This window comes from Zootoca vivipara, chromosome 6, assembly GCF_963506605.1.
Source record: "Zootoca vivipara chromosome 6, rZooViv1.1, whole genome shotgun sequence".
Lineage (NCBI taxonomy): Eukaryota > Metazoa > Chordata > Lepidosauria > Squamata > Lacertidae > Zootoca > Zootoca vivipara.
In genome coordinates, this window is record NC_083281.1 from 75,221,477 (window position 1) to 75,364,742 (window position 143,266).

General features: G+C 46.8%; 3 protein-coding genes and 1 non-coding gene across 4 annotated transcripts; 2 read left to right on the top strand and 2 right to left on the bottom strand.

The window, feature by feature from the left end:
* Window positions 1–19,044: 19,044 nt before the first annotated feature.
* Window positions 19,045–65,832, bottom strand: VWA5B1 (von Willebrand factor A domain containing 5B1). Its single transcript, XM_035120569.2, has 21 exons — window positions 65,694–65,832; window positions 64,360–64,518; window positions 62,716–62,938; window positions 61,854–61,999; window positions 61,003–61,134; window positions 60,347–60,471; window positions 54,336–54,512; window positions 48,412–48,522; window positions 47,136–47,338; window positions 44,050–44,164; window positions 34,992–35,177; window positions 33,337–33,532; window positions 30,633–30,829; window positions 27,717–27,945; window positions 26,427–26,747; window positions 25,339–25,476; window positions 24,803–24,937; window positions 23,184–23,258; window positions 21,750–21,810; window positions 21,051–21,174; window positions 19,045–19,755 (listed from the first exon to the last, which is right to left on the bottom strand). Exons 1-21 carry the CDS (start codon window positions 65,830–65,832, stop codon window positions 19,045–19,047), a joined length of 3,903 nt encoding a protein of 1,300 aa, XP_034976460.2.
* Window positions 65,833–92,497: 26,665 nt separating this feature from the next.
* On the top strand, window positions 92,498–114,329 carry LOC118086437 (ATP-dependent RNA helicase DDX19B). The gene is made up of 12 exons (XM_035118039.2): window positions 92,498–92,624; window positions 97,601–97,649; window positions 99,061–99,114; window positions 100,764–100,899; window positions 106,384–106,476; window positions 108,282–108,384; window positions 108,815–108,929; window positions 109,439–109,616; window positions 110,464–110,701; window positions 112,019–112,181; window positions 112,622–112,813; window positions 114,082–114,329. Exons 1-12 carry the CDS (start codon window positions 92,568–92,570, stop codon window positions 114,141–114,143), a joined length of 1,440 nt encoding a protein of 479 aa, XP_034973930.1. The 5' UTR covers window positions 92,498–92,567; the 3' UTR covers window positions 114,144–114,329.
* Window positions 99,600–99,744, top strand: LOC118088061 (small nucleolar RNA SNORA57). Its single transcript, XR_004692921.1, has one exon. It is a non-coding gene; the product is annotated as a small nucleolar RNA SNORA57 (small nucleolar RNA).
* A 656-nt stretch (window positions 114,330–114,985) lies between the features above and the next one.
* Window positions 114,986–131,347, bottom strand: UBXN10 (UBX domain protein 10). The gene is made up of 3 exons (XM_035118041.2): window positions 131,156–131,347; window positions 122,664–122,785; window positions 114,986–121,645 (listed from the first exon to the last, which is right to left on the bottom strand). The coding sequence occupies exon 3, from the start codon at window positions 121,628–121,630 to the stop codon at window positions 120,734–120,736; it is 897 nt and encodes a 298-aa protein (XP_034973932.2). The 5' UTR covers window positions 121,631–121,645; window positions 122,664–122,785; window positions 131,156–131,347; the 3' UTR covers window positions 114,986–120,733.
* Between the last annotated feature and the right edge of the window lie 11,919 nt (window positions 131,348–143,266).

Below are 143,266 nucleotides of genomic sequence, written 5' to 3' on the forward strand. Positions count from 1 at the left end.
GTTCTCCACGTTTCCACATAAGTTTGTGTGTGAGTTTTTTTTAAAAAAAAGTTTTCATGTTGTCCTTTTGTTGCAAATGTCTCCTAATCTACCAATTTTTAGCAAAGCAATTTCCCCAAATCAAATCTCGATCCAAAATAAAAAAAATTCCTTCCGGTAGCACCTTAGAAACCAACATGAAGGTCGATGACCAACACTAAAGAAGCAAAATAAGAAGCATATAGAATAACAACATCCAAATGTGTACAGTGAGGTTTATATGAAAATAAAAGTAGCGTGAAGTAAAATAAAATGGGCACCAACAATTTAAAAGTTGTGATTACGGCAGGAACTCCAAAGAGGAAAATTTCAAAATATTTGGGGTCAGGTTTTGCTTGCTGCAGCAGAGAAATTGGCCTCACTGAGAGCGATAGATGTATTTTGATCTGAGAGTCGTTTTCTACTGTTTGTTTGCTGTTTATGGTTTCGTTCTCCAGTAGTTGGTGTTTTTTTGTTTTTTGTTTTTTGTTTTTGCACCCATGTACACACACACACACACACGGTCATGTGCACACATACATCCCACTGCAATCCACTGTCCAACCCACTCACCATCTGCAGCTTTCCTAACACACAAGCAATTTCTCACTCTCCCACCCCCTGCTTTTTGCTACAGCCTCTCCTAAGTGCTGACAAGCCCCACCTCTGCCAATCTTCAGTTGACAAAGCATCCGAGCATCTAAACAACAACACTAATGAGCTGATATAGATCACTGCTGTTTTCATCTTCTCATGCCCAGAAGCAGGAGGAAGAGAAGGGCTGGGGGTGGCACTGAGGCTTGTTATCTCCCAATGGGCTCTAACACGGATTTGAAAATTTGAGCTTTTGTCTCTCTCCCTCTCTTTTGATCTCTCTTTCATTTCTGGCCTTCATAGTTCCAGGGAAACATGTTTGTGCGGAGGAAAATGTGATTACACCACATTTCCACCTGGCCCTTGGCTGGTAGCTATTCTATGATCCTGCTTATGGACTGTGTCTCTCCCCCCCCCCCCAGCTCTATCCCTGTGGAATGGGACACCCTGGGTTGCTTGGGTGTTGAACTCATGGAGTTGGTTTGCAGTGGCTTATGTCCTGGCCCTTGCTGCTGGACAAAGAACTTGAACTCCCAGCTTTGTTCCCGCCAAAGGTTTCGATGCGTAAATTAGAGGGGTACACAGGCAAGACTCAGGTGTTGAGTTGTAGCAGATTCAAAAGTTGCGTAAGACGCCAAGCAGAAGCTAAAAGGATGATCCAACAAGCGACTCTCCCCACCTCCTTTTTGGAGAGTGGCATGGGCATGGCTCTTACTGTGGTCAGTGGCCAGAGTCACAGGATGGGGCAAGTGAGCAGGCACTCCTTCCAGTGGGCTGAGTCTATGACGTTTTGTTCATGGCAGTGTCGGCCCCAGCTCACCATCCGATTTACTCTCAGCCACCTCCCCTGGAGAAGGAGGCTCCTCACTAACAGATGGTGGTGCCTCATTGGCAAGAGGTGGTGCTGGGGTTGTCCAATGTCACTCATCTGCCATCCCAGTTAGTCCCTCACCTGCATCCAGCTCTGCATTCCTTAGACCACTGGCCTGCTCCTCTGGGTCAGAGGTCCTGATTCCACCTCCCACCTCCCACTAGGACCTTCTGCAGGATCACCTAGCTCCAACTCTCTGAGCTCTTCCTAGTCCTCCTCAAGAGCCAACCATCGCCTCTATGCCATCTCCACAGGACTCATGACAGGTGGTAAGTATTGCGAGAGCTGCTGTTGCACTTGGGTCCTGCTTGTGGTCTTCCCATTGCGGCATCTGGTTGTCCACTGTGAGAATAAGATGATGGACTAGATGTAGCAACCAGGCTCCTCATACATCCTCAGGTTACAGTGCGCCAGCAGGACCGAGTCACTATTTTCTCCAACTAAATGATTTGGCTATTACTTCTAATAATGATTGCATTCTCCTTTCAGTAGAAGGGAGATGCAATCTTGTCCTCTCTGTTACAGCTCAGTGGTGGGGCACCTGCTTTGGTCCCCAAGTTCAGCCCTTGGGTTCAGACATTCAGTAGGGATGCGCTTGTCAAGGCGCGGATTCTCGTTCATACAATCACTGCCTGAGCCCCTTGCCTATTCCTACATCACTGATGGTTCTACACCAGGCATCCCCAAACTGCGGCCCTCCAGATGTTTTGGGCTACAACTCCCATGATCCCTAGCTAACAGGACCAGTGGTCGGGGAAGATGAGAATTGTAGTCCAAAACAACTGGAGGGCCGAAGTTTGGGGATGCCTGTTCTACACCACCTGCTAGACTAATCCTCTTTGCCAAAACTTATCCTCCACGGAGCTGAAAGCCAAGGAGGTGTTTGTTCCATGGGTTCCACTAGTCCTACCATCTGTTACTGATGGTTCAAAATATACCTTGGCAGCTGTAGGGTGTGGCAAGGCAGGCTGTGCATGATGCTTTCGTGTTTATGCACATGCAGTGACACAAGATGCACCCTCCCTTGGGCTGGAGAAAGAATTTGTCTGGAGGCGGCAATGCTTTTGAATACCAGTTGGTAGAAGCCACAGGAGGGGAGAGTTTCTCTTGTGCTCTGGTCCTGCTTGAGGGTTTCCTACGCGCATCTGTTTGGCCACTGTGAGAACAGGATGCTGGACTAGATGGGCCATTGGCCTGACCCAGCTGCAGGGCTCCCCCAATGTTCTTATGTCGGCTTTTCACAGTGGTCTGGCCCGGTGCACCTGAACCTGTTTGCTGATTAACTCCTGATCAGATCACACACTCACCCGGGTTATACAAAGCCATTTCAGTGCATGAAAAATGTGCAAAAAAACCAAACCCCTTACACATCTATGAAAGCCTTATTATACGGGGAAAGTACTGAAAAACATTGAGAAATGTGAATTTTACATAAAAGTGTGTATTTTGCATAAAAAGTTTGCACACAAGGGTGCCAGCTTGAATAAAATATTTGGGGGGTGCCTTACATAGTTGATCATAGGATGTGGCAGACACACACCGTTTGGGTGGCATAGCCCATGAACTTTTTGGTGGGGGCAACTCCCTCAAATATTTTATGAGGGGGCCAAAGGGATCTTGACCTCTAGGAGTCGCTCCTGTGTTCATACATAATGTGTACACTTTAAATGCAGGTTTTTTTTGGGGGGGTTGTTTGTGCATTCCTTCAAAACAAAAATCTGCACAGAATGGGATGGAACGGAAGCTAGGATTCTCTGCCAGAGAAACTGAAGTGGGATGGAATCTAATTTACCTCACACAGCTTCTATGAAAGGGCTCGGGGGCCAAATGTGGCCCTCCAGGTCTTTCAACTTGGCCCTTTGAAATGTCCTTAGGCCCTGTCCCTTACCGCCCCTGCTCTGTGCCCCCTTGAAACCTTACAAAGGTAAGAGTCACATTCATGGCTCTGCCTCTGGCCTCACCCACCCACTGCTGACGCATGGTCCCTAGAAGGTTCTCCACGAGGGAATGTGGCCCCTGCAATGAAATCGTTTCCTCACCCTTATTCCACAGAGCCTCACTGAAGAACTGTAGCTTCGTGGCAGGCCATGGCTGTTGAATGCCGAAGGGGCCCAGGTTCAATGCCTGGCATTTCCACATCCCCTGCCCGAACCTCTAGAGAGCCGCTGACAGTCAGTGTAGGCAATACTAAGCTGAACTGGGACCGTGCTGCTCAGTTTTGAGCTTCCCATTGAGGCACCTCATTGGCCATTGTGATATTAGGATGCTGTCTAGATCTACAAGGACTTGCCTGATGTTTCCCCTCATATGCCCTAACTCTAACAAAAAATGCAATTTGATACTTGAGGGACCTGCCTAGGCTTCCCTTCAAGGTTCTGAAAACATGTGAACCCTAGTCTCCAAAGAAATGTATTGACAAAAGAAATGTAACCACCTCTCCGCCCCCCCATCCTCGGATTTTGCTTCAAACAAAAGGTGTGTCACACGGAGAAAGGGAACAAAAGGAAAACAGACGCCAAGGCGTGTGAAGCGAGGTGTTTTGTTGTTTAATTGGTCCCTGTGGGAAAGTGTTTTCCGATCTCCTCACTGTTCCCTCAGGGACTAGGCCAGAGCACCTTCCCAAAGAGGCACAGTGTGTTTCAGTAGACCCATTTCATACAAAATGGCTGCTGAGCGGCGTCGGCTTGAAACTGAACCCCAGCTAGCGATCTATAAGGGCTGTTGTCCTTGGACCAGTGGAAGTTTCTGAGGCATCTTCAAGGGAAGCCCCGTGGGCAGCTGATTGCAACAATCTAGTCTGAAATTTGCCACAGCATGGAATACTGTGGCCAAGTCATCTTTGCCCCAATGCGACTGTAGCTGGCAAACCAGTCAGAGCAGGAAGTAGTGAGACCACCTGGGTCTCAAGAGACAATACTGAACCCATGAGAAACCCCAAGCTGCAGATCTGCTCCTTCCAGAGGAGTGTGAACCCATCCAGAACAGGCTGTCTTTCCACTGGACTCAAAAACTTGGAACACATAACACCTCTGCCTTTTCAGGAGATCATAGTTGTTAAACTGTTTTAAAAATGTCTTCAGAATGTTTGATCATTGCAGTTTCTACCACCCTGACCTCCTTCTGGAAGAAGGGAGGGATGTTGAATCAAATAAATCATACAGCTAGACTGGTGACTGGGAGCGGTCGCCGAGACCACATAACACAGGTCCTGAGAGACCTACATTGGCTCCCAGTACGTTTCCAAGCACAATTCAAAGTGTTGGTGCTGACCTTTAAAGCCCTAAATGGCCTCGGTCCAGTATACCTGAAGGAGCATCTCCACCCCTATTGTTCTGCCCGGACACTGAGGTCCAGCGCCGAGGGCCTTCTGGCGGTTCCCTCGCTACGAGAAGCCAAGTTACAGGGAACCAGGCAGAGGGCCTTCTCGGTAGTGGCACCCACTCTGTGGAATGCCCTCCCACCAGAGGTCAAAGAGAGCAACAATTACCAGACCTTTAGAAGGCATCTCAAGGCAGCCCTGTTTAGGGAAGCTTTTAATGTTTGATGGATTTCTTTATTTTAATATTTTGTTGGAAGCCGCCCAGAGTGGCTGGGGGAGCCCGGCCAGATGGGCGGGGTATAAGTAATAAATTATTATTATTATTATTATTATTACTAATAATACTACTACTACTAATAATAATAGGGCTGTATCTAAGTTCTACTCCAAGAAGATCCATTGAAATTTATGAGCCTAAGTTAGTCACGACAACATTTTAGTGGATCCACTCTGAGCATGACTAACTTCGGATGCAAAATAGAAGCTTGGTTAATTCTTAGTGCCCTGCAGAGAAAGAGGGGGCACTTAATTTGCAGCTCCAGAATGAAGCAGAGAAATTCAGATGCAGGGGATTTCAGGAGTCCCTGCTCAGATACCAATGTATGACTCAGCACAACATCCCAGCATGGAATGCCTTGAGGTTTGTGTGTTTGAGGAGCTCCCCTGTCAAGCCCCACACATAGTGGCTGCTTTCCGGCACTTTCCGGCCTCCCGCTTCAGAGTTCAGGACCCCCCCCCTCCAGGAAGCTCAGTCCCTTTGATTTAGGGATGGACAACACAGCTTTGATTATCCTAATTCCCTTCATCCTTACAGCACTGCAATGTTTTTTTTTCCCCCCAGGGCAGGAGGGAGAGAGAGGAGAAGCCTGCAGTGTGATAATTGCAATTGCAGGCACAGCTCGCCAAAACCCACAGGAGAAAGCCTTTGTAGGAAAATGGCGAGCATTAAACACTCAACCAGAAATAATGAGAATTGCAGATAGCAGGGGAAAAGTGGGGGGTGGGTGGGTGCTAACGGCTCGTGATAACAAGATGGGCGCAATGTTTATCAAACAGCCGGATAGCTCAGTCGGTACAGCAAAAGATTCTTAATCTCGGGGTTGTAGGTTCGAGCCCCAAATTGGGCACAACATTCCTGCATTGCAGGGGTTGCACTAAATGCCCCCCCCCCTCCTGGCACCTCCTGGCACTCAACAATTCTATGAGCTGCGGGTGTCATGAAATGCACCCTTTCCCCTCTGCAGTGCCCTTTCTGGCTTTCTGATTTGTTTGTGCCAAATCTTAGCACAATGCTGAGTTTTCCACTTCTGGGACTGAGGCAGGGCCTAGTGGGTAGAGCCAGTGGGTTGGGAAAGCAAAGAAATGGTTAGAGGGCAGCGGGGAAAACATAGCAAGCCACATTATCCTGAGACCAAGTTGTAGCGTTACGAGAGAGGGAGAAAAACTTTTCTTGATCCACTTTCTGCACGAAATGCGTGATTTTTATAAGCTTCTATCCTGTCACCTCCTACTTGCCTTTTCTGTAAACTAAAAAGTCTCAGTTGCTGCAACCTTTCCTGCTAGAAGAGGTGAGCAATATTCCGAAAATAAGAGAAGATTGTTATGTCACATATACCTCCCAACCACCCCCATTTACTGGTGGGGAGGGTGGGGCTCCTTGTTTTCTAATCACTATCCTAATTTTTGCCTTCTGGGGATTATTTTTCTTTTAAAAAAGTTATTCTGCAGAGTTCAGCCCACTGACAATTAAACGTCTCACGTGGTAGTGACTAAAGAAGGCATATTAGCCTTCTTCAGCTGTCCCTCCATATGTTCATGAAATATAGAAATATAGAAAGGGTGTGTGATCACTCCTGCTGGGTTTCCACCTCTGCAAATAATGGGATAATGGCTCCTATGCATTAACAGCTACACATTCCCAGAGGCCCCCTTGACACCTTATAGGTGCAATTGCAAGTGACATGCTTTTTTTAAAAAAAAAAAAAGCTTGTGATTCGTAAAACATTCTCTCAAGATCTTGTGGACACTGGCTTTTGAATCAATTGCTCCCAGCTAGGGATTCAGGGATAGAGTTGGTTTTCTTGGTATTTTAACGAGAACCCTACCTAATTTGCGTTTCTTGAACCGACGACTCAGACTGGAGCGCTGATATCTTTTCAAATCTCCTCTTCTCTGAATTTTGTGATGCCGTTCTCCAAACAGATAACGTTTGCAAAAATGCATCTATTGGGGGAAAGTGTGCAGAAAAATGCTAATGTTTCTGTATGTTTATAAACCAAACGGATACGGCAAGAAAGTCTACTTGACCAGCTGGATCATCAGCACACTGGTGGTCAGAAGGAGTTCTCAGAACACAATGCGAAATCCTTGACCAGCTCCCTCAAGGACCAAATTTCCAGTAGATCCAGGATGGGGAACCTGTGGCCCTGGAGATGCTGGAAACTACAGCTCCCAAAATTCCTGAGCATCGGCTGTGCTGGCCTGGTTAAAGTTAGAGTCCCACAGCATCTGCAGGGTACCACATTGGAACATAGCAATAGACCCAGTTGCCATTGTTAGCTTCATGAACTGGTTGCAGCTGCAGTGAGTGAAACGCCAGACCATGGAGTGCCTTACAATCAGTGCACAATCTGGATGAGCCCTAGAGACAGGCCCTACCATGAGGCAAAGCGAGGTGGCTGCCTCAGACAGCAAATTCCGGGGGGGGGGGGAGGCTAGCAAGGTGCGTCATATAGCAGCCCTAGCATGGCCGGTGCAGAAATGAGGTGGCGTGAGGTGACCCAACTTGGGTGGCTAGTTCCATGCGTGAGTGGGGTTAGATCGCAATCTGGACTCAGATTTGGGTAAGCTGAAGACACCGCCAAGGATGGAAAGAGCAGCAGCAGCACCTCACTGAACACTCCCTTTCCTCCCTCGCCAGAAAGGGATGCTCCTTCAGATCAGCTGCATTGTAGAGGGCCTCCCTCCACCCTGGCAAGGATCAGTGGTACATACACCCTCCAACTGATGAAAATAGGGATGTCCTATTTAACAACAAAGGGACATGGGTGGCGCTGTGGTCTAAACCACAGAGCCTAGGGCTTGCCGATCAGAAGGTCAGCAGTTTGAATCCCTGCGATGGGGTGAGCTCCCGTTGTTTGGTCCCTGCTCCTGCCCACCTCTCAGTTCGAAAGCACATCAAAGTGCAAGTAGATAAATAGGTACCGCTCCAGTGGGAAGGTAAACGGAGTTTCTGTGTGCTGCTCTGGTTCACCAGAAGCGGGTTAGTCATGCTGGCCACATGACCCGGAAGCTGTACGCCGGCTCCCTCAGCCAGTAAAGCAAGATCTTGAAAGATCTACATTGGCTTCCAGTATGTTTATGAGCACAATTCAAAGTGTTGGTGCTGACCTTTAAAGCCCTAAACGGCCTCGGTCCAGTATACCTGAAGGAGCATCTCCACCCCCATCGTTCTGCCCGGACACTGAGGTCCAGCACCGATGGCCTTCTGGCAGTTCCCTCGCTACGAGAAGCCAAGTTACAGGGAACCATGCAGAGGGCCTTCTCGGTAGTGGCACCCGCCCTGTGGAATGCCCTCCCACCAGAGATGGTCAAAGAGAACAACAATTACCAGACCTTTAGAAGGCATCTCAAGGCAGCCCTGTTTAGGGAGGCTTTTAATGTTTAATAGATTATTTTAATTCATTTTTCTGTTGGAAGCTGCCCAGAGTGGCTGGGGAAACCCCGCCAGATAGGCGGGGTATATATTATTATTATTATTATTATTATTATTATTATTATTATTATTATTATTATTATTATTATTTGATGAGCACTACAACCCCAGAGTCGTCCGCGACTGGACCTAACAGTCAGGGGTCCCTTTACCTTTACAATTTAACAACAACAGCAGCATTTTATCATTTATACCCTGCCCATCGGACTGGGTTGCCCCAGCCACTCTGGGCAGCTTCCAACATATATAAAAAACATAACAAAACATTAAACATTAAAATAAAACTTCTCTATGCAGGGCTGCCTTCAGATGTCTTCTAAAGGTTGTGTAGTTACTTATCTCCTTGACTTGGTGGGGTCACATAACTCCATATCCTCCAGCATTTCTCTGATCTTGTGCCCCTGGCAGAACCGTCCAGATTGTGCCCCCCTAGCCACGGACAAATTAGCTCTTCTTTCTGCGTCTCTTCCAACCCCTCCACCCATTCAATTCACCCTCTATTAAAAACCTTTTTCTTATGAGGTTAAATATCAATATTTTTTATTTATAGACATGTTCATGGACATATTTTTAAGCCGATTTTGCGCCCGACCCCCTCGCCTGCGCCCCTGGCAGGGGCCCACCTCACCACCCTCTAGCTACAGTCTTGGTCCTAAGGAAAAACAGGACATTCCGGGACCAAATCAGAAACTGGGACAGCTTCTGTAAATCTGGGACTGTCCCTGGAAAATAGGGGCCCTTGGAGGGTATTCTTGTCTCAGGTACCCAAAGGTCTTGGCCAGGGGCCTTGGCTAGCGGCGTCCACTCTCCACTCAGAGTTTTAACTTCCAGGACAAAGGAGGTGAATAGGAAGGCAACATGTTTTTTAACAAGTCCCCCTCCCCACCTCCACATAGGGGCAAAACCAGGATGGTGATTTACCAGAGACCGGGAAATCAGGACTGTCCCAGGTCAATAGGGACAGCAGGAACACATGGAATCCCTATTTCAACATGTAATTCTTGCTTTGGTCCTAGCGGTTGCCTGGGCAACGAGAAAGGCATCCGAGCTCGTTAAGGATGGAGCCTGGCTGCACAGCTCCCCCTAGCGACTTTGCCAGGGATGCAAGAGAGCGGCGGTAAGCGGTCCCCAGCCTTGCCCCTTAGGCCTGCAACATATGGATGGGCTTGTCCTCCTGGGATGTTCTTTCTGAGCAAAAAGGCCCTCTTGTTTTGCGGGATGAAAAGGAGCTGGAGCTCGGAGACCTGTGTGGGGAGAGGAGTTAGAAGGAGAGAGCTGAGATGGGTTTGTCGAAGAGGGCTCAGATGTGAGCAGTGGGGTGGGGTGGGGGGTAAGTTCCCTGCTGGATCCTCCTAAGAGCAGAAGAATGTCAGAAGATTCATGCTGGATCAGGCCAACAGCCCATCTTAGTCCAGCATCCTGCCTCTTCTGGGAAACCAGGAAACCGGATTCCAAGCACAAGAGCATTCCCGTCGCAGTTTCCAGCGGCTGGGATTCAGAAGCGTTGCTGCCTCCAACCGTGGTGGAGGCAGAGCATAGCCATTCTGACCAGAAGCCATTGATAGTTTTATCCTCCATGAGTTTGCCTAATCCTCTTTTAAAGCCACCACTGCCTCCTCGAGGGAGCAAGTCCCACAGTTCTAACTATGCACTTCATGAAAAAGTGCATTATTTTCTTTTCTCTCCCCTGAATCGTCAGACATTCAGCGTCAATGGATGTTCATTACCAGATTTTTCTTAGCTATTCTTGTAATTTTTAAAAGCGGCACTTGTGACAAAAACTTGCAGGATACCATGATCCTCTTCAGAGTCCAAGCCAGTCATGCCCTTTTCTAGGACGTTGCATTATATTCCCCTTCTTCAGGTTTTGCATTCTTCCCCACTCTGCCCCTGAACACTTACTGAGTATGCTGAGCTCTCAGTAAGCTGCTTTGGGTTGTTGCCCTGTTTGTGTGTGAGTCTGCAGGGAGGAGGACTTCTGCAAACCTTGGGGCATGCTGATGCCTCCTCCTTCTCAGCAGCCCTGTTTTGGCAACAGTATTGTTGGTGCTCAGCACCTGAGTTCACTATTAGAGGGAGGGGGTTATCAATACGGCTGCTCCCATCGTCCCTGTTTGCCTGGAATGTGAATAGCCTCCACAGGTTCTCCAAGAACCACAGAAGATCCCCTTGGAGTCTAAGCCTTAGAGTCTCTTGCACCAAAAGGGTGGGAATTCTTCTTATTATTATTATTCAGTTCACATTGAAAGGTGAACCTAGCTAATTCACACTTTCTGGAACAGTAAGCAAACTGAGATGCAAACGTCTTTCTAAGTTTGCACTTTCTCAAATCTCATAATGCAGATCTCCACCCAAAGAACATGTAGCAAAAATGGATATACTGCTGGTAAAGTGTGCAGATACACACACACAGAGAGAGAGTATGCATATGTAATAGTGAAAGTAACATTTTAAAAATGCATTATTTTAGGGGAACTTGCTTTGCCAAAAAAAAAGTGTAAAGGAGGCAAACAAACATGCCTATTGAGAGAAATTTGCACTAAAATGCTGATGAGAAAAGCAAGGGGCTTTTTCTCAGGGTGGGAGGTGGGAAAATTCTGTATGTGGGAAGATCAAGATAAAACGGTCATTGAGGGCTACATAGATATATATATAACCTTGTGTCTTACGATGAATATTGTGGTTCTTTTTCAATTTTCTTTTTTCTGTTTGATACGTTGCTTTTTATTATTTCCTTTAATTTAGTTGAAATTTTATGCTACATTAGGTTGAAAACCTTTAAAAAAATTGATTAAAGAACAAAACAAAATGCTGATGATCCCCCCCCCTCAGTGGTTTGTGTGCTTGTGTGATGTAGAAATGCAGAGCACTGAAGATCAGACAAATGAGAAACTGAGAGAATGGCCAGAACTGTCTTACCTGCACACAACAACATGTTTGGGGCCTGTCCTGATTGCCTCCAACCCAGGGCTGTGCAGGACTGGTTTTCTTTTGCCCACATCATTGTCTCTTGGGAGGAATGCAGATCAAGTCAGGCAGGAGCTTGGCATCCGGAAAAGCAACTGCATGTGCATTAACGAACACCATGGAGATGAGTACTTTATAAATACACCTGTGCTAATCATCCTCCGAACAATCACCCGAAAACGAGCCAAGGTGTGGGCAGGAAGCTCAGATCCAAAGCACTTATCTGTCAATTTAGCTTTGCTGTGAAGTGGTGGTGGTGGTGGTGGTGGCGGCGGTGGCGGGCGGCGGGGTGTCCCCCCCCAAGTCCACGTGCTGCCTAAATCAGCTGCAGCCCCTGCCTCCTCTTTCGGCACAGAGCATCATCAGCTGTCAAGACTCAAGCGGAGGCTCCACTAAGTGTCTAAAAGGGGTTCCCCACCCTTCACCCCGGGAACTGGGGGGGGGTATTTCCTTTTTGAAAAAAGAGGAAAGCCTGGTGCTTGGGCTGCATTAACTTCCTACAGAGGAAGGAGCAAAGTCGGGTGGGGCTGCTGCGTTAGTCCTACATTCTAGAACTGGGGCCACATTTCCTTCTCGGTTATTTTCTGGGGGCCACTTCCCAGTGGCAGGCAGCACCAGAGGCAAAAGTGAGCAGCATGCTAGGTTTCTACACACACCTTTCTCTGTCTTCCCTCCAGGCAAGCAAGAATGAGAATTCCAGGACGCATCCCAGCCAGTAGCAATGATGGCATCCACCAACCTGGATGGCTTTAAAAGAGGATCAGACAAATTCATGGAAGAGGCGGCTATCGACTTCTGCTAGGCACAATGATTGTGCTCTGCCTCCACAGTCAGGGGGCAGCAATGCTTCTGAATACCAGCTTGTAGAAAACACAGGAGAGGAGAGGGCTGTTGTGGTGGGATCCCGCTTGCTGGCTTCCTGCAGGCATCTGTTTGGCTGCTGTAAGAACAGGATGCTGGACTAGCTGGGCCATGGGCCTGATCCAGCAGGCTTTTCTTATGTTCTTATCCCTGCTGTACAGTCTTTTTCCTGAGATGTTTATTATTAGGTTTGAGCCCCACCCCACCCCAGTTTTGACTGGATAATTTGACCTTCCCCAAGTATTGCCATGCTTTCTCCAGATTTGGCTGTCTCCCTTCTGCAATATTGGGAAGGCACAATGAAGGTGTCCCATAGGAGGATTCTTTGTGTCCCTGTAGAGATGAAGTAGTCAAAACATAACAGGCTACTTTGCCCCTTTCTGACGAAACATCCTGTAAGGATACTGGTCCAGAATGGTACCTGAAATCTAGATAGCTCAGTTGGTTAGAGTGTGGTGCTGATAGCACCAAGGTTGCAGGTTCGATCCCCATATGGGACAGCTGCATATTCCTGCATTGCAGGGGGCTAGACTAGATGAACCTCAGGGTCCCTTCCAATGCTACAATTCTATGAAACATTTCTTGGCTGATACAAACAAGCTAATAGAGTCAGTGGCCAAGTTTCTGTTCTCTACTCAAAGGTGTTTTCATGTGGTGTTTTACCGATACGTTGTGCATTGGTGAAAACACTACACATAAGGTGATGCTCTCTTTTTAATTGCATTTGGTAGCTCATTTTTTATCCTTGTATTGTATGTTATTTAAATATGTTTATGTTTTAATGATCATGTTCTTACTCCGTCCTGTTTCAGTGGGTCCCTGACCGTATAATAGATGAGTCATTGATTGTTTTAATATATGCTTTTATAAGTTGCTTCAAGGTGTTTCTGTGAAAATTGCTGAGTGGGGCCCTGGCCATTTACCACAAAGTCCTTCCCTAAGGGCTCCACCTCTTCTTGGAGAGGTGCCGAAATCTGGCGATGAGGGAGCAGTGCATCGATTCTGTCAGTGCAGCCTCGCCATGCTTACAAACCAACACAGAAAAGGTTTTCTTGCAGCGAGTTGTGGTTTTATTGCGACACCGAAGCTTCCACAAGAGAAAACCAACACAAGAAACCAGCCAAAGGAAAAATAATAATCCATGCAGTCACCATTTTGCTGATATTGCACAATGCCCTTCCCTCACTAAGCTGCTCCTCCAGCAAGCAAGCACACCAGCTAGAATTCAAAACACAATTTGGAGAGGCATTTTTTGTGTGTCCAAAAACACTCACTAAACCCCCATTCATAATTTGCTCCCTGATACAGTATTCCTATTGACTGTTACTGGAGGGGGAGAGAGAGAGAATTGGGTTGCTTCTGATATTATTCACATGTAAATTTCTCCCCAAATTCTGAAGTTCTGAATTACTTGATCTGGTTTCCATAACGGATCCAGTGCATTAGGAATCATCTCTTGTTCTGTCTTTAAGTTTCCACATTTTCGTGCGTGCAGGATCTGACACAGCTTTCCATTCCTTCGAGCCATTTGTGTCTTTCTACCTCCTCAACAACACTGGGCCATACACATTGCTAAAACACTACACAAAAGCAACACAAATGCATGTGATTGTGTCAAGATTCTTTTTATGTGGTGTTTTACTGATACATTGTGAATTGGTGAAAACACTACACAAAAAAAGTAATCTTGGGGAGCAGATGTACATTGGCATCAATATTACCTCTCTTTTTGGGGTTTTGTTTTATCAATGTATATCTTTGAACTGGTAACCTAGATAGCAAGAAAGAAAGAAGTGGTGCAAGTAAACTGAAAGTAGGGAAACTGATCACAGCTCTATTCTAAATGAGGTTTAGAAATGCTTCTGATTAAGGGGGCAATCCTGAAATCAGCTTGGGCTGGCTGAAAGTGATGGGAACCTGTGGTAATGCCACTTGGCTGGCAGAGAGCAATGCCTGGTGGTGGGGCAGCATTTATGATGCTCCCAGAGGCTACTACTTAAGTAGCACACATAATACCGGTAGCTACTATGTGGACTATCTTCAGCATAAGAGACAACATTAAAAAAACACTCAGTATATACTATCTATTCAGGGAGCAAGGGTGCATAAAAAGACATTCAATAAAACCAGTCATACAGCAGAATTAGAGAGCATAATGAAAATCCTCATAGATCATAGATCAGCTGCAAACTAAAAACAGCAATTGAGTTTGGGAAAGGCCTGAGAAAAACCATTTTTGCAGCACAGAGTAGTAGGCAATTGTCGAAACAGTAAAGAGGACAGAGTCCCATCCATTACAGGCATGGATATAGAGAAAAGTGGATTTTCAGCTATTCCAGTCCTGAGTTGTTAAGGCTTTATAACAGCGCAATCTTAACCATGTCTCCTCATAAGTAAGTCTTGTTGAATTCAGTTGAGTTTACTACCAGGTGAATGAAGTTAGGATGGCAGCCTTAGACCATAAATTTGGCCTACGGCAACCTAGCTGTTGCATTTTGCCCTTGCTGCAACTTTCAGCTCAGCCTTAAAGGTAGAATGCATTGCAGTAACCCGGTCTGTGTCTGAATACCAGTTTGTGGAGACCACCAAGGGGTTGGCTCTTGCCCTCATAGCCTAAATGCAGGCTTCTCATCTGTTTGGGCATTGTAAACACAGGATACTGGACTGGATCAGCCCCTCCATGTTGGCAGAAAGATCTGCTGATGTAGAGGTATGAACAGCAGTGTTTCCATGGTGGTAAAAGGGGGCATGTTGGAGGTGAATTAGGGAAGGTCTTGGACCCATAGGAAAAGGGCAACAATCTGTACCAGCTCTGGAGCTGATGACAAGGTTTTGTTTTAAGTAAAAAAAAAAAGAATGGAACCAATGGAAATTCCACTTCTATTTTGGAAAAAAGCAGCAGCATAGGAACCATTGAATCTGGCAAGCTGATGCTTCATATCCATCAACAAGAGTAAGGTTTTCATGTACTCTTGGCTGTATTTCATTGGAGAGTGAAATACTCATTTAACAGATTTTAATGTTGCCTTTTTATATGGTTGTAACCTTCCTCAGGACCTCATGGGTGACGGGTGGGCAAGAAATCAAGTTCTTCTTCTATTAATTTCCAGCTGGATTCCAAAAGTAAAATCTGAGCAGAAAGTCAGAAAACCAAAACATTTGGGGGAGGACAGACACCAAAGTTTAAATTTGTGGGTTGTTGTTGCTTAATTACAAAAAATGGCTCTAGTTTAAATTGAGCAGAGGAGTGCCTGATCTCGACTTCACGCAAAACTGTGCAAGCTGCAATAAATATAGTTTAGCCCACAGGAATACTCTGCTACATGAAAACGAAAGGAAGGCAAGAGAAGGTTTCATCATTATTATTTTTTCACTTTCGAGGTTTTGGGAGCATGGGATGGCAAATGCAAAGCCCAGGCACCACAGTCGAAAGCGTCAGCGATACAGCAGGCGTGATCACATCCGGAAGGCACTTCGGACATTAGATCATTATATCATCACATTGAGCAGCAAGAACAATGATTGAAAGAGGCCACCTGGTGGACTGACACAACTAAATGAAGCTGCTAACACTTCCCCAGCGGTATAAACACAGCTCGGTGGAAAACCCCACTCCAACAGAGATGGGACACATCCCTGGGGGCAGAACCGAAGGGCTGGAAGATGAGTGGCAGGCAGAGGGCTCCTGAAATTCTCCCAGTCTGAATTTTTCCCTGGAATAATTGGGAATTCTGAATCACCTAGTCTTGTTTTCAAAATAGAGCTGGTGGCTTAGGCATCTTCCACTGCTCTGTTTTAAACTTCCTCATCTTACATTACTGAGCTAGAAAAATCAATGGTTTGACTCAATATATGGGAGCTTTCTGTGTTCTTTCTTGTGTTGTGCCAAAACCTGCCCTTCAGTTTCTCAAAAGGTTTCTCCCCCTGTTTGTCTGCTTGGTTCTCAGGGCAGTTTATAATTTTGGTAAATATGGGGCTTTGAGCTTAGCTTAGTGATGTAAGCATGCTATGTATGCTTTTCTTTACATCAAACATTTTCCTCTGTGCTCTGTAGCCTCCCCGGGTGCCCGTCCTTCCTAGCCTCATGTGTGGAGTTACTTCATGACGTCTTTCCCTGGGCTTTAATTGAAGCGTGGGCACTTGGGAGGGCTGCAGAGTGCCAATCACAAGGGGTGATGATTTGCAGAGTGAAATAAAGGGCTGCGAATGTCTTGTCTTTCTTTCTTTCTCCAAATCACTTGCAGCCTTCCCAGGTGCCCTCAGCCACCTTGAAAGTAAACGCAACAAAAAGCCATTGGCCCACCCATTACAACCAATATTTTATCTTCCCTTTGGATGCAATTCCTTTTATCAACGGTTGACAAAGGACGGTCCCTCCAAAAGAAAAGTGGGAGGAAGTTTTTGTGCTGCAGCATTAGTCTTTTCACCTCCTCTGCATCACCAGTGTGCAGGAATGTGCTGATAAAAAAAGACTGTTCAAAACCAACTTTGGTGGGATTGTACATCTGCATCTGTCCTCCTCACCATGCCAGCGGCTGTCTTAGTAGGAGAGATGAGAAGCAGGACTCACCCTATCAGCTCTACTGAAAGGCCAGCTCCATCAGGCACTTCCAACCCCTAAACTGTTCTCAAGTGGTTATTATAAAAGGTGCTATTAAACTTTAAGAAGTTTATGTTCCCTTTTCTGTTGTGTGCCAAGCCTGTGATCAGGGAATGTTCTGTTTTCATTGACTGCTTATAAGCCTCCATGGGATTCTTTCCCACAGAGCAGATTACAGTGGTGTAGTGATCTGCAGTCAAAATTACTATTTCCGCAGCAGGGTCTGTGTCCCCAGCATCCTAGAGCCAACCCAATCAACATGAAAGGGGAGCTTTTTAGCCACTAAGAAGTCTTCTCACCCTTTGTGCTGATTGGAACCAATAAGTGTGAAAGGAGCTGAGCCAGCCAGTCAGTGAGGATTAGCTCCTAGGGTCACTCTGGAGAAGGTGTGTGGGAAGAACATTGAGAAGTTGTTCTGTATGCTCCAAAGCTAAGCATTTAGGAACACTGACAACACAAGCTGCTCCAGTGAAACGTCAAGGTAAACACAGCTTAAGCCACTCTGAAAGAACACATTGGAGCACTCTGAATCAGTTCCCAACGTACACGACACAGAAAATAGTAGATCCAGCTGAAAAGCAACAAATGGAGATTTGTATTTATCACTGCAATGCACACCTAATTATTATTGTTTTATATTTGTAAGATTATTGTATAATCTTAGAAGGTCGTATAATCTTAGAAGTGGGAATGTCTGTGATTAACACGAAGGGAACCCTGCACTTCTGAATTTGTCACTACAGTACCGGCGTAAGATTTTTACATCATCCCTACATTTTGCAGAAAACAATACTGAGCTAGGCGGGTCAATGGTCTGACTTGGTGGAAGGCAGCTTCCGATGCTTATATAGGGGAAAGGCTGTAGCTTAGTGGTAGAGCAGGTGCCCTTTCTGGAAAAGATCCTAGGTGCAATCCCCAGCACTTCCAGGAAACGTGGTGATCTGCTTCCCTGCCAACATAGACCAGGGTGGGCAGAAAGTAGATCTACTGTTAGATCTCAAGGTGATTTCCAGTAGATCTGTGAGGGTTTGTTTAACAACAGGGCAATAACAACATAAGGCTTTCTCCACATCCAACTCTTCTAAAAATTAAGCTGCTGAGATGAAGAAAGTTTATTGGGAAAACCAGGAGTGGAGTTCTGTCTGGAATTGGACTGTAAGTTTCGATCTGGTGGTAAAAACACACCTCTGGGCTGAGCACATGCCAAGAAGCACCTTGTTCCTTAATTCTAGGCACATGTTGCCCTTCCCCTGACACTCTTTCACACTCTGATTGCTGGACTTTGACATTCACCGGCATCCTAATAAACCAAGAGCAGGAGTAGGACCCATGAGCCTGAAGTTTGCTGCTCATCCCTGGTGTCTTCAAGAATGGGATGGATGGAGCCCATGGGCTAAGGGAGCTTCCACGGTTTGTATCTACAGATGGGAATAATATTAGCCACCATCACAGGACTTAGGCAGGAGATGGCAATGCACATTGCAAGCTCGGGACTTGATAGAAAAGGATGCATAATATTACCACTGTTTAAATGATTCTATAGAAAATGTGTGTTGCTGGCAGAGGATACAAGGCTGCAAGGGTGGGGAGCAGCCTCTGAAAGCAGCATTGATCATTGCCTGGGAAAACTGAACCCAGGGGCAGGGAACTGCTTTTCAGCCCGAAGGCCACATTCTCTGGGAGGCAACCTTCTGGGGGCTACCTGGCAGTGGTAGATGGGGTTAGGCTTACAGATAGGACTCCTTCTCTTTGTGCAACAGTCTACAGTCCAAACAGAGCAGTCAGAGAGGTTCTACATAGACAACTCTGCATCCAGGAAAGCAAGAAGCGTTATCACAGTCCAAGAACACATTTCAACCAGGTGAAAGAGCTCAAGGAAGCTCAGGAGGAGGGTCAGCGGGGTGCGTGACCTGTGAGGAGCCCCAAGGGGCCAGATGTTTGAAGGGCTGCATATGACCTCCGGGCCTGAAATTCCCAGCCCGGAACTCAACCCAACACGCAGGGGTGTTTCTGGCAGTAATTGGTAGGTTGTAACCTGGCTCGTGAATGCGCCACTGTGCGCCCACCCTCCCTCCTGAGATCCCACCCTCTCCTCCTCTCTATACATTATTAGGGTTGTAGCAGAGCAAATTGAACTCCAGGTTTTCATCCCAGTGCCTGAGCAACACAAAGAGCTGCTGAGCTGCTGCCTTCACTGCCGGCAGGCTGCGGCCTTCGGGGAAATCTTGCTCGCTTAGCCACAGGCTGGCCTTGGCTGCCGCCAGCTCCCACTCAATGAAGTACGAGGCAGAGCTGTGCTCCAGCCAGGCTAGGGCCACGGCTGTGGCCCACAGCATTCCCTCTGGTGCATTCTTCTGCTGGAGCTCAATGTCCACCAACCAGGCTTGCATCTCTGAGCTGTCTGTCTCAGAACCTCTCCCGCTGTCAGCCTGTGACTCCTGAGGCGATGGAATGCTTTCTGGAAAGGAGAAGCGCTGGATGGTGATGGCCGGAGGAGAAAGCTTGTTCTCAGCCTTCAGGGCCCCGGAGTGACTTTCGACAGCACCACTGGCAAAATGGCGGGCCTGGCCGGACTCACTCTCGTTGTTTGTCAAGGGATTGACATTGTCCAGTGGTTGAGTTCCCTCGGAGCTCTTGGTTTCCTCTGATGTGGCTGATCTCCTGGAGGCGCAGGAGCTAGCCGAGGGGCTGGCGGCCATGCGGTGGCAGGCAAAAGGAGACGTCCACTTCAGCTTCTCCAGGGGGATGTTGATGGCCTCGCAGAAGGCCTTGTTCAAGAGGAAGGAGCCGCAGGCAAGCTGGAGAGACACCTGAGGGGAGGGGGGAAAACATGGTCCTTTGGGATTCCCAAACAGGCAAGGAACTCAGGTGGTCGCAATGGAGAGTGCTGGAACTCTCTAGAATACTGAGCTAAACAGTTGACAGGTGTGTTCAGTCTCCTACGAACAGGGCCGACACGTCCCATTTTGCCGCCGCTCCGCCACTGAAGCTTCCCTTAGCTGGGTTGTGTGGCCGTGCTTGTGAAGTGGCAGCAGGTTCCAGCGAGATCTCACAGAGCACACAAGATCTCATGAGATTTCAGTGGATAAGCTGGTGCCACTTCTCTGCCAGGGGTGGGGCGCCCCTGTGGGTGCCCCATCTCTTGGGCTTCTGCCACAAGAGACTCAGCCTGCCTCATGGGTGGGCTGGCCCTGCCTAAGAAACCCTAGACCAGCAGGATTGTAGCCAACTAAGTAATACTCAGATCATAACAAGGTAGGCAAGATGGCCTGAGCACATAACACCAATTTTGGCCCGGCTGCACTGGCTACCAATTAGTTTCTGGGACCGATTCAAAGTGCTGGTTTTGACTTATAAAGCTTTCTTTTGCTCAGGACCCCAATGCCTCCAGGGTCTCCTCTCCCATCACATGAAGACTGTGTCTATGTGCCTCATCCTTGGGAGGCCCTGAGGGTGGGAATATGAGAACAGGCCTTTTCAGTAGTGGCTCCCTGCTTATGGAATGCACTCCCTTGGGAGGCTCACCTGGCTCCATCATTAGACACTATTTTTGCCAGGCTTTAGCCTTTTAATTATCTGAGGCCTCCCACAGTGGGTGGGATATTTTAATCATGCCTTTTAAAAATAGGATTGCCCTCTAGATTTCCCTTGTTTTCGTTTATATCCGTTTTGATATATCTTTGTTTGTTTATATATTGTAGGTCACCCTGAGTTACCCCTGGGGGGGGGGGCGGAATAACCAATGCATCTAAGAAATAAATAACAAGAACAAGGTTGCACATGGGGATTACTATTATTTCTGGAAGTGTCTTCATCAATGCGCCTGCGCCATGTGGAAGGGATGGAGGCACATAGGAACTGCAGGCTGTGCAAAAGCTGCAGTCAGTTATTTATTTAGCTATTGGATTTCTATGCACAACTCTTGAGCGAACGTCGGAAACAGGAGCTGTGCAATAAAGCATTCCTAATACCTGGCTTCCACTTCAGTAAAATGTCACAAGGAAATGCAGAACTCCAAAATAAGAGAATAAATTTTGATATATATATCATCCCAATGTGAATGCTTGGAGAGCGGTGTCTGAACCTGGTGGGACCCGATACTTACAAGGGGCAGGTAGTCGATGTTTTCATTGTCACTTTCCAAACTCGTCTCACTGGTCCTGGTGGGTGATTTCCCCATAAAGCCTCGGGCTGCTCGCGTCAACAGTCTTGTTTTGTTAAAGGTGAGCCTGGACCATCAAGACAGGGATGTGCAAAGAAATCAGAGATGATGGCTGCCCTCTCCCAGTCAAGCACATGCTCTTTGGGCTGAGGAAAAGTAGTTTCTCTGTTCCCCCACCCCACCCCACCCCACAGAATTCAAGTCAGTTTCAAGGAAAAGATTTGACTGTGTGAGGAGCACATTCGCCCTACTGACATCTTGACCCGCCGGTTTTTGCAAAGTTTTCTTGGGTAACATTTAAAACAAAATAAAGATCGCCAAACATTTCACAGCTGGCCGCAGGGGAAGGCTTGCCACTAGAGCTGTGTACAAACAACCTCTCAAATTCTGCCATCCTCTTTGTCCACAGAGAAATTGGGAGGTGGGACAGTGTAGGTCCTGGCCTGGTTGAGTCTTCCTTCAGCACAGAAGGACAGAACAACATTCTCCACTGTTCCCAAGGCTAGGAGGCTCTCCTAGGAGGTGCAAGGTGCAAGTCCTGCTCACCACCCCTTGCCACCCCTTGGCATTTGCCACCCGAGATGTTCACCTCACGCTGCCCTTTCTGGAGGAGAAATAGCCCATGGAAACATCAGCCCTTACCTGGCCGCAAAAAAGCTCTCAATGGATTTCTGAGAGGAGACAGATGGACTTCGTAGTGGAACTGAGGAGAGAGAGAGAAAGAAAATGGAAGATGGCGCCAGAGTCAGAAGAATGACAGTTTAGTGTAGTGGTCAAAGCAGGTCTCTCTATCTGGCCCTCTCCCCAAGCTGCACCCCTCCCTAGTCCTGCTTTTCACCTTTCTTGAGGGTTGGTGCAATGGTGGAATGTATCCCTGTACTCTAATAATGCCTCTGGCTTGTTTGGGCAGAGAACAGAAAGAGGGAGGTAAAATTGTGTACAACCCAATCCACTGTAAATGGAATTTTCATTCATTGCTCCACCCACTTCTGCCTCACTGCCATGTGGCCCTCAGAAGGTTGCCCAGAAGGCAACGTGGCCCTCAGTCTAGAAAAGGTTTCCTAACCCTGAGGTTGTCATGATCCTGGGCCTTCTCACCCCCCTTCTCTGGGGAATGAGGTCGGGGGTCACACTGGATTGCACAAATGCACACTGTGTCCTAAGGTAACCTGCTTTCTCAGGGATAATAATTCTAACTTATTATCTTGCAGTTTGTTTCCACAATGTTGAGATCAAGGGGTAACCGTAGCTCAGTGGTAGAGCATCTGCTTTGAGAGCAGAAGGTCCCAGGTTTAATCCCCAGCATCTCTTGGTAGGACTGGAGAGCCCAGAGAGACACCACTAATCAGTGTAGACAATACACTGTTAGATGGAGCCATGTTAGATGGATGAATGATATGACCCAGTCTAAGGGCTCGTCCACACTTTTGCTTGTCCTGCTACTTCTCCCCTGGGAAAACCCACTCCTTATGGCAGAAGTGGAGCAGAGGTGAACTAGATTCCCCACAAATTGTTGTTTGCTCTGATTCAGCAGCAAAGAGTATGTTTTCCCTGGGGGAAAGCAGCAGGCAAATGCAAAACCGCTGCCTGGAAAGCACAGGGCAAGTGGCAAAACTCTTTGACCCATGCTTTCTAGGAACTGGATGAGTGGAAGACTGGATGAGTCCTAAGGCAGCTTTCTATGTTCCTAGTTAAATCAGTGCTTTATAGCTCAGTTGGTAGAGCTCAGTTGGTCTCAAGGTCGTGGGTTCCAGTCCCACATTGGGTTAAAAGATTCTTGCATTGCAGGGGATTGGACTAGGTGACCCTTATGGTTCTTTTTGAATTCTACAATTTGATGATTCTTAGGACTGGAATCTCTCTTTCTTTCTCCTGAGGAGAAGGACCACAGCTAATTTGTGGAGCATCCGTTTTACATGCACAAGGTGCCAGGTTTGACCTCCAGCATCGCAAGCTAGGGCTGAGTCTGCCCCCTGCCTGAAACCCTGAAGAGCTGCTGCCAGTCAGTGTAGGCAATACTGAGCTAGCAGATCCCATGGTCTGACTTTGTACAAGGTTCTCCAAGACGTTCCTTACCATCTGGGAAAGTGTAGCGATCCCATCCCGAGGAGGACGGTGTACTGCATGGAGACAGGCTGTTCTCTTCTGCATCTGCTTGTGGGGCGGGGAGAGAGACAAGAACCAGTGACCACCTGGGTTAGCCTCTTCTGCAGCATGGCACAGATTTGGTTGCTCGGTGCAGGGGCATCTGTGAGGCTCTGCCAGGGTCCTAGAGTCCTCCTTCCTCCTTTCCAAACCCTAGTTGGTGCCTTCCCAGCTTCCGGAAAGAGATGGGAGGGCTCCAGGACCTTGACAGAGCCTCACACCTACTTCTCAAAACCAGGTGCTTTCTTTACCTGCCTTTGGGAAAAGGCAGTGTGAGGACTGGGGAGGTGCACCAAATTTTGGGCTCACACAGGGTGCAATGGTACCCAAGTCCACCGCTGCTCAGTGCAATTACCATTTTAGGCGAACCCTCTGCTCATTGCGCGCTGCTAAGGCAGGGAGTCGGCAAGGCTGGTGGCAGGGGAGAGGGGAGGCAACATCCAATCCCTGGAGATGACCCTGGAAGGAAACCCTCAAGAAACTGGGGTATGGTTCTAATTTCACCAGCTTCTTGCTATCAGAATGAGAACAGGACCCTTTTAATCCTGGGGAGAATTCAGATGGTTTTTTTAAAAAAAATAAAAAAAATAAATCTATGCCCTTTAAAGAAGAAACCTACTTTAGAAAACACACACACACACACACACACACACACACACACACACACACACACACACAACCCAGCAGCTTTTCTTTTAGGGCAGGGGTGGCCAACTCCCAAGAGACTGAGATTACTCACAGAGTTAAAAACTGGCGGTGATCTACCCCCTTTTGGGGGGTTCAGGTCAAAGTTGTTGAGCTTTTTTTATGAAGGAAAGCCCTGTTTTTTAGAGGTTCAGGTCACAGTTGTTGAGCTTCTTTTAGGGAGGAGGAAAGCCACATTTTTAGGGGGTGCAGGGCAAAATGTGAGCTTTTTTTAGGGGAGCCAAAGTTGTTGAGCTTCTTTGGGGGGAGCCAGTGATCTGCCAGTGATCTACCACAGACGTCCAGTGACCTACCGGTAGATCACGATCTACCTGTTGGACATGCCTGTTTTAGGGGTTGCGAGTAAAGAGATTCCAAAGGACCTTTTAAATTTTGTTCTTGTATGCCACAAGAATGGTGTTTTGCCCAGAAGTGTAAAAAGATGCTATGCCAACCAAAGAAGAGTGGCTGATCAAACAGATGGATTATGCCAAAATGTCAAAACTGACGGATGTAGTAAGAAACCAAGAGGGAATTTTTAAATTAAAAAAATGGGGGAAATTTGTAGAATATCTGAAAAGTTCTGGCATGTAAGTTGTATTAACTTAAATCAAGCAGTTAAAAATATTACTGAGATAAAAAGAAGAATAACTTAAAAATGGAGTAAAGCAGAATGTGCAGTGTTAAAAATCTAAAGTAGGAAAAGGAACCACAAAAGTGTGTGGGTGGGGGTGTGTCAAATATGGAATTGTATTCAAAATTTGTGTTTGCAAGGTGTGCATTCGGCATATTGTGAAAACTGAAAAATCAAATATATTTTAGAAAAAGAAAAAGAAAGGAAACCTATGGAAATGCTGTTATCTTACTCATGCCATGCAATTGGTCACCTGCTGCATCTTGACCACAGGTTGACTGGATGCGTCCCAGCCCAGAGGAGAGCGTTCTGTGCCGCCTGTTCTCAGAACCCGAATTCCGTTGGCTGCCTGATTTCAGGGCTGGACCTTGGAACAAATCAGATGGACTCATTATAGAGTGAGAACTGGAAATTTTCAGGGTTTGGGAGGGGGCGGACATGTCTTCTAACCCAATGGAAATGAAACACCCCACCCCACCCCCACAATTTCTTCACCCACGTTTGCCTACTGCTGGCATGGGGACCCTGGGAAGCTTCTCAGAAGGGAATGCAGGTAATATAATTTAATAATAATAATATTTATATCCTGGCTACACCCATTGCAGGCAGCGCTGCATGAGATGGCTCCAAGGCTTGATTCTGAACAAGACAGCCTCCTACATTTCTAGTCCACGGGAGCATATGCCATAACCCTTGTACTGGTCAGCCTTCCAGGTGGCATCAGGTGCTGTTGCCCACAATCCTCGTGCTCCGGCTAAGCTCCTCTACCTGCATTGGGATATTCCACAACGGTTGGCAAGTAGCTATTGTTGCTCAGGTCTGCAGGCAGAAAGGCTGTGTACTTGCTGATCACATTGCAGGCTTTGCTGGTGTGCACGGCATTCACCTGGTACCGCCGGCTGGACCCTGTTGGACAAAAAGTGCCGGGTAGAGATAGTCAATCTTTTTCTCTCTTTTTCCCAGACAGAGAGAAGTTTGCTTCCTACAGTTAGGCAGGATGTCAGCAAACTTTTTCAGCAGGGGGCCGGTCCACTGTCCCTCAGACCTTGTGGGGGGCTGGACTATATTTTGGAAAAAAAAATATGAACAAATTCCTATGCCCCACAAATAACCCAGAGATGCATTTTAAATAAAAGGACACATTCTACTCATGTAAAAACGCCAGGCAGGCCCCACAAATAACCCAGAGATGCATTTTAAATAAAAGGACACATTCTACTCATGTAAAAAACATGCTGATTCCCAGACCGTCCGCGGGCCGGATTCAGAAGTTGATTGGGCCGAATCCGGCCCCCGGGCCTTAGTTTGGGGAGCCCTGAGTTAGGGCCTCCAGTGTGACTGCACAGTAAGAAAGATGCCCATATGAACCTGCCTGGACCCTGAGATGATCATCTGAGGCCCATGAGAGGTCTGGAGGGCGGCAACACAAGAAAGGGCCTTTTCTGCAGTGGCTCCCCATTTGTGGAATGCTCTCCCTAGGGAGGCTCACCTGGCGCCTTCATTATACACCTTTAGGTGCCAGGCAAAAACGTTCCTCTTCAACCAGGCCTTGGGCTGATTAACATCCTATACTCCTTTTACATGTGTTTCTGGGAGCGGGCTTATTGATTTGTAGGGTTTTTAAAATCATGTATCTTGTGCTTTTATATTGTATTTTATGTTGTGAGCCGCCCTGAGATCTGCAGATGAAGGGCAGTATATAAATTTTATTGATGATGATGGTGGTGGTGGACAGGGCCCCAAGTTATATCTACAGTATGTTAAAACATGGTTTGGCTTACTGGGGGAACTCCATCTTCCACCCCCCAGCCCCAGCAAAGAGTAGCACTTTCATTGAAGCTATCAATGCAACTTACCATGCTCAATTTCACATTCCCTCTCTGCGAGCTGCTCAAAGTCCCGGACGATGGACCTGGCAGCCAGGTGGTGGAAGGTCTCACTCCAGAGATCATCTTCGTCATTCCTCTTGCCCTCCCGGCCTTGGAAAAGTGGCGCGATGTCAAACAGTACCTCCCACTGGACCACTTCGTTGTTCCGCAGCCCTTTCACCACTGCCTTGCAGGTGGATCTTGGAGAGTGCCGCCAGCTGCCGCCGGCTGAGCCAATATCTGGGTCGTAGGATTCCCAATCCGATGAAGTCTCCGTTTCAAAGAGGAAGGATGGGTGCTGGGCAACATCTGCAGGGGAGAGGCATGCAAGCAATTACATGATACCTGTGGGACCTGCAACTAAATGTCTTGTTCAGGTTTCCACTCAGCCAGCCATGCCCTTCTTCCAAGCTGCTCCATTCCTCCTCCCCCCCCCCTTTGGTTTTCCACCGCAGTATTCCATATCCATTGCGTTGCTCATTCCCCACTGGGCTGGAGAGGGGTTGGTGCCCTCTTCATAGTACTGATAACTCCAAGGTTGCAGGTTCGATCCCTGTATGGGACAGCTGCATATTCCTGCATTGCAGGGGTTGGGCTAGATGACCCTCAGGGTATCTTCCAATTCTATGATTCTCCCCCTAAATCTTTTTGTACTTCTGCAATCTTCTGGATCCCCCCACACCATTCCCAATGCTTCCCTCGTGCGCCTCCGTGGCACTGTTTTGGCTACAATCAGGGGCATAGGAAGCGAGGGGCGATGGGAGCGCTCCGCTCCGGGTGGCATGATCCCGAGGGCGCCATGGTGGCTTCCCCTCCCCCACCCGCGCTGGCAACCCCGCCCCAGAATACATGCCCCGCCCCTACAGGCGGTGCGGCCTACCCCCAGAACGCGCCCCAGCCCCGCCCCCCGGTGCCAGAGCATGAAGTGACTACCATCCTGTTAGCACTCACCAGCTGAGTTTGCTATTAGAGGGAGTGATATATGAAGCTACTTGAAAAGTCAAATCATTAGTCTGTCTAACTCAATATTTTCAACTAGCAATGGGGCAAGGAGAGCTGAAAATAATGCTAATATATTTCACATCTGGCAACCCATGTGCCCCTTCGGTTTCAGATAGTACATGGGTCTAAAAAGGCCGGGACACAAATTTCCATGGCCCTCTAGCAGGCACAGTAGCTCATTTGCCAGAAGTATTATACTTAGTGTTAACTCTGGAAGTGTTTACTCAATTCTGACCAAACTAAGCCTCTTAGGGCCTGGTCATTTGGATGGCTTACCCAGATCCCCTGGGCTCCGGCTCTCTGAAAAAATGGACCCTGGGAGGGAGTCCATCTCAAGTGGCCCAAAGTTCTTCCCAGTCTGCGCAAGGCTGATGTGCTGCTGTGGTGATTCCGGGTTGTGGCAGAAGGAGAGACGACTCTGCTGCAGCAGGGAGGGCCGCCTTGCTCCGACCCCCCGTATTCTTGGGGTAGATATTTGAGGGCTGCCAGCGAAAGCCTGAGAAGACTGAAAGGTCAGGAGAGGAGAGGTAGGATCCCGTGCATACTCCCTCCCAAACACACTCCGGGGAAACAAGGGCATCTCTCAGGAAGAACAGCTGGTTCTGAGATAACAGTGACAACAGTAGCATAGTGTTTGGGGGCTAAAAGGGCAGTTGCCCCGGGCAGAAAATTGTTAGGGAGTTCAAAATGTCAACACCCTGTGCTGCGTCAATTCAGCTGCATGCTTATGTGGCTCTGTTGAAAATGACCTCTCCATGTGAACCAGGAAGTGACCTCCCCAGGCAATGAAATGATTCTTCTGTTCTTATCTCTGCAGCTGCGATCTCCTGGGTAATGTAGATGTCATTAGGCAGTTGAATGCACGTGTGTACTCCATCCTTCCCTGGGTGCTGGCAACCCACGCGACGCCACTGAGCGACAAGAGTGGTCAGAAATGGGGTCCACATGCAGCAAGGGAAGGGAAGGTTCTTGGCTCCAAGGGCTGCATTTGCTCTGGGGCAAACCTTTTGGTGCTCCATGGGTGGGGCTTGAGGCAAAAGTGGGAGGAGCAGCAGCAGATGAGACTCTTACCTTTGTGCAGCAGGCTTCATTCCAGCCACACCAAAGCCAAACATTTACACACACACACACACACACCACTCATTCTATCCAGCCAGGTAAAACTGAACTCCTGGGGATTGGCGGAGACCTGGGAAGTGAATCCGAAGTGGACTCTGGTCAGCTTCTGCTACTATTCCTCAGATTGCAGACTGGGCTTCCCACAAGGTCTGTTGGCTTGTAATAGCCCTCTAGATATTGTTGGGCTCTCAGTGCCCATCAGCCAAGAATAATCCGGCATTATAGCTCAAGTCAGTAGAGCATGAGACAAGGCCATTCAGAACTCAAAAATATGGGGAGGAGTTTAGAAGCATCTACAGTGGTACCTCAACTTACGAAGGCTTCGACTTCCGAAGAATTCGACTTCCGAAGTCGAAGCCTCCGGAAGTCTGGTCGGCGCATGCGCAGAAGTGCAAAATTGCGCTTCGCACATGTGCCATAGCAGCACTTCGACTTCCGAAGACTTCAACTTACGAAGACGACCGTGGAACAGATCATCTTCGTAAGTTGAGGTACCACTGTATTTAAAAAATGGTACAGAGAGCAGGCACATAAGGGCCAACTCCTAGGGACTGAGTTCCCTTTGAGGGGGGATGAGGGTCCGCAAAGTTGATTGGCATTGCCATTCAAATGGTGTGCATGTTGTGTCTTGTGATTGATTATACGGGGCAGGGCTTACTCCCCCCCCCAATATTGTATTCAAGTTGGCACTCCTGAGCAGGCATCTTAAAGATAAAGATACTCTTGACCATTAGGTCCAGTCACGGACGACGCTGGGGTTGCGGCGCTCATCTCACTTTACTAGCCGAGGGAGCCGGCATACAGCTTCTGGGTCATGTAGCCAGCATGACTAAGCCGCTTCTGGCGAACCAGAGCAGCGCACGGAAACGCCGTTTACCTTCCCGCTGTAGCGGTCCCTATTTGTCTACTTGCACTTTGATGTGTTTTCGAACTGCTAGGTTGGCAGCAGCTGGGACCGAACAACGGGGAGCTCACCCCGTCGCAGGGATTCGAACCACTGACCTTCTGATCGGCAAGCCCTAAGCTCAGTGGTTTAGACCACAGCACACCCACGGCCCCTGAGCAGGCATCTTACAGCAAGCTAAACCTGAGTCCAAACAACTGCTTCCATGCTGTAATTAGAGGCAGCAATACTTCTGAATACCAGCTGCTGGAAACCCCAGAAGGGATAGTGCTCTTGTGCTCGAATCCTGCTTGTTGGTTTGCTGCAGGCACCTGATTGGCCACCGGAAGAACGGGATGCTGGACTCGATAGGCTGTTGGCCTGATCCAGCAGGCCTCTGATGCTCATGTATACTTAATCATGCTGTGTTTGAGGAAGAGGGAGTCTCACACTGCCTCAAAGACTTACTCCTTATAGCATAAGCTTTCATTCTCACTTGGTCAGATGCACTTCGGTTAAGTATCCAGTGAAGCTAGCGGCTCTCCACAATGATTCCAACCACGGTTAATCTTCGAGGTGCTACAGGGACGCTTGATGGTTTATAGAGCCAACAGACCGGCACCCTGACTCCTCTGAACGTCATGTCTAGAGTGATCTATGCTGCTCCACTTATTGGAAAGGTTTCGTTGACCTCTTGCGAGGTAGACAAAGCAAAATATATGAGCTTCAGTCAGCCAAATGCTTTAATTACAGAGAGGAAGATTAGGTGTATGATACCAGGGCTCAGTTGCTTGGTAACCACAGCTGGAATCTCTGTTGTGACGTTCTGTGGCGTTCTGTGTGTTTTAAACAAGGCCCTTTCTTAAGAAGGGGGTGGGGATTAGGGATTTATATATGTAGTACTGAGAGGGTCACACTCCATTCCTAGGTTCACATTTTTTAAAATTCTTTTTTTTAAGAATAGCTGTGTTTTGGTTTGCATATTGTTTAGGAATGTGTGAATCTGGAGAGAGAGAGTCTACCATGGTGGGAGATAGCTTGCGCCACTTGCCCTGATGTGCTGAACTTTCGGAGATGTGACAAATAAGCTTTTGACACACCCATTAGAAAACAACAGAAAGGCACGCAGATAAGCAGCTCCAGGGACACCCTTCCAACGTATATTTTACTTAAAGTGCAATGAAGCTTACCTGAAACTCAACCTGCCACAATGGCGGTTCTGGGCTGAGTTGGGTGAGATCCTGCAGCTGGGCCTTCCGAAGCGGATTCTTAATGAGGGCAGAGCTGGGGTCGCTAGCTGTGGGAACCTTCCGGAATGGCTCGTGGTCAGCAATTTGATTGGTGCTGTACGCCCTACGCCGTGACGGAGCTGTTGTTGTGTCCACTCCTGGGAAGACAAAGCGCCAGTAGGTTGTATGCAACTAAATCCGACTTACAGTAGGCCCACTGAAATTAATGAACCTAAGTTAGCTATGCCCATTAACTTCAATGGACATACTTTGAGTAGGACCAGCCTTGGATACAACCCTATTTTACATAGCAGTATAGACCGGGGGGGAGGGGCAGGGGAAAGTTTAATAGGCAAAGCTCTCCTCAAAGCTGCAGCTCCCTTGAGAAATAAAATCAGTCAGCCAATAAAAAGGCTGGTAAAAAACACACCTGGCCACTGAGGTCACCTGGGCCTCTCGTGACAGGGGTGGACACATGAGCAGCCGCAGACTGTGGACCATAAAAAAGGTAAAGGTAAAGGACCCCTGGACAGTTAAGTCCAATCAAAGGCGACTATGGTGTGGCGGCGCTCATCTTGCTTTTCAGGCGGAGGGAGGCAGCGTTTGTCCACAGACAGCATTCTGGGTCATGTGGTCAACATGATTAAACTGCTTCTGGCGCAACAGAACACCGTGACAGAAACCAGAGCGCACAAAAACGCCGTTTACCTTCCCGCCGCAGCGGTACCTATTTATCTACTTGCACTGGCGTGCTTTCGAACTGCTAGGTTGGCAGGAGCTGGGACAGAGCAACGGGAGCTCACCCCGTTGCGGGGATTCGAACCACCGACCTTCTGATCTGCAAGCCCAAGAGGCTGAATGGTTTAGACCACAACGCCACCCTCATCCTCCTCTCACTCCTCAGGACTTGCTGCTTTGACTTTTTCCACTTTCCAATCAGTCTCTGCTGGGGCAGGTCAGCTTGCCCCATCTCAACACTGGTTGGATTTTCCCCACCACCACCACCAGGTGGGCAAAAAATGCAGAAAAGCAAATCTGATCTGATCCCACAAACAGCTGTATCAAGAGACTTCCTTTTAGCACAAGGTAAATACTCGACCGTGCTCTCACGACTCAGGTTTTCTTCAAAAAAAAAATTATGTGTAGCAACCTATGGTAAAGGTAAAGGGACCCCTGACCCTTAGGTCCAGTCGTGACCGACTCTGGGGTTGCACGCTCATCTCACATTATTGGCCGAGGGAGCTGGCGTATAGCTTCCAGGTCATGTGGCCAGCATGACAAAGCCACTTCTGGTGAACCAGAGCAGCACACAGAAACGCCGTTTACCTTCCCGCTGTAGCGGTACCTATTTATCTACTTGCATTTTGACATGCTTTCGAACTGCTAGGTTGGCAGGAGCTGGGACCAAGCAACGGGAGCTCACCCTGTCGCAGGGATTTGAACCGCCGACCTTCTGATCGGCAAGCCCTAGGCTCTGTGGTTTAACCCACAGCGCCAACTGGGTCCCTTGTAGCAACCTATGAGATAACCTCAAATTAATTTGTAAAGGTTTTTTGGTCCAAAATTGGGTGCAAGAGAATTTTTTTAAAATAATAATAATAATAATATTTATTTTGATACCCAAATAAGTCCAATTGGTTGAAAAATAAACGAAACAGGCTTTCCCCCCCTAAACTGACACAGAAATTGCATTAGCCTAGGCCCTAAATCACGCAAAAATAAAAAATAATAATCCTGCTCCCAATTTTAGACCAAAAAAATCTTTAAAAATTAATTTGAGGTTATTTCATTTAAAAAATGAAGAAAATCCAAGTTGTGAGAACACATGGCACCAGGTGATTTGGCGTGGAATGACCCTTCAAGGAGCCTAAAGTAGTATCTGTGGTTCTCTCCCTCTCCATTTGACTCTCACAATCCTGTGAAGTAGGTTAGCCCTAGAGATGGGTATTGGTCCAAGGTCACCCAGAGAGCTTCATGGATGAGTGGGGATTTGAACCCGGTCCTCTCCCAGGTCCTAGCCCAGCACTCTAACCACTTTGCCACACTGGCTTTCATCTAAAGTATGGTGCTTTACTGCACCAGGTAAAAATGCCTTTCCAGGATGAGGCCCTGAACTTTGAATCATTGTGAACTGTAAAGCGACATGCAAAAGAAACCAAAAGAAGGTGGCCTCTCTCCAAAGGACTTGGCAGAAAGATAATTCCATTTTCATTTAAAGATGAACCTACCTAATCCACCCTTTCTGAACCAATACACAGACTGAAGCACAGCTATCCTTCAAAACGAGCACTTCTCTGAATTCTGCAATGGAGATCTCCAACCAAACATTGCATATGAAAATAATTTTTTAAAATGAATATGTATGGGGGGAAGCGCACACGTTCGTGAATTTAATGCACACATTAAGGAAAGTTGCTTTGCAAAAGATGTGTGAATTAGGCAAAATTGCACAAAAGCATGTGTATGTGAAAATAAATTTGCACAAGAACGCTAATGAATTTTCATGAGGTCGCCACACCACCACCAAACTTGATCTGGAAACGTGGAGAGCGGAGCAAAACATCTGGAAAAGGAGGAACGTTTAGGAACAGTAAAGGAGAAAATCTCCTTTCCCCCTTTTACATGTATGAACGACATCCAAAGAGCTGAAGGAGAGGAAGCTGACCAGAGTCCACTTCAGATTCACTTCCCAGGTCTCCGCCAATCCCCAGGAGTTCAGGGGTCCTCTCTGAAGGTAACCTGGTTTCTGAATCCTTGAGGCAGCCCCAGGAATGCGAGCCACTTCCTTCTTCTTGCGAGTGGAAGAAAACGGAGCTGCCAGACTCTTGGGAATGCAGCATGCTGTAGCGTCGCCTCTTGTCCTGGGGAAGAGAGGAAAGTGAGGAAGGAAACTGGTTCAAAGGGATTGTTCAGCTCCTGCTACAAAGCTATCTGATACTGACCCAGACCATTTGGTCCATCTATCTCGTTGCTATCTACACTGACTAGCAGTAGCCGTCTAGGGTTTCAGACAGGCTTCTCTCCCAGTCCTGCCTGGAACTGAACATGGGACCTTCTGCATGCAAAGCAGGTGCTCTAATGATAAGCTACAGCCCTTCTCCACTTGCTGTCTTTTTTTCTCCCGGGTCTGATTTCTCAGATGAGAGTGACCATCAATAAAAGATCCCCCCTTACCTGGCTGAAACATTGCCTCATTGAGTTTGGCCTTGCCTGATGAAACTGGGAGTGGATCTCCTGATTCTCAGGGCACTGAGTTTGTATAATGCCTTCTACACGGAATCATAGAATTGTAGTGTTGGAAGCGACCCCAAGGGTCATCTAGTCCAACCCCCTGCAATGCAGGAATCTCAATTGAACAGGGTAGGGCTGTGACCTGGATTCAAGAACTAAGGTATTTACTTGCCCCAAAATGGAAAGAACAGAGGTCCCAGCAAAGGAAGAATGGATATAAAAACTTATGGAATATGCAGGAACGGCAAAAATTACCGGAAGAATAAGAAATTAAGATAACAATTTTCTAAATAAAAAAAATGGAAATGATTTGTTGAATATTTACAGATGAATTATAAGCAGATGAAATCCATTGGCAGGATTGTTGTAATAATCTGCAGTTTCATAAAAGTATATATTTAAAGAAGATGAGTAAATGAGCAAATTAAGTTAATTTGGATATGCAGAAGATATTAAAACCACAGAAAGAGGGGGAAGGAAGTCAAGTTTTGAAATGACAAAATGATTGTAAAATTAGTGAAATGTATAAACTTGAAAAGTATAAATAGATAGATGATAGATCGATAGCTAGATTAACAATTTTTTAAAAAGAAAACAAAACAAAGGTATTCACCATCTCAAAAGAATGGCCCAGACTAGCCAGTTAATGCGATCAGTGACCATTATCTTGACAGACAGGAGAAAAGCCACACTCAAATTTCTGTTGCAGACCGCCTCTTTCTATGATGTGTATATGATGCTTTTGGGTGGTCTTTGGTTAAGGGGCCGGGCAATTTCTAAAGTCTTTAGAAGTTCTCACACACCTTCTTTCTGGGTCCTTGCCTCCTTGCAAGGTGGGGAGGGGAACTCTACTGCAACAGAAAAATAAGATCTACCTTGCTTTCACCGGACCTTGCCTCCAACCGTTCATCTCTGACTGATAATGGATTTAGGGGACACTGAATCCTTGGATGGAGTGTTGAGCTGTAAAAGTCAACCCCAATTTTTTCTACAGTATAATGGTGGAAGAACAGGATGGAGCCAGATCCTGGACGCATATCGTTAATGGCATTATATTAAGCAGAAGGTTTACTGTGGGGAGTTACTCACCAGCCTGGGGTTAGAAACATACAGGGACGTATCACAGACAATGCTGTAGCCCACCAACCGGTCCCCTGGAAAAAGGCAGCTGGCACTGACAGGAGAGATTAAGACTTCGGCTGTTTCAGGGAAGACCCAGTCCACCGAGACATCGCTAACGACAGGAGCCATCGCCTTCTTCAGAGATTTTATCATCTGGGAACCCAGAGCAAGAGCAAGTCTGTCAAATCAGATTCCAATCACGTGTACTGGTAAAGCTTTGTGCTGAGATCTGGTCATAGTTATCCACATATTCAGGCTGGACTACTGCCATGAGTTCTACCTGGAGCTGCCTTTGAAGGCCGCTTGGAAATTTCGGTTAGAGCAGAATATGGACGCAAGGCTGCTCACTGCTATGGAAAGTTGGCAGAATAAAGAGCTTCATGGGTGCTTAGCTTGTTTCTAGGAATAATTGATGTACTGGCATTGAACTAGAAAGCCCTAAAAACCCAAATCAACACCTGCTCCCATGCATAAAAGGTAGGAGAATGTGAGAAACAACACGCCTCATTGGCAAAGTTTATGCTTTGCATGCAAAAATTTCCAGGTTCAATTCCAAACATTTCCAGGTAGGGCTGAGAGAGACCTGTCTGAAACTTTGGAGAGCCACTGTCAGTCAGTGACACAGTTACTAAATTAGATAGACCAATGGTCTGACTCAACATAATACAATTTCCTATTTAAACCAGCCCTTAGAAACATGAGGACTAGAATCTTGTTTTATTTTTAAGCGAAGGCTCAAAGTGATTCTTAAGCAACGGTTCAAATCCCTATGTGTGATTGCAACAGGTAAAGCTCACTCTCTCTAAGCCAAATTCACAACCCACACACTGCATACCAAAGTCCAATAACGTTGGTGAACGTAACATAGAAAATGCATTATATATGGGGAAATTGCTTGGGGAGGGGGGAACATGTTATTTCGGGGAGAAAATGCATACAAATGCACTTATCAGGAGAAATCTGCACCAAAATGCTGATGACTTTTTCGCTTTTTAAAGAATCGCAAATGTTGCTGTGGAAATGTGGAGAACTGAATTTAAGAATGAGAAACCGAGAGAAGCTGAAACGGACAGATACTTCAATCCTTATGAGTGAAACCACTGAGTATGGCTCCAATTAAACAGAGTTCAGGAGAAGTGAAACACAAGACAGAGCAAACCCATGAACAATATATGTGTGTGTGTGTGTGTGTGTGTGTGTGTGTGTGTGTGTGTCGGGGTGGTGAATCTGCTCACTCCTAACTCCACCTTCTGAAAGCTTAAAGGTAAAGGGACCCCTGACCATTAGGTCCAGTCATGACCGACTCTGGGGTTGCGGCGCTCATCTCACTTTACTGGCTGAGGGAGCCGGCGTACAGCTTCCAGGTCATGTGGCCAGCATGACAAAGCCGCTTCTGACGAACCAGAGCAGCGCACGGAAACGCCGTTTACCTTCCCGCTGGAGCAGTACCTATTTATCTACTTGCACTTTGACATGCTTTCGAAAGCTTATGATGCAATAAATGTATTTTAAAATGTATTGAAAGTGCCACAGCTGCTTTGTTGATTTTGATTCATTCCTATGCTGCTTCCTTCGTGTTAGTGCTCCAGGAACAGGGCGCGCTAAACACTACACTTACTTTTTTTAAAAAAAATGTTGTCTGCAATGCTGCAGTCCTCAGAATCCTCTGCCTCTCCATACCAGCCCATGGTTCAGGAGCTGCTTTCAGAGGCAAAAGAGAGCGAACCCTTCTGCTATAAATCACACTGCAAAACAGGGAAGTGTTGTTTTAGATGAGGCTGCTTCATGTGTCCCCCGAGAGCAGCTGACACTGCTTTTTCAAACAGTCCAACGGCCAAATTAATGGCCCTCTAAATGCTTGCTTTCATCTCAGGGATACAGAGCTGAGAACCTCAAGCTTTTGAAGTCACATAAATTCCATCCCCTCATTTACTCTGTCTCTTTCTCCCCCCCCCCCCCTCACACCAAACTTGGCTGATCTGTAAAAAAAAGGGGGTGCAAAAAAATTAAAAGTTGTGCAAAACTTGTGAGCCAGCAAGAATTTATACAATCCAGACTGGAAGGAGATGAGCTGGTGGCCCACAGACTCTTGAAACCTTATTTTCCAGCTCGACCAACCCTGATTAGAAGTGTCATTGCTGGACTGTGAGTTGGGAGGTCGAAACGTTTTGTGAACATTTATATATTCATGGCATTTTTATCTGACCTTTCCTCCTGTCAGCACTTGGTGTTTGTATGCAACAGCAGGAGGTTACCTTTAGCAAAATGAATCCTTGCTTGGAGCACACCTTTAATTGGAAGGCACTCGGACTGAGTGTAAGATAAGGAAGCTTATGTTTATTAAAGGAAGCGCATTCTTGTTTGGAAAGATTTCTATACCCCTAGCTAACTAACTAGTTGGAGAAACAAATAAGCTCCCATTGCCCCTTCTTTCTTGGAAGATACAAGCAACGTGACCTTGGCGCTTGCAAGTCCAGAAAAAGCGTGAGAGGATGTGGAAGAGGAAAGATGATGAAACTTAAATGATACCTTGACTTAAAAGGACAGGTCAGCACAGAGATCAAAGGGACAGAGACAATTTAGGAATCTGGACTCTCCCACTATATCTCTCTCCCACCATGCAGAGTCTTCTAAGCAAGCAGAGTTGCACCTCAACATCCATACAATGTCTCCAAGGAACTCAAGGAGCAATACACTTTCCCTCCTTTTGCTCTAATAATCATCATCTTCTCTTCTCTGGTGATCACTCGTAGCTGAGTAAGATTGTCTTCCATAGACATGGTTTTAACAATGAGTCCGTAAGTGACTGTGAAGGACAATTCTGGATCCACATGTCCTTCCACAGGGTTTTAGAGGGTTAGGGTTTTAGAGGGTTAGGGTTTTAGAGGGTTAGGGTTTTAGAGGGTTAGGGTTTTAGAGGGTTAGGGTTTTAGAGGGTTAGGGTTAGGGTTTTAGAGGGTTAGGGTTAGGGTTTTAGAGGGTTAGGGTTTTAGAGGGTTAGGGTTTTAGAGGGTTAGGGTTTTAGAGGGTTAGGGTTTTAGAGGGTTAGGGTTTTAGAGGGTTAGGGTTAGGGTTTTAGAGGGTTAGGGTTTTAGAGGGTTAGGGTTTTAGAGGGTTAGGGTATGTGTCCCCAAACTAAGGCCCGGGGGCCGGATGCGGCCCAATCGCCTTCTAAATCCGGCCCGCCAACGGTCCGGGAATCAGCATGTTTTTACATGAGTAGAATGTGTCCTTTTATTTAAAATGCATCTCTGGGTTATTTGTGGGGCATAGGAATTCGTTCATATATTTTTTTTCAAAATATAGTCCGGCTCCCCACAAGGTCTGAAGGACAGTGGACCGGCCCCCTGCTGAAAAAGTTTGCTGACCCCTGGACTAGAATCATCAGAATGATGGCCCCAGTGCACCCATTTTTGTGTGCCTGAGAGTTTTCACCTGGCTTTAGGAAGCCAGTGCAAACTTTGAAGTGCTTTGGAATCAGTTGTTTTCTATCATTAAAGAATTTCTATTGGAGTCAGCCAATGCAGGGAAGATGGTCGATGAGCTCAGTTTAAGTTTGGTCACCCTACTGCATAGGAGCATGAGCCGAGACAAAATTGGCAATTAAGATCAGCACACTTTTTAAATGACATTTTAAAATTAGTTTTCCAATATAGCCCCCAAAATAGCCAAATTATAACAATAACAATTAATTCCCAAACTATACAATTATTAAAGTGCCAAACAACTCCCAATTATTACATTTTAGTGAAAGTGGCTCCCCGCATGATGGTTTGGGTGCATTTCCAATCTTATATCGCTGTCTTCCATAATCCTAATTAACGTCAGTTACATTTCAATTACAATAATCCTTCATTAACAGCTACATAATTAATTATTTCCATTCGTGATGTTACAGTATATAAATTTATAAAGCTTCAAGTGAGGAACTCAAACTATTATCTTTATTGTGCCCTGCATCTGAAAACTCTTATATCCATGGAGATTCCTTCTGTCCATATACGGTGTTGTCTCTTTCACTTCCCAGCTGTTGTTTTCTCCCATCGTGGCTTGGGACGGAACTGCATCTCAAAGTTTCTCAGAGGTCTTATCTCTCCGCCCCTTGCTTCAATGTCTCGGAACATGCAACAGTCTGCTAGAAACCATTCCATCTCACTAGTAAAGCATGTTGCAGATCTATGCAATTTCCCCATCAGCCTAGGAAAAGGTGGGCAGTTTTTGAAGGCGCTGAAGATTTAATACTCCTTTCCAACTCCCAGAATCTCTGCAGCGTTCTTATCACAGCCCCCAAATTCTTTTCCTTCCAGCAAGAGATTTATGGCCCAATTAAACTCATCTCAGTCTCTTTTCCCTTGCCTGTTGTTTTTAAATGGAGGTGAGGGGAATTACTGCGTCTTTCCAACACAGCCATACCTGAGCTTCCCCTCCCCCTTCCTTTCTTCATTTCAGACCACACAGAGTTTCCATTTTCTTGTTCTTATCAATATTACTCCAGCGTTCTAAGGTCAGCACATTTGGGAACCAAAGACAACTGCATGCATCTGAGCCAGACTTTCTCAAGAATTGTTTCATTTGCTGGCTCATACTTGGGATCATTGATCAGGGTGGACCGGAGCAGCCTTTGCCAACCTGGTGACTCCAGATGTTTAGAACTTCGGCTTCCATCAGCTCCAGGCAACAGTGCCCCTCATGTAGAAGGTTCCAATTTTCACTTTGGGCATCTCCAGGTACAGCCTGAAGCCCTGGCAGGTAGGCAGTACTGAGCTACGTGAAGCATATGTCTAATTAGTGCTTAAGGAAGCTTCCTGTATTTATTATGAGCATTGTAGCCTATTGGTAGACCTCATCCTTTGCCTTCAGAAGGTCCCAGGTCCTTGGCATCTACAGGCAGGGGCTGGGGAAGGCCTGATATCTCAGAGAGCCTTTGCTTGTCTGTGAGTTAGAGGAATCAATTATCTTTCCTGCACAGTTTGCTGCATCTTTCAGTTTCTTTGTACACACACACACACACACACACACACACACACACACACACACTCCCATGTGCTTGTATCATGTATCAGGCAGCTTCTGATATTCCTAGCTTGGGTAAAGGTTTGTGTGCTTGGATTTGCATGTGTGTTTGATAGAGAGGTATCCATCCTCCACTCAGGGATGTAGCTCCTTGAGATGCTAGGGAGGAATCAAATCCCTAGAGCAAAATAAAAGATATTGTGCATTGAACAATCAAAATTCTAACAAGAGGCAAAAATCCATAAGGCAGAGATTTGTCAGAGGCAGGGTCCAGAAAACAGAAACTATGCCTGAAAAATAGAACCAGGCAGAGCATATCTGAGGCCAGCACCCTCCTTTGTCATTCTGTTTTCTGGGGGAAGGGCCATAACTCAGTGAAGAGCCCCTGCTTTGTTTGTTGAACATCCCAGGTTCTCTCTCCATCATCTCCAGGTAAGGCGGTGACATTCCCCTGCCTGAAACCTTGGGGAGCCGCTGCCAGTCAGTGGTAGGCAGTACTGAGCCAGGTGGTGGACCATAGCCATCAAATGTAGTAGCCGCACAGCCTCTGCAGTGTCTCCTTTAATCCCATCATCCCACCAGGAAAAGCATTCCCACCCTGGATTTCATTACAATTCAAAATTCCTCCAAGATGCTCCAGTCTTTTAATGTGACAACACAGCGTTAGTCTTGCAGTTGAGTCTAAAACTTCTGATCATCTAATGATCTCTCCCCCCACTCCCCCAATCTCAGAAGGACTGCGGAGGCAGGCAGTTTGGCAGCTGGTGCTCTTTCTCCGCTCTCTGACGCCCACACATTGAGTGGGCCCAGTTATGTTGGATGAAAAGCGGCCCCGCGGACCAGTCACCAGAGAGATGCAATTTACCCTTTTGTATGTAAGAGCAGGGAGATTGGCGGGGGAGTGCGTGTCTATGTGCAGGAAGATTAGAACTGCCTTGGTTGGAGAAAGGGGTTTGCTTTCACCGCATCGGAGACAATAGAAGCAGAGGAGATGTAACTTTCTCAAGAAGTGGAACCTGCCCTTCTGTTTTCTAGCCAGGACCTGAACCTGGGTGTTCACTAGCCAGAAAGGGCGGTGGGGGGAAGAGAGGAGCAATAAAACAGGGCTGCTTTTGTTTGAGTGTGATGTCAAAGCAGCTTGGTGTGCCAGACTCCCTACACTGACAACTCTTTAAATGTTAGGCTTTTTATAATAATATAATAATAATTTATTATTTATACCCCGCCCATCTGGCCGGGTTCCCCCAACCACTCTGGGCGGCTTCCAAAAAAATATTAAAATACAGAAATCAATCAAACATTAAAAGCTTCCCTAAACAGGGCTGCCTTAAGATGCCTTCTAAAGGTCTGGTAATTGTTATTCTCTTTGACCTCTGGTGGGAGGGCATTCCACAGGGTGGGCGCCACTACCGAGAAGGCCCTCTGCCTGGTTCCCTGTAACTTGGCTTCTCGTAGTGAGGGAACCGCCAGAAGGCCCTCGGTGCTGGATCTCAGTGTCCGGGCAGAACGATGGGGGAGGAGACGCTCCTTCAGGTATACTGGACCGAGGCTGTTTAGGGCTTTAAAGGTCAGCACCAACACTTTGAATTGTGCTCGAAAACGTACTGGGAGCCAATGTAGGTCTTTCAGGACCGGTGTTATGTGGTCTCGGCAGCCACTCCCAGTCACCAGTCTAGCTGCCGCATCCTGGATTAATTGCAGTTTCCGGGTCACCTTCAAAGGTAACCCCACGTAGAGCGCATTACAGTAGTCCAAGCGGGAGATAACCAGAGCATGCACTACTCTGGTGAGACAGTCTGCAGGCAGGTAGGGTCTCAGCCTGCGTACCAGATGGAGCTGATAAACAGCTGCCCTGGACACAGAATTGACCTGCGCCTCCATGGACAGCTGTGAGTCCAAAATGACTCCCAGGCTGCGCACCTGGTCCTTCAGGGGCACAGTTACCCCATTCAGGACCAGGGAGTCCTCCACGCCTGCCCGCCGCCTATCCCCCAAGAACAGTACTTCTGTCTTGTCAGGATTCAACCTCAATCTGTTCGCCGCCATCCAACCTCCAACCCTCTAAAACCCTAACCCTAACCCTCTAAAACCCTAAACCCTAAACCCTAACCCTCTAAAACCCTAACCCTAACCCTCTAAAACCCTAACCCTAACCCTGTAAAACCCTAACCCTAACCCTGTAAAACCCTAACCCTAACCCTCTAAAACCCTAACCCTAACCCTCTAAAACCCTAACCCTAACCCTAACCCTCTAACCCTAACCCCTCACACTCACACTCACCCTAACCCTAACCCCTAAACCTAACCCTCTAACCCTAACCCTCACCCTAACCCCTAACACATAACCCCTAACCCTAACCCCTAACCCTCCCCCCTATCCCCTAACCCTAATACTCACCCTCACCCTAACCCTCACCCCCTAACCCTAACTCTAACCCTCACCCTAACCCTAAACCCTCACCCTCACCTTCACCCCTAACCCTAATCGCTAGCCCCTAACCCCTAACCCTCACCCTCACCCTTACCCTAACACATATCCTCATCCTCACCCTCACCTTGACCCTGCGACACGCCCACCCTCCCACCTATCCTCCCTTGTCGAGAGGGAGTGAGCAGCCCTAACCCTCAACCTTACCCCACACCCCACACCCCTCACCCCTACCCCTCACCCTCTAACCCTAACCCCCTAACCCTAACTCTAACCCTCACCCACACCCTAACCCAGGGGTCAGCAAACTTTTTCAGCAGGGGGCCGGTCCACTGTCCCTCAGACCTTGTGGGGGGCCGGACTATATTTTGGAAAAAAAATATGAACGAATTCCTATGCCCCACAAATAACCCAGAGATGCATTTTATATAAAAGCACACATTCTACTCATATAAAAACACCAGGCAGGCCCCACAAATAACCCAGAGATGCATTTTAAATAAAAGGACACATTCTACTCATGTAAAAACATGCTGATTCCCGGACTGTTGGCGGGCCGGATTTAGAAGGCGATTGGGCCGCATCCGGCCCCCGGGCCTTAGTTTGGGGACACCTGTTCTAGTCCCTAACTTGGGAAGATGGACTTGGAAGTAGTGATTGGTCTTCAGGGCACACTTTGGCCCTTCCCCAGACTTACAAGGGGGGGTGGAGAGCAGATCTATGCACATTTTCACAGTGGAAAAACTCTTGCAATTGATTTGCTTTGGAGTAGATTTAAATTTGCTTAGACACTTTGGAGCATGTCTGAGAACCCACCTCCAACCACCACTTTCTGAATCACGGTTCACAAATTGCCATCTGTAGGCCCCAATATATACATACATATACACATACACACACACACACACACTTTTTTGGAGTGTTCTAAATTAGATCTGTCTTCTTTTACTTCTGCATGTGATTCTTGTACAGTCGTGCAGAGGATGAAGTGGAGGCAGCAAGTGTATTGAGCGGGCAGGGACAATATCACCAGAACGATAGGAAGTACCTATTGCCACAGCACACTTCCCATCATTCCCAACAGTCCTCCTTGGGTTCAAGGGGAGCCCAATAGCTTGTTGCATCAGAGCTTGGGGCCAGGGAACTGGAAGCCATCAGATAGTTTTTCCAGGCAGGCTAAGTCAGGCAGAAGCAGCTTAAACAGACATCAGGACCCTGGACAGCTCTCAGTGGCCCCTGTTGGATAAACGTCTTAGCAGATAGCAGCTATGCTATCTTAAAGGGCTCCTCTGGTTGGGAGGAGCTGCAGTATCTTCCCCATCAGTATCTTCCCCAGGGGTTACGTTTTGGGGTCATGGTCTTTGTATGTGATAGAGAAAGTTTATAGATCTATGCATTTTGTATGGAAAGTATGTGGGGTTGGGGGGGAGGGATAGGTAAAGAACTTTTTCTCCCTCTCTCATAATCCGGTAATTCAGCTAGCTGGCTGGAAGAGTGAAGAGGAGCAGCCCACATTGCAACCCTTTCTTGCAGACTCCAGTTGTTTCTCATGGGTGCAAAGGAGATGGAAAACCACAGCAGTACCTTTGGCTGCAACCTCTCTCCCTCGACCAGGAATTCCGCACTTCCTTTGGACACGGCAGCCAGGCCATTCACCAGCCTCCGACAGGCATTCTGCCCAATGCCAAAAGTATAGCACCTGTAAGAGGAAAAGACAGAGGGATTGGATGCGCCTGCAATGGGGGTGAAAGGAAATGCTGAGACTCTGGCAGTGGAAAGTTCTGCAAGGCTGCAATTCCAAATGAATTTTGCTCCCATCAACATCAGAAGCACAGCTGGTGGAGGCATGAGAGATAGACTTTTCTGTGGCTGCTCCTGCCTTGTGAAATTCCCTCCTGAGCAGGGTTAGACAGGATTCCTCCTTGTTATCCTTCCTTCCTGTTCCTTCCTTCCTATTCAGAGACAGGCTTTTGGAAACTAAGGCACAGAAGATGCTGTCCACTGTCATTTATTGGGAGGGGGGGCGAAGGGACTTCGGCTGCTAGGAGCTGACTCGTATGCTGTTAGGGCAAGCTGCACTCTAATTACTGTTATATCTTCCGCTGATTTAAATATTAAAAACAAATCCTCGACAAATTCTTATAAAACAAGTATTTTATCATAGAAAGGATTGGCCATTCGATTCATAAGATACTCTTCCTCTGTCTTTCCCATGAAGAGATTCGCTATGCTACAGGCACAAGCACTCCCCATAGCCACTCCTTTGGTTTGTAAATAAAAATCAGTAACAAATTTTTTAAAATTGTGTTCGAAAATAATGTAAACCAGTTCCATGAGAAAAAACGTAGGTGGTTGTTGGGATTCTCTAGTAGGAAATATGTTCTCCACAATACGGCGAGCCTCCTCTAAAGGTATATTGGTATATAATGATGTCACATGCATAGTTACCAAGACTGCAGATGCTGTTATGTGCATGCCTTCAACTTTGGTTATAAAATCTCTCGTATCATTGCTGGCTCTAAATCTGTTCTGGTGCATCTTAATTATTCTTTTTAACTCGTTTCTATTACATTTTATTGTATTCTACTACTTTTTGTTTGTGCGCCATTCTAGGATGAAGTGGCATCCAGCCAGGTGAGGTGAGAAAAGGCCCACTCATTCATCTCTATGGCAACAGAGGTCACTCTTTAAGATGCAAAGGATGGGTACTTAGCTGGCCAAAGGTAAAGGTAAAGGTACCCCTGACCATTAGGTCCAGTCGCGGACGACTCTGGGGTTGCGGTGCTCATCTCACATTATTGGCCGAGGGAGCCAGCGTACAGGCTTGGCTTAACTGTGCATCGCCTCCCATTCAACATCACATGCCTGATTTAAATGTGCATCCATTCATCAGCACAGATTTTGCTTAACTGTACACCATTCCCAGCCCAATGGCACAGGCCAACTTAATTACAGGGCTAATTCAGATTTGCACTTGCATATCCCTCAACAACCTCAGATATGCAGATGACACAACCTTGATGGCAGAAAGTGAGGAGGAATTAAAGAACCTTTTAATGAGGGTGAAAGAGGAGAGCGCAAAATATGGTCTGAAGCTCAACATCAAAAAAACCAAGATCATGGCCTCTGGTCCCATCACCTCCTGGCAAGTAGAAGGGGAAGAAATGGAGGCAGTGAGAGATTTTACTTTCTTGGGCTCCATGATCACTGCAGATGGTGACAGCAGTCATCTCACTCTATAGGCGAGGGAGCCAGCGTATAGCTTCCGGGTCATGTAGCCAGCATGACTAAGCCACTTCTGGCGAACCAGAGCAGCGCACAGAAATGCCGTTTACCTTCCCGCCGGAGCAGTACCTGTACCTATTTATCTACTTGCACTTTGACGTGCTTTCAAACTGCTAGGTGGGCAGGAGCTGGGACTGAGCAACGGGAGCTCACCCTGTCGCAGGATTCGAACCGCCGACCTTCTGATCGGCAAGCCCAAGGCTCAGTGGTTTAGACCACAGCGCCACCCGCGTCCCTACTTAGCTGGCTAGCTAGGGTCATTTCCTCAACAAAGGGACTAGTCTGACAAGTCTGACTAGTCTGGTAGACCACAAACTTGACATGAGTCAGCAGTGTGATGCAGCAGCTAAAAAAGCCAATGCAATTCTGGGCTGCATCAATAGGAGTATAGCATCTAGCTCAAGGGAAGTAATAGTACCACTGTATTCTGCTCTGGTCAGACCTCACCTGGAGTACTGTGTCCAGTTCTGGGCACCACAGTTCAAGAAGGATACTGATAAGCTGGAACGTGTCCAGAAGAGGGCAACCAAAATGGTCAAAGGCCTGGAAACGATGCCTTTTGAGGAACGGCTTAGGGAGCTGGGTATGTTTAGCCTGGAGAAGAGAAGGTTAAGGGGTGATATGATAACCATGTTCAAATATATAAAAGGATGTCATATAGAGGAGGGAGAAAGGTTGTTTTCTGCTGCTCCAGAGAAGCGGACACGGAGCAACGGATTCAAACTACAAGAAAGAAAATTCCACCTAAACATTAGGAAGAACTTCCTGACAGTAAGAGCTGTTCGGCAGTGGGATTTGCTACCAAGGAGTGTGGTGGAGTCTCCTTCTTTGGAGGTCTTTAAGCAGAGGCTTGACAGCCATCTGTCAGGAATGCTTTGATGGTGTTTCCTGCTTGGCAGGGGGTTGGACTGGATGGCCCTTGTGGTCTCTTCCAACTCTATGATTCTATGATTCTATGATTCTAAGTTCACCAGGTTCCCTCTTATAGATTCTGCCATCACAGATACAGAATTGTAGGTTTGGAAGAGACCCACAGGTATCATCATCCAGACTGACCCTCACCAAATCTATAAGAGTCTACTAGCCTACAATGCCAATTCTCCTCCCTCCCACCATGATCTCTATCCATGATTCCTTTAGCTTTCTTCCAGTTTTAAACATGAAGGAGACATGATAGTACAGTCAGACTGAGAGCTTGGGAGCTCACAGAAAGAGCTTTCAACCTCTACAAAGCCCCAGAAAGGCACTTGGTCCTGGGGAGATCTGCCTTTGCATTCAGCCCGGCATAAAGGTCACAAGTCAATAAATAGATTTGTCAATACAGTGTAGGATGGGAGATGCTGTTGCAAAAGGGGGGGGGAGGAAATGCCAGAAGGGGCTTCTACCTAGTGGAGAACGAGTGGTTCCGGACAAGCTCGATGACCTTTCCCGTGTTGCTGACAGCACCGTCGGTCAGCAGGAAGAGCAGCCGTGGGTGGCCTTGGTGGATCGGCTGCCGGATGACCCACCTCAAGGGCGACAAGACGTTGGTGCCCCCCATGTCAGCACGAATCTTCTTTATGCTTTCACATGCAACGGCCAGGTTCTCCTGCAGAGGAGCACAAGAACCACTCAGGGGGCTCACACATGAACAAAAGGCAAACCGGCATTTGTGGTGGGGTTCACGTGAACAAGAGGCAGGATATGGGGCAGGGTTATGTAAGGGCTATGCTAGGCGAGGAGCAACCAACTTTTGGGGGCCTTGAGAGCACACCTGCAAAACTATTGTAAGCCTGGCACTGCAACCAAACACACAACGCCATCGATTCCATCAGTTGCAACACAATTGTCATGGATGCGGAAGGGTGGAGGGAGGCACCAGCAGGGAAATGCCCAAGGGAACAAGGCTCAGAGCCGGGGGATTTGATGTCCCCAAGTTCTAGTCTTACAAGAGAGGGAGAAAAACTTTCCTCTATTAGCTTCCTCAATGTCATGCATAATTTTATAAATTTCTATCATGGCACCTCTTACTTTTTCTCTAAACCAAAGCATAAGAACGTCATATGTGGCCACCAACTTGGATGAATTTAAGAGTGGGTTAGAAAAAAGTCATGGTGCATAAGGCTATCAGTGGCTGCTACTAGGCACAAACTGGCTATGTTCCGTCTTCAGTGATGGAGACACTGAATGCCAGCTTCTGGGAATTGCAAGTGGGGAGAGAGCACTTAGGTATTCCTTATGGCATCTGGTTGGCCAGTGAGAAAAGGTGGCTGGACTAAATGGGCCATTGGCCTGACCCTGCAGGGAACTTCTTATGTCCATATAAGAAGAGAGAACTGGGGGAGGGGTAACTCATTTCTCATCAAGATCAATGAGATAGGTGAGAATTAGCTGGAATCGTGGATACGTTTGACATTGAGATTACCGTATGAGAAATTTACACATGCAGGCCTAATCTACGCACAGTGAACTGGTTCCAGAAAATCCTGTTCATTCTTCAGTGAGTGGAGGGTGACAGGCCTAGCTGAGGGGGATGTGATGAAGGAGGCAGGCCCAGCTAGAATCTCATCATGTGAAACTCTAAAGGGAATTACGGAGTCACCACAAAGTCTGCTCATGACAGGTTAAGATCTCTGAGGAAAAGGAGATTTAAAATAGAAGAGGCAGAAAGCGTTCCCTCACCTCGCAGTAGGTCTGGCTGGAAGGAAACAAGGCCTTGAAGGTCGATCCAAATCCAATGATATTGAATAGACACGTTGGCATCAGACTCTTCAGAATGACCAGGAGGGCATCCTGGCAAAAGGAAGAAAGGAACAGAAAGTCAGGACTTCTGCTTGGGAGCAGCATATATGCAGTCCAATTTTCCCCAGAAGTAAAGAAAAGTCCAGAGAGCTTTAGTTTCCTTTGAGGAAGAAAAGAAAATGAGGAGTGGAAAATTAATGTGACAAATAGCGGCTGAGGGGTCTGCAAACCAAGTCCTTTGAGGGAGGGTTGAAAGAGCTGGGAATGTTTAGTCTGGAGAAATGAAGACTAAGAAGATCGTGCTTTTCAACTACCTGAATGGCTGTCTTGCTCCAGAGTGGAAACTGCATTTCAGCAGAACATTAGTAGAGAGCTCTTATTGTTGAGGACTGTTCCAGCAGGGAAATGGGCTTCTTCAAGAAGCAGTAAGCTCTCTCTCTCTCCCCCCCTCTCTCACACACACACAACAGGCTGCCACTTCCCTGAGCCTGAGAAATTCTGGGGACCAGCACAGCTAAAGGAGCTAAGTCTTTGTTTCCTTTGGATCAAAGAGCAGTGGAGACTGATGATGTCCTTGCGATATTTGTTTTATTTGCAAGTCCTCCCATTTCAGCCAACTTGCAGCGCTGCTGTTTTCCTGATTCCTATGTTCCTTTTACACTGCATTGCCCGTTGCATTATGTAACTGTGGATTTTTGATCAACATAATGCCACGTCACACAAGAAATTTAAATGGCATTAAAAAAAGTATGCCGGAAGACAACCGTGAATTCCATCGCATGAAATTATGATGCAAAACTCACAGGATTTTCTGGGTTGCAAATAGATAGATTCCTCTCCCCCTGCCGGACGATAACACAGAAATTAGCACTAAAGTTCTGCAGGATTCCACTAGTCATTTTAGACAGGTGTCAGCAAACTTTTTCAGCAGGGGGCCAGTCCAATGTCCCTCAGACCTTGTGGGGGACCGGAATATATTTTGAAGAAAAATAAAGAATGAATTCCTATGCCCCACAAATAACCCAGAGATGCATTTTAAATAAAAGGACACATTCTACTCATGTAAAAACACACCAATTCCCAGACCGTCCGTGGGCCGGATTTAGAAGGCAATTGGGCTGGATCCGGCCTCCGGGTCTTAGTTTGCCTACCCATGTTTTAGACCCTGGGCTAGGAACTGGTGAATCTGCCACTTTCAGTTGCTCTCAGTTTCTTATTTTCCCAATCTGAAGTCCAGTTCTCCACTTTTCGACATCAGATTGTGTTTTTGGCACTGTCTGTCACTTTCTTGGGGGTCATTTTGGGGGTCATTTTGGGGGACTTGCAACAACAGAACCATGCAATTTGGCCCCAAGGTCCAAAGTTAGGTGACCCCATGTTTTGCAGTCTTAGAAGGGCCCCTCTCTTTAGTTGATAAAGAGTTTTATTTCCACTTAATTCAAAATGTGTTCAGCTCTGCTTGGTGAGGTCCTGGATTTCTGCCCTGGGGCTGCCATGGCCTCCCAAGCAGCACCCCCTGCAGGCAAATTACTACCCCACCAGGTAACCACCCAGGGCCAAGGCAGTTTGTTTAATGATATTCAAGACTGTACTCAAGAACACATTCCTGCATCGCAGGGGTTTGTCTAGATGATCCTTGGGGTCCCTTCCAACTCTACAATTATATGATTCTATGACTCCAGGAGAACTCAGAGTTACAGACTCATTCACAGTCATTCAACAGCAGATGCTCAACATCAAGCACACACACTATTTAGCAGGGTCCCCTCCTGAGCTCTTCCAAGAGATGTAGATAAATAGACAGGCTAACAAGGAAGATTAAAAATTAAATACATACAAGGTGAATCATTGTCAGCTATTTACTCACCTTCAAAGGTATTTTTCCCTAGCACCAGAACATGTTTCCACCACCCACCCCCCTTGGGAGTTTAAGAAATAAATCTAGATTTGTGATTTCCATTCAGTGAGCTGCCATTAGCAATACAAAGAGACAATGGGTTTCCGCTGCACCCAAAACCATTATTCCACCCACCCAGGCATAATCTTGTTTATATGAAGATAATATTCCCTTCAGGCGACCCATTTCCAATCTTGCTGTTCATAAACAGAAATTACAATTTCCTCAGACTAGACAAGGTTGCTGTCTCTCTCCCTCCTCTGCTGCTTCTGAATGCACAACGCAACAAAACCTTAGTAGGCTCAGCCCTCTGCAAAGTTGCTCATTTTAAGCAAAACGGCAGGGCTGAGTCGAAAAGCTCCGTGACGGAGCACCTGCTTTCTGTACAGGAAGTCCCGGGGCTTTTTTCAGCTGGAACTCACCAGAACTCAGTTCCGGTACCTGTCAGGTGGGCGCATTGCCATTATGTCCCACTCTTGTTTAGGATGTCCCTATTTTCATTGGAGAATCGTTGAAGGGTGTGGAGTTATGCAAACCCCTAGCCAAGGAGATAACCTTTAGAAAACATCTGAAGGCAGGGCTGTATAGTTTTATTATGTTTTCATATATGTTGGAAGCTGCTCAGAGTTATATTATTATAATATAGGACGCCCATATTTTCATCAATGTTGGAGGGGTGGCTGGCTGGCTGGCTGGCTGCAACCCACCAACATCCACAACCTCCATATAAATAGGTTTCCCTCCTGGAAGCGAGCTACAGGTGCCCTAAAGTTCTTGCTCTTCATGGGTACAGCTACTTGGCCAAGCTTCCTGGGTGCTCCAACAGGTGGCTGTTCTCCAAGTGCAGCAGAAAATGACTGAGGGAGCTATGGTTAGTATACACCAGGCATGTCCAACAGGTAGATCGTGATCTACCGGTAGATCACTGGACGTCTGTGGTAGATCACTGGCAGATCACTGGCTCCCCCCAAAGAAGCTCAACAACTTTGTCTCCCCTAAAAAAAGCTCACATTTTTGCCCTGCACCCCCTTAAAAAGTGACTTTCCTCCTCCCTAAAAGAAGCTCAACAACTGTGACCTGAACCCCTAAAAAACAGGGCTTTCCTTCATAAAAAAAGCTCAACAACTTTGACCTGAACCCCCCAAAAGGGGGTAGATCACGGCCAGTTTTTAACTCTGAGTAGATCTCAGTCTCTTGGGAGTTGGCCACCCCTGTTATACACCACATTCAGAGAGAAAGCAAGAAAAACACCACAACACAGAGCCACACCCTAAGCACACGCATATTCACAACAGACAGAGACCCCTGTTCTCCGTACGGTAGGGGTTTCCCAATCAGGAAACCTCCCATTTTTCATTTGTTCAGTCACATAAATGCCGCTTCCAGTGTGCCGCTTGGCAAGAGGACCGAGCGAGTGCCAAAGCCGAAAACTATTCCACCCGCTTTGACTTTGGCCAGCATGGAAGAGCTATCGAGAGTGCTCAGCTGTGGCTGAAGGAGCACATTAAACAACATTATATGCCATTGTCAGGATGACAGAGCAGAATCCCTGAAGAATAATTAAGAAGTCACTTAGCTGAATGAAGGACAAGGAAAAGGAGACCTCCCTCCCTGTGTCTTGAATGAGGGATTGATGCACTGATGATGAGTCACCACTTCAAAGGAGAGTAAATAGCTGCAGCACTTCACCCTCCATTTTCCTAGCTGGGGTGGGTGAGGTGGGGAGGGGGATGACAGGAATATGCTGATAACAGGGGATAAAACAAAGCATTTTGATCCCCCCCCAATTTATATTTCTGCTTTCTGAGAAGGCCAGCAATCATATGAGCACGCTGCTTATGCTCTCCAAAAGTGAAAAGAATACGCAACTTTTAAATATCTGAAAGTTTTGTGATGCCTGCATCGCTGGTTCAATGCCTGTGCAACACATGAACTTCAGCCTTGTTTCTCATTCCTGGCTTAGCTGTGCCTCACTTCCCATCCAACAATGCAGACCTGGTTTAATTTTATTCCCCAACACAGACCTGGCTTAACCGTGCATTCAACAGCACACAGCCAGTTTAACTGTGCATCACCTCCCATTCAGCAATGCAGACCTGGTTTAATTTCATTTTAAAGGTAAAGGGACCCCCGACCATTAGGTCCAGTCATGACCGCCTCTAGGGTTGTGGCGCTCATCTCGCATTATTGGCCGAGGGAGCCGGCGTACAGCTTCCAGGTCATGTGGCCAGCATGACAAAGCCGCTTCTGGCGAACCAGAGCAGCACACGGAAATGTGGTTTACCTTCCCGCCAGAGTGGTACCTATTTATCTACTTGCACTTTGATGTGCTTTCGAACTGCTAGGTTGGCAGAAGCTGGGACCAAATAACGGGAGCTCACCCCGTCACGGGGATTCAAACCACCAACCTTCCGATCAGCAAGCCCTAGGCTCTGTGGTTTAACCCACAGCGCCACCTGCGTCCCTTAATTTCATTTTACTCCCCCTTTAAACAGCAGCACAGAGCCCATTTAACAGCACAGGCTTGGCTTAACTGTGCATCACCTCCCATTCAACAGTACATGCCTGATTTAAATGTGCATCCATTCATCAGCACAGATTTTGCTTAACTGTACACCATTCCCAGCCCAATGGCACAGGCCAACATAGTTACAGAGCTAATCCAGATTTGCACTTGCATATCCCTAAACTGTCCTGATTAAATTGGGACATCCCATTTTGGGGGTCTTGTGCAGGCCATGTGACTTGCACGATAACATGCCCCAGAAAACAGGAATCCCGGTTTTCTGCTGCAACGTGTTGGAGGGTATGCACTTGTCCCATGCTTAGAAAGCATAGGTCTGAGCGGTTTTGTCCTTGCCCCATGGCTTTCTCCTGGAAAACCTGCTGTTTATCGATAAATTTTACCAGTTTTGCAGAACTGAATAAAAAAAATGTAGCTGGCTTCTCTCCAAAATCAAGGAGGGAGAATGGAATGGGGGGTGGAATCTGTGTGGATAAGCTCTACATTTTCAGGAAATTCCACCTGAAACTGTCCGAAAAGCATGATAACGATATAATAAAGTAGCAAAACTAAACACAAACACATTTTAATAAAAGCAATCGCTTGAGGCCGCAGCTATCAGCCGTCGCTATGAGAACGGGGCCGGGGACACAGTGAGGTGCAAACAGGGCCACCAAGATCTCCCTGTGTGTTTGTTCATGTTTTCAGCTTCCCTTCCTTTCTTATCTCTGAATAAATCTGGTGGCTCTCAGGGAAAGAAAAATGCAGGAAGTTTGATTAGCCTTTACTAGTCGATGCTGCTGCAGTCTCTGAATGGATTGATCTGAAGGATGGTACATGCTGGGGGAGAAGATAAAAGAAATTGGGGTGTGTGGCAGAAAGTAATAAAATGGTAACTGGGGTTTGTTTGAAACTGAATTGGATTTCAATAAAAGGAAAAGACTTTGCTCTGCTGAGTCTTTTAAAAAAGACTCAAGCACAATTGTCTAAGGTACAGCTAGGGAGCCCCAGGCCCAGGGGGCAATGTGGCTCTCCAATTCGCTCCATCTAGCCCTCCAGGTCACACACACCCTCCTCTTCTCCCCAGGCCACCCTCCCTTCACCATCCCTGTTTTGCACCCTCTAAGTATTTACACCAGTCGAGAAAGCATCTTTGAACTTCGATAATGCTTGCTTGCTTGCTTACGGTACTTACCTGGGTGGGGGACACAGGGCCATTGTTTGCTTTTAAGGGAAATGGTTGTCAGAAGGTTGCCTGCTCCCTGCCATTAACTGCCCCATGCTCCTTTCCACACACTCTGCATTAACTTCAAGCATGGAAAACTGTGTCACCAGAGGGCACCTGTTGAGCATTGCATCGTGTGGCAACTCAATTTTCTACCCAATTGCCCAGTGAAACTAGAAGGCATTCACGGACAAATGCCCTTCCCACTCTACATGCAAGAATCATGTAGCCATGCACACCTTGACACGGTTGATGTTCACACCACTCATACTCCCACTGCGGTCCACGAGAAAGATGAATTCTCCGTGGCTCTTCCTGAGGTTGGGTTGGACCGTCCTCAGATCAGGACAGAAGTTCAACATGATCACTGGGTGGTGAGGGATGTCCTTGTGGAGCCGCTTCCTGATGATTTCTGTCTGCAACAACCAACAAGAAAATCTGTACAGGCTGTTGTTGTCTTTCATTTAAAAACAAGCAAGCCAGTTTAATTTCTTAGAACGGCGGGTCCTTTTCATAAATTAGAATCATGGAGCTGAAGATAGCACTTCCCATTAGAACCTAGGGTTCATCCACACTTTCGCTTGGCCTGCATTTTGATCTTACTGTGAACTGACCAATTCCCCCCAGCCTGAGAACTTTTCTTGTTCCGTGGCTGTGCCTTGTGAAGATCTGGTCTTACTCACTGGATCGTACCAGGTGTGTGGAACATCCAAAGAGAGATTTTGCTTAACCAAGCTTCCATTCAGTGGGTAAGATAAGATTGTGGCAAGGTACAGCTGTGGAACAACGAGAAAAGCTGGGGAAATTAATCAGTATACAATATGATCAAAACAGGGGTCAAGGAAATGTGGGGTGAGCCCTTTTTCTCAGTGGTCTTTATACCTTTCCAGAGAAAGAGAGAGGGAGGGAGGGAGGGAGAGAGAGAGGGAGGGAGAGGATACACATATTCTCCCTTTCCCTTCTCTTTTTCTTTTTTCTATGCTGTTCTTTATCTTATATACCCTATTTCAATGCCATTACTGTTATTAGTTTTATTTCTACACACTTTTTCCCATTAACTCCTCATTCTCTCTGTATGTGTATATGTGGGGTGTGTGTGTGTGTGTGTGTGTGTGATGTGTGTGTCTTTTGTGATTCTTTGTATTAACATGATTCCTAACGGATTGATTGAGATAATTATCTATGTAATCACATCCAATGAAATGTGTCATTGCTTCTCTCCATTTGTCTTCAACTTTTCATTATATAAATACCCGCTCCCCCCACCACACCCCGCGAAAAAACAATGATGAGACGTTATGAAGATATCAGAACTGCATGACGATATGAAAACATTTATCTGCACTTTTAAAAGGAAATAACGGTGGGATTTGTTTAATAGGATGTCTTGTGTCATGACCGATATGGATGTACCCATCAAACTACTTCCTCTCTCACTGGCCACTTGGTAGCAACCATTCCATCAGGCTGCAAGAGAGAGAGAAGAGAAGCAGAACATTTCATCAGCCCAGTTGAGAAGCCAGTGATATGGGGCTCCTCTCCTCTTCCTTAAACTGTTTATAATTTAATGGCCATTATAAGAGCTTTGTAACCAAGAACTAGTGCCATAATTCACTTTTCCTCCTCAGTCCCTCCTAGGGTTTCCATATTTCAAAAAGTGAAAATCCGGACAGAAAAGTTAAACTCACTTTTTTTTTTTGCAAAGTTGAGCCTTTCCATCCTGCCTTTTTGGCCAACATTGTTGAGCTTTGTTTTGCAGAGTGTGAAAAAAAAAGTTTTGAGCTATTTTTAAGGGAATTCGCCAAAATCTACACTTCCGACATGAGTTGCCATACGTCCAGATTTTCCCAGACATTTCAGCGATTTCCGCCCAGACAAGGGCCAAATCCCAGCTATGTATGGGAAATTCCGGCTGTGTTGCAACCCTAATTTTCCTCTTGTGCCACGTCTAAGGGCAGGGCCTCTCATGGGCGTAGGCAGGGGGGGCAGGAGGGGGCAGTTGCCCCCCCCTAGAAGCAAAAAAATTAATGTATTTTACAGACCATAACCAGCACTTTTCCCCTCCAAAAACTGAAGTGGAAAGGGCTTTGCTTTAGCAAGAGCAGCTAAGTCTCCTCTTGCTTGGGGGGGGGGGACACAGCAGTAACAAAAACACATCAAATAAATAAAGCAAAGTGGCTACCAGTAGTTAAGCAGTTAAGACAATGGAGCATATATCCCCAGGCAATATTCGATAGCTGACCATTTCACCCTATTGTTCTTAAGTGGGAGTTGTTAATGAGCATTCAGGAGCATTAAGAGTTCTATTGGCGATTTAATGAGGGTGCAGACTCAGAGGATTCAATTTGACTAAGGTGGCTCTGCAAGGCTAAAAAGAAGTGAATAAGAAAGGGGGGGCTGTAGCTTTGACAGACACAGTGATGTTTATAAAAAGCATTGGTGTTCCAGTCTGCCCCTCCTCCTGCATCTGTATACTGTAAATCAGGGGTGGCCACCTCCCAAGAGACTCTGATCTACTCAGAGTTTAAAACTGGGGGTGATCTACCCCCTTTTGGGGGGTTCAGGTCAAAGCTGTTGAGTTTTTTTTAAAGGAAGGGAAGCCCTGTTTTTGGGGGTTTAGGTCAAACTTGTTGAGCTTCTTTTAGGAGGGAGGGAGGCCCATTTTTGTTTAGGGCTTCAGGTCATAGTTCAACTTTTTTGAGGGAGGAGGAAAATTTTGGGTGAGCTTTTTTTAGGGGTGCCAGTGACCTACCAGTGATCTACCACAGACATCCAGTGATCTACTGGTAGATCACAATCTACCTGTTGGACGTGCCTGCTGTAAATCAAGCAGAGAGAAAGCTGCTTACAAGGCTCCTGTACATGCAGAGTTCCAGCATCACAGCGTCATCCAGAGACACCCACAAATATGAGTTATCTCTCTCTCTATTTCTTCCTTCCTTCCCTCCCTCTTCCATCCTTAATAAAATACGGGGGGGCAGATAAGCCCCACATAGAAAGCCCATCAACATGGGGGGATGACTCTTTCAAATACGGTATTTACCAGTAATTGGGGGGGGGCACCTAGGCCTCTAGGAGTTGGATGCTATGCCTAGGAGTAGGACAATTCAAGAAAGCAGAATGATGCATATGCTATGGTAATATATCAATAGAATCATAGAATTGTAGTTGGAAGGGACCACAAGGGTCATCTAGTCCAACCCCCTGCAATGCAGGATTTTTTTCCTAAGGTGGGGCTTGAACCATGGTTGAAATATGCTGATATGCAGCAACGCCTCGGAGCTGTCGTGGCTGCGGCCGTGTCTTGCCTCGCCCTCGCCCGCCCTGCCACCCCCTCTCGCCTGCCCGACCCTCCCGTCCTCTCCAGCCAAGCAGGGTAGCCGCCAACGCTACCAGCCCCAGAAGCACAAGGTGGCCGCTGCTGCCACCGCCACAATGTCATCAGGCCCGCCGGCCCTTTAGCCCCGCCCACTTTGTGGCCCCTCCCCTTCCGTGCCTTGGCCCCGCCCCTGAACGACCATGGCTTGCCCCCCCCCCCTAGTTTTGATCCTGGCTACGCCCCTGGGGCCTCTCTTATTATTGATTTTAGTGAGTTGGTCTCAGAGTCTTCTTTTGGCTGAAGAGTGTAGGCAAACACTTCCAGCACGGCTAGCCTTGGTTTGGAACTCAATAGTGCTCTGCCAAGAATAAAATGTGTTTTTGCTTAATCATCTGAGTCCCCCTGTGCTTTGAATTGGGAAAGACATTTGCATGGGTTCTTATTAACACCCTCAACCCATTATCCAATTATGGTATAAACTAACAAAAGCTCATTAGTTGCCCACTGCCTCCTCAGGATGTTTGTCCCACATAATCCCACTAGCTAACGAGTATTTGCATAACACGCCAAAGACAGGAGCTTAATTACAATTTCCTACCGACATTCTGAAACTTAATATTTTAAGGAAAGGAAGGAACTCCAGCAGAGTCTTGTGGAGGCTGTTTGCCACCAGAAATCGCTCCATTTGCTGATTTCTTGGATATCTTCAACTGGGCACCCCTACAAGCTGCTGAGTGTAATAGGATTGCTTTTCCTATTCAATGCACATTGATTTCCCTACCGTAGCTATTCCTCCATAATATAATGGGAGACTTTGTCAAAAGCCTTACTAAAATCAAGATACGCTACATCCACAGTATCCCCATGATCCACCAAGTTAGAAACTCTATCAAAAAACAAAAGCAAAAAAGATTCATCTGGCATGACCTGTTTTTGAGAAACCCATGCTGGGTCTTAGTAATCACAGCATCTTTTTCTAAGTGCTCACAGACTGTTTAATTATCTGTTCTAGGACCTTTCTCGATACTGAATTCAAACTGATAGGTTGATCGTTTCCTGGGTCCTCTCCCCCACCCTTTTTGAAGATGGGGGACACATTTGTGCACCTCCAGGCTGCAGGGACCTCACCTGTTGGATCAAGCAAAAGGCCCATCCCGTTCAGCATCCTGTTCTCACACTACCAATCAGGTGCCCCAATGGAAACCCTGCACAACAACAACTCTCCCCACCCATGATTCCCAGCCACTGGCACTTAAAGGCATCCTGCCTCTGACATAGCCACTGAGGCTAGTAGCCATTCATAGCATTATCTTCCATAAATATCCAAGTTGCTGGCTGTCACTACCATGTTGGGCAGGTCCCATAAGTTAACTGTACAGTGGTACCTCGGGTTGAGTACACAATCCATTCCGGGGTGCTGTTCGCACCCCGAAAAATATTCAACCTGACTGGTGCTTTAGCGCATGCGCAGAGCGCCGATAGAGCGCTTCTGCGCACACGCACAGCACACAGAACACTTCTGCACATGTGCGAAGCATGCAGAACGCTTCTGCGCAAGCGTGCGTGGTGGAAACCAGAAGTAAACACTTCTGGGTCTGCCGAGTACTTAACCCGAAAATATGCAACCTACAGCGAACGCAACCTGAGGTATTGCTGTATGAAGAAGTCTTTTCTTTTGTGTATCCTGAACCTCCCAACATTCTGCCTCATTCTTAGAGGTCTCTTGAGTTCTAATACTATGGAGAGAGGGAGAAAATCTTTTCTCTATTCCCTTTCTTTGCAGCCACAGAAGTGCAAAGACCTACACTAGTGGCCAAAATTGTGGAAACCTTTTGGGACAAGTGTATTTCCGAGGTTTGGTGGTTCATAACACCACTTTCTTTTGGAGTAATACAATAATAATATGTATCAATGGAAATATAATTTAATGAAGAATGTAATGCAACAAGGTTTGTTCAATTATCTGTATTCTATCAAATGTTATAGCCAAATAACCAGAAAAAGGAAGCACAACTTGCTTAGGTTGATATTCAGTAGGTTGATATTCATTTAAATGTAGCCAATGAGCATGACTGTGTAAAGACAGCCAATTAGGTCTTTTGAGCCATCAAACCTTGGAAATACGTTTTTTCTAAAAGGTTCCACAATTTTGGCTACTAGTGTAGCATCCTGCTTTCTATAGTGACCAACCAGATGTTTCATGGAAGTCACAGGCAACACCTGGGGGAAAACATCCCTCCCCTATTATTTCCCCACCAGGAATTCAGAGGCATGCTGCCCCAGAACATGATGTACCTGGATCATAGAATTGTAGTTGGAAGGGACCCATACGGGGTTCAAACCTGCAACCTTGGCGTTCTCAGCACTGCACTCTAACCAACGGAGGGAGCTATCAGCAGAAGTAGTGAGCCTATGGGCCCTCCAGGTTGTAGAACCAGCCAAGCTAGTGTGACCAATGTTCAAAGTTGATGGGGGTTAGAGCCCATCAACATACTGAGGGCTGCAGCTAAGCTCCACAAATAGTAATGAAAACTATCAATACCCATCCAAACCTCATTTCCTCAATGAATTTGGGCCAAACTGCACACCACCATTATGGGTGCAAACCATGCTTATCGCTGGCTGCTCTCAGAGTGGTTTAAGAGTCAATCTCTCTCCTCCCAGGCAGTGTTGGAACTTCATGCTCCGGGACCGGGGGCGGGGCTGGCGCACGTCCTGGGGCGGGGGCGGTGCCTGTGGGGGTGTGGCGCCCAGCGTGGGCAGCTGGGCAGCCGCGATGGCACCTCACTGGGATTGTGCTGCCTGGGGCGGGGCGCACCCCCCCACACTCCTCTTCCTCCGCCGGTGCTCCCAGGGAACTCTGAGAACTGTAGCTATGTGAGGCTGGCATAGAAAATGGAGGGAAGACTGGCTCGCTCTTCTGCCCCTCACCTTTCTCTCGGCACTTGCATCTTTCTTCGTCCCTTTAATGAAGTCATTCCGCCCCTTCAGGTGCTGCTCATATTCCGCTGGGGACATGTCACCCTCTTCCATTAAAACATGGGGCATGTGAGGCTCTGGAACCGCAGGGAGATTGGGAGAGAAAAAGAAGAGGTTCAGGTTTGGGGGATCTACTTTGTGATTTTTCTAGAACTTTGAGATCCACCGTCAACAGGAGCTGGGGGCACCGAGAACAGGGTGTGTGTGCTTTTTTCAGCCGGAGGAGACAGGAAGATGGGTAGAGTGTCTGTAATAAACTAGTCTACTGTACAAAGTGTGGGATAACCAACCTCATATAACCAACATGCTTAAGTCCAAGTAATGCATGAAGGGGTTAAGACCATAGAGTAAGCTGTCCTGCCAGGTTCAGCTCTCCTTGGGAGTGAGTAGGTGCAAGGTACATTTTTAACAAGTCACGCCCCCAAATGACAAATGCAGAGGCAAGATTGGATTGGCAATTTACCAGGGGCCAGAAACTATTGACTGTCCCTGGTTAGGTGAAGCATATTCAATATGTCATGTTTCTTGCACTGTCTAAACAAATAAGGAGGGATCTCTGGGATGGGGAGGCCCCAGAAGTCAAGAGACAGCAAGCATGGCCCACCTACCGCTTGGATGGATCAGGATCTCCACGGGTCGGTCAAAAGTATGTTTATTGGCCAGTGTGATCACAATGCTCTTGGCAGATCTGGCTGAAGGAGCGGCATCTGCGCGGATCTCGTGCGTCGGGCTTTCAACTCCTAGTTGGGGAAGCCAGCATATAATTGTAAGTAACAGCAAACTCATGCACTGCTGCTTTGAATGCTACGCTAAAAAGCAGGATGGTAATTGATTTTAATACTGCTACTTTTCAACAAAACGTTTTCAACATGTTGGCTGTAGCCTTGCTTGCAGTTCAAGCCCTACTGAAGGGTAAACTATACTAAACTCAAACTGAACTATGTGCCGGTGCATGTTACAGAAGTCATGCCTGCTTCACTCCTCCCCGACTTTTGCCGCAATAGGAGCCATGGTCTGGCTTAGCATTATGTGTCGTTGGTTTATTTCCAAACAAAAACATGAGCTGTGAACCAAGGTTTATTCTTTGCTTAGTACTCATGGTTTGTTCGAGGGGAAACAAACCATAAGCCTAGGTCTGGACATAGTGCTAAGCCAGACAATGGCTTAGCTTCCAGCCGGGCAGCAGAAAAAGTTGGTGTGAAGTGTAGCAGCCTTAGTTTTTATCCCTTGCACCAACACCATGCACGAAACCATAGTCTAGTAGTTTGACTATGAGCAAGGGAAAGGGCCATAGCTCAGCAACAGAGTATCTGTACTGGTCAAAGAGTGCCATCTGCCATCATCTCCCATCATCTCTGACCATTGTCCATGTTGTCTGGGGGCTGATAGGGGTTGTAGTTCCATACCAGGTGGATGTTCAAAAATGTTCCCATCCCTGCTCTCTTTTATATAGACTTACCTGCAAGTAAGCATGGTCCTCTGATCTCCAGGTAGAAGCTAAACTCATACTCAGTAGGATTCGTCGCCTCCGTTTCCAAAAGCCGAGCCAGACAGAATTTTCCAGGCTGATCCGGAGTAGCAGTACCACAGTAGTGTCTGTCTCTGCTAAGGAGGAGGGAAATTGTATAGGGAATGCCAAAATGCAACTTTCAGCTTGTGCACAGGCCCATCTAAACCATCGAAAGGACTTCGAAATCCCCATCCAAAATCCTCCCTGTATTTTCGAGTCTTGAACAATCTGGGCTTCCCTTAAAAGCAGAAGCAAAAGTCTTTAGATAGCATGGAGAGCGATCTATTCCCCTCGCAGAGCTACAATTCCCAGAGTTCCCTGTGAAGAGGGATTGATTGTCAAACCACTCTGAAAACTGTAGCTTTGCGAGGGGAATAGGGGTCTCTGAACAGCTCTCTGCACCTTTAACAAACCGGAGCTCCCAGAATTCCTTGGGGGAAGCCATGACTGTGGAAAGGGGTATCATAGGGCATTCAGGGTATGCTGTGCATGTAGCTTAAGAGGCACACACGAGGCTCCCAGGTGACTCTGCCATAGTGTCCCTTCAGACCATGCTTTAAAGCAGGCATCCCCAAACTGCGGCCCTCCAGATGTTTTGGCCTACAACTCCCATGATCCCTAGCTAACAGGACCAGTGGTCGGGGAAGATGGGAATTGTAGTCCAAAACATCTGGAGGGCCGAAGTTTGGGGATGCCTGCTTTAAAGTCTTGGCAGCTTTGCCCTAGGATGTGGCAATATTGTATCTCCCTCCCTCCCTCTTGTAGCGCTAGCTAACCCCATCAAGAGCAATATTCCGTGTCGGTCCCTTACAATCGAAGGTGGTGTCCAGAGAGGGTGGCAGCAGCATCTGTGCTATTCTGGGGGACCTTAGGGACACACACAGCTGGAAGGAGGACCCTCACAGCCCCACTGGGAAGGGTCTGCAGCTCTGAGGAGGTACTGATGCAGATGGAGACATTTTCCTGAGGAGGAACGATGCCCAAATTGGCCACAAAGACGATCCTCTCCAAATCCTCATCTAGCACAATACGTCCTGTGTAAAAAGAAAAGAAATGACAAAACGTCAAAACATCCATATCCCCAGCAACCCCACCCACCTCTCTCCATAAGGGTTGCCACAGTCTAGTTTTCAGAAGTTCAAACTCAGGGGTCAGCAACCTTTTTCAGCTGTGGGCCAGTCCACCATCCTTAAGACCATGTGGTGGGCCAGACTATTTTTTTTGGGGGGGGGATGAACGAATTCCTATGCCCACAAATAACCCAGAGATGCATTTTAAATAAAAGTACACATTCTACTCATGTAAAAACACCAGGCAGGCCCCACAAATAACCCAGAGATGCATTTTTAAATAAAAGGACACATTCTACTCATGTAAAAACATGCTGATTCCCAAACTGTCCATGGGCCGGATTGAGAAGGTGATTTTTTAACCGGGAGACTGGAGGCTCGGCTTAGAAGAACAGCGGTGGGGACGCCAAGTGGCACCCCCCCCCCCCCCCGTCGCGCCGAGCAGGCTTTCTACCTGGAGCTGGAGGTGCGCGGCTTTGGAGTCGCCAGGGGGGTGGCGCATGCGTGTTACGTAGCGGGGTATCTCCACCCCCCCAAGCGACTCCAAAGCCGCACACCTCCAGCTCCTAACTCCAGGTAAAAAGCCCGCTCGGTGCATGGCAATTTGCCGCCCCAGGTGTTGGAGCAGCTTGCTACGCCGCTGCCAAATAGACATAGTTCTTGCCTAATATACACATTTTTGCCAAGCAATTTCAGCCTAATATACAACATTTTTGTACGCAGTTTTCATTAATATCCTCCTTTTAATGCACACACATTATCTTACTATATGCATTTTGGTACGCCACATCATCATTCGCTATGAAAAAGTGTCTGAGCAGCTTATGAAAAATGACAATATTAAGAATAACGCAAAAACCAAAGCAATATATTTCAATAAAACAATTTCAGTACAGTATACCCATTTTGATCCTAGTCTGTATGTGTATTGGACTTGATTATTTGTTTGCTTTGAATGTATGTACTGCTTGCTGATATTTTCATTCTTAAATTGCTTTGGGATGCCTTATGGGAAGCGATTCATGAATGACACAAATGAATAACTCTCTGTGTAAAGGAATTCTACCCTGCACAGGTCTGGGGCACTATCAGATTGGGGAGTGGCAGGGGGAAGAGAAAGTTCTCTTCAGTTTTCAGGAGGGGTTTGCTGTTTACTTTACTTGACCTTTCAAGGTGGCCAAAGGTATTCTGTTCCCCCTCCTTAGCTTTTAAAACTTTTTTTCCCTTAGAAAAGTGGCAGAACGCTGTTTTTGCCACTTTCCAGATAAGGGTGGCTCTCGGCTGCCACTCTGCCACCTAGTGGCCCAGAGGGCCTACACCCTCACCAAGAGTCGCTACCATCTTAGATGTGGTTGTATTTTCCTCACAAATAATTATCTCACCACCTTCGTCCGGTGCCCTGCCATTGGGGAGGCTGCAGCAGTCGACGTAGCAGTCGTCAATTCTGGCCTTGTCTTTGATTTGCACGGTCACAACCCGTTCGGAAACCATCGCCTCAAAGCCAACCACAGTTGTGTATTCATCCAATGGGTAGACAAAGAGCCCTGCCAATGGGAAGCATCCTTTCAGGAGACATAATGCTTATGCCTGGGGTCAAAGGTCATTGGGGCTGGGGGTGGCTAAGGCAAGGAACCTCACACCTGGGAACCAAATCTGACCCTAGGGACTTTCTCCTCGGGCAACATCCCAGGCCAATGTTCTGAGTCCCACGGAGATGTCTTGGAGGGGCTGGTCAAACCAGGATGAGATGGGAGGAGTTGGAAGAGTTACCCACAGATGACCCTAGGGAAGCTCTGTGGTCCCTTTCCTATCAGCTCCTGCACCAGTCTCCATTCCTGCCAAGTTGCTGTCAGAGAAATAAGGCACCGGGCCGGAAATAGCAGACCGGAAGTAGCACTGCTGCCATTTTGGAACTGGGTGGAGCATGCTCAGAAGTGACTTTTGATGCTGCTTTGCCCAGTTCCAAAATGGCCGCCACGCCAGAAGTCGCACTGCAGCCATTTTGGAACTGGGCAGAGCAGCATCAAAAGTCGCTTCTGAGCATGCTCCGCCCAGTTCCAAAATGGCCGCCGCGCCAGAATAAACCAGGAAAAAACAAAAAAATCTGTTTTTTCAGCTGGGAACAGCTGGAAAAACGGGGATTTCCCGGGGAAAACGGGAGACTTGGCAGCTATGCCAGTCTCACCTTCAGTGCTGGATCCGCCACCTGCACAACTACAACCTACCCCTAGTTCAGCATCCCAGGAAACACCCCACCCCTAGCCTGGTCTACTGTTGCTGACACTCCCTCTGTCACTTAGGTCGTGGAGGCGCTAGTACCAGCATGGACAGACCGATCATGCCCAGCCCAGCTGAAAGAGTTCCTGTTTGGTTGCCCAGCGCAAAGAAACATTCTGCTTGCCGCACTGAAGTTGCGTCCACCCCAGTCCTAGGCACAGGGGCCCATGGGGCATGTTGCTTGCTGGATCAGCAGCATCTTAGCTTATTTAGCCACATGAGATTCCAGGGTCTGAATCAGCTGGGTTCCTGGACGTCACCACTAACACCAGGTGTGCTTACAGGGATGGGGCAGGTGGCAAACTGCAGGACGCCTTGCTGTGGTTCTCCTCAGAGAGGGTTACCTCCTTAGACTCTTTAGGAAGCCTCTCCCACTTATCACCTGAGACAGATTAATAAGGCTTGAATACAAGCATGGGTGCACATTCCCTCTGTCCCTTACCTTCAAAGGGGTGGGTCTCTGAGTTGCTGTAGGTGAGAGAGGCCGTCATCCCAAAGGCATAGCCGCTGACACAAGAGGTCACCTCAGAGGCCGCGAGAGGGAGAGCAGAGTTGGTCATCCGGTTGATGAGCCCCGGCATGGTGCCAATCGGCTCTCCAGACTGGAGTGGGGGAGGGGGGAAACCACAGTGACAGTCAGATTGTTAGCTTTTTTTCTTGGCAAGTTAACTCAAAGATTTATATGGGCTGAGGAATGCTGGGAGCCCCATCACCTGCTCCCGCTTGGGGGACCAATTGTTAACACCTGCCTGAGGGACGCCACCCAGAAATACTTGCTTACAGAATCACTCCTTCATGACAGGTGCTAGGCCAGGCCAATGGCCCATCCAGTCAGCATCTTGAAACCTCCATTCTGGATGTGTTTCCTGATTGGTGGTTTCATACCCGCCAACATTTCTACAATGAAAATAGGGACACCCTAAATAATAATAATAATAATAATAATAATAATAATAATAGAAAAATTATACCCCACCCATCTGACTGGGTTGCCCCAGCCACTCTAGGCAGCTTCCAACATTTATTTAAAAAAAACATAATAAAACTATATGGGGCTGCCTTCAGATGTCTTCTAACGGTTGTCTAGTTACTTATCGCCTTGTCTCAAGGGTTGCTTAACTCCATACCCTCTGACGTTTCTCCGATGAAAATAAGGATGTCCTACCATACCCTCAGGGACGCGAGTGGCGCTGTGGTCTAAACCACAGAGCCTAGGGCTTGCTGATCAGAAGGTCGGCAGTTCGAATCCCCGCAACAGGGTGAGCTCCCGTTGCTCAGTCCCTGCTCCTGCCAACCTAGCAGTTTGAAAGCACGTCAAGTGCAAGTAGATAAATAGGTACCACTCCAGCGGGAAGGTAAGTGGTGTTTCCGTGCACTGCTCTGGTTTGCCAGAAGCGGCTTAGTCATACTGGCCACATGACCCAGAAGCTGCCTGCGGACAAGCGCCGGCTCCCTCGGCCTATAGAGCGAGACGAGCGTGCAACCCCAGAGTCATCTGCGACTGGACCTAATGGTCAGCGGGACCTTTACCTTTACCTTACCATACCCTCCAACATTTCTCCAATGAAAATAGGAACAACTCCTAAGAAAAAATGGGGCACCCCAGGATCAAATCAGAAACTGCAATGACTTCTGTAAATCTGGGGCTGTTCCTGGAAAACAGGGGCAATTGGAGGGTTTGGGATCAGCCTGTTTGGCATTTCAAATTGCAGGTTGCTTCCAGTGACACCTTTAAGCAAATGACAATAAAACGATATCACCCCAGTCAATTCCATAATTCGTTAAAATATGATCCACCAGGATGGTATCAGCAAAAAAAAAAAATACAATCCATAAAATGCCACAGACTCGATAAAAAGATTAACTGTGCAGCTCAGTCACACAGACATTCCAGCCTTTCTTTCTTGATTTAGATCAGGAAATCACCAATTAAACACATCAAATGGTGTGAACGTTACCAAGTACCGGTAATGTCTGAAATTAGGAAACAACTAAGTAAAGGGCCAGTAGCCCAGAGAGGCAAGAGCTACTTTAACACACCTCAAATAGAAAAACGTTTCCTGATTGACAGTTTCAATCCTAAATGCACTTTCCAGGGAGCAGTAAGCCTCATGGAGCCGAATGGGACTTAATTACTTCTGAGCAAACATGTTTAGGATCTTTGCCCGTGAGGCCAGGCTATGGGGAATAAAGCGCTATATAAAGTTCTACACTGAGCCCATGGTTTTAATTTTGTTTCCTGCTGATTGTGAAATAATTATGCCCCAGAGGCACTGAAGTGTACTAGAGAGGAAAATATGGTAGTTTTAATTAAGCGCTACCATTAACTATGCCTGTTGCTGGTTTTAAAAAAAACCAATTACTGGTGAGAAAATTCATATAATACGCTCATTCTGGGATTGCGCTACTTTGGGATTTGGCAGAGGCGGTAATCAACTTTGCATGGTTCCCTTGATCAAAACTCTCCAGCTCTGGAAATTTAGCTTCATTTAGAATTCTAAACTTTTATCTCCGACATGCAAACTTTTCACGAAAAGTAAGCTCAGGTCACAAAAGAGAATGTAGGAATGTAGGACCCCATCCTGCATTCTTGAGTGGTACAAACCCTAGTTAACAGGACTAACAGCTCCCTTAGATTATGGTTACCAGACGTCCCCATTTCCCAGGGGACAGTCCCTGGACAAAATTTTTTTTGGGGGGGGGAATAAATGAAATAAATGACGAATAATACCTTCGCTAGAACTAACACACAGCACCGACATAGTTTGCCAAAGTGCCAAAAAACCCAGCACAGAACGGGTTAAAAAACGAACGCTGTTACACCCAATCATATGGTAGTCTGCCAAAGCGCCAGGAAAAAACAGCACAGAAAGGGTTAAAAAACCAATCTGTGGCTACCAGCAACAGCTGAGAAAAGCTGTAGGAGACAGGTCGGAGGAGTGGGAGAACAAATGGGGGGGGGACAACAACAACAGTGCAAATGGGCCGATGGGTTGTGTGCCAGCAGTGAGGGCTCTGCGTGTCACGTCTGACACGCGTGTCATAGGTTCGCCATCACTGCCCTAAAGAGCCAATAGCAGCCGCTGCAGGCAATACAGAGCTAAATGAACCCATAGCCTGTTTTTGTGCAATGCAGACAGAGGTGTAGTAGTCAAAGGTTATGGGAGGGAGAGTAAAAGACCCATTACTATTTCCATATCAGGATTCCAGCAGGGTCTCTGGCCCCCAAACCCTGGAGCTGCCTTATCAGATTGAAAGGAGAACTTTCTTGCCACTGAGAAGAAGTTTTATCACTCTTTGTGTTGATGGGAGCAAATCAGAGTGAAAGAAGTTGAGTCAGCCACTGAAGATTGACTCTTAGGGTCATTCTGGAGCAGTGTTTCCCAACCCTGGGTCTCTGGCTGTTTTTGGACTACAACTCCCATCATCCCTAGCTAGCGAGGCCAGTGGTCATGGATGGTGGGAATTGTAGTCTGAAGACAGCTGAAGACCAAAGGTTGGGAAACACTGCTCTGGAGAATATGCACCGGAAGAGGAATTGAGGAGTTCTGTATGCTGCAAAGTCAAGCATTTAGGAACACTAAAAACACAAGGTCAAGGTGCTTCAGTTTCAAGAGGATGATGTGCAAGTTCTGTTGCACACAATGGTACTTCAAGGGAAAACATGACTTTATTCACTCCGAAAAGAGATATTGGAGCACTCAAAATCATTTTCTCGCGTATGTGAACAGAAAGCAGAAGACCGAGCTGAAAGGGCAACACATGGCGATCTGCATTGATCATTGCAATTCATCCCTATGCTCGAAAAGTATAGAGGGTTCTCAAAGAAATGCTTAAATCTATAATGTGCAGGTTGATTTTGAAATTTCAGCTTCACTTTGAGCTAATGCTTGAATATATCCCATGGTTTTCACATATGGACTAGTTCTTGTTGTTGACAAAGGTGCTTTCACTGTGAAATCGCTTCAAGATATTTTATGGGAAGAGACTCATAAATGGAAGCAACTAAATAAATAATCCAAAGATGCTTTGTGCAAACAGATGCCTGCTTAATGACTATTATTATTAAGCTGGGCAAAGAAGGGAAGGGGAAGAGACAGAGCTCAGTCCCCATAGTCATGGTGGAGATGGCTTCTCCTGAGGTCTGCCCAGACGGCGGCTGGACCTTCTTTCCCAACTTGCAGCTTGCCAAGAGACCATCCAAGAATCTATTGTGCGTCAGAAAAGATCTGTGTAAAAATCATGCACTGCTGCAAAGTAAGCAGGGGAGGGGGTCTTCTGTAGATGCTGGCAAGCCAAAACAGCTGGAATGGTGTGGACGGAAGCACAGCTGGGGAAGAAGGTTGCTAAGGGAAACGACAGCCAGAGCTCAGCCAATCACATAGGCACGGCACCAGGCTTTGCAAGCTGAGGAAATGCGTCTGTGGATCTTTGCAAGTCTGCAGGAGGCCAGAGTAGAACGAGAACAGACTTCAGCCGCAGCTACTGGCTTGTGGATTGGTTGAGGCACCCTGGAATTCTGTGGTTCAAGTTGCACAGCTCTGAAGTGTAGCAAGGCTCAAAGTATGCTGGCGTTCGTCAGCCATCCACAAACACTAGTTTAGTGGGTGGAAGGCAAGGAGGCCAACACTAGATGGTGCCAGAGTCAATGACAGGAAGAGCTAGCAAAGCCTACTTTGAACCGATTCTCCTCCTCCTTGCTGAGTTGTACAGGAGCACTAAGTTCAGACTAAGGAGGAGGAAGCAGACAGCCAGGGCCATGCCTTGGGCTGGTTGTAAGTAAAAAAAGAAAAAAGCAAGTGGAAACTGGCTGAAGGTGGTGGGGCAGGCCCCATTCACTCCGATGGACCAACTTCCACTGTCCCATCATCAGCCGCCAATGTTCTAGTTACCTCCGTGAGATGAACTGAAATTTCCTCCGAAGGCATTCTTTCAAGGGAAGGCCTAAGATTTTCATTGTCCTCAAGTTCCCCTAGCTAAACAAGCCCACGTTGCATAATGTGCTCTGAATATCATCACCATTTTTTAATGACAACTATCGCCCCCCACTCCCAATGCCTGGGAATGGTGCTGAAGGGTATTGATAGCTACTAACCATGAAGGCTATGCTCTTCCTCCACAGTTGGGTTTCCCATAGCTGGCCACTGTGATAGGGTTGCCATATGGTTTTCCTGGACATGTCTTCTTTTGGGGGGCCAGCGTGCCCATCCAGGTGGGTTTATGCACTTGAAATGAAATGTCCAGGTTTTCGTGGTTTATTTTTATTCATTCATTTTCGGTGGGGCACATGCATGCTCGGGAGGGCACTGTGCCCCAGAAGCGGAAGCACCACAGTGGGGTCTGGAGTGAGGTCTGCAGCCCATGCTGGTGCCACCTCTGCTGTGGCCATCTCCGGAGAAGTGGGCGGCCTGCCACGGCCTGCTCTAGGTCTCTTGATGTCTCCAGCGGCCACCAGGCCTTGCGCAGCCTTCCGGCGGGCGCATCAGGATTTGTGTTGTTTCCTGCAACTGCCAGGCCTGGCCTGGGAGCTGCTCAGCTTCCCATCGTCTGGAGACGTAGCGTCTCATGAGCAGGAGGCCGAAAACAGCAATGGTAATAGAGGGGAGGGAAGGAGGGGGTGAGCAGGCAAGCGAGTATCCTCTTTTTTTGCTCTCCAGACTATGGCAAGCCTACACTGTGAGAACAGGATGCTAGACTAGATGGGCCATTAGCCCGATCCAGCAGGCTCATCTTGTTCTTATTTTCTTATGTAAGAAATAATTCTTTTAGTGTGACAGCACCTATGCCTGAACATAATTCCAGGATGTTCATTTATTTATTTTAAACTTGTTGATTTTCTATGTGTTTTGATCATTTTATTATGTTTAACGTCTGTTTTCTGCTGCTGTTTTTATGAACATATTATGCCATTTTATGTAAACTGCTTAGAGATTTTTTAAAAAATAAAACAAAGCAAAACGATACGTAGTTAAATAAGTTGGTTGGTTGGCATCCTTCTGTATCGGGAGACAACGGAGGAGTGCCTCTTTGGGGGTGAAGTCAAACCATTGGAAGGTTAAGTACGTAAGTAAGTAAATAACAACAGATAATGGGAAACGTATCTTTATGCCTGAGACCCAAGTGACTCATAGCCAGTCAGACTATCCTCCGGACTAGGTGAGCAAATAATCTGATCTGGTACGAGGTAGCTTTCTGTGTTCATGTTATCTGCCTTGAACTCTTGGGGGCAGGTTGGCTTTAGAATCCAAACAGATAAATGAAAGAGAAAATGTGTGAAGGCTGTAAGGCTGTAACAGAAGAAAGCTGCAGGTTGCTTCTCTTGACTGATGTGCTAAGGGGTCCTCTATCTGCTCTTAACAATCTGACTACCTCCTCTTTGGAAGGAAGGTGAAGGAGGGGTAATTTATGTCAGGACTGTCCTTTTCTTGCAGGAACGTAAACCAGAGATTTAGTGTTCCTCTCCAAGTGCGTTTATGGTGGCACATTCTGGTGTTGCATTGATATGATGGGAGGAACGAGGTGATGCTTGAGGAATGTTAACCCACTTGCATGCCTTTGTAGCAAATTACAGCATAATAATAGTAATAATTTTATTATTTGCATGCCACCCATCTGACTGCCTACAAAAATCTGGTTATATAAACATTAAAATATAAACATCCATTGTTACAGTACACAGCAAGGCAATCCCATTCAAACAACACAGTGTTTAAGGCAGGTGGAGAGATCAAGGGAAAGCCTGTGTAAACAGTTGTGTCTTTCAAAGCCGGCAGGATGCCAATGCAGATGGGGACTCCTGTATTTCAGCATTCTGTTACACTGATGTGACCAGTGGGCATAGCTGCCAAGTTTTCCCTTTTCTCGCGAGGAAGCCTATTCAGCATAAGGGAATTTCCCTTAAAAAGAGGGAGAACTTGGCAGCTATGCCAGTGGGAAATACCGGTATACTATGGGGAGGGAAGAGCCTCTGGCCCAGGAGCAAAGACTCCTCCCCAGGCCACACCCCTTCCTAGGGCAAGCCTCCCACTTGCCCAGCTCCACCTCTTTCTCAAGGGCATTGACCTCACTGGAATGGGTCCCTGGACTGTGACCATGCCTCTATCTTGCCTGGATAGGGAGTGAAGAGATGTATGTGGGTTAGTGTGTGTATAGAAACCTCTGACACGTGTGGCTGAACAATTGCTTACTAAAGCAAGTTCAGGGTCAGGTCCACAAACACTTTTGCCTCTGGGTCTATCCATGCTTGTCATGCAGCTCCTGGAAGTTTTCCCATGGGGCAATGCAGCCCTCAGGCTGGAAAGGGGTTCCATTCTTGCCATTTGGACATGAAAAGTCCAAATGGCAAGAATTGTTCTGCACAGAAGAGCAAGCGGGTCACAGAACTGTGGGTCAGTTGTTGGAGAAATGGGCATCTGTTCAAAGTTCCTCAGATTAAACCAGAATTCATGGGTGAGATAGTGTGCATGTGTGAGAAGCACCCCAGGCAGAGCAAATCAGAGGGATCGTACAGGAACAGGACAAGGGAAACAAGACTCAATCCCAGATGCATTAATATCACATGTATATTGATGCAACACATCAAAATTGGAAGTCTTACTGCTAGAATCTGATGCACTCAATAAAGAACCGAATAATTGCAACGGGACATACCATTAATTGCTTTTTGAGGTGTGTGTGTGAGCGTGGCCTGAGCTGTCTCTGCCAGATTATTGCACAAATGCAGATCCCTGAACTGACAGGTGAGCTGTTTGCCAGCAATTTCTTCAGCTGGCTCCCAGTCATTTTTGCTGAATGCAAGTCAAAGCAAAACTATACGTAGGGAGTGGGGAGTGGAGAAGGCAGCAAACTGGAGTAGTGGTTTCTGTGTTCAGATACGTCTCCAATCCATGAAAGACTTAACAGCATTAGTATTCCACACGTCATGTCAGCTGCTGAAGGGTGTGTGTGTGTTTGTGTGTCTTGAACTGGGACCTGCAGTGGCCAGCAGCCTTCAGCTCCTTACTTCTTGCACAATCAACCAGCCAGGCCATAAGGTAAGATGGTCTCATAGGCTGCAGTGCTCTCAGCCTGTGTGCTCTCAGCTAACCCCGAAGGAAGCTGATTGTAGCTACATGCTAAAGAGGAGAGGGTTTGTGCACCTTTAATAACTGTGTGGCACTCTGCACCTGCTGAAACCTCCTCCTCTACCCAACAGTTAATGGTGTAGGAGTCCTGAGGAGGTCAGCTGAGCTTGCAGCCTGATGGAGAGGCAGCAAACCTGATCGAATCCCTCCTTCAGAGCTGGGTTGACAGTCTGAGCAACGTGTCCCCTCTAGTTTCCTTGCCAGCCTCATAAGAACATCAAACGAGCCTGCTGGATCAGGACAGTGGCCCATCTCGTCCAGCATCCTGTTCTCACAATGGCCAACCAGATTCCTCATAGGAAGTCTACAAATAGGACCCGATCACACAGTCTCCCCTGCTGTGGTTTCCGGCAACTGGGATTCAGAAGCATTGCAGCCTCAAACCATGGAGGCAGAGCATAGCTATCATGGCTAGAAGCCTCAATAGCCTTCTGTTCCATGAATGTGTCTGATCCTCTTTGAAAGCCATCTAAGTTGGTGGCCATCAACTAAGTTCCATAGTTTAACCATGCGTCAATGCGCCCAAATGAAGGAAGGATTCTTGGGGATCAGGATCCAGAGGATCCATTTCATAGGATGAGTTGAGCAGGAGAACACTCAACCTGTTTCATGAATAAAAAAGAGGGGGCTGCATTTTTCCAGGAGTGAAGGCACCATTTAAATATAGTTTCACACACAATGGAGTCTTGATATGACAGCTAATAATTGCATGTGAAGAACAGAGTCTTAATGGAAATTGATTCAGCGGAGTGTAGGTGTGACAGAACCTAGAAGCTCAAGGGAGCAGGGAGAGGCATCCACAGACTGGGGCTGCCATAGGCAGAGGAGATTTGACTGGCTTGGGGTTGTGCTCAGAGAATGGACCTGTGCCTTCTAACTTGTTCATGAACAATCCAAAGTTAGGAGTGAGTAGCAAGATGGCGGAGTTTGCCGATGGCACTAAATTGTACAGGGTCGTGAAAGCAAAAGAGAGAGAGATCATGAAGAGATCCCAAAAGGACCTCTCCAAACTGAGTGAACAGACAGTAAAATGGCAAATGGAATTGAATGTGAACAAAGTGTAAAGGGAGGCATGTTAACAGTGGCAGAGGAAGGGGGATGCGGTAGGGGTGTGTCGCCCTGGGTGTCACCACTGAGGGAGTGACAAAATGCTGGGCGGCACTCACCACTGGGCCTGCAGCCGACCGAGCCACGCATCCCTCCTGGGAGTGACACGGTAGCCTGGGCACCTGCAGGTTTTGCGCTGCCCCCAACGGTCCGCCCGCCACCTCCGCTTCAGCTGTAGGGCAGCTGAGTGGGAGGTGGCAGGCCCTGGGTGGCCCCACCCCGCAGGTGGCTGTTCCCGGCCCTGGGAGCAGGGCATGCACGCCGCCCCAGGCACGCGATCAGCTTGCTCTGCCGCTGCATGTTAAGGTAAAATAATCTTCATTTCACACGTATGCTTAAGAGGTCTGAATTGGCAGTAACTGACCAAGGGTCATAGTAGACCTTGGGGTCATATTAGATAGCTCGATGAAGGTGTCAACCGAGTGTGCAGCAGCTTCCATGCTAGGGAGCAATGAGAAAGAAATCAAAAACAAAGCTACAGATATCAGAAGGTCATTATACAAATCTATGGTACAAATCACAGGTGGCGCTGTGGGTTAAACTACAGAGTCTAGGGCTTGCTGATCAGAAGATAGGCGGTTCGAATCCCTGCAATGGGGTGAGCTCCCGTTGTTCGGTCCCAGCTCCGGGGATGACCAACGGTGCTCCTGCCGATGATCTCAGTTTTTGAGGTGGGATATATGGATTCAGGTAGAACGCATTGCAGTAGTCCAGCTTCAAGATTTAAATGTATGGCATGGGTGTGCCCTTTAGGTCATACTTAGCTGAGACAGGAACCCAGGTGGCGCTGTCTAGGGCTTGCTGATCAGAAGGTCAGCGGTTCGAATCCCTGCAACGGGGTGAGCTCCCGTTGCTTGGTCCCAGCTCCTGCCCACCTAGCAGTTTGAAAGCACATCAAAGTGCAAGTAGATAAATAGGGACCGCTCCGGCGGGAAGGTAAACGGCATTTCCGTGTGCTGCTCTGGTTCGCCAGAAGCAGCTGTCATGCTGGCCACATGACCCGGAAGCTGTCTGCGGACAAACGCCGGCTCCCTTGGCCTATAGAGCGAGATGAGCGCCGCAACCCCAGAGTCGGACACGACTGGACCTGATGGTCAGGGGCCCCTTTACCTTTACCTATGGTGCGACTACATTTGGAATATTGTGTATAGTTGTGATTGACTCACCACGAAAAGGATATTGCAGAGTTGGAAAAGGTTCAGAAAAGGGCAACCAAAATGTGAGAAAAGGTTGCTGCATTTGGGACATTTACAGAAAAGGCGAGTAAGATGTTGCATGATAGAAGTTAATTTTAAACTTCTTTTTGGCCGCTCCTTGGTTGGGCAGGGGGGGTCTCATGATGAGCTCCTGCACTTCCAGATTCCCATCCCAATTTGGCAGTGGCACCATGGCTCTTAAAGAGCCTTCCCAGAGAGGCTCTCCTCTGTGTCAGGTGAAAAACTTTTTATTCACCCACACTTTAAAACTCCGTTTTAAATCCATGCTGTAAACTGGTCTGTTGTAAGAATGGATGTTTAGTTCTCTTCTCTGCTTCCCCATTCACTTTCTAAGATTATTATGGATTGTATTTTTAATATTGTTTCGTTTGTGGAATGTTTAGTGATGGACTGCTAGGCAAAGGCCATCATCAACTCCAGACAGCTCTCCAACAGGTACAGTTCGCGGGATGCTTCAGGTGTCCACTTTTGTGGAGCCCCGCCATGTGATCAGCAGCTAACTCTTCATGGAGTTCCAAACCTACTGGTTCCAGCCAAGCTCCAGTAAGCCCCATGACAGACAGGTATGCAACAGGTGAAGCCATTCCTGGCATATAGATGGGCGCATGCTACACATGGCACCTCCTTCCCTGCTCATTGTTGCTCATTGTGCAACTGTTAAGTGCAGGGGAGCCCTGCCTAGATGACTGGCTGAGTTTTTCTTTCTGAAGCCCACTCGATCCCAGAAGCTGTTCAATAAAGGCAGCTTGGGAACAACTTTTTTTTTTTATTTGTCACCCAAATGGGCCACCTGATGTCATTGTGACAGGTGGGTGGCCTCGGGTCAAGCTGGATGCCCTAGATTGGTTGGATTCAGAGGAATAGTGGGAGGAACCAGCTGGGGAACCACCAAGGGAAGAAAGCTTAGAGCCCAAGGAGTGGTGGTGGGACAGCGATAAGTAGTCAGAGGGAGAAAACTAGGAAGAGGAGGTGTTGGAAGCTGAAGAGGTAACAGGGCTTAGTGAGCTGGGAGAGTCTGTAGCAGAGAGAAGTCCAGAATCAGAAGCTGAGGCTGAAACAAGAAGGGGGGGGGAGGGCCAGAGGCAGAGAGAAACCAGGCTGGTGAAGAGTCATGGGAGTCTTCCCCATCTGCTGCAACAAGCTCCCCTCCCCACTTTGTCCCAGAACCAGAAGAGGACTGAAACGGGTGGAGCAGCAGCAAGCTGTACACAGTGCAGTCTCTGATTGCTTGGAAAAATTCCTGTAGAGTATGGGACTTAGATGGCTGTGAGCAGGTGGGGATTTTCAGTCTTAGCAACTGATTCATGGGGAAAGACCTACCCGGGATGAACTGCTGTGCTCATTAGGCCTGACACTCAGCCAAGTCCGTGAAGGTCATGTTTTTGCTAATAAAGGGTTAACTCCAACTTTACACGGTGTGATTTACTGCTGACTCACTCTGTGGTGTGTGTGTGTGTGTGTGTGTGTGTGTGTGTGTGTGTGTGTTGAAATAAGAATCTTGCCCACTGAACGGATCCAGTCCTCCTCTTACCCTGCAATATCAAAACCAAAATAAAATGATCCTTCAAAATTTGCATGTCTCTGGTTTTGGGGATGCAGTTTCCCAGCCAACCAGTGTGTACAAATATGCACACCCCGTGGGAAATGTTCATCACACAAAGAAGCATTTTATTAGGCAAATGGCTTGCAAAAACATGCAAATTTGCACAAAAATTGTGCTAAATTTTCATGATTTTGTTTTTTTAAAAAAGATTGCAAATTGCTGCAGAAACGTTAAGTGATTTTGAGATTGGAAAACCAAAACTGACAGAGGGAAAGCCAAAACTGATATATTTGTCCGCCTACTTTAGTGAGTGGACTGGCTGGCATACAGATGTGGCTGCAGCATCAGCCTGTGATTGGGGGGAACCAGTGGTGTTTCCATCCATGCTGGGGGCGTGGCTGTCATAGCTGCTTCACTTTTTGTGGTGGCACCATTTTCACCTTCTCAGCCTTATTGCTGGGCAAGTCTAGGATACCAATGAAGTTGGTGCCCAAAATATATATATATACTGTGTGTGTGTATATCTTGAGAATCACGGACTGAAAATAACATTGGTCTGTTCTGGACTTCGGCCATATTCACACCATATATTTAAAGCACTATAATACTGTACCACCTTTGACGGTCATGGCTTTCCCCCAAGGAATTCTGGGAGCTCTGGTTTGTTACGGGTGCACAGAGACCCCTATTCTCCTCACAGAGCTATAGTTTTCAGAGTGGTTTAACAATCAATCCCTCTTCACAGAGAACTCTGGGAATTATAGTACTGGGAGGGGGGAAAGGGGGTCTCCTAACAACTCTCAGCTCCCTCAGCAAACTGCACTTCCCAGTTTTTTGAGGGGAAGCCATGACTGCTTAATGTGGTGTCATAATGCTTTTAATTTGTGGTGTGGATGTGGTCTTTGTACCTTCCATCTCCCAATCTCTACAATGGCGCGCTGATGGGGTGGGGGGGGGAGAGGAAACCCAATTAGGCAGGGAAGAGAAGACCCATTACTCTCCACTGCAGCCCTCAAATCATCACCATGGGAGACTCGAGTCTAAACAGAGCAGAAGGCCTCTGTGCCCCCATCTCCTGTGCTCTCTCAGGATCTCTCTGTCCAAAACTCAGCTGTGAACCAGAATGTCCTCAGTTCAGATCCGCCCTCTGCCACAAACTCAAGAGGTACCCTTAGGTAACTGCCTATTCGCTTGGCCTCAGTCTTCCCATCTGCAGTATGGGGATAACTATACTGACCTACCTCAAATTACACAAGGCTGTTAGAGTGATTAGTCGAAGCGTACTGGACTCTCAACCACAGCAGATGAATGTTAAGTTTACTTGTTGCTAGAATATAATATTTCCAGTTAATTTCCTCAAGTTTTTGGAATGGTGAAATAGTAAGTTCTGAGGTCCTTTAGAAGAAGTGTGGACATGAGATTTCTACTGAATACCCCCTGGGGAATTCTTAAAAATGCAGGGAGCGAAACGGAGCTCCAAGGTTTAGCAATGGCACATTCAAAACTTGAGATTTCACACACACTGCTAGCCCAGGAGGGACTGTACCAAGTCTGAGTAGCACGCACTAGAGTTGAGTTCATGTATTTAAGCTGTCATGGTGTTGATTTCTCCACAACAATGGAATGGGTGGGTAGATGCAGTAGCTCCAACAGAGTCTAATAGTAACCTTGCGATTTCAAAAAATGCAAAGGAGGGGGGGATTGCAGCCAATCCTGTTTGATTCAAACTTAATCTGAATCAAGTGGCAATTAGCTCCAGTGCCTGAGCCCTCCTGGGTGAAACGCAAAGGCGATTCGACAAACCCAAGCTATGCTTCAAAACATGTGTCCAAAATGCTCTTCCCTCACTACTAACTGTTCCAAAATGACATGCATTTGTGGGGGGAAAGATTTTGGGGGGCAAAGCACTTGACTCTCAGTCCTAGCCCCCCGCTGCGAGATGAAACCATTTTGAAAGCACTGCAAAAATCATAGCTCACCAATGGTTTAAGATTATTTTAACTAATAACAATGTGCTGATACAGTGCAGTCAAAGTACATGGAACTTTCCAGAGCTACGTAAGACCAGGTCCCTGCCCTGCACAGCTTACAATCTGCATGTAACAAGAGGGGAAGAGAGGGCAGAAGCAATGGTGGGGAAGAAGAAAGGAGGGGAGGAAGGAGAGAGGGGAGAATTACAGTTCTTGATGTTTCATATGATCTAGCAGCTTAGCAGCCATAGAGAGGGTAATTAATGAAATAGATGAAAGCCCCTGCAGGCTATATGGATCGTGTTAGAGAGGTCTGATCTAGAGATGATATTCAGGCAGCTTGAGGGAGCCTGTGATTTTGTCAAGCAACTCTTTATTCCTATATCCACCAGAGAGACATCAACCATCAAAACAAGTCTGAATGTAGAGAATTGGCACTTTCAATGGCACCTTGGCAGGGTTGTTGTTTTTTAAACTGGGGCTCTGGTGCTGTTACACACACACACACACACACACACACACACACACACACACACAAATAAACAAACACACATCCTTTTCAGCCAGCAAAGGGGGTTCTGTGCTGCTCCAGCTTTTTGACACCCAATTCTGCCTCCCCTTTGCCAACAACATCCCTTAAGAGACTGGTGGAAAATGATGCTTTGGAAAACAGGATCTCTCTCTCTCTCTCTCTCTCTCTCTCTCTCTCTCTCTCTCTCTCTCTCTCTCTCTCTCTCTCTCTCTCTCTCTCTCTCTCTCTCTCTCTCTTCCTCTAAGTGGGAGCTGCTGGAGCCTGTAGAAATGTTCAGACAGGGAAGGTGAAGTGCCCAGCTACACATACACAACTAACTAGACATGGAATACGGCGCTATGGGAAGAAAAGTGCAGACAACAGACAGGCACGCAGAAGGAACGCAGACCCTGGCACCGCAGCAGAGGCCAATCTTTAACACCCCCTCGCCCCCCCCCAAAAGAAAAAGAAAAAGAAAGGAGAGATCAAGATGAGAAAGTCGCTGCTTTGCTTTCCCGTCTTTCCTACCTTGTCTGGAAGGAGAGATGAGCCGGGAAACTGGGAGGTGTCGAGGGGAGAGATGCCGGATCAACTTTGCAGGTTCCTGAGCGCTCGCTCGCTCCGCTTGCTCGGCTCAGTGGTCCAGAACGGGCTGGACCGGTCTAGGCGATGGCAAGCCAACAGGAAACCTTTTCTCGCTTCTGTGCTCTGTGTGTGTGAGAGACAGTGTGTGAGAGAAAGCCACACAGAGAGAGGAGACATGAGATAAGGAATCAGGGAGGGAGGGAGGGGAATGAGGGATGCTCAGCAGCAACCTGTGGGATTCAACAGGCGCTCAGCATCCTGGAAGGGCACAAGGAGCACCAGCTCCGCGACAGCCCATGCCTTGGACCGGCCTCTCTCTCCATCCCAGCTGGGTGGAGGCAAGGCAGAGCTGCCTCAAACGCGAGAACTGCAGCTGCCCTGCCGGTCCGGCTGGGCTGGAGCAGTTTGCCATCTGGCAGGGGGTATTTTCGGGGTGTCAGCAGCACGCAGGAGAGCAGCCTGGACCAGGATTGCACGCCAGAACAGGGTTTCCAGAGCGGTGGCCATCTATCCTACGACAATAGCACTTCCATCCTTATTATTAGTGATTCATTATTATTTGCCACTATTGGGATCATTTCCCCCAGTTTGATCTAGGATTGTCTGCGTTACTCAGCAGTTGCAAGGAACAAACAGAAGTGATTCCAGTAGACTTTCCAGAGAATTGTGTGTGGGTTTTTTTTTGGGGGGGGTTACTTCTCCACCTCTCCTATTATAGTACTAGAACTTGGGGGGGGGGACACTAATGGAGCTGAACACTGGAAAATTCAGGACCTCACAGTTAAGCTGTGCAATTTGCTCCAATAAACTGCAGTGATAGCCATCACCTTGGGTGGATTTTGAAGGAGGTTAGGTAACTTTACAGAGGATAACCACAGAGCCTAGATTCCCCTTCCACTGTTCATAGGAGCCAACTCCCAGGGACCAGTGTCCCTTCAGCCCCCCCCCAATAAAATATTTGGGGGGCCAGGGGTCCCCAAAGTTGATGAACATTGCCATTCAAATGGTGTGTGTGCACTGCGTCATGCCATCAATTATGTGGGGCGGGGCTTACCTGCCTCCACCCCCATGTTTTATTCAAGTTGGCACCCCTGATACTGTTGGAGGCAATCTGCCTCTGAGTGTTGGTTGCTGGAAGTCACAAGTGGGTAGATCCTGTTTGTGAGTTTCCTATTTGTCAGGTCACTGTGAGAGCAGGATGCTGGGCTAGAAAGGTCTTGAGTGGACAGACTCTCTGAGTGGTGCAGCTGGATTCTGGATTTATGAGGTCCTTCATATGGAAGCATACATCGTTCTCCCCCTCCCCATTTTATTCTCACAACAACCCTGTGAGGTGGGTTAGGGTGAGAAACAGGGGTTGCCAGAAACCTTTGAGGCTGTGTGCAGATTTGAAAGTGGGTCTCACATCCCAGTCCAATGCTCTACATCTCACTTTGGCCGCAATCCTAACTTCCCATACTTGAGAGTAAGCCCCGTTGAATTCAATAGGACTGACCTCTGAGTAGATGTGGCCATGCTTGCACTGTTAGATGGGAATGATCCTTGGCACATCTACACAGAAGTAAGTTCTGCTGAGTAAAATGGGACTTGGCCCTCAGCTAAATGTGTGCAGGATTTCAGCCTTGCTTCAAAATGTGAAAAGCTAGCCCTGTTGCGTTGCAGTGGGGGTAGTGGGGGGGTTAATGGACTGCTCCCCCCAAGACCTACCCAGACAACAGCACTTGCTTGTGTGATCCACTTTTAAAAAGGACTCAAGTGTAAAATGTTCTAGAGTGCTACAGATGAGAGTGCTTAGTTCACATAGAGAAGAGGACAGACAGGTCGATGAGCAGCACCAGATCCAGGGATTTTGTGTCAGGGTGGGGTGGGGGAGATCTGGAGAAGGCACTTTCAGAGGTCTTCTTCATCTGGTTGAGATTCAAAGTACGCAGCCTGAGAATGGGATTTCTTTTGCTTATAAGGCCACAACATATGCACAAGCTTTGCAGGCTCGATACACCCTGTACCTTCAAAGCACATTCAGAGCACATTCTTTGCCTCAAAGAATTATGGGCACTGTAGTTTACCCCTCACAGAGTTACAATTCCAAGAAACACAGTGCCCAGAATTCTTGGGGAGGGTGTGTGCTTCAAATGTGCTTTCAATGTACAGTATATTGCATACGCAGCCCTTCTCTCTGGAATGGGCCCTGTATGTAAGTGTTGCTGCAGATGAAAAGTTTAGCCTTGCTGGTATTTCCCATTGTCTTTTTTAAAAAGAATGAAACATCTATCCCAAGTAGTCATTATTTTGCTGGTGGCCCTCAGGCCCAAATAGGACTAGAAGGCTGCAAGTAAACTTATCATAGACACCCGGTATCAAAAAGGTTTTATTAATAGCCATCTCAGAAAAAAATAATTCATCACATAGAGGTACAAAGGGGCAGGGCAGACTGGAAACCTGGTGAGGGTTCATTATTCATACATTATTCAGAACACCATGGGTTGCTGGCAATGCTAGTCCTACTCAGAGTAGACCTACTGAAGTTAATGGACATGACTAACTTAGTTCCATAAATTTTAACAGGTCTACTCTGAGTACGTATAACAGTTAGATAGAAACGCATGTCTCCAAGTTGCTCATTTGTTGATTATTTTGATATTGCGTATGGTGCATCAGTGTCCACTTTTGGTTGTAAAATAATGGTGATGATAATAATAATAATAGTTGTTTGGTTGAACAGACTTTACAGTTATTAACAGTGAGAAGGCTGAAATCTGAAAGACGTGTGTGTTTCACACAGCTACAACTCCCTGCACCTATAACAAACTATAGTTCCCAGGATTCTTTGGGGAAAATGATGTGCTTTAAACAAACACTGGATGTACTTTTGATGCATGATGTGGATCTTCCCAACAACATTGTGAGCATTTTAAATCTCAGTTCTCACCATACCTGACATTTGGCCATGTGGGCTGGGTCTGATTGACAGTTCAATAACATCTGGAGGGCATCCTGTTGGCTTTACCCGGACAGGGCCTGCTGGTGGCAAGGGAAAAATAAATAAATATCAAAGGAGAATTCCCTGGATACCAAGATCCAGGGCAAGTACTCTTTGGTGAGAGAAGTGCTCCGAGAACTCCGTCAAAGACTTAAAATCACAAAACATGCAGCAAAATAGAGCATGAAAATATAGGCTGTTAGACCTTTAAAATATGCCCCTGTGAATTCCTTCCAAAGTTTGCCTCGTCACCTACCAGAGACAAGTGCATGGGGACACCTGCTTGTCAATCATCCTATGTTTCCCTTCTCCATTCAAGCTGATCTGCTCTGCAGTGGGGAAATGTTCCTTTGCCCATGTGGTTTGATTTTAAAGCATGCTGGGCAAAGGTCTTGCAGCTGCCTCCTGTCAGCTAACCAGCATTGATGACTGCACAGCCTGCTTCCTTGGGCTGCTTAGTTTGATTTCAAACTGTGTGGGCAAGGGAAGCATTTTCCTGCAGTCAGAAGGGCTTGCAGGTGGTTTGACTTGCCCAGGAACCAACAGGAGTACACTCTAAGGCCCTAGGATCCATTGCAGTGCAGGGCTGGGCAGAAAACCTCCCTATGTCCCTTTATTTATTTATTTAAATAAAAATAAGTAACCAGCTGTTTCTTTTTTTATAATGTTTTTTATTAGATTTTATAAACACATTTTTTAAAAAAATAACACATTAACAAAATAACACTACAAAACATAAAAATACAAAATGACAAAAACAATAAACAATAAACATCTTATATCATCTTTTAAGTCATTGTCTCTTTTGCTTCCCCAAGTCCCTTCTATCTGATTTTCATTTTAAAATCACCTGTAACAGTTTCTAGCTCATTACTTTTTAAGTTCATCATCATATTTTTCTTAATTCATCTTAATCACAATCTTATCTTCATAACTCAATTTCCTGTTTTATAATCTTTTCCTTTTCCCCCCTAATGCCTTAACTTCGGTATTTCCCTAGATGATCAATCTTTTATTACTCAGAAATAATTCCCTAAATACACTTTGAATTTTTTCCAATCTTCCTCCATTCTCCCATCCGCCTGGTCTCGGAGTCTTCCTGTCAATTCTGCTAATTCCATAAAGTCCAACATTTTCATTTGCCATTCATGTAAAGAGGGCAATTCTTCTTTCTTCCAATATTTCGCAAGTAAGATCATCGCAGCTGTGGTGGCGTACATAAACAAGTTGACATCTTTTTGGGGGGATTTCATCCCCAACTATTCCAAGTAAAAAGGCCTCTGGTTTTTTCAAAAATGTGTTTTTGTATATCTTTTTCATTTCATTATAAATCATTTCCCAGAAGCCTTTTATCTTGGGGCATGTCCACCACATATGATAGAATGAGCCTATTTCCTCTTTACATTTCCAACACTTGTTGTCACCTTTATGATACATTTTCGCTAATTTAACCGGTGTCAGATACCAACTATACATCATTTTAATTAAATTCTCCTTCAATGCAGTGCATGCCATGAATTTCATACCATTCCTCCACAACTTTTCCCAATCTGACATCATAACATTGTGACCCAAATCTTTGGCCCATTCAATCATAACCGTTTTTGTTTGCTCATCCTTCAAATGCCACTCTAACAATAAATTATACATTCTGGACAAATTTTTACTATTTGCCTCTATGAATTCTGTTTCCAATTTTGATTTCTCTGTTTGAAATCCAACTTTTTTGTCTATTTTAAATGCTTCATTTATCTGTACATACTGAAACCAATCACTTAATTTCTCCTTCAATTGTTCATAGTAACCAGCTATTTCTGCCCAATTGTGTACAAAGCAGAGGGCGGGAGGGTCAGATTTTAAGGGGGATAGACATAGGGAGGATGGGTTCAGGCAGTCCTTGTGGTACCCAGGACCTAAGTTGTTCAGGTCTTTGTAAATTAGCACAAGGACCTTGAACCTGCTGGCTCCGTAGTAGATGGGCTGATGCTTAACTAAGGTGTTGCATGTTCCCAGCCAGATGCCCCCATCAGCAATCTGGCCACCGCATTCTGCACCAGCTGGAACAAGGACCAGGACCAAGGGCAGCCCCGCGGAGAATGCATTGCAGTAATCCAGCTTCAAGGTTTAAATCAGGCATCCCCAAACTGCGGCCCTCCAGATGTTTTGGCCTACAACTCCCATGATCCCTAGCTAACAGGACCAGTGGTCAGGGAAAATGGGAATTGTAGTCCAAAACATCTGGAGCGCTGAAGTTTGGGGGTGCCTGGTTTAAATGTATGGCATGGGTGTGCTCTTTAGGTCATACTCAGTTGGGACAGAGGAGTGTGTCAATTCAGTCCCTTTGCTGCACCAGCTGGCTCAACGCCATTACTTGCTGGTAGCCAGGCTGGCTTAGGGTCTCTCTCTGCCCCCAAAACATCTCAAATCGGAGGTATAAGCCAGCTACTGCCTGTAGTTGAGACCACTGTGATAGCAGAGGCTGCCCCCTCCCAGCAAGGCAGGCCACCTTGATGCCATTCTCAGCATCCTACCTCAAAGTGTGTGTGCCTGTTGATCCACACTTTTAAAATAACCCATCTCCACCTTTCAGGACTGCAAAACGATATTCTGCAAAACCCACCCTTTATTTTGATGCACACCCTTTCCTTATCCCTTCTGCTCCTTGGGAACCCACAAGAACTGGGGAAATGTATCATATCTGACAAGTTTAATGTAGACGCATGATCTAATTGACTGAGTGAACGCTGGGCTGAGCGCCAGGGATGTCTCCGTCCTGCTTATTATGATGTCTCCGTTTTCCTCTCTGTGTCCTTCAGCTGGTGGTGGGAATGAACCTTTTGCAACTCAGCCTTTTCCCAACCCTTTTCTGGGGAAAAGCAGTGGCTAGGAGCCAAAGGAGACACAACAGCTTTCTGTGTCTCTTTCAGCAGTGCCAGTCTATATTTGTTTACTGAGGAGTAAGTCCCACTGCTCCCATGTGAAGTGACTTTTTAATTTTTAATTTATTTCAGGGGGCCTTTTAAGCAATTTTTGCTACCCCTGTTTATTGGTCTGATGCTTTCTTCCTGTTGCTTCTGTTTGTTTCAAACACCGTGAGATTTTGATCGATGGATTGTGTAAGCCGCTTTGCAACCATCTGTGGCGAAAAGTGACCTGTAAATATTGATAGTATACAAATAGACTAAATAGAATATTCCAGCTTAAATCATTATATGACAGTCAGTGCAGCAAAGGGACCGAATTGCCACACTCCTTTGTCTCAGTTAAAGGTAAATGTAAAGGGGCCCCTGACCATCAGGTCCAGTCGTGTCCGACTCTGGGGTTGCGGCGCTCATCTCGCTCTATAGGCCGAGGGAGCCGGCGTTTGTCCGCAGACAGCTTCTGCGTAATGTGGCCAGCATGACAAAGCTGCTTCTGGCGAACCAGAGCAGCGCACGGAAACGCCGTTTACCTTCCCACCGGAGCGGTCCCTATTTATCTACTTGCACTTTGATGTGCTTTCGAACTGCTAGGTGGGCAGGAGCTGGGACCGAGCAACAGGAGCTCACCCCGTTGCAGGGATTCGAACCGCCGACCTTCTGATCAGCAAGCCCTAGACTCTGTGGTTTAACCCACAGCGCCACCTGGGTCCCTGTCTCAGCTAAGTATGACCTAAAGGGCACACCCTTGCCATACATTTAAATCTTGAAGCTGGACTACTGCAATGCGTTCTACCTGAATCCATATATCCCTCCTCAAAAACTGAGATCATCGGCAGGAGCACCGTTGGTCATCCCCGGAGTTGGCGAGGCTCACTTGATAACAAGAAATAAGAGTGTCTAGTGTTGTCAGCCGAGTCCTGTGGAATACTCTGCCAGTAGAGACTTAGCAGGAGCCTTCTGTATTAATTTTTGAGTGCCTGATGACAACAACGCAGGCAGTTAAAATATATCTCTCTCTGCGATGGTTAATAGATGCCCGTTTCTAACTTTTTCATAACTTTTTAAAGGGTGCTGAGAATTGTAGTTCTGTGAGGGGTAAACTATAGTCTGTGGAATTCTTTGGGGGACGCCACCCCCAATGTACGGTGTGGATGTGCCATTTTATTTCGTAGTGCTGTTTTGTCGTTTACTGCTAGTTTCATGTGCTACATAAATATTTTTTAAAAAAATGTCTATTAAGCACTTAGAAATGCTTTTAAATAAAATAAAAATACAACACTATATTTATTTATTTACTGGATTCATTGGCATGCGTACAGCAAACGATGAGGTCAGCTTACTGGCTCTGCATGTGAAGTTAATACTCAAATTGCACCATCTCCCTCCTCTCTTCTCTGTCAACGTTACAGGCCTAAGTTTAGCTAATGTTTCAAAAGATTGAATTTGCTTCACTTTTGGGGAGCTGGGGAGGCATGTCTCCAGTCTCTCCTTGCTCGTTCTCTTGCGTGCGGCTCTTCAATCAAGTCTTTCCAATGCTGCCATTTCCCATTGACAGTCTCCTTGTGGCTTTTGCGCCTCTCAGCCCCCTCTCGGGCCCGGCGACACGGTTGCCATGGCGAAGGCTGCAATGTCACCTTGGAAAAAAACAAGGCAGCGAGACCCCTAAGTTCATTTCAGCGCAAAGCGAGCAGCGTTGAAGAATCAAAAGTTAATTAGGCCATGCACGCTGGTAGGGAAGTGGGGAAGAGAAGCAAGGCGGGCAAAAATGCAAAGCAATCCCTCATACGCTGTTCGTACCATGCAGCAAATATTCTGGCAATGATGGAGCCAAGGACAAGCATCTTTCCAGACAGGCAAAAAAATAAAAACCATTATTGAAACAAAACCCAGAGCAAGTGACGAGGCTATAGGGAGAGAATGGGGCTTCTGAGGTCTCCCTTTAACTCTAAGAGGTCTGGGCTTTAAGATCATCACATCAGGCAGAAATTTTAAAAGGTTCCCCCCCTGCCTCTTTTTTGTATGTTAAACATAAAAAAAGACATTCCCAACACAGGATGGGTTTGAAGCCTTTCGCATATTATTAAAAGATCTAATAAGCAGGTGAAGAATTCCAGAAGATAGTCTATGGTAACGAAAAAACATCATAACATCCAAATTTCACCGGCTGTTTCTGGTATATAAGGCCAAGCATCTGAGTTGGAGGTATAGACAACCAAGTTCCACCATACCACGCTGAACGATTGTGGCTTCTCTTTGCCCTTGCAATAAACATACTGTTTAAAAAACATCCAAGTTGGTGGCCATCGCTATACCCAGTGCTACCGACTTCCATAAAGACTGTGCTGTGTGAAGGCATTCTTCCTCTTGATTGTCCTGTTGCACGCCACCCCAATCTCTGAGCGGCGCAAGATTCCAGGGGCTCCAGGTAGCTTACCCAGAGTCCATGTTTCCTCTTGGAAATGAGTCACAACAGAGACCATGGTGTTGTTATGATACATGGTTTATTTATACATATATACAACCTGAGCCTACGATGGAGGGGTTCATCGCATTAACACTCTAAGAGGGTCTTGCTTCCTCCATAGGCACAGCCTAGGATCCAAACTGAGATCCTACATCAAGCTCTCCCTCTTTCTTTCTAGTTTACATCACAGCAGCTCTATTTTATAAATCTCTCTACTCTAAGCTCCAGCTTTATCAGTAGAGGGAGGCAGCAGTCTCACCCATTTGCTATCTCGGACAGAGTCCCTTGATCTTTCATTCTTCTTAATGGCCCATCACCCCAGATGTTTGCCTCATGAGGAAGTTAAAGGTAAAGGTAAAGCAACCCCTGACCATTAGGTCCAGTCGTGACTGACTCTGGGGTTGCGCGCTCATCTCGCATTATTGGCCGAGGGAGCCAGCGTACAGCTTCCAGGTCATGCGGCCAGCATGACAAAGCCGCTTCTGGCAAACCAGAGCAGCACACGGAAATGCCGTTTACCTTCCCGCTGTAGCGGTCCCTATTTATCTACTTGCACTTTTGACGTGCTTTCGAACTGCTAGGTTGGCAGGAGCTGGGACCAAGCAACGGGAGCTCACCCTGTCGCAGGGATTCGAACCGCCGACCTTCTGATCACCAAGCCCTAGGCTCTGTGGTTTAACCCACAGCACCACCTGCGTCCCAATGAGGAAGTTAGCGTAGCTTAATTAGCCTTTAACACTTGGCTTAATTAAAGGATTGGAGGTGTCCACCCGGGTCTGGCTATTTCCTGGTTTTAATACCCCAAGCCTTAATTAAATTCCAACACCTACTAGACCCAGGAATTTAGGGTGTATAGCAACCACAAACTCATAACAATACATTATAGATGACCACCCCCAAAAAATAGTGATGGATCAAATGTTGTTTAGTCATAGCACCACAATATCTAAGGCTTTCCATAATTGTAATACAGCTGCAATTGATAAAAACAACAGCCAAAGTTCAGACAATCTCCTTATTTGGTCCATTAAACAAGGATAATAAAAATAGGACAGGCACATAAGCAATTAGCTCCTTTACTATTTTAGAAAGCTCGTTATAGACTAGGACCCAGAACTGCTGAATACAGGGACAAAATTCTAAAGGTGTTGGTTTGGTTTGTTGGTGCAAAAAATGTATATCCAGAATTCCTGGATGCCAAGATCCAAGATTGGGGCAAGTACTATTTGGTGTAAGAACCCCAGCAGAGATATAACATCACAAAGTAATCAGCGAACTAATATAGCAGGCATCCCCAAACTGCGGCCCTCCATATGTTTTGGCCTACAACTCCCATGATCCCTAGCTAGCAGGACCAGTGGTCAGGGAAGATGGGAATTGTAGTCCAAAACATCTGGAGGGCCGAAGTTTGGGGATGCCTGTAATATAGGCTGTAAAACCTTTAAGATATGCCCTTCTAAGTGAGTTCCAAAATGTCCCCTTTAAAAGTTCCTTTCCAAAGTTCCCCTCTTCCCCTAGCACAGGAAAAGACCACGTTTGGCAAGTTAAAAATGGTTTACTTGCAAACTCTCCAAAGGTCAGATTTATGTGCTTCAGTATACTCGCCAGGGGCGTAGCCAGGATGAAAATCAGGGGGGGGGCAAGGGGCGGGGAGCAAGGGGCGGGGCCAAGGGGCGGGGGCGGGGCCACATCGGAGCAGCCCGAAATCGGGCTGCTCCGGCTCCCTCCTCCCCCTCCACGATCGGAAGGGACGAGGGGGAGCCAGGATCAGCCCGAAATCGGGCTGCTCCGACTCCCTCCTCCCCCTCCACGATCGGAAGGGACGAGGGGGAGCCAGGATCAGCCCGAAATCGGGCTGCTCCGACTCCCTCCTCCCCCTCCACGATCGGAAGGGGCGAGGGGGAGCCAGGATCAGCCCGAAATCGGGCTGCTCCGACTCCCTCCTCCCCCTCCACGATCGGAAGGGACGAGGGGGAGCCAGGATCAGCCCGAAATCGGGCTGCTCCGACTCCCTCCTCCCCCTCCGCGATTGGAAGGGACGAGGGGGAGCCAGGATCAGCCCGAAATCGGGCTGCTCCAACTCCCTCCTCCCCCTCCGCGATAGGAAGGGGCGAGGGGGAGCCAGGATCAGCCCGAAATCGGGCTGCTCCGACTCCCTCCTCCCCCTCCACGATCGGAAGGGAAGAGGGGGAGCCAGGATCAGCCCGAAATCGGGCTGCTCCGATCTCCTCCTCCCCCTCTGCAATCGCTGGGGCAGGTGGAGGGAAAGCCCCAGAGCCGCGCAAAGCGGTTGCCTGGCTTTCCCTCCGCCCGCCCCACAGCCAGCCGGCTAGAAGGGACGTCTCCCTTCTCCCTTGCTGGCTGTGGGGCGGAGGGAGGGAAAGCCAGCCAAACGCTTTGCGCGGCTCTGGTGCTTTCCCGCCGCCCGCCCCACAGCCAGCCAGGGAGAAGGGAGACGGCACCGGGCGGGCAGTGGGGCAGGCTGGCCAGTGGCCCTGCTTCTAGGGGGGGCAATTGCCCCCTCCTGCCCCCCCTGCCTACGCCCATGATACTCGCACAGGCAGTAAAACACATCGCAGTAATCTAACCAAGAGGTTACCAGAGCATAGACAGAAGTTAGGCCACAGTGGTACCTCGTGTTAAGAACGTAATTCATTCTGGAGGTCCATTCTTAACCTGAAACTGTTCTTAACCTGAGGTACTACTTTAGCTAATGGGGCCTCCTGTTGCTGCTGCCACACGATTTCTGTTCTCATCCTGAAGCAAAGTTCTTAAGCCAAGGTACTATTTCTGGGTTAGCAGAGTCTGTAACCTGAAGCATCTGTAACCAGAGGTACCACTGTATACCTGTCCAGATAGAGCCAAAGCTGGGCCACCAGCCAAAGCTGATGGAATGGAAGGCACTCCGCACCACTGAGAGGCAGCATAACTTTGTCAAGAGGAGGCAACCTACCATCCATGCAGTCTAGGGAACTGCCCACTAACAGTGCATCAGTTGTGCTTGTTTAAAAGCTCTCATCCAGTCCATTACTGAGGCAAGACAATGGTCCACCTGCAGATGCAAAGGAGAAACAGAACTGAGTTATCAGTGTATTGCTGACAATGTACAGTACTGTACTCTAAAACGCCGGATAACCCCACTCAGCAGTTTCATGTAGGTGTTAAAAGGGATGAAATCAAACATTGAGGAACCCCACATTGAAGGCTCTATGGGGCCAAAGAACACCCTCCCCTCAAGCATCTCTGGAAGTGACCATCCATGTAGGATTGGAACCACCGCAAAGCAGTGCTACTCACCCCCAACAGGATACCATGGTCAATGGTATCGAAGGCTGCTGAGAGATCAAGGAAAATTAAATGGGATACATTTTCCCGCCTTAGGCCTAATTTCAAAAACCCTCTGTTAGCCATCAGCTCAGACGTCTGTGATCTGGCCTTCCCCACTAATACACAGGAGAGTGGGGAGGAAGAGGCAGAGTAAGAAAGGAGGTGGCAAAGAGAGAGGGAGGGAGGATGGCGGTGTTGGAAATAAAATTTCTTTTCTGTGAACCACCTTGAGACTTGCTGGGTATCGGGTGGCATATAAATTCAATCAATCAATATTTCAGGGGGCTAGCTGAAATAAGTATTTGGCTAACAAACTGGGTCCCAATTGGAGAGGGGGAGGGAGAGGGAGAGAGAGCGAGACCCTCCGAATCAGAGAACCAGGAGTGGAAGGAGGAACTTATAGCTCCCGGTACAGCAGCGACGCGGACTGCGTTTCCCGCCCGGACTCTCTTAATGGCTCTACCGGGCCGTGCGCGTCACTTCCGTTAGCGCCTGCGCAGTTCTTTCCGGCGGCTCCGTTGCGGCTATCGCTGCTCAGCCAGGAGGCTCCTTTCTCGCGCGCACCAGCATGGCGACGGATTCCTGGGCTCTGGCGGTGGACGAGCAGGAAGCGGCGGCGGAGTCGGTGAGAAGGCAGGGAGGGGAGAAGCCCAGGTGGAGGGGGGAATCCTTCCTTCTTCAGCGAATATTTATATCATGGGGCTTTTTTCTATTTTCCGTAACTCGCTTTTCCTCTCAAGGCAGCATGTATAGCTTTCCACGCGTTTCCTCCGTGGTTTACAACAGCCCTGCGAGGTAGGGCAGGTGGCCCAAGGTCACGTGGTTATCTCCATGGCTGAGGGGTGGGTGTGATGGACCTTGGGGCTCCTTAGACATTCTCCCAACGCCCCACATTTATTTATTCATTAATTCATTTATTACATTCATATAATTCGCCACCTTTTCCTCCAAGGAACGAAAGGCCCACTCCACCTCCTTCACCCCCGTGTTATCCTTGCAATAACCCTGTGAGGTAGGTTAGGTAGAGAGGCAAGCAACTGGCCCAAAGCCACCCAGTGAGCTTCGAGGCTGAGTGGGGATTTGAACCCTGGTATCCCAAGTCCTAGTTCGACACTTCAACCATTATATCACATTTTCTCCCCTCTCCCTTATAGAGCTTGCTAGAAATGCCCACCAGCCCCGGTCAACCTTGCCTGTGGTCAGGGACGATCGGAATTGAAGTTACAGCCATGCAATTCTTTGGGAACACTGTTCTAACCCCATACACTTCACTGCTTGTAGGTGTGCAATCAATATGAGTGCAATCAATATGAGTGAGCCACCTGGGGAGCCTTTTTGGCTGAAAGGTGGCATATAAACAAATACGGTAGTAATGTAATGTAACTTCCTGTGGAGGTGCCTGGAAGCAGCCTCAGACTTATGCTGTCTGTTATTCCATCACATGCACGTTTTGTGCATTAAGGTAGCATGCATAGTTCCCATTTTATCGTCACAACAGCCTTGTGAGGTACTCTTGCTAGTGAGCATCATGATCAAGTTAGCTTCCCCAGTCTTCGTCCTCTGTGGCGCCCTGCAAATGTTGCTGGACTGAAGTTCCAATCATCCTGGACCATTCACCATGCTGGTGGGGGGCTGGTGGGAGTTACAGTCCAATAGTCTCTGCAAGTCCCCATGCCTACTCTAGCTGCTGCACCACACTATCCACAGTCTGAATTGTGTGACGTAGTTAGCTGAAATAGAAACAGTATTATATGTTACAATGCCATGTGCAGATCAATACTAGTTCTGCCAAAAATATGGAATGAATAATATGCACAGTGAACATTTTAAAGTCTGAATAAATGAACCATTCAACAAGTGGGTAATGTCCAAGCATTGAACAGCAACCTGATGCCAATAGAAAAATAAAGAATGTTCAAGATATGGTAGTTTGTAAAAACTGAACCGGATAGAAAATTCTTCAGTTGGTCTTAGGTTGCCACCACCCTGGTGAAGTTAACGCAGGTGGATGAAAGAAAGAGCTGGATGAAATGTTCTTCGGTAGGTCTTATATAACCATCACCATGATGAGATAAACACAGGTAGGCAAAATGAAGGAAGACCTGTCCTCCGGATATGCAACAGGTTTCGCCACAAGCTTCATCAGTTCAAAAGGCTGCATGGTACAAATAACACTCAAATTACAAAAAAATGTAAATTGTACTTGTTGCAGTACCTTCTTTTAACATTTTATCTGGTGTTCCATGCTGCCTTGGTAAAATTCTGCATTTTTGAAAGGACATGTATTTTCCTGAGATTCCAGGGAGGAGCCCCCGGCTGCTCTCCGCCCCTGGTGCCAGAGCATGAACCTCCGCCACTGCTTGAAACTTTCCTTATTTTATGTAACAAAACCCTGCATATCCCATTCAAACAAATTTGTCATGATATGTGCCCGGTACAGATCTTTACTGTTTATTGTTTAGCCACAGGCAGTGTTAGAAACTGAGATATGAAATCTAGGAGCTAAATGGCACCTTAAATCGTGGCTGCAACAACAATGTCTAGACATTTTTTAATAACAAGAATACAAAGCTGAAGATGAATGAACTCCAGCTAAAATATTATACAGTGGTACCTCGAGTTAAGAACTTAATTCGTTCTGGGAGGTCTGTTCTTAACCTGAAACTGTTCTTAACCTGAGGTACCATTTTAGCTAATGGGGCCGCATGCCGCTGCTGCACGATTTCTGTTCTCATCCTGAAGCAAAGTTCTTAACCCAAGGTACTATTTCTGGGTTAGCGAAGTCTGTAACCTGAAGCCTCTGTAACCCGAGGTACCACTGTATTCATTTTTCACATGGTCTAGTCCTCATCTGAAGACTGCAAAAAAACAAAGCCATGCTTCCCCTGCCCATCCCCCAAATATTCTTAATATTCCTATTATTCTCTTCTCCAGTCTTCGGAGAGTGGCTGGAAGTGGGGATGCAGAAGAAGGTCCTCCTTTCCTTCCACTCTGCAGTTTTAATCTGAAATCTTAGGCGCAGCACTGCGCCCAGAGCTCAGAAACCGCTTGCGCTAATGAAATCCCTTGTTGCAAAATATGCCTAGAACAATGGGAGTTTCAAATGCTGGCCACAGGCCATTCACAAAAATACAAAAATACAATTAAAATGCTATGTTAGTCAAAATATGCTACTGGTTTGTTTTTAAAGTAATAACCCATTGCAGTATCCATTATCTTTTACAACAACCACAATAGTAAAAGCTGTAACGCTCACTGCAAAAAAGGGCTCCTACTCATTTATAGTGCAGCTCACCACTTTAGCAAGAGAGGTGGCAGTCCCTTACTGTCTGACACCCTTCACCCACCTTCATCATTCTAAATTTGGAATGGGGAACCTTTCCTCAGTCGTGAGGAGCCAGGTCCTTCTATCTAACCCTCAGGGCTTTTCCTCAGGTCACCTCCCCATCCCCAAGCTTTGCTTCATGTTCTCTTTGAGAATTTTTGCTGGGCTGAAATGTGTCCTTGGACTCCTAATGCCTCTTGCTTGCCTGGAAGGAGGATAGAGAGGGTTGTGTGTACATAGTAGCACAGGGAGCAAAGGTAGGGTTTAGATCAGGGGTCAGCAAACTTTTTCAGCGGGGGGCCGGTCCACTGTCCCTTAGACCTTGTGGGGGGGCTGGACTATATTTTGGGGGGGGGAATGATGCAAGAGCACCACGAGTCCCAGTGGCTGCTTACCTGTGTCTTGTGAGTGGCAGGGACTGGCGGCGGCGGTAGAGGGATGATGAGCGGCGCACGAAAGGGCTTCGGAGAGGGGCTGCTTAAAATGGCGGTCACTTGAGCGCTGCTACTGCTGCTGGCACCAACAAAGCCCAGCCCCCTTCCTCCTCTAGGCAGGGCGGGGAGAAGCCAGGAGGAGGGAGGGAGGAGGTGCCGCTGCCTGTGAGGGAGAGGAAAATAATATGCGCACACTCCAGAAGGCAATTGGGCCTGATCCAGCCTGCGGGCCTTAGTTTGCCTACCCATGGTTTAGATTTACTGTTCTGCCCACTTTTGCCTCTTGACTCCCCACACCAGTGGCATGTGGTCCCCTGGAAGGTTGCCCAGAAGGGAACGGACTCCTTGGGTTGGAAAAGGTTTCCCACCCCTGCAGCATACAGTTGCTAAATATTATTGGTAGTGACCTGAAGTGGGATAAAATTGCTTTAAATAAGTGTGAGTATGAAGCTGAAACCACTGGATCCCGTATCTTTTGTTCCACATGTGCATGCATGGCAATTTACCATCTTTGCCGATCTAGAGCTGCTCTCCACGTGCATCTTTCCTTTATTGATCAGATTCCCAAAGGACTGTAATATAACCAGAACTTGAATGGCATTTTGGAATCTAATTGGGGCAAAGCTGCCTGGGTTCTGCCAGCTCTTTTAGTCAGCATTTGTGCAAGGAATCTGCCCCAAAGTTCTGACTCGACCATATTATTTATCTCGGCCACTGGGTGGAAAGCAAAGCAACTGTAAGCCAAGCCTGGATTCTGCGACAAAGATCTCATTGTGCTGGGGTGTGCTTTGAAAGTATGGAGAAGGCTAGAGAATTTGCAACAAAGTGTTGTTTATCCTCTCTTATCTATTAAGAGTCCTCCGTGTTCAGGATTCTAGCCCAGGCACCCCCAAACTTCGGCCCTCCAGATGTTTCAGACTACAGTACAATTCCCATCTTCCCTGACCACTGGCCCTGTTAGCTAGGGAGCATGGGAGTTGTAGGCCAGAACATCTGGAGGGCCGCAGTTTGGGGATGCCTTTTCTAGCCAGTGACACCCTCTTCCAAGAGTTTGGCATCAGTTGTAAGGTGCTCACTCAGGGTGTTACCTCATAAGGACCTAAGAAGAGCCCAGCTGGATCTGTGACAGAATTCACATTTCACAGTGAACATCCAGTAGCCTATGGGAAGCCTATAAGCAGCACATGAGCGCAACTGCACTCTCCCCTCTTGTGATCCACAGCAACTGGTGTTCGGAGCCATACCTCCTGTAATACTGGAGGTAGTACACGGCCATTATGTGTAGTAGTCGTTTATAGAAGTGCTTATCTTCCATGAATTTGTCTAATCAGATTCGAAAGCCATCGAAATTGGTGGTCATCACTACATTCTTCTCCTTTTCCTGCCTCCCCAAGTATTTCTGTATGTCTTTTCCAGCTGACAATCAATATTCTGTGGGTATGGACCATCCACCACATTGCCATGTTTTGGATGTGCTTTTTGATTTTCGCTTCCAGCTGTGGAGCCCCTGGTTCAGAATCTTGCACCTGCTGCCAGCTCACTCGCTGTCAGTGGGAAAACAGCGTTTGATCAACCTCTGTACCAGTGTGTCTCAAACTTGGGTCTCCAGCTGTTGTTGGACTACAGCTCCCATCATTAGGACCAGTGGTCAGAGATGATGGAAGTTGTAGTCCAACAACAACTGGGGACCCAAGTTTCAGAAACTGATTTATACCTTCCCATCGCAATGTGGGGGGGATATACTGGTCTGCCTTATGCCAGGCTGGCAGTAAGAATAACTGCAAATGTACAAAGCATAATGATGAAGAAACTGGGTGATGTGTTCTGTTTTCGTTTTTTTAGATGAGCAACTTGCACCTGAAGGAAGAGAAATCCAAGCCAGACTCTAATGGTGAGCATAGCCATGACTTACTGGGTTGAGCAAGCCATCAACTACTTTTCCTCTTTCCCCCAAATCTTTCTCTTTTTCTGTTTCTCTATTACTTTCTTTTCCTGTTCTTGCTACGCAGCACTCGGAGCAAAAGGCAACCATGACACTGTTGCTGCAGCTAGAATCGTACAAGGCAGGACAACTTAAGGCACAGGTGGGGGAACTGGATCAGCTGGTGGGCCATATCCTTACCTCCTTCACCACCACCACCACCCACAGGCCAAATTTGGCAGGTGATGACTTAAAGGGTGCTTGCTCGCTGGCTGGCGGGCGGGCACTGAGAGCAGCCCTCTCAGTTGCACTAGGTCAGCCAAGCCCAGTAACATCTCTGTGCTGGATGTCACCCTTGATGTTGGAATGGTGCTTGTGGTTTTTTGGGGAAGCCTTCTTGTGGGTCTAATTAGAACCACAGGCGGGATTAAGGCTGCAGGCCAGAGATCCACTGCTGCTGAATCTTAAGGGAATCCAAAGTTGGCTGGGAGGTTACAAAAACAAATCTCTGCGGCTGGCACTTAAACACAAACAATATTGTGGCATAACCTTTTGGGGACCAGAAGCCACCATGACAGATGCACAAAGCAGTCTTCTGAGTTGGCAGGTATTTGTACAAATGGGGTTGGTGGGTGGTAAATGTAACTGTAGACCTGAAATACAATTAGTGGCTGCATCAGAAATGAATACAAGGTTCAGTTTGTTTACTTGGGACTTGCTCCCCCCTAATAGCTGCTGCTGTTAAATTGGCAAAGCAAGTTGGAGCGAGTGAATATTGAAGTACTTGCTTCCTTTAGCAAGAGAGTGATTCCCAAGTCTCGGCTCAGTCCCACAGTATCACGCTTGGTAATGAATTTAACTCAGCTACTGTACTTCAAACCGAGTATTCCCATTCAAATTCCTCCAGATAACTTATTCAATCTATTTGCACCCCACCCTAAATCACACCAACATAGTTCCTCTTCAGTTTATTTACCCCAATTAATTTATCAATATATTCTGCTCCAAATAAGTTAATTACCTTTCTGTTACCCTCGTTTGTTATTCCATCCCACATTATTCCTAGATAAACGCATATTTTGATCAACCCCTCCAAATTAACATGCAGCAACCCAAAACCATTGCCCAGCCAGAAATACTTGGGGCACTTTGAAAAGGATTTGGGAGCCTCTGCCCTGTGGGCAACAATCCCTGCCTCCATGGGTGAGAGATTGGCATATGTAGCCTGTGGGCTTTACGTAGCCTGTAAAACTCTCTGGAAATCTAGCATAGTTGCCTACTTGAACTTCTTGGCTTGTTGGTACAGCATGAAACACTTGACCCATTAAGGATGATGGTTCTGCTTCAGTTTAATTACTGTAAACTGTTTGTCCAAACACAGGAGCAGTTCTCAAGACAGATGACAATACGGAGAAGAATGAAGAGGAGGAAAAAGGTAAGCCTCTCAGACCCTAAAGGGCAAGCTGGGGGAAGTAAAGATAAACCCAGGGGGGGGGGGAATAACTCAGTGGGTAAAGCATGTCCCGTTGCACATACAAAGTCCCTGGTTCAATCCCCTGCATCTCCAGTTAAAATGTCTGTGGTGGTGGTGGTGGGAGACCTGTGGCTCTCCAGCTGCTGCTGGGTTCTAACTCCCATCAACTGCAGGCAGCATAGCCAGCAGGTAGGGATGTTGGGAGTTGTAGTCCAACAACATATGGGGGCTACATTTCCCTTCTGCGGCTGGTGCTGATGGGAGCTGTAGTTGAAAACATCTGGAACACATCATGTTGATGAAGGCTTCTGTCTGTCTTGGAGAGCCATTCCCTGCCTACCTGGATCAACCAGTGGCATTACTTGTTCCTTTAGGGGTGGAGCCTTAACTCGGTGGTAGAGTGGCTGAACACAAGAAGAGCCTACTGGCTCAAGCCTCAGCCACAGCTTCCTTTTCTTGGCAGGCCTGGGCAGCCAAGTGTCACTGTCCAATTCTTTTATGTCCTGAGGGAAAGCAAAGCCCACCAGGGTTCCATTCATGGTGCCAGCAGCTTTTCCACCTGCTGGTTCTATCTCAACCACTGGGACAAGAATCCCCACCTTTCACTTGCCCCCCTTCACAGTACAGATAATGTTCAGTGGATTTGAAAGGATGTTATTTTTACAGGTGTCCAAGGCCACATTCGCACGGCACATTTAAGGCACTATGATAGAACTTTCAACAATCAGGACTCCCCCCCCCCCAACCAAAGAACTTTGGGAGCTGTAGTTTGAGAAAACTTCTGGGAGTTATTAGGAGGCCCCTGTTCTCCTCCCAGAGTTACAATTTCTAGAGTTCCCTGGGAAAAAAGATGGCTTGTTAAACCATCTTCTTTGGGGGCAAAGCAAGGACTTAAAGTGTTTAAAGCGGTATCATAGAACTTTAGATTGTGGCCCAGGAAAGGAAAAAGTATAAGCCACAAATTACAGGGAGGAAGAGGTGTGTGTGTATCACTGACCTTCTTCCAAAGGAGCCCGGCATATTTTGAACCAAGTTCTTCCTTGTGCGGTACTCCTAAAGAACCAATTTCAGTTCTGGTCTTTTTGTGCTGTTCGTAATAGTCCATATGTTATAGGTATCCAGCCAGTATATCAGTAATCTAGCTGCTATCACCCCTGGCCATTGGCCACGCTGGCTGGAACTGATTGCGGCTGGAGTCCCAACCACCTCTGGAGGGCTGCAGGCTGTTCATCCCTGCAGTATATGGATTAAATAGGCGCTAGGGAACAACCCATATCTCTTTTATTTTCAGTTTTCCCAAAGTGCTTTTACCAAGAATGTGCCAAGTTTGGTGGAGGGAGGACAATATGAGTCGCTGTAGGGTAACCTTGCCAACCTGCTACCCTCCAGATGTTTTGGACTATAGTGCTACTTGGTCCCAGGTCTCTTGGGTGTTCCATGCTGCTACTCCACACAGCTTCATTCAAACAAGGCCATAATTCGGTTGACAGAATTCAGAAGTGGCAGTTGCTGCCGACTTTGATCTGCTTCTGCCAAGGGATTGAACTGCAGACTACTTGCCCCCCCCCTCAACATTTTCTTTCTTTCTTTCTGTCGCTGCTTCCTGTCAGAGGACCGAGCCGCCCAGTCGTTGCTCAACAAGCTTATCCGCAGCAACCTGGTGGACAACACGAACCAAGTGGAGGTTTTGCAGAGAGATCCTACGTCGCCCCTCTACTCCGTGAAGTCTTTTGAGGAGCTGCGGCTGTAAGTGCCTTTCCCAGCTTCCCCTTTTGAGCCGTGGGCTCATGTTTCCCTGCACCCATTGGGTAAAATGAACTTCGCAGCCTTGCCCCAGTTTCTCCAGAAAAGGTGGCCTTAGCGGGTGGCTGGTGGAGCTGCTGTGTAATTTGTGCGAGGTGGGACTCCAAGTTGCACTGAATGATGTGGAGAAATTCTGGACTGTGTCACTGCAGGCAGAGATACCCATTTCCTCTTGCTTGATTCCAAAATGTGAACGGCTGGGCCATCTACTGTCTTCTGGACTTGATTCAAATTGTTAGGCTTGGATTGTTCATGTCGCAGAAGCAGGCTTTTAGATCTGGCTTGGACCATGGTTCATGGAATGCAGCAAAATAGCTCAAACGATTCTGGAAGAAAATACTCCCACCACCCTTTTGAGATAATGCTTACCCTCCTGTAGTTTTTATTATAAGTCAGGGGTAGGCAACCTAAGGCCCGGGGAACGGATGCAGCCCAATCGCCTTCTCAGTCCGGTCCGGGAACAGTCCAGGAATCAGCGTGTTTTTACATGGGTAGAATGTGTCCTTTTATTTAAAGTGCATCTGTGGGTTATTTGTTGGGCCTGCCTGGTGTTTTGACATGAGTAGAATGTGTGCTTTTATTGAAAATGCATCTCTGGGTTATTTGTGGGGCATAGGAATTCGTTCATCCCCCCCCCCATATAGTCTGGCCCACCACATGGTCTGAGGGACGGTGGACCGGCCCACAGCTGAAAAAGGTTGCTGACCCCTGTTATAAGTCCTTGCCATTGTTTAAAATAGAACATTAAAATTCTGTTGTCACATTTCAGGAGGACTTTTTGGTTGCGTTCAACCAATACCTAATTAGAGTAGACCTGTTAAAATTATGGACCTCCAGTTACTTGTGCCTATTATCTTCAATGGGTCTGGCTCTGATTGGGACTAGCATTGGATGCAACCCTTAGTTTCTGTTGTGGCACCACTTGCCTGTTAGGGACTAACATCTGGCCCCTCCAGCTATCATTTCCAGGTTAGAGTTATTTCTTCTGAGGCCTGCCATGGCCCAGGTGTGTGAGTTGCATTTGACGCACCTGAGAATGGGAGGCTAGGGGAGCAGGGAGATATTTTGCATCTCCCTAATAACTCTAGTTCATCTTAATTTTATTTTGACTATGTCGTCAGCTGCCTCAAACTTTGGCTAGTAGGTGGGGTATAAATGAATGTTTTGTAATTGAATAAATGTTGCTGCCCTAATTATAGTTGTTGCCTAATTGAGCTGAGTTTGCCGTTGCTGCGAGGGAAGAGAGACTTTGCGTCATGGTCGTGGCATAGAGGCCAATCCGTGCCCTGCATTAGCAGCTGGCAACGTGGGTAGATAATGGCTTTCCCGGCTTTGTTCAAGTCCGTTTAAAGATGAAAAGCATCTGGGCTTAACAGTTGATCACTGTCTGTGCCAAGCACACAGAGTTGCATCTTCTCTAAGGAGAGATACAGCCTCATTTTATATGTCTTGAAAGAAGCCCTGTTGAATTCAGGGGGCTTCTAGAGAAACACCCTGATATCAAATGGAAGAGCTTTGAAGGGGCTGGACAAAATTGGAACTGCTGTTTCCCTCCTCCCCTTCCTGTCCCAGGGGGCATTACGCTGCAAGCTCTAAAGCTGGATCAGAATCTTTTTGTGGCCAATGCCCAGTTCCCCCGCCGCCACCCTTCCCTGTGGCTAGTACATTGTGTGTGTGTGTGTGTGTGTGTGTGTGTGTGTGTGGTTGCTGCATTATGTGAAAGGGCTAGAGTACCAGTCTTCATGGCAATGCATGGGCAGCGAAGGTGCAGAAAAATGAGATGGGTAGGTGGGGCTGAGCTTCCATTTGCTGAGTGGTGTCTTGGAACAATTTGTTTTTCCTCCATGCTTCTCTCCCAATGGATATACCTCTTCCAGCCTGCTAGCTCTATCCTCCCTGTTCCTGGCCCTAGTCTCCTGTAATATGACCAGCTGTCCCTAACTTTTATTTCCTGTTCCAGTACATCAGGTGCCCTCTAGATGCTCTTGGACTCCAGCGCCCATAATCCATGGCGGTTGGCCATGCCGACAGGGGCTCATGGGAGTTGGAGTCTTAAAAACATATGGAGGGCTCCCTCTGAAGTGGATCTTTACCATGATGGTTCCCATCCCTGCTGCAAAGTTTGCACTGTTCCAGTTTACCCTATCCACAGGGCGATGCGCCTTCTCCTGTCAAGCCATACATACTTGTTTCTGTTGCTCTTCTGGGAAATCCGTTTGCTCAGTGGTGTCGAACACTTTGGGTTGTATCCAACTATGATACACTCAGAGTAGACAAGATTGAACTTCATATTAGTCATGTCCATTAACTGCAGTGGGTCTGCTCTGAATTGGACCAGCATTGGCTACAACCTAGGGTCTGCCACTGATCACTACCCAGTGGCCTCCCTTTATCTACCTGGATAAGAAGATCCCATCTTTAATTGCTTTGTAACATCCCATTCCTGCAGGATCTTCTAGGCAGCCATCTCCTAAAGGGCCCTGCTTCTTGCTGAGGAGCTGAATGGTTTTGTCTGCTGAGGGCTCTATTGTTGCTGCAAAAGATGCTTTCCTCCTTGTGCCCCTCCTTCAGGAGATTGCTACCAACTGGCGACTGAAGAGACCTCCTTTCCCTTATATCGGGTCGGCAAGGTTTACCTCGACTGGGCCAGTTCACTCCAGTGGACATCCCTCCGTGGGCTGGATCACACACGCACATGAACACGCGTGGCTGCGATTTTCGGCATCTGCATCTGCACAGACGCGATTTTCAGCATCTGAGCATGCGCAGACGTGATTTCCGGCACTGCGGAAGCGAGTCCCTGCACCAGTTTAGTGCAGTGCTTGGGGACTCACCAAGTGGGTGGCTCGGTTCGGGGACGGCTTGTGGGCTGGTTAAACGACCCCTGTGGGCCGCTTGTGGCTCATGGGCCTTAGGTTACCTACCCCTGCCTTATATCTCCAGTGGAGTGTTGCAGTCTGCAGCAGAGTTTTCTCTTGTGAGTTTCAAAGGTCCCAAGAGCCCACTTTGCAGTAACTCTGAGCAAGGGCTCTTAGTGTGGTGGCTGCCCCTGTTCTGTGGAACGGCAGTCTGGAAGCAGTTGATTTTTTTTTTTCTCCAACAGGCTTTCCCAGCTGAATAAATGGGTCTTTGCCACAAGTGTCCACTTGTTAGAGTTTTAGTCTTGTTCTATTTGTGGTTTTAATTGTTTAATTATATGTAAATCACATTGAAGATGGTGGTTTAGAAGGTGATTTTTAAAATCGGTTACAATAATAACTGATAGACGTGTAGAGGGGGGAAGTTGGGGGAAGTTGCGTTAGATTGTACTCTTCTCTATTTGGAGAGCAAAGGATTCCATTGGAAAAATCAAAGGCAAGGCTAATTATAGTGATCTTCAGATAAGTCGAGTCTCCGGTTCCTCTTCACAGCCTACGTGTCTCCTTGGCAACACACTCAAAAGTTCACAGCTTCGCAGATTTCTGGCTTTTTGAGACAATGCCTGGCTTCTTTCCAGAGGGCTTTTCCAGAGCCCATACAGGTCCACTGTTGCGAGGCTGTGATACTTCTGTATGTCGGTTGCTGGAAACTGCAGGAGGGGAAGAGTGCTCTTGTGCTCACGTACCCAGAGACAACTGGTTGGCCAGTGTGAGAACAGGATGCTGGACGAGATGGGCCATTGGCCTGATCCAGAAGGCTGTTCTTAAGAATGTAGGAAGCTCCCTTTGCACCAGGGAGGAGAGTTCGTCTAGCCCAGTGCTGCCTTCTGGGCCCAGTAGCAGCACTTCAGGATCTTGGGCTGAGACAGGTTTTTCCTGTCTCCTGTTACCTGACACTTTTAACTGGACATTCTTGGGGTTGAACTGGAGTCTGTCACTTGAGCCAAGGGTCCTTCCCTACATAAAAAGCTGTCTTTATATGGAGTCAAACTGTCGGTCCATCTTGTTTAGTATTGTTGGCGCTGATCGGTAGTAGCTCTCTGGGTTTTCAGATGGGAGGCTTTGTCTACCATTCCTGGAGATATCAGTGATTGCACTTGCGTGCAAAACTTGCAACTCTTCCCCAGAAAGAATTGTGAGTTTTCATAATAAAGAACCTAAGACACTGCCATACACTAGATAAGCCTGTTTGCTCATCTAGGAGACCCAGCGTTTGTCTTCTCCCCAGGATCTTGGACTGAGAAGATTCTTCCACATCACCTGCTCCCCTGATGCCGGGGATTGAACTTGAGACCTTTTTCTATGAACTCATACCCTGAGCTATTGTTTCTCTAACCCAATGTTCTTCAGCCTTGGGTCTCCAGATCTTGCTGGGCTACAACTCCCATCATTCCCGACCGCTGACCTTGCTGGCTGTGGATAATGGATGTTGTAGTCCAACAACATCTGGGGACCCAAGGTTGCAGGACGTTCTGCAGGCCTGGGGTGGCTAACTTTGTTTGACTCTGACACCCATCAGCCCCAGCCATCAGCTCCCAGTCAGAGAAGGAAGTCTAGAGGGCCACAGGTTTTGCTATTGCTGCTCTAGACGCTTTTCTCCCCACTGAGCTCGCTTTGGTATACAGTGGGCTACCAAGGATGTTCAAAGCCCCCTTTTGCAGTTGAGGCTTCCAGGCTCTCTGCTTCATGCTGGTTTGGGGCACTGCAGTATTTAAAAAGGGAGGTCCATACCTGCATTTTAACAAGGTATAAGGGTGTGTCAAATCTATTTTTGAAAAGCTGCAGAAGGGAAACTGTTTCTTTGATTACATCGCCTGCTGCTACTCCTGCCACAAATTCTAAGGCATCTTCAGTAGCTAACTTTTTAAAACTTTTAAAAACATGCCATTTTTAAAGCTACTGCATTCAGCAGAGACTGGCCCGGGAAGTGTTTGCCTTCATAAACGTGGGATTGGGGAAAGACATAGCATAGGGCTTAGCCTTGCTGGCCTTTTTTTGCTGAGATTGCAGTGTCCAAATCCATAGCCTCTGTTGCTGAGCTTCTGGTGCTGCCTGTTAACTACTTCCTGCCCAACGCACAGTTTCTCATCAGAAAAGCGAGGCATGAAATCCAGCTGCTGGGCAGCCATGTGTAAACTAGGGCTTATCAGATGGTTCGGAAATGGTACAATGGTATAATGTATGTTTTGTTGCTGTGCCCATTTTTCCCTCAGGCCCCACCCAACATTTGCATGTGGCCCTCAGAAGGCTACCCAGAAGGGAATGTGGCCCTCAGGCTGATAAAAATGGTTCCTCATCCCTGTTATTTCTGGTTCCCAGAAGGTCTAAAAGGAAGAAACTTCACCCACAGGTGCAAAAAAAATAATAAAAAATGTTCCGGCAAGCCTCCTATTAAGACAACTGCAAGGCCCAGTCCTGCTCTGCTTCTGCCACAGGAGTGTGCTGTGCCTGCCTTCGGGCTGTTCCTTAGCAGTCTTTTTGCTTAGCCTTTTTGTCTTCTTCCTTGTAGGAAGCCACAGCTGCTGCAGGGTGTCTACGCCTTGGGTTTCAACAGACCATCCAAAATCCAAGAGAACGCCTTGCCCATGATGCTGGCAGAACCGTATGTATTGGTACATGCCTGTTGTAGTGCCTGATGGGTTAGGGACGGGTGTGGGGTTGGCTGGTTATGCCAGGGAGTCAAGAGAGTCTTAAGGCTGGGAGGGGCCCAAAGACTAGGGACGGTGGGCGAGCTTCCCTGTAAAGTTGCCCATCACTTCTGATCTTCCTCTTTCCACTCCCTGCACAGCTTGCAGCTAGGTGTGTTTTGAAAGGCACATGTAGCTCTTGCGACGCCACAATGTGGCCTGACAGGAATTTTCCAGCATCCCGGCTGTAGGAATGCGAGTGAACCCTGCAGAGAGTGCTCTCTAGAATCCTCTGCAACATGTGGGTGTTCTGGGGCAGAGAGGTAAAAATGATGCAAAAGGATTCTAAAGCAAAGCTTTAGATGCAGGCACAGCTTCAGTGGCAAAGGCTGGTTTACTCTGTTAACAGGGGTACACATGTTGGGAAGCTGCAGTTGGCAGTCTGTTCTTAACATTGGTACATGATGTGATGAAATGTTTTATTTTTTGCTCATGGGGGAACCCAAACTAGTGTACAGGCAGGGAAGATGTTCCCAGCCAGTCTCCATCCAGATGCTGACCCAGACCCAAAGCTGTTTAGCTTCAGAAAGGTGGGCTGCACCTAGTCTCTTTTGACCCTAGCTTGGGGCCTCTGCGCCAGCCTTCGCCAACAGGGCACCTCCAGATGTTTTGGACTACAATTACTGAAGTCCATAACATCTGGAGGCTGCCATGCACTTGGAAGCCTGTTCAGTGCAGTCTTCGCATGGCCTCCTCACTGATGGGTTTCCCTCTCTTCTCCCCCAAATGCCATTGGTGGGGTACGGGGCATGTCTGAAATGGCCCGGGCACCTTGATGAGTAGAAAATAACATCCCAAATAAGGTATTTGGGAACTGGGCAGGCTGAGGTGACTTTGGGGTGTACACGATGTTCCCCTATTGTGCCACAAGGGGAGAGACAAAGATTGCAGTTCTCATGCTTTCTGCTGCAACAGGAAAGGGCTGGCATAGACCTGTGCTGTGGGCAGCAGGCAAAAGCCACATACTGAGTGAGGTGGAGCCGCTATGGGAGCTTCCTGGCAGGTGTGTCACTGTCACCAGTGCTAGGAATCTGTGGCGAGATGCCCACGCAGCAGAAGTTGTCCCCAGTTCCACTCACCACACAGAAACAGCTTGAGGTCCAAAGTAGTTTACTGCTGCAGAGGATAAGGCTTCAGTAATACAGTTCTGGGCGTTGATATATATACATACAGCTTGTAGGCTCTGTAGATACAGATATATACAAAGTACAAAGTATTCCTGTTGCTCCCGCAATTCAAGATGTAACACTGACTGACTAATGAGGTGACATGTCTCAATCACTTGCCTAAACAGCACTTCGCTGTTGCCATAGCAACTGGTTTGGCTGACTCTGCCCCTATTGGCTTATCTCATACCTGGGGTCATTTGTGCTCATGAAGGAAACTAACCTCTTCCTCCATGTCTAGTTCCTCCAACAGCCAGGAAAGGGAGTGGTCAGACCCAGGTCAGGAGGTCGGTGTGGTGTGGTGTGTTTGCACCATGCCACCTGCCCTGCTGCCTTGCACTATTACCCTCCTGGTAAGCAACAGTGACCCACCTGATGGCAAGCTCGCAAAGCAGTTCCACCCCACCCAGCAAGATGCTTCTGGTAGCATGAGACCATTTTTTCTGTTCCTGCCATTGGCGATGAGACCTCGGCTCTGGCTTCTGCTTTAATAGTCCCCCCCCAATATACACAAGTCTTATAATCCCCCCACACACTTTGGTGTGTGTCTCCAGTCCACAGAACCTGATTGCACAGTCCCAGTCTGGTACCGGTAAGACGGCAGCTTTTGTCTTGGCGATGCTTAGCAGAGTGGAGCCGGAGCACAGATACCCCCAGGTAACAGCGGGTCTCTTCAGCATAGCCTCTTCTTCTTGCCACTTTTGCAGAGCTCCTCTCACCTCTTTATTTACAGTGTAATTGGCCAATCAGCTGAACAATGAGTTGGATTGAAAGCCTTTTTCCAGCTTAAAGGCCACATTCCCTTTTAGGAAACCTTGTGGGGGTCATGTGCCAGTCATAGAAGGGACCAAAGGCAAAGTGGGCCGAGCGACATGCATAAAAGTGGGGGGGGGGAGAGAGGGAGAGAGAAAACGGACTGGGGATAGGTTTCTCCCCGGGAATGAATGGCAACCACTCCACAAGCACAGTAGGAACTGAGGCCATGTGGCGAAGGACACTGCAGGGTGGGCATGGCTGCGCCACAGTAACATCATAACATCCACTTGCCTTAGGACAGTGTGCCAGACTTGCCTCCTTCCTCTTGCAGTGTCTCTGCCTCTCTCCAACCTACGAGCTGGCTCTTCAGACAGGGAAGGTGATTGAGCAGATGGGCAGGTTTTATCCAGAGCTAAAGCTGGCCTACGCGGTTCGAGGCAACAAACGTGAGTGTGAACTCCATCCATCCGACTGAATAATACTCAATAGCTCACAAGCAGACTAGTGTACGCAAGCAAGGAAATGTCTAAAAGGGCATATTAAGTCACCCGGGAGGGACCGAATTCTAACTGGAAGGCTTTGCAGGGTTTGTGTGACTGTGGGACTCATCTAGATGATGCTGATAATAGTTTGAGCCAGCAGGATCTGGACCAGACCAATTGGCCTCTCAAGTTGGTGTTTCTATAATTAACCACCTGGGTTGCTTACAAATGTGGGTTTTCTGGTTGACAGGATTGATGAGCTCTTTCGATGCTGAATTTTAGACATTGGGGGGGGGTGAGGGGCTGGGGCTGGGGAAGAGTTGGTTTCCACAGATGGAAGGAGACGAAGCACAGTTTGGTCACTCCAGCAGGACTCTCCCAGGAAAGCGTTCCCAAGCAGATAGTGCTGCCCTTTCTGGGTCTGCTGAGGTTCTGCCTACCCCACATCTGCCCTTGATCTCTTCCATGAATAGTGGAGCGTGGCCAGAAGATTGCTGAGCAGATTGTCATTGGCACGCCTGGCACCGTCCTGGATTGGTGCTCCAAGCTGAAATTCATTGACCCCAAGAAGATCAAAGTCTTTGTCTTGGATGAGGCCGATGTCATGATAGCCACCCAAGGTCACCAGGATCAGAGCATCCGCATCCAGAGGTAAGGGTGGACTCCTTGTACAATTGACTGGGTGCCTTGTCACCAGTTTGAAGCCGGATTTCCGTGGTGCAGCTGCAGCTGTGCCCACATCCAGTACCCTTCCTGTTAGTTGCAAATTTCAACAGAAATGAAACTTACTTCTGACTTTACTAGCCAGAAGGAGCTTGGGCCTTGCATAATAATAGTTGCCCAGGAACTCTGCTATCTCCCTCTACTTTTCCCAGTCTGCCAAGTTTGGCATTTTAGGTACGGTGCTACTACATTGATGGCTACCAGTCACAATGGCTGTCCTCTGCCTCCACAGTTGGAGGCAGTAATGCATCTGAGTTTCAGGTGCTAGGAACCACAGGAGGGGAGAGGGCTCTTGTGCCTGGGTCCTACTTGCAGGTTTCCTGCAGGCTTTTGTTTGGCTGCTGGGAGAACAGGATGTTGGACTAGATGGCCCGTTGGCCTGGTCCAGCAGGCTCTTCTTCGGTTGTAGTAATGGTCACTAGTTTAGAAATCAAAGGGGATTAGACACATTTATGGAAAAGGAGAAGTCTTAAAAATGTAAGATGCTGATGGTTGTAGCAGCGATGGCTCAATGGAACCTTCAAGTTTGTCAATGTCTTTCTAAATAAACTCTGCTGGGGGAGCAGGGATCCCAAGATGGCAGTGGAGGACTGTTCTCTTCAAGCCCTGATTGTGGGCTTCTGGGAACTTCTGGTCAGCAGCTGTTGAGATGAATAGTCTCTGGCTAGATGGGCCATTGGTGTGACCCAGTGGAGTTGTTCAGTTCTTACTGTGACTCTCTAGTTGAGGAAAGAATGTGACTTTTCTCCCCACCCCATCCCACCCTATTTCTCAGGATGCTTCCCAAAGACTGCCAGATGCTGCTCTTCTCAGCCACGTTTGAAGACTCTGTGTGGAAGTTTGCCCAGAAAGTTGTCCCCGACCCCAACATCATCAAGCTGAAGCGGGAGGAGGAGACTCTGGACACAATCAAGCAGTATTACGTCCTGTGCAACAGCCGCGAGGAGAAATTCCATGCCCTCTGCAACATCTATGGCGCCATCACAATTGCGCAAGCCATGATCTTTTGCCATGTGAGTCCTTCTTTTGTTTGCTGCTCACCAACCCCTCCTGCTTTTGGCTTCATGCGAATCCAAAACAGTGGTGCATCACTACAAATCCTCCAGTGGGGGCTGTGCTATGGCAGGCTTGCATTTTTTATGTGTATAGGAAGAAATTACAAATATTTCCAACTAAATAGCGGATCATATAGATAGCACAGCAGAGACCCCAAAGCACATAGTATCCTTTTGCAAAATATTTTTGGAGATAGTAGTCATTTTTGGTGGAGGTTTTGCCCTTTTGCTATTACAGTATTCGCAACAGACTGTGTTATTCAGCATTTTCCTAAATAATGGGACTGTTTTTCAACACATTCATGGTCAATTTGTCTCCTTTCTCTCACTTTTATTGTTTTGGTAAGATTTTATCATTTGGCACCATCCCATAGTTTTATAATCCAGCAGTCCAATGCTGGAACATTAGTTTTTTTCTTTATTGAAACTACTTGCCATACAGGCAGCTGTTGGAAAGTGTTATCATCTCCCTGTCCTTTAACAAAACATAGTCTTTTACATATCCCAATGTTACTGGTAGCAAATGCCCTATTATATACTCTATTTGTTTCAACACTGAAGTCCAGAAGGGTATTATTTGAGGACATGGCCAAAATCTGTGTAGTATATCGGCACTTGTAGTCTTGCATTTCCATGTTGGTTATTTGACTAAGTCTAGCCAGGGTCAAGTACAACCTGGAGATGAGTTTGTAGAAATCATCTGAGACTAATAGGGAATACGTATGCATCTCCATTCCCAAGTTTTGATGGGTTCCCAGAAACTTGTCCCAGGATCTTTCCCCAGATCTCTTCCTATATTTCAGGATAGCTATTGGGCATTGTATCCAGATTCACAATTATTTTCTGGATAAGTTTTCTGGAGTAGCATCCAAGTGCTTTGAGGGAAGAGGTGGGGGCATCCCAGTTTTAAAAAGAACTAAATCGGCACCTACACCATCCAATGCCACACTGAGAGAGAGAGAGAGAGAGAGAGAGAGAGAGAGAGAGAGAGAGAGAGAGAAGCTTTTTCCACCTCAGCTCTGTTCTGAACCACTGGGAGGGTGAGTGTCTAATCCTGGCATCATCGAATGAAACATAGGCCTGTTTAAGAGGCTTATGCTCAATGTCGGAGAGGCTGAGCCTATGTAAAAAGGAACTGGGCAGGAAGTGCCTAAGTGGAGTTCTTCCTTTATTTCCCAATGTAGGGTTAAGCAGAGGTGGAAATCCCTTGCCATAAAAAGCCCCTCTCTGTTGGTGTTAATGGAGGTGCTCCTCTTTTTGTTTCACATTTTGCAGACTCGCAAAACAGCTGGCTGGCTAGCCGGGGAGCTGTCCAAGGAGGGTCACCAGGTGGCTCTCTTGAGTGGCGAGATGATGGTGGAGCAGCGTGCCGCAGTGATCGATCGCTTCCGGGAGGGCAAGGAGAAAGTGTTGGTGACTACGAATGTCTGTGCCCGAGGTAACGGTGTACTCCCTGTACTCTCCAAAATTGGCTTCGGGGTCAGGAGGACCCCCGGAATGGGGGGTGCGGGAGGAGAGGGCAAACCAAAATGCTTGCCCTGATGGAACGGTTGCCTTAGTGCACTACTGAATACCTCTCCCATTCGTGCATTGCAGGGGGTTGGACTGGATGACTCTTGTGACCCCTTCCAACTCTGATTTTATGATTCGTTTCCATTTTGTTTTTGAAAATAAAAAATCAGAACTAAGAGAGCTAAGAGAACTTGGACAAGGCTGCTAGATTTTAAATAAATAAATTGGTGGCTGGCTTGTTTGTATGTTTTAAGGGCACATTTTAGGCCTTCTGTGCTGCAAACATTCTGTGCTGCTATAAACCTTATTCCTTCTATAAAGGAACAAGCTGTCCTCTCAAAATCTCGCAATGCTGTCCTCCCCTAGGGATCGACGTGGAGCAGGTCTCCGTCGTCATCAACTTTGACCTTCCAGTGGATAAAGACGGGAATCCAGACAATGAGACATATCTTCACCGCATTGGCCGCACAGGACGTTTTGGCAAGCGGGGCCTGGCCATCAACATGGTGGACAGCAAGCACAGTTTGAACATCCTCAACAGGATCCAGGAACATTTCAGTACGTCCTGCTATGCTTCTTTCCCCCATCTTTTGTTGAGCATTTTCCTTAAGCAGCTGTTGTGCAACCTAACAGGGCACTTCCATGTCGAATAATTATGTGCGGTTCTGGGTGCTCTGCACCCCACATCAGAAAGGTGGGAGGAGTGGCAGAACCTTGAACCCCTATTGCTGGGATCTCCAGGTGTTGTTGGACTCCAACGGCCCCCATCAACATGGCCAGTCGTTGTGGATGATGGGAACTAGAGTGCAACACCCATCTGGAGGGCTGCAGGTTCCCCTCCCTTAATCTTTTGGGATAAACCACGCATCTCCATTGGATAATGATTGGATATCCTCAGAAACAAGCCTCTGGGAAAACCTCTCTGTCCAAACTGTTTGTGAGGACAGGTGAGGTTGGTGATGCCTCTTCATCCCCAGCCAAAGCAACTTGGCCAGGGAGAATTTTTCTCCCTCCCAGATTGAAGCTTCACAATCATTTGATTAGATCAGTAATCCTCAAACTCTGAGAGAGAGCCTGCCAGTGTTGTCCCAATAATTACCTTTTAAAAAATGAAATTGAATGTAATATTTCCCAACCTAGCTGTCCTCTATCTAGCTGCCATCAGACTATGATTCCCATCAGCCCTGGTGGCCAGGGATGGTGGTGGAAAGTTGGGGGGCACCAGGTTGGCTGAAGCTAATTTAATGTCTCTTAGGGGTTATCAACTCAGAAGGCGGTCCACTATTTTTGTGGAAGCAGGCAATGCCAGAACAGAGAGCCATGCCATCGGCTCTGTTCCCAGGGGACTGTCATTGTGTGTGCTGGGACCCACTGCACAGAAGGTGCCTAACTCCCTTCCTCTCTGAGAGATGGTGTCTGTTGCCTTCTTAGGACAGTGGACCTGCCTTCTTCCAATTAGGGTGTGCTCTGAGGCTTTGAGCACTGATTTGTGCAGTAACAAAGGAGGTGGACCTTCTGGGAAGGCAGTCGACTCTTAATCCTGTACATTGGGAGGCTACCCAGAGTGGCTGGGGCAACCCAGTCAGATGGGCAGGGTACAAATAATAAAATTGTTGTTGCTGTTATTACTGTAAAAGTGAAGTGGTATGTTGCTCCAGGTTCCCTTTTAATTGTGAAAAAGATGTTTGGCTGTCAGCCTTTAAATGTTTCTCACCCCTCTCCCCACCTTTTGCTTTAACCTGAGGAGGATTTGGTTTGATGCAATCCCTGGTCGTAATTCCAGTTCTTTCTTGATTTGACTCCACTTTCTCTCCCCCCCCCACCAGACAAGAAAATTCACAAGCTGGATACAGACGATTTGGATGAAATTGAGAAAATAGCAAATTGAAGCCCGGCTGCTGGAATTGGTGCACAATCCCTCCCACGGTAGCACTCCTACTGCAATTGGATCGCATCCTGATTGGCACACGTCTTAGCCAGTCACACGCAAAGGGACTTTTTAAAGATAAATATACAGAAATTACCTCAACTAAAAAAAAAAAGTGGCTGGACTTGATTTTTAAAGAAGTACAAACTTTGGAGAAAGAAGAAATGTTTACAACAAATTTTAACTTCCTTTTTTTTAGTTTAGCCTTAAAATGGGAAGATATCTTAAATTCTAAAGATGATGCCAAAAACATAGCCAATCACTAAGTAGAGGAGAGAATCAGACACACCTGCTGTGATCTCTGTCAAGAGAAGACCAACATTTTAACCATGGCCAAGTGGTATATTAAATGTTCCAACAGCCCAGTTGTATATAGAGAGGACCTTCCGTTCTTTGACGGAGAGAGCTCGAAGTCTGGCAAAAAGGAGTTTTTGTGAAATGGCGTTTTTCACCTAGAGCTTTCTGTTTCCTAGATCTCTGCAGATCACACTGCTAATTCCTTAGATAGGTGGTCCAGAGGTAATTGCTCTTCAGTAGGCTGAACAATCACCTGATTTTTAACTTCTCCCTTGCAAGGAACATGCCCTAGGGACTGTATTCTAACCTGCTGACCTGCAGCAGCTTTTGGACTCCAAACTCGCAGCAGGCAGCATGGGCGCTATAGTCAAAATATGATGGGTGTGATAGTCCAACTGCATCTAGGGAGGTGCTACACTGACTACCCCTTTTCTATGGAGTCTTGAGAGCCTCAGTCACCACACACCACCCAAGAGCTGCTTGAGGGGAGAGCTGTTGCTTTTGGATTTTTATTTTTGGTTCACAGGGTTGGCAGAGGCAGTATCTGCTGTAGATTTTGGAAGGTCAGGCACCCTTTGCGAGCCTGCCTCCTCATTGCTTCAGGTGCAGGAGTCTCTTTTGGCTCTCAGTAAATGCATGGTCATGCCAGCCTTTGTGGTACCCATGGAGCTGTCTTTGCATTTAAAATGCTGTTGTGACGAAGGATGCCAATTTAGCACAGCGAGTGTAGGGTGTATATCAGTTCTGCCATACCAGAAAAGACAACCTGCACTACTTCGGTCAGGAAAAGGGATGAAGAGGTTAATCAGCAAGTCCTCCGTTACGTCAGAGTATCAGGCGGATCTGCACTTTGCAAGCAAGGAGCAATGAAATAGTAGAGGAGCGGATATTAAAGATTTGTTGGTTGCATGCCCCCCACCACCACCCAAGGAAAAGGATTGCAACGGATGGCTCTTACTCTAGCAATGCAACTGCAAAGCCAGGATAATCTCTTTCCTTGGCCTTGTTTCATTCCCATCGTAAAATCTGCCAGCAGGCTGCATTTTAGACAGGTATGACAATTCCAATTGCCAGGGTAGACTCTGTCTAATAGGCCAAGTTGTATTCCTAGCCTCTGTAGCAGCTGATCTGGAGGCAGGGGAAGCTCAGCCTTATCTTTGTGCCCTTCTGAAACAAGGGCTCAAAGGAATCCATCTAGAACAGGGAATGGCGGACATCTGTCTCGGCTAATTCAGGCCAATTGAGACTAACTTCTGTTGCAGCACAGCAAAAAGGGAGCTTGGTTAGCAGTGTAAGACTGAAAAGTTAATGTGGTCAGGCAGGAAAAGGGATGCAATGTGGGGCCAAAGACTTCTTATACTAATGCAGTTTTTAAGTATGTTTTTTCTTGAAAGGGGGGCGGTTTCCCCGACCTCATGACAGTTGGAGGATCGGGACAACCCCCTACTTGGCACAGGAATCTTTAAAATAAAAAAAACCTAATAAATGGTAAATTTTGTGGATATATCCATATCCTTTTTTAAAATGGCATTTTAATTATTTTAAAAAAACATTTCAGTTGTTAACTTCTGTTCAATGATGGAAATGTGGAATCTAAATATAAATATATACTTTAGGAAGTGGACAAATGCAGACTCCAATCAATTTGTGTTAAATGGCTTTAAAAGTGGTGGAGCCATTTAAAAAATACATACCAACTTTACCAGGATATATCTATTTTTCTTCCTTGCAAGGGGGGCAGCTGAGTGTGTGCTTTTTTGTGGCAGAGGCTATTCAACCACTTTCTTTATGTAGAACTGCCGAGTGACAATATGGAGAGCATTGTGCTGGTCTTGAATAGAAGATGGGTGGGCCCGCGTGGTTTTCCTAATGTACTTTTCAGTTGGAATAAAGAACCCAAAAGACTGAAATGTAGTCCTGGCTGCCTTTCTCATTCAGATAGACTACTTTTTTTCAGCCAGAGTTGACAATTGTGTGTGTCTGTATTAACAACTAGCTTTGCAGCACTGGACTGGGAATGGGGGGCGCGGGGGGGGGGGTAAGGAAAGCATCAAGGCAAGCAATTTCATTGCAGCATGGCCAACTAAAACATTGCAAAATAACAAGTTAAAAAAATTATCCCAGGACTGTATTTCAGGAGGGATGTTGAGTAAACTGGGCAAGATGAGGTGGGTCTCATGTTTAAGTCTTAAAGGCTGTAGTTTGTATACATCTTAAGGTTTATTGTCAGTGTAGACAATAATGAGCTAGACCAGGGGTAGGCAACCTAAGGCCCGGGGGCCGGATACGGCCCAATCTCCTTCTCAATCTGGCCCGCGGACTGTCCAGGAATCAGTATGTTTTTACATGAGTAGAATGTGTCCTTTTATTTAAAATGCATCTCTGGGTTATTTGTGGGGCCTGCCTGGTGCTTTTACATGAGTATAATGTGTGCTTTTATTTAAAATGCATCTCTGAGTTATTTGTGGGGCATAGGAATTCTTTTCTCTCCCAAAATATAGTCTGACCCACCACATGGTCTGAGGGACGGTGGACCAGCCCACGGCTGAAAAAGGTTGCTGACCCCTGAGCTAGACTGACCAATGATCTGACTTTCTGTAGGACATGGGTAGGCAAACTAAGGCCCGGGGGCCAGATCTGGCCGAATTGCCTTCTAAATCTGGCTCGCGGACAGTCCGGGAATCAGCATGTTTTTACATGAGTAGAATGTGTCCTTTTATTTAAAATGCATCTCTGGGTTATTTGTGGGGCATAGGAATTCGTTCATTTCCCCACCTCAAAATATAGTCCAGACCCCCACAAGGTCTGAGGGACAGTTTGAAAAAGGTCTGCTGAAAAAGTTTGCTGACCCCTGCTATAGGAGACTGAAATTGATGAGTCCCTGCTAGATTAGACTGTGGTGGGTCAAAACAAGATTCCTTGCTACATCAGCCATAGTTGTTTACTACTTCTTTTTTGGAAAACATAAAAACTAACTGATAGTTCTGGAGACCATCAGAGTTAATGGGAGAGAGCAGAAGTAATGGAAAATGGGATTCAGGAGTTGTCTCCAACTTAAATCTACTATTGAAACCAATGGGTGTACCCAACTAACTTGGTTCCATCAGTGCAAGGATTTCAATTTGTGCAATGGACATTCTCGCGCTCCCTATATGGGCCCTGTGTCCTCTCCAAATGGGAAACCACAGAGCAGATTCCTAGTGTGCAAATTAAAATCCTTGCACTAACAGGATGCATTAGATATGCTGGGCAGGATCTAACTATGTCCCATCAATTTCAATGTATCTGTTCTTCAGTAGGGCTAATACTTAAAAGCAGCCTGGTTTGTTTGACAACACAGGTAAAGATGGCTGTGTTACCTTTGTGCTAAGGGGTATTGGGATGGTTGCTGTTAAGCACCAGATCTTTGATGAAGACACCTCTTTGAGCTGGTCCAATGTCCTTACCATTTCCTTCTGTCAAGAAGGAAAGTGGGATAGAAACTATAAAAGGGGGGGGACCTTTGGTGCCTGCTCAGTTACCCACCCAAGTATCGTTTGTGTGTGTGTGTGTGTGTGTGTGTGTGTGTGTGTGTGTGTGTGTTCGTGTTCCAAATGGTTAATCTTGCAACACTAAAAAATTAGGCACTCAAAATGAACACTTGCCTGGACAAAACTAGTCCAGTACACCCAGAATATATTTATTGTATCTAACAGCACACACAACATATATTCAAATTATACTGAAGTGCAAAAAGCATACTTTCTCACCCTCCATCCAGGAAACTGTTCCATTGCTTTAAGCCTTGGCTGTTTTTTCCCCTTGACATTTTCCAGGTTTTTCTTTTTCTACTGCTCCCATGGGGGAGACAAGCTTTCAGGCCATCAGATTCCAGGTTCCTTTCAATGGTCCTTGCAGCTGTAATTCTGAAAATATCCGGCTCCCCTCTACCCTGAGAGGGCTCCCCTCCCCAAAATCAGAAAACCAAAAGTCAGCATTTGTTCACACAGCCCAGAGGTCATCTGCCGATATATGGAATAGTGCTGTCACATAGGTGACAGCTTCATATATGGAGCAGAATCAAGTGGTGAAGTCTTTCTGGACTGCCTTCTCGGGCTGGGGACAGGGTTTGACAATACTCTTCTATGAGACAAAGAGGGAATTGGGAGTTAGACCAGTAGCCTCCCAGAGATGATTTACTGAGTGCATGGGGAGGCAAATGATGCAGTCCAAGGGAAGCTTCGCCGCTTGAACCTATGCCATGTAGAAACTGACCCTAAGCTGGAATGACTTCTAAGCAAGACCACTGCCACTGCTCCCCTTGGGTGAAGAAAACGCATTTTATGCCCCACACCCATGATGCTGCTGGTCAAGCAAACTTGGAGCAAAGCAGGCAGCTCATACAACTCTCTTCTTTATCTCTCTGCACTATAACCCCTGCTAGGTAGAACAGGAAGTTTTCCCCATCATTCTTGACCCTGCTGCATGAATCAGGAAGGTGAATGTGGGCTCTCAGGATCAGGCCTTGCCTTGTGACTGCAGGCTAATATCTTGTCTAGACATGGCATTGCTGCCTGTCACCCAGGTGTCTTGTGCTGATGGCCCAGGATGCCCTGCATTTCATCTCTGCCATATGTGTCACACTTTGGGGTACTGACACAACGTCACCTCATTCCACCTAGCTGTTGTAGGCATCTCTTGTTTCCCAAAGGACCTACTCATGTTTCAGAAGTGGGAAAAGCAAGCGGAAGGCAGGCCTCTGCAAAGAGAGAAACCCAGTAGCTGTAACTGAAGCAAGGCTGGGCACTCTACTAGTCTCGCCTGTGAAGATGTGAGAGCAGAGATGGCCACTGTGGTGGCCCTATAGCTGCTGCTGAATTCCACCTTCCATCAGCCCCAGCCAGCAAGGCCAATAGTCGGGGATGATGGGAACTGGAGTCCAGCAGCAACTGGAAGGCCCCAAGCTGGCTGTTCTCGAGTTAGAGCAAAGAGGTGAGGAATGTCTACCCCACTCAGCCCAATCCTCATTTGTGTCAAAGTGATGCAGGCTCTGGCCTAACTTTTAGCAGCTGCCATCAAAACGAAGGTCAATTTCCTACCAACCTCCAAGGTTAATTTGGCCATCTCGGCAAGGCAAAAGTGAAATTGGATAAAGAGGAATTAACACTTGGAAGCAGAATGTTTTGGCAAGCTGTGTACTTACAGAGCTTAACCCACCCCAACCCCTCAATAATACTAAGATTTCAAATCCTGCACGTGAACAGAAAGCTTTTTTAAAAACATTCAAACACAGATTTTTAAAAAAGAAAATAAATGGCATTTTGATAAACACAAACGGGTTAAGATTCATTTTTTTAAAAAAATGAGAAAGCAGCTTTTAGGAAAAGCCCCTTGGTCATCCCCAAGCAAAACTCGATTAATAACAGAATACAGAAATCGACACACGTTTGCAATTAACTCATTTTTGTTTCAAAAAAGCAAAGGTTCTGTTACCTGTTGCCAAACAACACTCAACATTCAAATTTGCACTGGATAAGCCCACTTAGCTGGGATCTTTCCAGTCTAATTTGTGTCATAATCTTGAGAAAGGAACATTTGATTAACAATACAGCAACAAACTGGTAGGCTGAACTACCGGTAATACAGCTCTCATAAATCTTGGCTTTTTCCATGGGCGAGAGAGAGCAAGTGTTGGGGTCAGTTGCACTTCCATCAAAGCAAAAAACTATTTGGATCTTGACTGGAAGAACTTGGGGGCGGGGGGGGGGGAGAGAGAGAAGAATTGGTCACAATCACCAGAACCTTCTCCTGCACAACCCCTGCTGAAAAGAAGTTTTGCAAATGGATGACAACATCGTTAAATGGAATTTGTGCAAGAGACATTCGGGGAGGGGGGCAGCTATTCATCTTTCCCTGTCCACTCATCTTAAAACTCGCGTTGGTGTGGGGAAAAGATCTATCACAAACCAATCCCTTCCACTGGAATAAAGGAATCAGGATTGTAAGACTTCCCTGGAGAACAGGCCATCTTGAAAACAACTCGGCAAACCTACAAAATGCAATGGGGAATATGGGAAGCTGGGAGAGGGGGTGGGGTGGGGGTTTCAATGCAAATTTTCAATGCAAAGCTTAAGAAACAAAATGGTCCTGCACAGGGAAGAGCTGGGGGGGGGGGGTGCTATACCAGAGTGCTACACCAGAGAAAAGGCGTCGGCTGGATCTAAAGGAGATCCACTCTCCAATGGCATTTAATGGAAAGAACAGCCTCCGGACACTTACAGCTCCCCCTCTTGCGCCTCCTGCAGGATACACAACACTGACTTGTGAGGGATCCCGCACTCTTGCAAGGACTTGGTGAGGTCCGCGAAGGTCCTCCGAGGCACTTCCACTGTTTCAATGCTGCAGCGTCTGTACACGACCGAGTTCTTTTGCTCCGCCACTGTAAGGACGGTTTTCAAGCTGTCCGTCGGCCTGAAGTGACGCTCAAACCTGTGACCTGAAGGAGACCTGATGGCAAGAAGCAACCTCGGCTCCTTCTCGCTGGGCTCTTCCAAATTCAGCACAGGATGGGCCCCTTCCCTTGTTTTACTTCGGGGCTTTGTCTCCAGAAGAGGAGGTGGATTCTGAGCGTATTCTCCGCCGCCCCCTTTGTGTTTTGCTATGATAGTGGTGGAGGCTTTCCCTGCCAGGGGAAGAAGCTCTTTGAAGCCTTGCTCTTTCTCTTCTGGTTGGGGACTCCCTTGGAGCTGAGCAGCCTGCTCAGACATCATCTCCACGGCACCCTTTCGCAGTTCTTTCCTGCTGATGGATGGGAGCACTCTGTACTTGTTTAAGGAGGAGGAAGTTCTCATGGGCACCTGCTGGAGGAGATCCGGGATTTCAGCAGGGAACACTTGAACAGGTTGGTACAGCTGCTGGGTTGACAAGGAGGTCTTTCGGCCACTTGCAGCATCTTCGCAGGGAGCTAATGGCTGAGGAGACGATGGCACCTGGTAGGAGTAGGCTTCTATGCTGTGGGAGTAATTCAAGTTGGACCTCGTGCGCCCCTTTGCAGATTTTGGCCGGGTGACATGCATGCTGAGGGAGTGTGGCTGCCAGATGGGAGGCTTCGCAATGCCAAAGGAGGTCTTCCGTTCAGAGGATGAGATGTTCAGGTGCGAGGCAGCAGCCATTGCTTTTCAGGAGACCTGGGGAAACAAAAGTCAGAAAGGGCCAGGCACCACCTGGCTTGCAGCAGCCTGCTTTCACTTCCTGCAACAGACTACGTTTCAGCCCAGCTGAATTAGGCTTTGGGCTGTGGTGACAGAAATTCATATGAGCCTGCCACTTTACACCGAAAGGACAGCACTAATCTATCAACTCCTCCAGTGGTGTGCAGTCAGTGGACTAGGCTAGCTCCCTAAATGTTCTCCTGGCACCTCCTTCCCAAAGCCAGTTATTATGCCAGTTACACTTATTCAGGCATTAGTTTCAGGAGGCTGACTGGGAACAGAAGCAAAAGGGTTGTGGCTCTCCCGTCTACCTCGTGGGCTTCCCTGGCTGGGCACTGTGGGAACAGAATGCTAGAATATTTTAGTGAAGACTGCTTGAACATGACAGCCACTGTCATGTGGAAGGTCCAGAGGACAAGACTTTGCCCAGGCAGGCATTATGATGGCACCTAAGTGTAGTGCTGCCTTCCTGTGTGCTTGTTTCTGCAGCCCTATTATGCCTGCTCAACTTTGCAAGCAAATAGGTTACGAGAAAAGGAAACTGAAATGCTTATGTTGTGCATAGATTGACTTCTCAGGTTTATTCTGAAGCTGCCTCAGGGCCAGAACACCTCAAAATTAAAAGACAGCAGCAAAAGCATCCCAGTATATTTCAGTAACCAGTTAAAGCTTTGTCAATGAAGGTCATCGGGACGGAGATACTGTATAGAACAATGCAGGCAAGAACGAGCTGTCTCAGGAACAGTTTCTTCTCTAGAGCGATTTTGGCCCTAAATGGAAAGTCTGGACTTTGATGTCATCTTATTTTACTTGTTATTTTGTATTATATTTACTGTTTTTAATTAGGTTTTGTAATTTTGGATTATGCAGAATGCTTTATCTGAGTAGATGTAGCAACCGAGTAATTTCGTTGTTCAAGGGGACAATGACAATAAAGATATCTTCTTATCTTAACATGTTTGGAAAAAGTTCAAACGCAAACCAAAACACTCACATGCAGAAGATGCTCCATCGGCTCAAAGGGACTGACGGCTCAAGAGCTCCAGAGGATCAAACAGGCCAGTCAGTCTGAGAGGATCTCCGCCTGCACCTCCTGGGAGTTGCAGATTTTCAACCCTGAAACCAAGCAAGAGAAAAGAAGGGCGGAGATGACATTTCTCTCTGTGAGAAATCTGTTAATTGTCCTCTAGAGGCCAAGGCAAGTATTGGAGCTGTCCATTTCCAGCAGGCCCCCATGCTTCTAGAAACTCACGACAGGCAGAAATCCAATAGGTATAGCTTTTATTGAATTAAACCTCTTAAAAATAGAGGATCTCTGCATTGAAAAACAGGCACAGGTTCTTAATGAACACTGAAGGCAGTCCAAGGCAGATGCTGGGCAGGGGGGAGTGCCCTCTGCGCCTAGCCCTCATTCCATCAGCTGTTGCTGCCGGTGGCTGAGAGCCCAAAGAATACTTTGACTTACCTACAAAGACAGAGTGGCTGCATGCAGTTCAGCTCAGCATTAAACCCATTGAGATCACAGGCCATAAACATGTCTAACGCCAGGCTGGATTTTGACATTCTGGCTTAAGCAAGGAAAAGAAAAGAGTGCCACCTCCCTCTTGATTAACATCATTCCTCATGACTGCATTAGAGCAAGAGACCCCAGCAGCTTAGCAGCCTCATGGACTTATTTTATGCAACTCCATTGCACATCACAAAGTCTCTGTGAATTGAAAGTGGAGACACTATATGTAATTTCCTTGTTTGTTTGTTCTGTAACACAAGAAAATCTTTAATAAAAACTATTTTTTAAAAAAGAGTTGGTACCTTGAATTTGCTGCTAATCATCTTCTCTCACCACCTCTTCCCTTTCCCGTGGGTGTAGAAAAGGGCGGAGCAACTCAAAATCCATAAAATTACATAGCAAACTGAGGTTCTGCCCCCCCCCCCCACAAAAGGCCTGCCCCCTAAAAAAAAAATCCTGGCTATGCCCATGCCCTTTCCTATTATGTGATTTCTTCTGTTTTATGTTTCCCGAGCATTATTTGACATTTTAAACTACCTTGAATACTTGGGTAGGAAGGTGACATGTAGATATTAAAAACTGATGCATCAAATTTGCATATCTAAAACAAAGGTTGTGAAGAAAAAGAGACACTTTTGTGTATTTAAATCAAGAAACCAGGTGTTGCTTAAATGATACACGCATGTGTCACTCCTAACAGATACCCTCTTCCTCCTGTGTGAGATGGAAGGGGACGTCTGGTACCTGTAATGCTTATGTTAAAAATAATTCAAGAGGAATGCCTCTTAAGACAATTTTTAAAAGGTTTTACCTGACTAAAGGTTGCTGCTCTACAACCAAAGAATAAGTGTAGTGGAGGCACTATTTTTTTATTAAAAGCACAAAAGTTAACGGTTGTCAAACTAAAGGGATGGACATCCCCGGCAGAGGAGACACATTTCTTCCCTTTATACATTAACAGCAGCACGACTTGTGCCCATCTGTTTATTTACATCTATTTAGACAACTTTCCAAACAACACTCACAGCAATGCAAAACTAAATTAAAAATATACCATCACCACATAAATATACAAGAGATCACTTTAAGCACCACATTCAGTGCAAGCTTACAAGGGAAAGCAGCAATACAAATACTCCCACCTTAAAAGTCAAGGCACTTTGAGATGCCAATTGAAAAGTAAGCTAAGAGAAGAGTTGTTTTTCTTTTTTAATCCTTCTGGCAAAAAACACTGGGCACAATGAGGGCCTCTCACAATCAGGAATAGGAAAACCTTTGTCAGCCTGAGAAACACATTCCCTTCTAGACAAACTTCTGGGGGCAGGATGCCAGCAGTGGGCAGAGCCAGAGGCAAAAGTGGGCAAATTGATGCATGTGAATTTCACCTTTGTCCAGGTGGCTAATTTCAACACAGACTCACACACCCTCACACGATCATCCATCCAAGGCATCAAAAAGCATTGCCAGACTTCCAGCCAGGCAAAAACACTCGTGGAGGGTGCAAAGTAGTGGCAGTGAATGGTGTGGCAGGGGAGGGGGTGTGGCTAGGGGAGAGTCCCAAGGGCCAAATAAAAAGGACTGGGTGGGCACATCTGGCCCTTGGGCCTGAGGTTCCCCACCCTGAGGTTCCCCACCTAAAGAGACTGTACCACAGAGTGATACAGTGTGCGCTCCTCCTCAATACATACCAGAATTCTGGTACCTCCCTAAAAGATGGCAATCAGAGTAGAGGATTTCCATTATGGATCTGAGTCTGGAGGGAAACTTGGGAATGAAAGTGTTTTGTGAGGCAAGCTGGGGATAGGGATTGCAGGATTTTGAAAGGTAAGAATCAGTTCTCTGGAGTCAGAAGGAGACTGGTCATGTAGGCTTCCTAGTCACTAGCAGAAACCTTCAAGGAAAAGTGCTCCCCAAATTTTACGTACCCACCCTGACAACAACAAATCTGAGATGAGGGCCATTCAAACTTACAGCCCTTCACTGTCTCTAAATATCAGGTGCCTTTGATGATCAAGAAAGAAGACATCTCCAGAGCTGTGGCCCTGGTGTCCTCTTAACAGAGCTTCAGCTAAGACCTTACTTAAATAATGGCTTGGCATCAGGGTGGATAAAAATCAATGATTTTTTTAAAAAAATCAAAAAAATCGGATTTTTTTATTTAAATCGGATTTTTTTATTTAAATCGGATTTTTTTATTTAAATTGGATTTTTTTAATAAAATGCTTTTTGAGGAAAACATATTACCATCCAAAGGTTATTCCATCATGAAATAAAGATTAGTTTTTTAATTATGTAGTATAAGGTTGTATATGTTTAATTTTGGGGGTAAATAAATTCCATTAATCCATTCACAATGTCATGCTCTTCCAGAGGTTTTTGTAAGATTATTGGGCAGTTTCTCTGCCTACAAGATATTATCACAGGTGCTTGGTTTACTTTTGCAGTTCTCAAAACTGAATTTGACTCAACAGAGATCACATGCCTCTTCTTCACAGCAAAAATGTTATAACATGAACAGAGTTGAGAAAAAGACCTTAATCCTATTGTTCTACAAACCTATGAATACAGAAGCAACCCCTTCAGTGCTAAGTTTCAAGAAGTTCAGTGAATAGAATAGAAACAATATTTTTCTGATTGTTTGGAGTGGACAGTATTTAAGTTTTTCATGTGTAGGCTGGGCTGACAGTCTAAGTTTCTTAAAATATATATATTTTGTTTTTGTTTAGCCAAATTAGTTAACAAACATGGATGTTTGTTTAAGCAAATAACATTTGCTGAAATGTTATTGTTTCAGTTGAATAAATCTATTTAAATTGTTATTATTAAGGTAATGATTATTTTTCTCCTTCCTAAGTACAACAGTAAAGTTGTCCAAATATGAATGATTAACCTATTAAACTGGGGATAAAAAACTAATATGAAAAGTTGTTATTCTAAAAATCTTCATCTACTTGCATATTAAAGTTATACCAGCAATAATTAGTCTTTATGATTTAAATCAACTATGATTTAAATCAAGCCTTACTGACTAGTGATTTAAATCGTGATTTAAATCGTGATTTAAATCAGTTTGATTTAAATCAAATCCACCCTGCTTGGCATTTTAATGAACACTAATTTTCATGTAATGCTACTTCAGGGCATTTTTAATGCTAATTTAACAGCTTTGATTTATGAATTTCTTTTTACTGTGTGTGACATTTAAAAGTTTTTAAATTGACTTTTCACAAACTGCCTTGAACTTCCAAAGTACCATAGTAGGCAGGATTTACATGTTGAATACACACACACATTCTGGGTTGTATCGTATCTACTCAGAGCACAACCACTGAAAATAACAGATGTGAATAACTTAGGTCAATCACTTTCAATGGGTCTACTCTGATTAGAACTTAGATGGCTAAAACCCTTTGAAATTACTGTAAACCTATTTTGAAGCTGCCTTCCCATCCAGAGCATCTCAAATTCACCCCAAAAACTGTTAGTCCAAAGAGTAATTACCAATCCTTCTGCTTTCACAAAACTGGACAAAGAAAACAAAGCTCTTTTTCACCTTATGCCTTCTTGTTTTCTCACATCCACAAAAATGGGAAAAGAGTCTGTAGCAAATGATGAACTCTGTTCTTGTGGCCAAGTCTGGGGGCACTGCTGCTGCCATGTTCCAACTGACAATGGCACAGCACCCACCCATATCTGCCAGCTATATATAATGGGGGAAAGGGCCCATTGACTTGGGTTACAATAAAAGGTGTAGGAACCACCAGCTAGCCACAGAGGCCAGGCTCACCAAGACAATCATCCACTGAGTGGGGATGTAGAGTAAAAAGAGTAGGTGTGTTTGTGTATTAAACTTAATATGCCAAGCAACAGATATAAACTCCAAGGCAGCACAATCAATACAAAGCGTTATATGTGCCATGTCATGGAGAAAACACATACAAACAGGAGTCCAAGCTACATCTAATCTCAGTCCAAAAGAAAAGAGCATACAGATGATGATTAAAAGTGAGTTCTCTCATTCAGTTTTACACTCCTAGAATCCATCTGAATAGCATCTCGGTTCGACCTTTATAAACAAATATTTGCTGTTTCAAAACAAATGTGAGGCAGACTTTTAAACCTATTCATTTGACAACATTGATATACCACTTGATTGTAAAAGAAACCCCAAACTTCTAAATGGTTATGTTAAAATGCTTCATAAAAGCTGTTAAAGTAAGTGTGTAAAGGACTCAAAAGATTAATTTAAATCAACAGTAGCTAAAAAGAGAAAGAATACACATATCTTCTGTATGCTAGGATAGGCTTTCCTAAACAGAAATGTTTTAAGCACAGTACAGGTAAGGCACCTGCCTGATGTCGATAGGCAGGCAGCTTCAAAGGTGCTGTCAACTAAAAGACTGATTTCTTACAAGTGCAGAACAGGTATTATGGGGCACCAGTAAGAGCCAGTTCCACAGACTGAAGCAACCGAGTGAGCATATAGGGGGAAAGGCAATCCCTCAAGTAAACTGATCCCAAGTTGTTATGGGATTTATATACCAACAGTAACACATTGAATTCCAACCAGTAGCAGATGTGCAGCCAGTGCCGATCTCTGGTGCAGATCTCCGAGCAGAGGTGTTATATGCTGACAGGGTCTCATTCCTGTTAGCAACCGTGTGGCAACTTTCTGCACTAGCTGCAGTTTCCAGATAAAGTGCAAGTGAAGCCCTACAGAGTACATTACAGTAATCCAATCTTGAAGTCACCAGTGCCTGAACTACTGTAGTCATGCTCTTCCAGTTCAGGAATGGCCACAGTTGTCGCTCATGCTAAAAGGAACTTCTGGCCACTGAATGTTGATAATTCTCAAACTTTTGTGTAATATTAAATGAAAGGTGGTGGAGCCTGGAGAAAGGGCTTTTAAAAAAAGAAAAGGTGGAACATATCCAGCAGTAACTTGCACCTATTTGCATTTATTCCCAACCACTCCTTTCCCCCAAGGGGCTCATGGTGGCATAAATCCCCACCCCACCCTGCTTTATTTCACAGCAACCCTGTGAGGTAATTTAGGCAGAGTGTGTGACTGACCCAAGGTAGAGATTTAAACATAGAGCTTCCTAGTCCTTGCCCTGTACTGTAACCTCTATACCACACTGGCTTTTAAAATGTCAGGTAGCTGTGCTGACAGAGAGAAGGGGAAATTAGAAAACACCATTAGGCTATAACAAACTGCAGGCTCTGGGGCTTTTCCATCAGCCCTTGAGCATTTCTCCCCCACACCCTACCAACCCTTTTGGAACATGAATAGTTTAGCCTGATGAAGGGTTCTGTGGAACACAAAGGTATACTCATGGCTTTGTGACCTTTTAGTTGGTTCCAATAAAGGCCTCATATTGGATTGCACATGTCTCGCCTTTAGTTGCCTTTTCCACAATGTGCAGTGAGATTTACAAGTGCTTTCCAAAGGGCAAACTACTCTTGTAGCAGGACAAAATCCCAAACCCTGTTAGGAGCAAGAATGATCTGAGCGAGTGTACAACTTGGACAGCCTGACTGATTCTTCTGTGCCCCTCATTCTATACTCGCAACACTTCCATGAAGCCACCTCTCTTCCCCCTGCCAGTTCAGATCCAGAAAACTCAAACCACAAGGCTAATTAATCACTGCTGGCTTTTCTATTTTTCCTCCTGCAAATTTCAGACTGCACGCTCCTTCTGGCAGAGACCTGTCATCTGTTGCTTATGCAAAGTACAGTATACTGATCCATTTCCTTTACCCCTTAATTGAAAATTTATCAGTGTCCAAAACTGAGGCTGCGACTAATCCAGAGGCGGGGAACTTGTGTCCTTCCAGATGTTACTGGACTCCAGCTCTCATCAGGCCCAGCCAACAAAGCCAATAATGATATATGAAAGGAACTGAAGTCCAGCAGCATCCGGAAGGTCACAGATTTCCTGTTAAGGTCCTCATCAGATGCCTTGCTCTATTTACCTTCCCTTTTTGCCTGCCATGGAGGAGACGGTGGCTACCAGTGGTGCGGCCTTTTTAGCACTGGCACCTCATCTATGGAATTCCCTATTCAACCGGCATCAAATCTAAAAACGTTTTTGACTCTTCTGGGTAAAAATGTGTATTGGTGCTCTCAACAATCTGTGACAGGTTTGGGGTTTTTATAAGTTTCCTTATAAGCTAGTGTCTCTGTGTGTATAGTTTAATTGAAATACTTATATATGCCACCTTGAAAGTGCTGCTGGTCAGCAAGAACTGTCTGAGGATTAGGTGAATTGCCTGTTTTGGTCACTAGCCTTGAAAAAAAACAGGTTCACCACTTGAAAGTTTCCTAGACCCAACACTGCTCTTTAGCACCCAAATAGCAGCTGTGACCAGGAATGCATTTTGCAGTGTTGGCTGGTATGCCAGCTGTGCTCTTCCTGGAGAAGGCTGATCCACTTGCCATTGACACAGCTAAACTGGATTAGTGCAACACCCTCTATGTGACTTCACTGTTGCACCATTTTACTATCTCCCAGTTTGTTTACATCTCCAATTAAAAATGCTGATTATAACCGCAAAGCACTACCCAGTTTATGACCAGCATACTTGAAGGATCACTTCTTCCCACTCAGATCTTTGGCAGAGGCCCCAATCCATGCCCCAGCACCATCCAACTTTCAGCTGATGAGTAGGCAGAAGGGTGGCAGGGGCTTCTCTATTGGGGTGCCTGAGCTTCAGAGTTCTCAGCCCCAGCTGGCCCCATCACTGATGACACTTTCATACCCTGTGAAAAACATATTGGGCCCCTTTGGCCTAAATACTTAATCCCACTCCTTTTCCTTCCATGTCCTTCCTGATGCTGACCCTTTTTCATTATGCTAATAATACCATTTTATTGTGTGCTGTTTTTGCATGGTTTTAAGTGGATAGTTGTTGGCCATGTTGGAGGCCCTGTTACTAGAAAATAAAGTGCAGAATAAAAATATTTTGATAAAAATACAGTCATGTTATATTTTAAATACACATACATAAAACCAGATACACAAACATTAAAATATAAAACATCCAATAATTAAAATATACAGTAGAACAATCCCAAACAACACAGCCATTAGAACAGGATGTTCACATACATATTGCACACCATAGTAAATAAACACAAATACAAACAACCTTCCAGAAAAACTGCCATATTCTATGCAATGTAAGTAACAACTAAACAGAGCATTCTCTTTAGGCTTAATTTCAATGAAGCAATATATAAATGTTGCAAAATAAATAAAATTCAGCATCAAAACAAAAACGGCACATAAAAACTACACATACGCACAAGGAAAATCCTACACTATATCAGAAAATAAAATGTGACCAATGAAAACTGAGCAAAAAAGAAAGTGAAAATGTAAACATGATTTACTAAGTGAGCAATTTAAGATATTTTTAAATCCACAGATTGGAACGGGCCAAACTACAAGTACAGTATAAGACCAAATCCATGCCATACTTTTAAAAGCACACCCAACTCACGTTTAAAGCACGTGGCTTCCCTGAAAGAATCCTGGGAACTGTAGTTTGCTAGGGGGTGCTGAGAACTGTAGTTCTGTCCCGATATTCTCCAGGGTAAAGTCATGTGCTTTTAAATGTAGGGCGTGCAACTGCCCCAATACCGTGTGCGCGTGAGTTTCTATGCACGTTTGCAACTCAGCCTTTGCCAACCCTGTGTCCTCCCAAAAGAACTTTTGGACCACAACGCTCACCAGCGCTGATGGAAGTTGTAGTCCGAAACTTCCAAGAGGGCACAGAGTAGGCAAAGGCTGGTGTCATGTAACCAAGTATCTCATACGTGCGCATGCTCAGTCTCTCCCACCACCCAGAGGTAGGGAGGAGGCCGAGGCCCCCCGCTTCCGAGGCGAGAAAGGGCGAGTGGCGGGGCCCGACCCTGTCGCGTCAGGTAAAGTAAGGGGAGCCCCGCGCCAAGCCTTCGCCCGCCCTCTCACCTCGCAGCGGCTCCATCCAGCAGCCCTTCTCGCTCCCTCGCTGCAGGTCCGGTCCTCCTCGGTGGTAAACAGCGCCGCGTTTCCACGGCAACGCCCGCCAGTAGTCTACTTCCGGCCTTGACCGGAACAAAGCGCAGTCTCTCCATCCACGACTGAAGAACGTCCTAGAGAGGCCGAAGCGGGTGTAGGAAGGTGGGTGGGCGAGGGCGCGCGGTGGCGTGGCAGTTCTAGGACATGGTTTTCTATGGGCGCGGAGTGGCGTCGCTCTAGCCTTCGACATCTCCGTGGTAAACGGAGCAAGAGCTCTGGAATAAACCTAGAGACAGGGAAAGAGAAAAGGGGCGATGGAAAGAGTGCGAACTGGCTGGATGTGGGCTGTGAGCAGGTGCTGAGGGTCAATTTAAAGGGAATTTTCTTTGGAGATCTTTGTTGTTGTTGTTGTTGTTTAGTCGTCTCCGACTCTTCATGACCCCATGGACCAGAGCACGCCAGGCACTCCTGTCTTCCACTGCCTCCCGCAGTTTGGTCAGACTCATGTTGGTGGCTTCAAGAACACTGTCCAACCATCTCATCCTCTGTCGTCCCCTTCTCCTTGTGCCTTCAATCTTTCCCAACATCAGGGTCTTTTCCAGGGAGTCTTCTCTTCTCACGAGGTGGCCAAAGTATTGGAGCCTCAGCTTCACGATCTGTCCTTCCAGTGAGCACTCAGGGCTGATTTCCTTAAGAATGGATAGGTTTGATCTTCTTGCAGTCCATGGGACTCTCAAGAGTCTCCTCCAGCACCATAATTCAAAAGCATCAATTCTTCGGCGATCAGCCTTCTTTATGGTCCAGCTCTCACTTCCATACTTCACTACTGGGAAAACCATAGCTTTAACTATACGGACCTTTGTCAGCAAGGTGATGTCTCTGCTTTTTAAGATGCTGTCTAGGTTTGTTATTGCTTTTCTCCCAAGAAGCAGGCGTCTTTTAATTTCGTGACTGCTGTCACCATCTGCAGTGATCATGGAACCCAAGAAAGTAAAATCTCTCACTGCCTCCATTTCTTCCCCTTCTATTTGCCAGGAGGTGATGGGACCAGTGGCCATGATCTTAGTTTTTTTGATGTTGAGCTTCAGACCAAATTTTGCGCTCTCCTCTTTCTCCCTTATTAAAAGGTTCTTTAATTCCTCCTCACTTTCTGCCATCAAGGTTGTATCATCAGCATATCTGAGGTTGTTGATACTGTATATTTGACTTCACTCTCCAGGATGTCTGGCTCAAGGTCAGCAACCACACTACTTGGGGTGTACAAGACCTCCATATCTTTCTGGTATAATTCCTCTGTGTATTCTTGCCACCTCTTCTTGATGTCTTCTGCTTCTGTTAGGTCCTTTCCACTTTTGTCCTTTAGGTAATCTTTGTACGAAATGTTCCTTTCATATCTCCAATTTTCTTGAACAGATCTCTGGTTTTTCCCATTCTATTGTTTTCCTCTATTTCTTTGCATTGCTCGTTTAAGAAGGCCCTCTTGTCTCTCCTTGCTATTTTTTGGAAATCTGCATTCAATTTCCTGTATTTTTCACTATCTCCCTCGCATTTTGCTTGCCTTCTCTCCCCCGGTATTTGTAAGGCCTCGTTGGACAGCCACTTTGCTTTCTTGCATTTCCTTTTCATTGGGATGGTTTTCGTTGCTGCCTCCTGCATAATGTTACGAGCCTCCATCCATAGTTCTTCAGGCTGTATCCACCAAATCTAAATCCTTAAACCGGTTCCTCACTTCCACTGTGTATTCATAAGGGATTTGATTTAGATTGTGTCTTACTGGCCCAGTGGTTTTTCCTACTTTCTTCAGTTTAAGCTGGAATTTTGCTATAAGAAGCTGATGATCTGAGCCACAGTCAGCTCCAGGTCTTGTTTTTGCTGTCTGTATAGAGTTTCTCCATCTTTGGCTGCAGAGAATATAATCAATCTGATTTCGATGCTGCTCATCTGGTGATGTCCATGTGTAGAGTCGTCTCTTGTGTTGTTGGAAAAGAGTGTTTGTGATGACCAGCTTGTTCTCTTGACAGAACTCTTTTAGCCTTTGGCCTGCTTCGTTTTGAACTCCAAGGCCAAACTTGCCAGTTGTTCCTTTTATCTCTTGACTCCCTACTTTAGCATTCCAATCCCCTGTAATGAGAAGAACATCCTTCTTTGGTGTCATTTCTAGAAGGTGTTGTAAGTCTTCATAGAATTGGTCAATTTCAGTTTCTTCAGCACCGGTAGTTGGTGCACAAACTTAGATTACTGTGATGTTAAAAGGTCTGCCTTGGATTCGTATCGAGATCATTCTATCATTTTTGAGATTGCATCCCAGTACAGCTTTCGCCACTCTTTTGTTGACTATGAGGGCCGCTCCATGTTATCAAGATATGTTGGGATGTTAATGCTGTGAGCCCCTCCAGCCTATGCTCAGGTTGTATATGCTTTTTGTAAATAAATCCATATATCTTAAAGACACCACAGTCTCCACTGACCTTCATTCCAAGGAAACCAAACCTGGGTAAGTGGAAGAACCCTGGAAGTGCCTTGCCATTCAGAGATTGGAGTATGTGCAAGAATATGGATTGTGGCTAATGGCCTATTTATTTCTGCTGGGGTTCTGTCACCAAAGAGTCCTTGCCCCAAAGGACTCAATCCAGGCAATTCTCCTTTTTATACATACAGTGGTGCCTCGCAAGACGAATTTAATTCGTTCCGCAAGTCAATTTGTTTTGCGAAATATTCGTCTTGTGAATCGCGGTTTCCCATAGGAATGCATTGCAGTTTCTTTTTTTGCCCATAGCAACGCATTAATTAAATTTCAATGGGAAACCACGATTCGCAAGACAAATTTTTCGCAAAACGATTTCGTCTTGCGAGTCAGCATCAGATCGCAAGACGCATTCATCTTGTGAAAAATTCGTCTTGCAGGGCATTTGTCTTGCGAGGTACCACTGTATAATTATTTTTTCCCTGTACCAACAGATTCCAATCTCATAGTCACAGTACCTTCGACGCCTCCTTTTCCATGGAGGCGCAGGTTGCAGCCACAGCTAAGGTGCATTTTTCCATCTCTGAATCAAGCAGTTGGTCCCTTACCTTTCTTGCCCTGATCTGGCCACAGTGATCCATGCGATGGTCACCTCCAGGCTGGATTATTGTAACTCGCTTTACGCAGGGCTGCCCCTGAAGCTGCCCCAGAAACTCCAGCAGGTGCAGAATGCCACGGCGAGGCTCCTTACGGGGTCCCTGCCATGGGACCACATTCATCCAGTGCTTTACCAGCTGCACTGGATTCCGGTGGAGTACAGGATCAGATTTAAGGTGCTGGTTTTGACCTTTAAAGCCCTATGCAGCTTGGGACCCTCGTACCTACGGGACCGCCTCTCCTGGTATGCCCCGTGGAGGACTTTAAGGTCCACAAATAACAAAATTTTGGAGATCCCGAGCCATAAGGTGGTTAGATTGGTCTCAACTAGGGCCAGGGCCTTTTCAGTATTGGCCCCGACTTGGTGGAACGTTCTCTCACAGGAGACCAGGGCCCTGCGGGATTTGTCATCTTTCCACAGGGCCTGCAAGATGGAGCTGTTCCGCCTGGCCTTTGGGCTGGACTCATTCTGACCACTATGTTTTTCCTCCCCTATGGTTTTGATTTGGGTCATTTTAAAATGAGGCTGCATTTTTTTAAAAATTAAATCTAAATTGTATTTTAATCCGCATTTTAATCAATTGTTTTTTCTTTTACATTTTATTGTAATTGTAATGTTATTGATGTCAGCCGCCCTTAGCCCGGCTCTCACTGGGGAGGGCGGGGTATGAATAAAAAATTATTATTACTTATTATTGTTATTATAACCACATGTTTGGAAGGGACCCAGACTGACTTCCCAAACCCATAACAATAACTATACTGTATGTAGCCCATGGTTTCTTATGAAATAGTGCATTTTTTATGTTCCACACTTTCGCCCAAGGTAGATTTGATCCAAACTGATAAAGTGAATCACCTAACTGTGTTTTAAACTGATAATGTTTCTGACGACCTGTTGGCCTGTTTCTGATCACCCAAACTTTGCACATGTTCCTAATTCCAGCAACTGCTGCATGCTGAAAGCACATTCATAATACATTCATGAGCCTTGTGAATCATTATGGAGATGGCAAGACCTCTGTATTTAAAAATAACAATTTATCAGCCCATTACGCATCCCTAAGCCAGCTCTTTAGGAGTGAGAAGCAAGATACCGAATCATTCAGTCTGATTAAAACATACAAATCCAGATGAAAGCTGAATAAACAGATTTTATGGAATTGGTTTTGCTGAAGTAACCCAGGAAATTCTGGAAGCTCTTATTTCCTTGGCTTTTTTGAGTTGTTGCCATGAGGTTTGTTTATTTAATCACTGAATGGTTTATCTTTGAAATAGCCATTCTTCTTTCTTTTCTGCAAATAAAATAACTGATTTACTGAATAGTTTTTGTTTTATGGGGATGAATCTTGCTGGAAGGTTGCTAAATTGTCTTGTATTTGCGTAATTGTTTTGCCTTTTTTTATTGCTTTGACGTGAGTTTGCTTATGATAAATCTGACACCGAATCGCTCGTTACCTGGCTTCACGGCTGGTAAGTTTCTATTGCCTGTGGCTGTGTGTGCCTTTTGTTTATCTTGGTTGCTAACAAGGGCGTACCCACCATTCGGCAAGTTAGGGCAGCTGCCCTACTCTAGAAGCAGGGCTGGTGGGCAGAGGCGGAGCACAGCCCGGCGGAGCGCGAGTTCGCCATTCCCGCCGCACCGCGCCACACCCTCCCTCCAGCTCCCCGGCGCGCCCTCAGGCAAGGCCAAGCGCGGCGGGGAACCAGGGAGCGCGGCGCGGCGGGCGGGAACGCTGAACTCGCGCTCCGCTGGGCTGGGCTCCGCCTCCGCCCACCAGCCCTGCTTCTAGGGAGGGGCACAGCCCGGCGGAGCGCGAGTTCGCTGTTCCCGCCCACTTTGTGGCCCCTCCCCTTCCGTGCCTTGGCCCCTCCCCTTGCCCCCCCCTAGTTTTGATCCTGGGTACGCCCATGGTTGCTAAACTGCCATGGGAGCATTAGACCATAGACTTATAAATCTGCTTTGATGGACAATAATACTGTAATGCCAAATGACTTAACAGGGATGCTCGCAAGATTATAGTAATAAAAAAGTGATGTGATGCCCTATGAAATCTAAATAAGAAAAGTGTTAGCATGCATACTGTTCTACTTCTGTTCCTGAGAAAGCTTAAAAAATGGCAAAGGCTGTTTGACTAGAACCTGAGGCTGGCGGGGGGGGGGGAGCAAATGCAGACCTCCAGTCTCCTCTCTTTGGCTTTTTGGCATCACCCCAGACTGCCCTCCTCTTTCAACAAGCCACACCTTGGGTGTTCTAGCCTGCCTAGAATGTGCCCTTGAAATCTGACGATGACTTGTGTTTGTTTGCCTGGATGGAGAATAGACAGAGGTGTGTGAGCTTGTGTAGAAATTAGCTTGCTGCTGCAAAGGTAAAACTTTACATATATTCATAGCTGTCAACTTCTGGATTGGAAAATAAGGGATCAGCAGCCTCACCCAGTGGTGCGGGACAGGGAATCGGTTCTGCGCATGTCCACGATTTCCAGCAGCACTCCGCAAGTGAGCAAGCAGCCAGCCGCCGAGCGAGGTGTTTTAGCGGGCGGCGGCTGGCTGCTCACTCGCTCGCTCGCCGGGGGGACGGGGACGCCGAGTGGAGCCTCCCTGGCCAGCAGGGAGGGAGAGGAGCTGCTTCCTTTGAAATCTAGGAAAATTACGGGATATCTAACGATCCGGGATAGCAGCGGGGAACGGATTTAAATAAGGGAGTTTCCCGCAAGAAACGGGAGGGTTGACAGCTATATTGCCCGAAACAAAATAAAAAAAATCCCTTCCAGTAGCACCTTAAAAGGTAAAGGGACCCCTGACCATTAGGTCCAGTCGTGACCGACTCTGGGGTTGCAGCGCTCATCTCGCGTTATTGGCCGAGGGAGCCAGCGTACAGCTTCCAGGTCATGTTGGCAGCATGACAAAGCTGCTTCTGGCAAACCAGAGCAGCACACAGAAACGGAAACACCGTTTACCTTCCTGCTTGGAGCGGTACCTATTTATCTACTTGCACTTTGACGTGCTTTCGAACTGCTAGGTTGGCAGGAGCTGGGACCAAGCAACGGGAGCTCACCCCGTCGCGGGGATTCGAACCGCTGACCTTCTGATCAGCAAGCCCTAGGCTCTGTGGTTTAACCCACAGCGCCACCTGTGTCCCACCTTAGAGAGCAACTAAATATGTTATTGGTATGAGCTTTCGTGTGCATGTACACTTCTTCAGATACAGTGAACAGAAGTCCCCAGACCCTTATATATAGTGAGAGGGTGAGGAGGGGTATTTCTCAGAAGGGTGGTGGGAATGGGGGATTGGCTGATAGGTGTGGTAAACCTGTTGACGACTGTTAAGGACTGCAATTGGTCTTACAGGAAAAAGCAAGCGGTGAGATGGCTAAAAATAGCTTTATCATGTATAATGAGATAAGAATTATATATTGCCCGCCCACTTTTGCCACTGGCCCTGCCCGCCACTGGCATATGGACTTCAGAAGGAAATGGACCTCTTGGAATGAAAACAGGGTTAGAGGCAACCATGGACGACAGTCAAGGCTTCTTTCTGTTCAAACCACTTTTGACTCTCTTAAAAACTACGAGTCTGCATCCAGCCCAGGTTTTCTTCTTTTCTAGTCTTACCACTAGAGGGCGCGAAGTGTCCACTGATGCAAGGCCGCTTTTAGACTTTGCAGTTGCAATTCAATCCTAGGCAAAATTGGGTCTCGCAATGAAAGCGGATTTGGTGCTGTGGCACAACAAATGTACTTCTCTGCCCCATAAAAGCAAAAAAAAAGAAAAAAAGACAGCCACAGAATTTTTTTCTGGTGGGAAAACGGGAAATGCATTTTAACGTGTGGAATTAATGGAAACATCATTGGGTGGTGCAACCTCTGTAGACACAACTCAGAATGAATGGTCGATAATCAGGAAGGAGATTCCAAGAGATTTAAAGAAATTATTTATGTATGCCACCACAGCAGCAAGTGAGACTGTACCATCAAAAAAAAATTGGCTGATTAAACCGATGAAATATGCTGAGATGGGTAAACTGATAAGGCAGATAAGGGACCAAGCGAGACAAAAATTTAGTAAAGATTGGGATTTATTCAAACAATACCTGAAAGACCACTGCGAAGAATTATTTTTTTGACTGATTTAGATTAAGTCTTGTAACAAGAAATATCAAATAGGGAAAAAGTTGGTAACCAACAATTTAGATTTATTATGATATGCATTCAACCAAGAACTCCAAAAGACCAAAGTAAGAAGGGGAGGGAAGTCTGAGGTAATTAGAACATCAGTGAGTCGAATGATTAAGAATATATCTTTGTTTTCTCTTTATTATGATTTAGAAACACATGTACATCAGCAGGAAACGGAAACTTTACATTGTGATTTCATGTTAAGAAGGCATTTTTGTTGCAAAAACCCAATAAAGATTAAAAAAAGAAAAGAATGGTTGATAAACAGTGACGTTGTATAACCTCCACAAAAATCAAGATGAATGCTCAATAAAGAGATAGTCTGGAAGAGCCTGTACTCTGTTGTTTTCTGTAGGTGGCTGTCGTTTTTCCCACAGTAGAAGACCAATAAAATAAAATAAAAATGAGTTGGGAAGTCCCTTCTGGGGACAATGGGTGTGCATCGCTTTGTTGTTTGTGGCCTCTATGGCTTGTGTTCTCTCTTCAAATGTAAATCACAGCCCTGACTTCCATCACTGGCTAAGAACACCGAAAGATGGTAGCAGGATATTTCTCACAAACAATTGGACACTTTGGCTCATATATCAGCTTCTGAAAGGGCAAGACCAATGTGAGCATGGACGATGAGCTCACGGGGACAAGGCCGAGTTTTTTTTTTCTGGTTTTCTCCCTTGCAAAGATACTGTAGACAAGCGTTGTGTTATCTGTTTGTGACATGTCCCTGATTATTATTTTTCAGATGCGTTCGGGTACCGATTATTAGTTTTCCCTCTTGATTGTTTTGAAAAAAAAAGTCATATTGAGTGTTGTTTCTAAAATGGAAGGGTGGGACAATATTTTAAAAAAATAAAGATAAAAATCATATTTAAAAAAGCACATTAACATAAATATTAAAATTGAAACATTCATGAAGAAAGGCTTCACAAACTACAACATTTCTTCTCTAGCAAGAAGATAAGTTCTGGAATAGTTTGTACCCTGGACACTTGTTGCTGACATATTGAATGAATGAATGAATGAATGAATGAATGAATGTCCCTAGGGGTCCCCCCCACCTAGGTTATGCCCCCTTGGTAGCAGTGATAGGCAGCCAGTTTAATTTCCCATCATCCCCCACTGATGTATCATTCCTCCAGGGCACTGTGGGGAATTTAAATAGTAGGCGCCACTAGAGGCCTCCACTTCTCAATGCTCCATTGGGGGCATGATGGGAAATTAAAATGGCTGCTTGAAGACGCAGCTTCCCAGTAGTTGGGACGAGCTGGAACATGTGCAGAGGAAAGCAGCAAAGATGATCAAGGGTCTGGAAACTAAGCCTTACAGCGTGCACTTAAAAGAGCTGGGTATGTTTAGCCTGGAAAAAGAGGAGACTGAGAAGAGATATGATAGCCACCCATCTTCAGATATCTCAAGGGCTGTCACATGGAAGAGGGAGCAAACTTGTTTTCTCCTGCTCTGGAGGGTAGGACTCGAGGCAATGGCTTCAAGCTACAAGAAATGAGATCCCGAATAAATATCAGGAAGAACTTTCTGACAGTAAGAGCTGTTCGACAGTGGGACAGTCTCCCATGAGAGGTGGTGGACTCCCCTTCCTTGGAGAGGTTTTTCAGCAGAGGTTGGATGGCCACCTGTCATGGATGCTTTAGCTGAGATTCCTACATTGCAGGGGGTTGGACTAGATGACCCTTGGGTCCCTTCCAGCTCTAAGATGCTATGGTGCACTGGTGCCTGGCAGCTATCCAAGGGCGACAGGTGACGGAGCTGGGATTGGGTGGGGAAACCCTGCGTGAAGAACCCTGGCCTCTGGAAGGCCAGGCAAGTGCCTCTTTCCTGGTGTCCCACTGCCAACGCCTTATCTGGAAAAGAGGAAGATTGTATGGATCTGGGGGGAATACAGTCAAGCACTGTGCTCACACACCCCACTCCAAGGTTGGGGGGGGCAGAGTAACAGAGAGCGCAGTGTCCCTCGCAGAGCTTATTCGAGAGCCAGGAAAGGCACCCTTGCACATCTCGCCACCAGCTGCTTGGGGATATTTAATTGGAGGGGGAAAACACACAGCCTTCATTGTCAGAGGGATGGCACCAAGAGAGCGGCACGGACACAGCCTCTCTTCAGATTCTCTCTCCAGTCAAGCCCCACAGGGATGGGGAACCTGCAGAAGTCAAATGCGGCCCTCTTAAGGCTCTCTATCTGGACCCTGGGACCCTCCCCAAAATGTCCCCTTAAGTGTTTTTCCCTGACTGGAAAGTGTCCTTGAATTCAGATAATGCCGCTTGGATGGAGGATGAATCATAGAGTTGGAAGAGACCACAAGGGCCATCCAGTCCAACCCCCTGCCAAGCAGGAAACACCATCAAAGCATTCTTGACATATGGCTGTCAAGCCTCCACTTAAAGACCTCCAAAGAAGGAGACTCCACCACACTTCTTGGCAGCAAATTCCACTGTCGAGCAGCTCTTACTGTCAGGAAGTTCTTCCTAATGTTTAGGTGGAATCTTCTTTCTTGTAGTTTGAATCCATTGCTCCGTGTCCGCTTCTAAAGAAGAGTGGCTGAAAAATACTGCACAAAACGCGCTACACAAAAGTCAAAATTCACATTTATTGCTCTGCTCACTTTTGCCTCAGGCTCCGCCCACCACCAGCATCCGGCCCCCAGAAAGTTGATTAGGAGTGGATGCGGCCCTTGGGCTGAAACAAGTTTCCCCACCCTCCTGTGTGGCATGTGGGAGAGGACCTGTTCAGCTTGACGACACTAGCAGTCGTGTCAATTTGAGGGCGGAGGAAGCAGTCACACAAAGGAGGCCTGGTGGTCTTTTCAGTTCAAGTTCTTATTCTTCTGCCTTTCTGTACAGTTTCAGTTTAATGTTGAATCACAGGGACACAAGGTTGCCTTCTGGTGAGGAGGATGCTTGGTCCATCTAGCTCAATACTGCACACACTGACTGGAAGCAGCTCTTCATGGCTTCAGACAGAGGTCTCTTCCAGCCCTACCCGGAGAAGCTGGTGGCCAAACCAGGAACCCTTTGCAGGGACCACCATACCTTTGACTCCCACCCAACATAATTCCTGATCCAGCTAGCCAGGTGCAGTCTACTCTGACTGGCAGCAGCAGCTCCCCAAGAGAGGGGCCTTTCCAAGCGCAACCTTAACTTGTAGACATTGGAATCCAGAGGAAAAATACGGTAGAGTAATGAAACTGGGGAGGGGGGAGGATCACTTCAGCCTTATTTGCAATTGCCATGAGACATTATCGCCAAGAACAGAAATAACAAGCGCCACACACACATGGTTTTTGCTATTTCGGGAGCAAAACCCCAAACATCTACCAAGCTTTGGGCAGGGAAAAACCAAAGCTCAGTGGTTAGAGCACCTTTTTTCCCCATGCAGAGTGCCCCAGGTTCAGCATCTCCAGGTAAAGGCTGGGAGAGACCCCCACTTGGAACCTGGGAGAGCTGCTGCCAGTCAGTGTAGACAATACTGAATTAGATGGAGCATTGTTTTGACTCGGTAGGGAGCTCATATGAGTTGCTTGACCAGAAGAGTAAGGAAAAACAGATAAAGAAGTCAAATGTTCATCGCTAGCTGGCCCCATCACCTCCCTGCCAGGTGTGAGTTGCCTTGCCATGTGGCCCGACTTAAAAAAACAGATGTAATTTGCCATGACCACTCAAAGTTCATGTTGTCCCCCCCCCCCGGCCCATTTCCACCCCACCCCCCTTTTGGTGGATCTTTCTGGAAAAGCAATTGCTACAGGAAGTAGCTAAAAATAGACAGTCGTTTGCCTCTAGGTGTAATATTCCTTTCTGACCTCATCACCTCCCACTCCCACTCCCCAGCTGAATACAATGCATATAGAAAAGGGGGGGTGACATACTTTTCTGCACACAAAAATTGCAAAGCAGTTATTATCATGCTTTGCCTCCATCACAGACTTACGCTTACACACACACACACACACACACACACACACACACACACGAGAGAGAGAGAGAGAGAGAGAGAGAGAGAGAGAGAGAGAGAGAGAGAGAGAGAGAGAGGGAGGGAGGGAGGGAGGGAGGGAGGGAGGGAGGGAGGGAGGGAGATGGCCCCACACAAAGAAGACGAAAAACCCATCCCAGGCAAACAAGGGAGAAGGAGTTTTTATTTTATTTCTTTAAAAGGCAATCCAAATTCACCAGTCAATATAAATCTAAGAAGCTGCCATACCAGGATATTCCCTCAACCCATTAAGCTCGATATTGGCCACATCAGGGCTGAGGACCCTTGTACACTCCAGATGTTGTTGAACTTCACCTTCCATCAGCTCCAGCCGGCATGATCAGCCTTCAGGAATGATGGAGTTGGGGTTCAGCGACATCTGGAAGGTGCCAGATTAGGAAAGACTGGCAGTCACCTGACTCTACAGGGTGTCAAACAGGAATCTTCCCTCTATCTAACCTGATATTTATGCTGAGGACTAAAGTGGGGACCTTCTGGATGCCAGGGAACGTCCCAAGCAGGGCATTAGCCATGTAGAGCTCAGAGTGGCCGTACACCGATTGGGAGGAGGTCTCCAATGTTTCAGGCATGAGTCTTTAAGAACCTACGCACAGTAATTTAGCTGGAGAAGGCCTATCTAGTCCAGCATTCTCTTCTCACAGTGATCAGGCCTATGAGCAGAATGTAAGAAAAGGCTGCTGGATCAAGCCAGGGGCCCGTCTAGTCCCACATCCTAGAGACCAAGTCGATGCCTGTGGGATACCTGCTAGCAGGACCTGAGCCTTCTCGCTTCCTGTGGCTTC

Bases quoted from the DNA above. Each gene is read 5' to 3' on its own strand.
- UBXN10 (XM_035118041.2), bottom strand. From the start codon at position 121,630: ATGGCTGCTGCCTCGCACCTGAACATCTCATCCTCTGAACGGAAGACC.
- LOC118086437 (XM_035118039.2), top strand. From the start codon at position 92,568: ATGGCGACGGATTCCTGGGCTCTGGCGGTGGACGAGCAGGAAGCGGCG. The intron at 99,115-100,763 runs GTAAGCCTCTCA...GCTTCCTGTCAG, and splicing joins GAATGAAGAGGAGGAAAAAG to AGGACCGAGCCGCCCAGTCG. The intron at 106,477-108,281 runs GTATGTATTGGT...GTGTGTCTCCAG, and splicing joins CCCATGATGCTGGCAGAACC to TCCACAGAACCTGATTGCAC.
- VWA5B1 (XM_035120569.2), bottom strand. From the start codon at position 65,832: ATGCCGGGGCTCATCAACCGGATGACCAACTCTGCTCTCCCTCTCGCG. The intron at 62,000-62,715 runs GTAAGGGACCGA...CCTCCTCCTTAG, and splicing joins TCTGGACACCACCTTCGATT to CAGAGACAGACACTACTGTG. The intron at 61,135-61,853 runs GTAAGTCTATAT...TTCCCCAACTAG, and splicing joins AGGACCATGCTTACTTGCAG to GAGTTGAAAGCCCGACGCAC.